Raw genomic sequence first — 109,587 nt, 5'->3', positions numbered from 1 at the left:
CTCACTGGTCAATAATATCCCTGGTGAAATGTATGTAGCAACACTATATGTAAAGTTACAAATTCCCCATATGATGTTGATGGCTAATGTTCAAACCCATGCAGCCCTGTCTAAGCTGGAGTGGTTAAACAAAGAAGTGTGTGTTTACCTCAATTTACATATAGGTAGTAAACAGGCTCTTTGAGACAGCAAGAAGGAGACAAGGTAAATCTGCATTTCAGCACATTCAGGGAGAAGGAGCCCACGTTGCCTTCTTTACTATTTGAATAAACTTTGCTTTGAGGGATAATTCTCAAAAGAATCCACTTCACAGAGTGACTGAACTATAAAAGTGAGAGGCAAAAACACCTCAGGTCATCTCTCTCTAATCATCTCTCTCTCTCACTTCCACCTAAGATGACAAAGGCACCAGCCATTTGACTGTGGAGAGAGATTCTGACCTGAAATTTTGTAAGCAATATTGCTGGGAACATTGGGTAAGGATTTTACCTTGAACCAAGTCTAGTTTAAGTTTTATGGAGTAGAAAGCGTTTTATCTTTATTTCTCTTGTAATCATTTCTGACTTTAATGCCTTATATTTGTACTCAAAATCTATTTCTTTGTTGATAAATAAACTTGTTTTAATCTTTAATGAAAATTAATCCAGTGTTGTGTTTAAACTGAACTGTTTGGTAGCTCCAATTAAAGTAGTAAGCTTTTGTTCATTGACCCCTTACAGGGGTTAATGGACTTCTAATATCTGAACTGTCCAGGAGAAGGCTAGACAGTGCAGAGCACACATTTTTGGGAAATTTGGGACTGGACATGTGTTGGGGTCACCCTGCAAGTAGTAACCAAGGCTGGTGGAAGCCAGAGTGTGACTGGAGTGTGGCTGGCAGTCTGCAGCTATTCAGAGATGCTCAGAGTGTTATCTGCATAATGGAAGGCTGTTTGTGAGAGGCCCAGGTGGAGCGACAGCAGCAAAGTATTGTGAGGCACTCAAGGTTGCAGGGCAAGTAGTGACACAGCCCCTCATTAGTCTAGATTGCACCCAGGAATGTGAGATGTAGAGAGAGAGAGAGAATACCTGGGGGTCTTTTTGCCCCTCGCCTTTATAGTCAAGTTCCTCCTTTTAAGTGGATTCTTCTGAAGATTACACCTCACAACAAAGTTTATTCAAACAGTCAAGGTGGTGATGTGGAGTCTGGGGGTGTTCTTTCTTATTCTCTTTGTGTACTGAAATGCAGATTTACCTTGGCTCCCTCTTGCTGTCTCAAGGACCTTGTTTATTATTTATATGTAAATTGAGGTAAACACACATTCCTTTGTTTAAGATATACCTGCTTAACCACTCGTGCCTAATCGGGGCTACATAGCTTTAAACATGTGGTACCATCATACAGGTGGAATTCATAGCTTTATGTATAACATTTCACCTGGATATTATTGACTAGTGAGTGAGAAACAGAATTAAGTTTGAATGGAGATGTTTTATTGGAGTTTTAGAGCCTTAATTTCATTTTGCCAGCAGTACTTTATCAATAAACAAGTCTAGGAGTTAAGTATCTTAGTAAATACCAACATTTCTCTCACCCAACAAGAATGAAACTCACTCAATGAGCTCAATATTTTCTTGGCAGCTTGGAGGACTGGCCAGTGTAATTATTTATAGTGTGTTGTAAGTCTAATTGGCTTGAAGGTCAAGCATGTGGGGATTTCTCAGTCCTTCAAAAGTGAATCCAAAATCTCTGGAATGAGTCACGCTGTGGCTTTGGCTAGTGCAGATGATAACCATGAAAATGGCATTGGCTACAACAGAGCAGATTAGAGAGAATGGGCATATGCAGAGAGATTGCAGTAAGAAGACAGTTCAAACCCCCTAACTGATCAGGTTCATTTGAATTTGAAGATAGATTATTTTCTTGATCTAAAACCAAGCTAGATAAATTCAGATTGGAATTAAAGTGTAAATTTTTAACTGTGAGAGAAATTAACCCTTGGAACAATTTAGCAAAGGTTATGGTGGAGTCTCCATCACTGACAATTTTAAAATCAAGATTGGATGTTTTTCTAAAAGATAAGGCCCAGGAATTTGCCGGAGGGGGTAAATGATATAATTATAGAAATGTAGGACTGGAAGGGACCTTGAGAAGTCATCAAGTCCAGCCCCCTATCCTGAGGTAAGACCAAGTAAACCTAGACCATCTCTGACCTTTTTATTCAACCTGTCCTTGAAAACCTGCAATAATGGGCATTCCACAACTTCCATTGGAGGCTTATTCCAGAGCTTAACTACCCTTGTAGAAAGATTTTCCTAATATCTAATGTAAATCTCACTTGCTGCAGATTAAATCCATGGTTTCTTCTTCTATCTCCCGTGGACATGGAAAACAATTGATTATAGTCTTCTTTATAACAGCCCTTAACACATTGGAAGACTGTTATCAGGTCCCTCTCAGACTTCTTTTCTCAAGACTAAGAATGCCCATTAATTTTAATCTTTCCTCATAGATCTCTTTTTCTAAACCTTTCATCAGTTTTCTTGCTCTCCTGGACTCTCTCCAATTTGTCCACATCTTTCCTAAAGCGTGATGCCCAAAATTGGACCCAGTGCTCCAGCTGAGGCCTTGCCAGAGCCAAGCAGAGCATGACATTTACCTTCTATATCTTATATACCACACTCCTGTTAATATACCCCAGAATATTATCCTTTTTTCACAACCGATCAAACTGCTGACACATATTCCATTTGTGATCCACTATAACACCCAGATGCTTTTCAGCAATATTATTGCTTATATTATTCCCCATATTGTGGTTGTACATTTGATTTTTCCTTCCTAAGTGATGTACTTTGCACTTATCTTTATTGAATTTCATCTTGTTGATTTTGGACTAATACTCTAATTTGTCAAAGTAATTTTGAATTCTAATCCTGTCCTGCAAAGTGCTTGCAAAACCTCTCATCTTTGGGTCAACTGCAGATTTTATATACATAGTCTCTACTCCATTATTTAAGTCATTAATGAAAAACTGAATAGGACCAGACCCTGGTGGGACCCCACTAGCTACACTCTCCAGTTTGACAGTGAACCATTGGTAACTATTCTTTGAGTACAGTCTTTCTACCAGTTGTGCATCCACCTCCTAGTATTTAATCTAGACCATATTTCCCTACTTTGCTTATGAGACGTTACCCTCGTTTGCTTATGAGGCTATGTGTTACTGTCAAAACCCTTACTAAAATCAAGATATATCACATCTACTGCTTCCTCTCTATCCACTAAGCCAGTCACACTGTCATACATGCAGTAAGACTAGATGATCACAATGGTCCCTTCTGGCATTCGAATACTGTAGCCCATAGAGCAAATTGATTCTTTTATTTTACTCAGCAATAATGCAAAAACTTTATTTCATGTCATTTCTCACATCCCCCACCCACACAAGTGGCAGAAGGGGGAAAGCCTGGGTTTTCACCAGGAGGAAAATCTCAGGCTTTTCAATTTCTCTTTGCAGCAGCTGTAGGAAAAGGTCAAATCTTCATCCCCACAAGCTTGCAGCCTAACACAAACAGATCAGATGATACAGGGGGTCATAGCTCCTGTGCAGTGCAAAGTACAGAAGAGTGCCCCAATCTGCCACACAAGCAAGGATGGCTGCTGTAGCCACTGTTGTGTTGGTTCCCTGGGGGTCGGAGCCAGTTCCACACTCGGCATACCGGAGGGAGAAGCAAGGTGTGCGTAGGGCGGAGGGAAAGGATGGGAGCATGAGCTACATTTGGAAGAAAGTTCCCAAAGCTGCTCAAGGGGCTTTTAGCGACCGGGACCGGAAGGAGGGGGAGGAGCGAGGGCAGCCCTCCCGGCTGCTGGGCGCAATGACAGGCGGGGCGCGTGCCTGGCTCTTGGGATTGCAGGCAGCAAGAAACACCCACAATGGAACTTCAGGCAGGTCGCGGCTGCGCCCGCCCCGCCCACTTAGAACCTTGACACGCCTTAGTTCTGCGGCCGGAGGAGGCCGCTGCGCCCGGAGAGTGGGGGCGCGTGCGTGCGTGCCTTGTGCAGCGGGCAGGTGCAGTGCCCGCCCTTGCTACAGCAACAACGCGGAGCGGGGAGCGGCTGGCAGCCCGCGAGGGCCGGAGCGGCCCTTCTGGTGCATCTCGGCAGTGCGCGCCCGCTCCGCGTCCGAAGCATTCGTGCAGCCTTCAAGGCCGGCGGAGGTGTTTAGCGGGGTAGTGCTGCCCTGCGGGGCTCTGGCCGGGGCACCTCTGTGCGTGTGCATGTGTTCAGAAGGGAGCAGCTCAGCTCAGCTCAGCTCGCTCGGGTGGGGAGGGCTCTGCACCGGTCACCTGGGTGCTTGCGCAGCAGCCTATAGGCCGCTGCTGGTGGTAGTGAGGTATTCCTGAGCTGTGTGAGAGGGATGGTGAGGGTGCTGCGTGTTCCCTAAGGGATCAGCGACAGCGTAGCTCCGACTGCTCTTCCCAGGCCAGCTGGGCGTGCTGAGGGCTGGTCCTGGGGGATCACTGCAGCCGCTCGGAGCCAGAGCGTCTCTCTGCAGTCGTGCCATTCAAGGCTCATTGGCTGGCGTGGCCCGTGTAGGTTTTGAGGGGGAGGGGCGCCCCAGGGGATTAGAGCAGCAGCTGCGGTGCGGCCGGTGCCCGGTGTGTAAGTGGCGAGCAGTCACCTCTGAGCCAGTCGCTGTACGGCGGGTGGGAGGCTCGCAGCAGTAGTGGCAGCAGTGGTGCAGTCAGAGCGAGCTGCTAGTGCAAGGGTGCAGGCAGGGCTGGGCGGGAGGCAGCGCGGCGCGCGCGGCTGGGCTCCGCTCTGCTCCGCGGCCGCTGCGGGTGCTGCCCGTGCTGATGTCACCGCTCTTCTCATCGCTGCGTTGCTGATCCTGCCACCGCCGCCTCTTGCGGCTGCAGTTGCCTGTGCTCTAGGATTGCGCCAGTGCTGCTCGGGAGCAGCCGGGCGGAGCGGTCCCAGAGAGGATGCTGCTGCCTTTCCTCCCCCCTGGCTTGCTCGCTCTGGCTGGGGCTTCGTTGTCTCTCGGCCGGATCGGATTCGGACAGCGCGTTTAATGGGACCTGGATCTCGCCAGCATCCTCCTGACCCCACCGGGCTGTGAATGAGCTAAACCTTCGAAACCAGCCGCCGCAAGCTGCCTTTGGGCTCTGCTGGGAGCATGTGGGTGAATCCCGGGGAGGTGCTGCTGGCAAACGCCCTGTGGATCACGGAGAGGGCCAACCCTTACTTCATCCTGCAGAGGAGGAAGGGGCATGGAGGCGATGGAGGCGGCGGAGGACTGGCTGGTAAGGGAGCAGAGGGCTCCTCTCTCAATATCCATACTGGGGGATGTACAGGGCGACTCTGCATTTCAAGCCTACTGTGTCTTTGGTGATATCGGCCCAATCTTAATTTTATTTGACCTCAGTATCTGGCACTTTGGTGTAGTGAGTGTATTCGGAACAGAAGTGTACCCCACCTAGGCAGTGTGTGTGAGAGAGAGTGGTCTGTATCTGTGACAGGTAATAGGGAAAATGCTGATCGTTTTTTCTGTCATGCAGTGCTTCTGACTCTACATCGATACCAGATTTTCTCCTCTCCCCACGCTCTTTTTTTGACTTTATCATCGATTATTTAATCATAGCAGCCACATAATGCTGCTGCTGTTTTGTTATTGTTTAGTGAATGATTTGTCAGATGTGATAATCACTTCCTACATCAGTATCAGTAAGATAATGGAGGTGTCATGGGAGAGAGGGTGAATTCAGGCAATGGGAGCTGTGTGAATTAAAATAATGGTATTGGGGAAAAATGTTTGTAATCATAAAGTTTTGCAATTAGGGAGCTATAGGTATTTTTCACCACAGTTCACCAAGTTCGTACTTCTCTGCCAGGGAAAATGTTATTTCAGGAGAGTCATTGGGGGTTACTACTTGACAATTAGCAGTGTGCTATAATTTATTAGAGTAGTAGTAGAATAATTTGCCTTTATTTATAAATACTATAAAGTTTTTCCTAGTACTTATGCAATTACAGATACCATAGGAATTGTAAAGATTACCTAAGAAACAAAATAATGGCAATTTGCAGAAATTCTTCTTTTTTTGAGGAGCTTGCTTTTCTTTTAGTATATATTGATTTTAAAAAAAAACCAACAAAAAAAACATAGTTATGTAGGTACATCTCAGTGTTTGGCAGTAAGAGAGCAGTTTTGCTTTTGAATCTCTACTGTATGTCCCTTTTGGGATGTCCTAGATAAAGTATGTGTTCTGAGAACAGTAAGTTTTCATTCATATTATGATTGTGTGAGTTCTCTAAATATTTAGTATATTTTGGCTAATATAAATTATCTGTATTGAAAGCTTAACATTTAAATAAATATGATCAGGATGAGATGATCCCAGTAAAGTGATGCAACATACACCTTTCATATCTGGATTCAGCACTGCCGTACCTACATAACATTAAAAAAAAGGCCTTGAAAAAAAACCCATGAATTGGAAATATAGAACTCAACTCAGTTGTATTACCAATAGTCCTCCTTGAATCAATGCCAATTTCTGAATCAGTGAAATTTATTCTTTTAAGTGTGTGTTTTTAATCCATGTTTGCTGAAACTAAATTTCTCTAAACTAGTCAATGAACATTGTGGACTGCTATCATTTTTGGTGCTAGGCTCTATGTAGCTTTATCAGAGAATTCCATTTTTCTTTGGGCCTTGTATGTTGTCCTTGCTTGAAAATAATTTACAATCTAATGATAAGTGCCTTTACAGGGAATTTTTTCAGTTAAAATGGCAAGCCGTAGGATGTTTGTTCATTCTTCAGCCATCAACATTGTATGTTGAGAAACCTACTTACTTTCTTCATAAAAAGTGGCCGAAATACTGCTTCTCCTTAGCCGTGGTAAGTTATCAGCAGTCACTTCTGACAGCTGCTGGCATTTCCTTTCATGGAAATTATGGACAGGAATGACAAATCCATCTTAAATTATTCTTTTCCCTCAGCAGTCTGCTACTCATAAATTTGTGAAGAATTCATCACATATTCTAATCCCATGGATTGCATGATTGCTTCTTACAGTTCTTTCCATTATCCTAATTAGAAGCACAGTTTCCTAATTTCCTAATTATCCCAATTTAGCATCACAGTTATTGGGAACATTTGGGAACATATTCGCAGCTGGTTTACCCAAAAAAAAAAAAAAAAAAAAATGCAGTGTGCATGCATATCCAGGATCCTGTGCACATGTACAACTGTGTATGCAGCGTTGTGGGTAATGATATAATTGTACAGATTTAGAAGTCACTTCTGAAAATGTATTCTTTTGAGTCTATACTTACATCTTTGAGTAGTGATAGGACTGTTCAGTCTTCTTGAAGTAAACCATGCGATTGCATCCTCTTTTCTCAGTGTCTGATAGGCCCACATTATCAGACAGGTTGGAAACTGAAGTTCAGAAATAACACAGAAGAAGGTAGGTGTTTAGTGTCCCTTTTTGTTCTGGAGTTTTGATTATTGAGATGTGTTGTATATCATTAAATGGACCCAGGTTATAAAATATACAGTATGTTTCATATTGTCTTAGTACAAACTGTTCTATACCATCCCATATATATGTTGTAAACTGTTGTTCATGGATGTTTGTTTATATATGCGCCCTGCCTGAAATTGCACTTCACCTGGGAATGTGGCAATGGTGGCAACTAAATCTTTCCTTTACTGCTAGTATTTCTTCACTTGAGGAAGATTATCTTTAGGCTTTAGATTTTTTTGTTTTGTTTTTGTTTTGTTTAGTAAGAAATGTTTTTGTCGCCTTTTCCATGAGGTGATATGGATACCACTTGCTGATAGGATCATACCTAAACAAATAGGCATAGAATATAGAAATAGCCTTCCTAAAATCACTAGTTTTAGTGGCAATGTCCAAAAGTCTCAGTCAGGATCAGGACCCCAGTATGCTAGGTGTGGTATATCCACTCAGGAGGATGACACGGTCTTTACACCAAAGAATTTACAATATAATTTAGTGTTTGTAATCTAGGGGAAACTAGACTTTTCTAGGGTATATATGTTGAGAGAACTCTTGGCACCACTTGTAGAACTTTTGTCATATACTGAATACACTTGACTGAAATACTCTAAAAATGTTGCTAAAAATATATTCGAGATATAAATGACCAGAATATCCAGAATATAAAACTACTGAAACTTTACCTGAAGAAGAGTTCTGTGCAAGTTCCAAAGCTCATCTCCTTCTCCAACACAAGTTGGACCGATAAAAAATATTACCTCACCCACCTTGTCTCCACTGAAACTTTACACAGTCAGTAGGGGATGTATCTTGAAAAATTGATCACATTTAAGATAGTCTTTCAGAAATCTGGGAAATTGTGACTATAGTACTATAAAGTCAAATCAGTTATGTGGCCCTGTTTAAAGAAACATTCAGGTGAAATTATCAGGATGATACTGTTTAAAGAAATGTTCTCTTTAATTCTTGATCCTATTTGCAGTGACACAATATTGAAATTTGGTTGGTTAGATTATCCGCTTACATGCCCTAAAATATAGTCCATCAATGGGTATGTCATCAAATAATAGTCTGTAAAATTTGGTGTGGTCACTGTGGGAAAACAATCATTCAGACTTAAAGACAACTGAAAATATTGTATACAAGGTTTTCACTGTGGTAGAGTTATCTGCATTCTTTGTGCTAAGGAGGAGACACTGTTCATCTCTGAAGTGTGTCCTGAAGATGCAAATATTTTTTGTTTTTCCTTCTTGTGTTGACTTCTTCTGACCTGTTTTCCCCAGGAAAACATGAGGAAGCTTTGCCTTGAGTTTTAAAATGACAATTGACATGCAAACTAGTTAGAAGAAGAGCTTGTGAACACAAACAAGTCGCAGCAGTATAACTAAAGGTGTGAATGTTAACTTATATGTAAACCCCTGTACTTGTATTTTGGTCTGAGTAGCTTATTTTGGTTTAGCTTGATACTTATAAGTACTTTGGGACAGCAATCGCCTTTTTATTATGTTAGTGCAGGCTATGTCTACGCTGCAATTAGATACCCACAAGTGGTTTGGATCAGCTGATTCAGGCCAGCCACACATTTTTAACTGCATTGTGGACATACCCTTAGAGCCTGGTCTCCAGCCCAAGTCCTGATGTCTACCCTGCAATTGTATAGCTCTAAGGCCAAGCCCTGCAAGCTGAGTCAGCTGACCTAGGCCAGCTGCAGGTGTGATATTGCAGTATAGACACATCCACAGTGACTAGAATAGTGGGCCATGGTCAAGGATTGGGGCTCCTGTGAGTTACCACAGTACAAATAATAAACTATAATAATTTGCATAAAGCTGATTATTTTGGTTTAGTTAAAATTGATCTTAAGCACTGTCATACTAAAATCAGAATGTCATAGCTTTTTGTACCGGTGTAATTATATTGGTTTAAAAATCAGTTCAGATTATACCACTGCAACTTTCTTTTGCAGACAAGCCTTAAAAGAAGATACGAGTTGAAAAATGGAAATGGTGTTTGGTAAATTGGATTTTCATAGCCGCTCTTTAAACTCCCCCTTTCTCTTGAGTCGCTTCATTAATTTTTCAGGATGATGCTAAAAGCTTATTTTTGTGGTTTAAAAAAAAAATCAGTGTTTGATTAACATTGTTCATAATAAAATCCCATATCACTTTTTGCATTAGGCTTGCAAGCAGTTATATTTTATGGCCTGTCTGACCCTGAGACATGGATTTTGATCTTCTCTCAGTTTATCAGTATGACAGAGAGCTTTACTGTAATATCTTTTTCCATGGTGGTAGGGATCACCCATATCCCTGTGACATCTATTTTCCCACACTTCAAATGTATATTCATCTCCCAATTTGACAGCAATCAGCTCTCTTGACCTAAGAACTGTTAGGTCATAACTTGTTGGATACAAATGGGTTGTTTTGGGGCAACACAAAGTGCTCCTTCCCAGTAAGAGTCAAGTGTCTGTATGGAATTTTCACCCTAGGCAAGTTGGGCCGTGAGAGATTGAGAGGAGAAGTAGAACTTGGATCTTCCCCATGGTGGTACAGAGCTCAATCCTGGATATACAATTTCTGTGCATGCCTTAGGCATTTATAAGTGAAATAACCTGATTTTTGTTTTTTTTCCATAAAATGTAATGCTTAATCTTAACACTACAAATAGATTAAAGAGAAGTCTCTGGCTATCAGCTTTCTTATATAGTGATGCTTTCCAGACTTATTTTGGAAAAAAATAATAGGGAAATAGTATTGTGCACTTCTAATTGCTAATGGAAACAAACACATTGTATAAAGTGCAGAGGTAGAAAGTCAGGATTCGTGTAAACGCAAAAGAGGAGAAGCGTATTCCTTTTACCAAAAATATGTTAGCTTGGTATGAAATGATTGGTTCCATTTTTTTTTTAAGTGACCACTTGTTAAATTATGTTTGGATCCCTAGGCAAGTAGCATATTTTTTGTTTCTTTACAAGAGCAGTGTCTGTGGTATGAATTGTTTTGTAAATAAAGTGTTTCTTCTAGCAGCTGGATCACCACGTGTCTGAGAGCGCTCATTTCAAGCTGCAAAGTAGTACTGTAAGTCCATGAAATGTTGCCAAAGATCTTTCTAGTATTTAATCAGTAGACAGCAGATGGCAATATGCTGACTTGATAATGGTAACAGGAACTGATGGAGCATAGTCTGTTCTCACCAAATATTTCTTTGTGGTGGGGAATGAGGCTTGTCTTGTTGCTGTGACATTGGAAAGAGACTAAGCTTGGCTGACTGGTGCTTGTTGGTGAATGCCAAGTTTAATGTAACGGTACATTTTAAAAAGACTGCAAGTGTCACTGTTACCCTGCACACAATTACGCAGTACTGTTGAGCATATGCCAAGACATTCTTATCCCAATTTTGAGAAGTAATTTAGTTTCCTCCGAAGTACAGTTTAAGAATTTCTTATGCTTGAGGAAAGCATTGTTTATAACCTTTATTTGTAAGTACTTAAAACTTTCTGAAAAATGACACTTTAGGCCAGTTTGTCACCTGACCATGTGAAAAGGTGTTTCATGCTTTAACAAACTTTGTACCTGGTTTTTTTTTTTCTCATTCCTGTTTAGCACAAACTGTTAGGATTTTATATTTCAAACTCAGTATGTACATAGTGTTCAGTGAGGAACATGTGCTTTATGTGGCTTGAAATGAAACAGTTACAATTAGTTCAATTAGCATATTGTATATACCTAGGTCACCATTTATTTTCTTTAGGCATATGAGAAAGTTTAAGTATCCAAATCTTGATTTTAATCAGCTGTGACCCTTCACACACCCAGACTAGCATTCCTTCTTCTGCCATATTCGGTCTTCACTCCTTCAACCAACCCCGTCCCCACTTCTTATTTAAAAGAAAGAAGGGGGAAAAAAAAGACTTAGCAGATCTGGTAGATTTACTTCTCGGACCTGTATACTTCTAAGTATGCATGACTTACTGCACTTAATGTCCTCATCAGAGTCTGATAAACTGGAAATATTTGGAGGCTCAGTGGAAAGACCACCAGACCTCTTCTGATGTCATTTTAAAGGCATCTACAGTTATTTTGGTCTCTGTATACACATTCTGGGTTTGTCTACACTGGGGAAACAAGTGGTATTTTAAAATATCAACATTTTAATTAACACATTTTAAAATGCTACTTAGCACCTAGCATTGACAAAGACAGTCATACATAAATGCAGTTTTGTCTTCCTCAGTCTGCAGCTAGACTGCTCCAGTGCTGCTTCTGCTGCTAGTAGCTTTGCTAACCAGCAGAGTGAAAATAATTAGACTTAGGTCAGTTGTGGATATTCAGAAGCCTGTGGTCATCAAGTAAACTGTTGAGCCATGGCAATTTCACATTATTGGTGCTTGGGTGAAAGGTATGAGCAGTAGCAGAGGCAGACACTGAAATTATTCACATGGGAAGAAGACTTAAAAACAGAAGGTTGAGGGGGATTAGGTCTTGTCTACACTAAGGAAGGTGGTGTGTTGTGAGGGGTGGTTGGTTTGTTTTTGTTTTTTGCATAACCTAAGATGTGAAGTTAAATGGATATAGTTAAATCTGTATAACCCCCATGTGGACTCTTTTATCCTGGTATTGGTGTCATTTTTTGGTTTAGTTTATGTTGTTTGGGAAGAGTTTCAAGCTAAATGTATAATTATAACAGGTAAAACTTTCCCTTATAGGCAAGCCCTTAGATTAGCAAAACCTTTCTTCCTCTCTAAGGAGTTGTCTACACTGCCCCACAGTTCAGACTACGGGGTGTGAATAGCAGCATGCACCAAAGGGCTTTGCTGTAACTCCCATGCGAAGATACTGCAGGTGCGAACTAAAAGGTTTCTAGTTCCCATTAACATAGTCCTCTTGAAACAGAATCTTCATATCTATTGGACATCTAGCCAGTTGCTAAGACACTTTTGTCTCCAAGCAGAATGTGGGCATGGCACCCTGGTAGAAATCCCAGCACCTTCCTTGCTTTTCAAAAGTTGAGGGTGGCTGGGTTTTTCAACAGGATGTTGCTTCTGGTGCTATTGTCAGGCTGGAATGTTTAGTTTTCCAGCTAGTAGAAGTCTAATTAACTTTTTGAGAAAGACATCTATTTATTTATCTATTGTCATTAATGAAGTCCCTAGAATTACTCACACAAATAAGGCAAATAGGATGTTAACTATGGAGCTTTAAGTATTGTTTACACTGGCCTTTGACAGGTAAATCATTGAATGACCTCTTCCTGTAATAAAAATAAATGTGAGCTGGTTACCTAATCAACCACATGAGCTGCCTTGCAAAAGTAGGGGGAAATAATGATTCATTGTAGTGACTAAGGGAAATAAAATTACCTTCCCATGCTGAACATCTTGGCTACTTTGTTTTTGTTATTGTGAGTCTCTATTTTCAGAACCTAGTTAATGACATCCAAGTTTTAGAATTACTTTTTCCACAGCCCATTAAATCAATACAAAATTTAATTCTTAGGGCTAGGTCATGGTGTAAATCAGCATAGCTTCATCGAAGATTGCCTCTAGTGGTCACAAAGTAGTTAATTAGCAACTATACTGGGATGTGACAGATATGGCAATTTCCTGCAATAGCCTTGAAAAATTTTACAGAATTAAGTAACGCTGGAGTCCAGTATATTGAATGCAAAGGTTATGTGTTGTTTTGAGCTCCAGGAAGTGTTGTCAACTTCAAAGAACTACATTGAATAATAGATCCGACAAGAATGGACAAACCATTGTCAAATGGTTTACTGAGAAACATTTTCCCTGCATGACCCCATTTTCAGATGTGTTGTTTCCCACTACCCCAGACAGCATGGAATTTGCAGTTTAAAAATGGTGTCCTCCATGCAGTATGACTTCACACGCACTGTACATGCAAGGTCACAACTCAAGGAGGATGTCATTTTGCTTCACAAAACGGCATCCTCTGGACTGTGTGACCTCATACACATACGGTGCATGTGAGGTCATGCTGCATGGAGGGCGCCATTTTGTACAACAAAATAGCTTCTTCCGTGCGACATGACCTTCTGCATATAGTGTGTGTGAGGTCAAGCTGTGCAGAGGAGACCATTTTGTAATACGGTGTCCTCTGCACGCTCGGGATTGCCGTGACCCCATCTGCTGATGAAGCAACCCCACTTGGGGTCCCGACCCACAGTTGGGGAACTGCTGCTCTAGGGGGAGGTGAATGCAAATTTCCACCTGCAGTTATGCAGACATGCAATCTTTGGAAGCTATGCCATGAGGAATGCTAATTACTTGTTCCCAGAATCTGAAGATCAAAGGTTAAAGCCGTGCAAAGGAAAGACTAAGCCTTCAGTGGGAGGTGCTTGCTCTGAGCTAAAGCTGCTATGAACTTGTAGCCACAGAAGAACCCCTTTGTGGGGTTTGATGTGTTCACTGACCAACACCCTTGTTGGTGTTGGGTTGGTGATTTCTGGTAGTCTTAGTAACGTGTATAGATTTTTATTGTTTTTAATATGCTTTCTCTGTAATGCTTTCACCTTAATAAACGTGCTTGCTTTGAGAGAGCTGTGTGGTGACTTATAACTTGGGCAGTTACACTGCTTATAGTCTCTGAAGAGAGAGCAAAACTCCAACATTGGCCTGTCTAGGCATTCTGGCTCACTGTGAATAATGCAGTGTAGGCATGGAACTGTGCAGCCTGGGAAAAAACAAAACAAAAACCTGGCAGGAGGGAGAGAGACGCGAGTCTTTGGTCAAGAGAGGTGATGGCTGAGGAGCCAGAAGCCTGAAAGCGGGTGCCCTTGCTGAACCACAGGTGCAGTTGTCCTGAACTCTGACAGGGGTATTTAATACGTGTTTGAGTAACTGCTTACCAGTGTGATGGGGGGAGGGGTGGGGAAGATTGGGAGCGTTACAATCTGGCTAAATCCTAGTTCTGTTGGAATTTGGTTGAAACAACATGCAGTGCTAGACTTGATCTTGTTTTAAAGATTTCCATGCTCAGTTGCAATGGAAAAAAAGAAATCTCTGACAGAAGGTATCTTGAGGAGCTGAGAATTGTCCATTTAATTGTACACTAGGTTATGATTCTTTGTAGAGTTAAGCTGTCTTTTTTTTTTTTTTTTTTTTTTTTTTTTAATTTAATAACTCACATTTTTCTCTCTTAATATTGATTTTTAAAGTTTATCTTTATTTTGGTAGGCCATGTGTAAAATTATGCTAATTAAGAAAAGCTCCGCATAGTCCTGAAATGAATCCTCTGCAGTTAGTTACTGTGGCAGTTTACCACGATGACTCAGAAAGGCCCTAATGACCATACTCACCAAGGTGAGGAATCAGTCATGACAGCTCAGTATGTCTTCAGTAAGAGTCAGTTTTTCTTAGTGCAGGTTACCTATTATACTGAATGTTGTGGGAGTAATAAATCACTGGGATTGAACTGAAAATTCTTAAAAAAATCACTAAGTTAAAACTTTCAAGTTGAACTGGAAGCCTCCCAGTCTGCTGTTCTCACCTTTTTGACAAATAGCTTGTGGAATAGCTTGACAGCCATTGCTGTATCATGCAGTGACTTAAAGGTTTGAAGGGTTACTGTACTTCATCGTCCAGGTGACCACGTCTAACCTGGTTTTGGATAACCAAAAAAAAAAAAAGTTTCCATGTAGCCCAAGTCCCTGATTTTTCCCTTAACCTCAGTTTCATGATTCTTTATTTCTGATGTAATAGTTTTCATCAATAAAAGTAGAGACACCAAATTTGTGAAGAATGTAGGGAACTTGGGGACTGAAATGACTGACATCCATCAAAGTAAGGGACATTTAGAGAGATTTGGGTATGAGAAGTTTTAAAAGACTGTTTCAGATTGATCTCTTCCTTGTGGGGGGTTTTTATATTTTTTAAGTTAAAAGTTGTTTCAGATACTACATTTGTCCCGGACTCCCCCTGCAAACTTTTATGGTTTTACAGTGGTTTTTTTCCTGCATTTTTAAGTGCTTTATGTGTGAGAGAGCTACGCCAACAGAGGAAACTGATTCCAATGGAGTGTGGTGTAGACACTTGCCACAACGATGGAAGGGCTTCTTCTGTCTCTGTAGTAAATCCACCCCCTCAAGAGGCGATAGCGAGGTTGTCAGAAAAATTCTTCTGTTAACCTAAGGGTGACTGTACTGGGGCTTAGATTGGTTTAAATACATCTCTTGGGTGTCTGAGTATTTCATCCTCATTTTAGGTGTAGACAAAGCCTTAACCCACAGTGTTGTCAAGTGCATAAAGTAAACTGAAAAAAAAAGAAATTGTTTTTCCTCTAGTATCTTTCATGTGTAGTTATTTTAGAAGTTGCTTTTAACAATACAAGGTCAAAATATTCCGGAGAGGGAGAGAAAGGGAGTGTATGGCTTTATTTATTTGTTTTGAACTTGATAGTACCTTGTAATGCTAACTAGAACTCTGAACCAACCACTACAGTGAACGGGGTTCTATGCGAGTGCAGTCAGCCTACACAGAGTAACTTGCAGAATAAGTGTAGTATTTCAGGCTCTGAGCCTGTATACACATGTCTAATGGGATTACTTCTGTGCATTAAACTACTCACCTGTGAGTGCTTGCAGGATCACTGCCCTCATTTTAATTACTATGGAGTAGATTCTACAAACCCTTACTCACTTGAGTAATCCTTATTCACAGCAAGAACTGGTCATATGAATAAGGGCTTAAAGGTTTTTAGTACTGTGAAACTTTTAAAATTCTTTATTTTGTCGTAAGGTTGCTGTTAACATTCTGAAATACTTTAAAAAGTTAAAATAGTAGTCTTGTTTGTCCATAATTTTTCATGGATATAAAAATGGCTGTGTAATTCAAGGGTTAACTCATGCAAGAGGATGTAACCATGATTTGGGTAATACATGACAGTTTTAATGTGAATTAAAAAGTATATTTTTAGATTATTTTTTTTTAGTTTCATCTTTCTGTTTGAAAATCTATTAATTGTTAGTATATAGCAGAAGGTACTTGCTCTGTCTTGAGTTATTAAACAGGGAGATGGTTAAAAAAGACTCTTTTTTTAATAAAAATTAATACAATCCCTTCTGTTCCAAAGTCTTTCAGAGAGAGAATCAATTTAAACAGCTAGTATTTCCTTTTGCTTCCATCACCTGTCTATACAGAAGAAACTGATCTGTGGTGTAAAACGGAGCAGTTCCTTAAGGACAACCTTCAAGGGTAACTCAGGATTTGAACAGGCAATATTAATTGGCTTCATAATGTATGAATAAACACACTATTTAAAAAAAAAACAACAATTTTCTGAGACATGTTTCTTACTATCAAAATATTGTGTGTTCAGTTTTATAAATAAATAGTCATAGCCATAAAATACCTGTTAAGGGTGAAGATATGGAAAACAGGAGATTCAGTGAAATCATCTGGGTTTTTAGGGAGTGTTGTGAATATTTCTTCTGCCTAGGCTTACCAGCAGTGGCATCTCTGCAATCTATTTCCCCAGTTAAAAAGAACTGGGCAACCCTACGCCATTACTGAAAAGTTCCAGAGGGGTAGCCGTGTTAGTCTGTATACAGCAAAAACAACGAGAGTCCTGTAGCACCTTAAAGACTAACAAATTTCTGCGGGCGTAAGCTTTCATGGGCTGCAACCCACTTCGTCAGATGCTGGTCAACCCTCCTTTCACTCCTCTCTCCACCTTTCGCTGGTGCGGTGCTGACATCATGCATAATTATTCTCTTGCCCGTCTCCAACAGCTCAGTGCAAATGAGTTAGGGAGGGGGATACTCTTCTGGCTTGACCCGCTGAGCTGATCGATGGGTTTCTACTGCTTCCAGTGTCCTCAGTTCTCCGTGTCCCCTAGTTTTCAGCTGTGACAGACTTGTAGAGGTCGTGGCAGAATGCGCAGGACCACCCCAACACCGTAGCAACTTTGGAAGTGCTGCAGCAGGAAAGAAATTGAGAAATTTTAATGTCAAGAATGTGGGAATTCGCAGGCCAAATCAGGAGATTTAACAATGCTGCTGTATCACAGTGAGAGAACACGTGGCATACAAATAATTTATTTGGCTATTGCCTCATGACTTGCATTTTTAATACTGTCAGCAGATGCATGAAGATGTAAAGCATGCAGAAGCTTGAGTGTAACTCTTGCAACACATTATATGCAAATACACAGCTGAAGCCACTGCAGTACACTTTTGCTTGTAGAAAATGTTGCCCTATGCCCCAGTCCAGTAAAGCACTTAAGCACATGCTTACCTTTAAGCATGTAAGGGATTATGCATATGCCTAAAACTAAGCATGTACTTAAGTGCTTTACTGGATCAGGGCATTATCATCGTAAAGGCAAAATTATTTAATGTAGATGAGTTGCAAGGTAACACATTTTAAAGGAACAATTTAAATCAGAGGTTACTTAAGAATATTGTAGGGGGTATGGAAGAGGATTGGGGTGACTGCCTTGGACCCCACGCTTTGGGGGGCCCTGCTCCACACCCAGCAGGAGGTGAGTGGCTGCAGCCTGCCTCCCGGCTGCATGCTGGACCAGGGCGCTGGCCTGCTGGAGGGCGCTGGGCCGGCCCTTCACGACACACAGCTGGGAGTCTCCTGCATCACCTGTCCCTGCTGCATGTCATGAAGGACCAGCCTGGCATGCCCCCTCCCTTCCACCCCAGGCTGGGGTATGAGGCCGCTCTCTCTGAGCTGGCGCCAGGCTGCAGCGGGAGAGCCAGGCGCTGCATGGTGGGTAATTGTAAGGGGGAGCAGGGCTCCGCCGCCTTGTGCAGGAGGAGGTAAGCGGCATGTTCTCCCCCTCCCCCGCAGGTAGAGGACCCCCTCTCCCCGGAGCAGCTGGGGGTGGCACCGTCTTGTGGGAGCCGGGGACCCCTCCTGCCCTGCATGAGGGGGCACGTGAGGCCTGGAGGGGGGGCCCAAATGCAGCATTGGCCCTCGGGCACCAGAGACCCAGAGTATGCCACTGGAGCCAGGCGAGAAAACAATGAAGGCGTACTTCAGGTGAAACCTTGAGACAGTAGGGATACAGTTTTTTAAAAAGGGTTGAAAACCCCTGATTTCAATTATTCTTGCCCACTGGTCACTGGTTTTTGAATGGAATCAAACTTACCTAGGAGTATTTGTCGAATGTTTGGGGAAGCCATCTGGTAAAAACACAGCAGTCGTCAAAAAGGCAAATAAGAGGTGAGACTGCATAAAGCAAAGATTTGATAAATGAGGCCATCTTGTCCAGTTAATATGGAGTATCTCTTAGTTAAACAAGAGATACTCCATATAAAACATTTTCTATTCAGTTCGATAATTGGCATGAAACCTTCTAGCACTGCCTGCCAAGGTTCTGGCAACATATCTAGGTCTGTCTTCAGCATGATAAAAAAGGGTGGCTGATGGACATTAATGCAGGAGGAGGAGGTTACCTTCCATCCCATCTGACCCAGGAAGAACTATAAATGAGTTTATTTCCTCTTAATAGCTGTATGTTGACTGTGGGTGGGATAATTCCAAATGTCAATTGGCATTTGGACTTAAAAGCAACTCAAAAGGGAAAGCAATGAGTTTGTGCTCTTTGTGTCTTTCTGATGTTTAAAGAGAGTCTGAAAGGATATTTTGTCTCAAAAAAGAGGAAGGGTGAGGAAAGGGTTCTGTTCTTTTTTCACATTAGAAATTCCGGTTTTGTCTACCCTGAAGGACAGCAAAATGGAGAAGTAGTGCAATTATGACATCACAAAACTGAAAATGAGTAATTGAAAAGGGGAAGAGAATGGTGTGTAAAATTTGGGGAATTTTTGTTTTGACTCCTGTTTAACTCCAGTATCTAATGAAGACCTGGAGAAAGGATGCCTATGGTAAAGGTACACCAGCCTTCTTTGGGTTCAGTGCAAAAGCTCACAAAACAGCTCTTTGAGACACCGCTCCCCCCAAAAAAAAGAAAAGAAAAGAAACATCTAACAAAAACAGATAAAATCCAACTTGTGGATTTGTGAAATCTACCATGTCTTCTTTATACGTAATCAAGAATTTAAAAAAATTCTCTCCATTTGTTTGGTTTTTTGTTTTTTGTTTTTTTTGTTTTTTTTGCTTTTGTTTTTGTCTTTCCTTTGCAGAGTATCTTATAAAGACGCATGGATCAGAAAATCTTTAGCAACCCTAAGGGCAGGGAGACATCCAGTAGAACTTGATACACAACTGTTGATGTTGCCAACGGCTTCCTTGGCATGTCCAGAGGTTCATCGTTATTTTACTCTTTGTTGCTGAAAACAGTTTGGCTCTAGGGGTATGTCGACACTGCAATTAGACACCCACAATTAGACACCCACAGCTGGCCTTTGCCAGCTGATGGGGGCTCAAGGGCCTTGGGCTATAGGAGGCTGTTTAATTATGGTGTAGACATTTGGCCTCGGGCTGCAGCCTGTGTTCTGGAAACCTCGCAAGGTCCTAGAGTCCAGACCTGAGCCCCAGCCTTAATGCCTGCACTGAAATTAAACAGCCCCAAAGTATAGTCGTGGCCAAACTTGTTTTCAACAGCCGTTCCAGAAAATGTGGTAGATGACTTGTGCTAGAAATCTTTGGATTATTCTTTTCCTACCTGCAGTTCCAAATTTGAACTTTTGAACTCAGTGTACCTTAAGGAAATACATAAATAATGTGGAATTGATAAGCTATGGCTAAATAAGTTTTAAAATGTGGGGTTTTTTTTGTTTGTTTGTTTTTTTTGTTTGTTTTGTTTTAAATAATGGCTGAGTTTTATCTTTCTTTAGTATGTTTTCTTTTAAAACTTACATCAACTCATATGTAAAAGCTAAAATCTATTTTGATTATAGATCTTTTACCTGTTGGTAAAAATGATCTGTCCTGTAGTAATTTAATATGCAATAGATAATCAAGCAGTGCACATTCACCAACACAATTTCGTGTTCCACAGGTCTCCTAGTGGGTACTCTTGATGTTGTGCTGGACTCCAGTGCTAGGATAGCACCATACCGAATCCTCTACCAGGCTCCAGACTCCTTGGTTTACTGGACTATTGCCTGTGGTAAGAACAAATATGTTGAAACAGAATTATTTTGGCGGAAGGGGGCATGTGCCATATAACACGTGAAATGCATCATTGCCATCTAAGTGCAGTCAGTTTGTGATAATTTATCAATCAGTTGGAACTGAAAGTCTGGTGATAGGAAGATAAATAGGAAATCAGCAAGTCACATGTGTGCATGAAACACTGTTAGATGTAATCACTTTTAAACATTTTTTATGTTTAGATTTTTCAAAATTTGGGACCTACCTCAAAACATTTCCTCTGTCATTAGAGTTACTGGTGAGATAAGTGAGATTGCTATTTTGCTATATAACTAGGGTTTTCAGCAGGTGTCACACTTCATAAATGTGTAATTCCAAGGCCAGTAGTGTAAAATATGAAGCAGCAGGTAGGCTGTGAATCTGTTTGACCAAACCTGACTATAATAGCATCTGAACATAGAGCACACTGCTATAAATCAGCCATGCTATTACCAATCCTATAATACTGCCTATTGATATTGCAAATCTGCAACTGGTTACTAGGTCACAATTTGAGAGGGAAGTTTGTAATCTGGTGACATGACAAGGGCTTGTCTACAGTTGAAATGCAACAGTAGCACAGCTGCACCACTGTAGTGCTTCAGTGTAGACACTGCACATTGACAGGACGGGTTCTCCCTTGGCATAGGTAATCCACCTCCCAGAGAGGCAGTAGCTAGGTTGATGGAAGAATTCTTCAGTTAGCCTAGTGCTGTCTGCACTGGGGATTAAATTGGCTTAACTACATTGCACAGGATGTGGGTTTTTCACACTTCTGACCAACATAGTTAAGTCAACTTAATTTTCAGGCCTTGATATGGTAAAAAGTATCCCTAACTATTGCTGATGATATTTTCTAAAGTCAGCCCCTCTATAAAAACCACACCTAGACAGACTCTCCTGGCTGTCTCTGAACACTTTGCTATCAAAACCTGAGAGAGGCTTGGGGAAGTGTTCTTCTCCTTACACCTCCTTCCTGAACCAGTCGGTATAATGTTGTATTTCTGGGGTCGTTTTTGGCCAGCTTCTTGTAATCCAGTACTAATCTCAATAATACAGTTCTTCAGACACTGCAGATCACCCTTGGAGTCTGGAGGTAGCGATACATATAGTTGGTTTCTTCCAAAAGTAGAATGTAGCTATTAAAGAAACATTGGACTGAAAACCCAACTCTTGGGGAGCAGGATCCATCCACAGTTCCTGCAAAGGCAGATGAGTATTCATCCAACATCACTGACTGAGATCTCTCTGTCGGATGTGACCTAAACCACTTCAGTATTGTATGAGTGGCAGTAAAACAAGGTGTGGAGAACCACTGTGTTAAATGTTGCCAATAGATCTAATAAAAGGCACCCCCTATGTATCCTTAGAAATAGATGATTCCTAAATTTGACCAGGGCAATCTCAGTGCTGTGTCATGCTCTGAATCCAATCTGAATTTTTGTATAGCTCACTTTTATCCAGATATTCTTTAAGCTCTTAATGGTAATTGTAACTAAAAGAAGGTTTAAATTAATCAGAAGTTGTGTCCCCCGTTGCCCCAAACACACCTGTTAGTGCAAACTCCTAGTGGCTTTCAATTTAAAATTTGGATAGCATAATTTGCCTTTAGTGACAAATAATGCAGCCATTTTTATAAAAGACTTTTTGAAATCCTCATTTAACCTGCTGTTTTTTGTTGCCACCTCCTCCACCATGCTGTAGTTGATGGCAGGGCCATGCAGGTTGGTTTCCAATTGGAGGAGAAACCAATGATGTGGAGGAAGGGTATTTTCTTAGTGTAACATCATGCAAACAAGCCCCTCTTTTCTCAGCTCGAACACCGGGTTCCCAGGAAGCAATGCTGCCCCAAAAATTCTCTCCAAAGGGAAAGATTGAGGCAGAGAGCAGTCTCTCCTGCTGCTTATGTCTTCCCGCTCCCCACAAGAATCTACAGAGTACAGTCTTTGATGAAGAGCTGTAACACGTCTCGCACACTAAGAAAAAGAACTGGTTTTCCAGTGGCTTCTGTAGATAATTAATTCACATTTTTATTTGGATTAAGAAATACTCTTATTTTGAATCCTTAGAATTTGTATTCCTAGTTAGGAAAATGTAACAAGTTTTAACAATGAAGATATTAGAAAATATATCCATTGGCCTTAATTTCTTTATATTGATTGCTTCTTGAATTTCAATTTATTGTAGGTTTGTATGTCTGACTAATTACAAGTTGTTTTTGTTATATCAAATGACTGTAGTAGCTCAGGTCGGACCCCTTAATGAGAATATAAGGCCCATATAGAGAAGTAAAATCTATCTTCCTGAGTACAAATTCTTCATCTTTGCTGCATTGAAATTGGCCATTTGCGTATCACCGGAGAACATTGCACCATGATTTTGTGTCTTTATATGACCATTTGAGAAGAAAGTGAAGAGGTTAAGAAAGAATCAACGTTTTTACTGTTAAACATGGTACAACGGTTTTTGCAGTGTTTAGCCATGTAACTCTGTTTCTCATTGTACAGTTGTTCTTTACTGATCTCTTAGAAGTATGCCACTGATTATTTGGCACTTGTACTCCCCTGTTTTTACAGAGACTCATTACAGCCTCATTTGCCTTGCATGATGCATTAATCCTTGGCTTCCATAAATAGCTTTACGGAGCTGTGGAAATCATGTGTTTTGGTTCCTGGCTCTCTTATACAGCGGTATAACATTTTCACAGGTGGGGAGGAAACCCTAATGATCTTGCCTACACTCAGGGGTGGTCTACACTTACTTCGGAGATTCGGCGTCAGTTGACCGGAGTTACACAAACTACGCAAAAAACTTGTGTCACTCCCGTCGACTTCTGTGCCTCTGTACTGCGCGCCGTCTTCAATGCATTGCGCTGACAGGAACCACGATCCCGTCGACACAGTGCTACGCCACTTGAGAAGGTGGTCTTTGTATGTTGACTTCTGGGTGGACTGAGTGGGTCTTCACTGACCACTTAGTCGATCCAGATAAGTTGATCTGACTGTGGCGAATTTGCCGCCGTCGGTGAAGACACATGCTAGCTGGTTATGTTTGAAGCTGTTTAGCTCTGTAATGGGGTCTTGTTTTAACACAGATTCATATGATGCAACGTTATGTAAAATCACTGTTTCTAATCTGAAAATGACTGTGAGGGTCAGAGTTCTCTAGGCTGAACAGGCTATGAACAGATGTTATTGGTGACTTTGTTGTAGCAGCATAAAGCATGCTAATTTATTAAGGGTCCAGATGCCAAATATCTAATTATGTCAGAGAGAGAGTTTCTATTCCCATCCTTCCACACACCATATAAAATCTTCCATATTTGAACTTTAAATAAAATCTGCTCAATTTGTTGTTGTTTAACTTAGAATAATTTTAAAACAGCGAGCGTTCCTGTCCTTTACTTTAGCAATGAACTACTTTGGCTAGTTCCTATTCTGTCTATGAAATTAGTCCTCATTATGGTTTCTAATATTTTCTGGATGTAGATCATTGCTGTAGTGCTTATATTTAATCTATATAAAAGCTTCTGCCTTTGTACATTGTGTAGGAAAGAATTAATATGTTTATATTTTTAAGCATAAAAGAATCTGGACTACAACACTTAAGATAAAAATTTCTAAACTATCTAATGTACGCTCCTTAGTCTCACGGAAAATCTGAGGGACATAGACTCCTAAGTGTCAGACTAAAATATCAGTTTTGAAAATGGGACTCTAAATCACTTAGATGCTTAAGAACCTTTGGAAATTGTACCCATATCAAATTAGTAATATGTAAAAAAAATTGAGCGCATATTTATTCTGAAGATACCATTTAAAAACTATACAAGAAAGCAGTGGTTTCTCACATGTCCAGCATATAGCTTATTTTTCCTTTTGTATAAAGATTTCAGTCCAGTAGCAATGAAAAGTTCATTGTATTAATGATCTTCATACAATAATTCTGATCAAGTGTAACAATGACTTAACATTTGCAGGAAAGAAAAAATCTTTTTATATAACTATTTCCAGAGAGAGCAAAATTCATGTGTACACAATTACACATGCTTGGGTTTTCCCACTGCATACTGGAAAATCTTTGCTGTTCCATGTGATCTCAAAATAGTCAAACTGTTTTATGCAACTTATTTTTGTGAGAGAGGAGGAGCTACAGAGAATTATGGATTATTCATTACCTTACTTCTAGCTAATCAAGTTCTTCTCTTCTTGAATAATTTAAATGTTATCTTGTCTTAAATGTCATCTAAAGCAGTAAAAACTAAATATTACTTTTACAGAGAGACTCCAAGTGACTTCTGTAATATATTTCTTCATGACTTTTGGTTATTTTGTGTTTTGTCATACTCTGTTGTCTGTCAGGTGGAGTACTTCAGAATAATGCACTCTTTCTACAGTAATGGCTGCTTATTTAATACTCACAGATTAACATAGTAAACTTTTCATGCTGCTGTGGATACTTTCTACTTATTAAATTTACCAGACCATATTTTGTCTTCAGATACATGTGTAGTACTTCTATTTAAATCAAATGGCGCTCTCTGCAGTTATCCAGTGTCATAGTAGGGTTCATTGTCTTTTTTTCCCCACACATACACCTTTGTCACTCAAATTATTTGCAATATACCATAAATTTATTTTTATTTGTGAAAAGTGAAAATGAGACACTGGTTGTAAACCTACAATATTCCCTCAGTGGCTGGAGTGTGCAAGCAAACTTAGGGTCAGATTCACTGCTAGTATACGTAAATGCAGCGCTGTTCACTTCAGAGTAGTGTCGGATAAGTATGACAACAGTGAAGTTGGTCCTTTTGTATTCACAAAATGAAGAGTGAAAATGTCAACGTGAACTGATGTTTGTGTGATTACACAAGAGTGGTTTCTGTGGTGGGAAGAAGAAGAAACCTGTTCTTTTTTCAGTTTGTTCATATAGCCTTCTTTCTTTAGGTAAGTGTAACTCATAGACTTTAAGGTCAGAAGGGACCATTATGATAAGCTAGTGTGACCTCCTGCACAATGCAGACCATAGAATCTCACCCACTGAGCTATTAAATCATGGTTTAAAGACTTCAAGGTACAGAAACTCCACCAGCAAGTGACCCGTGCCCTATGCTGCAGAGGAAGGCGAAAACTCCCCAGTAACATTAAGTCCACTGTTCTTTCTACTGATTCCCTGTACCCCTGCTCACCACAGCCATTCTCTGGGAAGCCCTTCTTATGGAGGTGTCTTCAGCTGAGGGATCCAGGACAGGTACTGTTTTCGCTCCCTTGGCCCTTCACAAGAGGTTCAAGTATTTACTACAGTGACTTTATCTCAAAGCAGTCTGTATAATTATAGAAATGTAGGACTAGAAGGGACCTAGAGAGGTTACCTATTCCAGCAGGACCAGGTATACCTAAGAGGTGTTTGTCTAACTCAGTGATACTCAGACTGAGGCTCATGAGCGGCAAGTAGCTCTTTAATGTGTCTCCTGCGGCTCTTTGCAGCACATGATGTTAAAAAACTGTGATTTAATTATTATCCAAATGAAGTTATTAACTGGTCAGGATGCTTTTACTATGTTATTAAACAATTGTAGTTGATAAAATAATAATACTTGGTCAGTCATTTTTCTGTGAGAATAATATATATATATATAAATATAAAAATAGTAAATGAAACAATGAATTTACACTACTGTGGCTCTTCTGTGTAATGTTGATCGCTAATTTGGCTCCTGAACCACTGAGGTCTGATTATCACTGGTCTAATATGGTCTTAAAAACCTTCAGTGACGTAGCTTCTACAACCTCCCTTGATAACCTGTTCCAGTATTTAAAGACCCTTATAACTAGAAAGCTTTTCATAATATCTAACCTAAATCTTCATTGTTGTAGATTAAGCTGATTACTTCTTGTCCTGCCTTTGGTGGACATGAAGAACAATCGAACACCACCTTCTTTAGATCACCACCTTCTTTAGCCCTTAATTTATTTGAAGACTGTTATCAGGTCCTCCTCAGTTTTCTTGTCTGAAGACTAAATATGTCCTGTTTTTTTAATCTTTTGTCATTTTTGTTGCTCTCCTCTGGATTCCAGTTTGTCCGCATCTTTCCTAAAGTGTGGCTCCCAGAACTGGACACAGTACTCCAGCTGAGTGTCAATTAGAGTGGGACAGTTACCTCCTGTGTCTTACGCGTGATGCTCCTGTTAGTACATCCCAAAATGATGATTAGCCTTTTTTACACCTGCATCACATTGTTGACTTCTGTTCAGTTTGTGATTCACTATAACCCCCAGATCCTTTTCAGTGGTATTACTGACTAGACAATTATTCCACGCTTTGTAGCAGTGCATTGGATTTTTCCTTCCTAGGTGTAGTACTTTACACTTGTCTTTATTGAATTTCACCTTCTTGATTTCAGATCAATTCTCCAGTTTGTCAATGTAATTTTGAATTCTGATCTTGTCTTCCAAAATTCTTCCAACCCCTCCCAGCTTCGTGTCTTCTGAAACTTTTATAAGCATACTCCCCACTCGATTAGTCAAGTCATTAATGAAAACATAGGACCAGACCCAGGACCTCTGCAGGACCCCACTAGATTCACTGTCAATCTGGAAGGGTGTATCACTGATAATTACTCTTTGAATACAGACTTTCAACAAGTTATGCACCCACCTTATAATAATTTCATCTATACTACATTTCACTCATTAGTTTATGAGACTGTCATGTGGAACTGAATCAAAAGCCTTACTAATATCATGATTTATCACATGTACTCTTTTTCCCTCTATCCACTAGGCCAGTAACCCTATTGAAGAAGGAAATTAGGTTGGTATGGTGTGATTTGTACTTGACAAATACATGTTGACTGTTGCTTACAGCCCTGGTATCCTTTAAGTGCTTAATTTTAATTGTTTAATAATTTGTTCCAGTATCTTTCCAGGTATTGAAATTAGGCTGACTTGTCTATAATTGCCTGCCTTTCTTTGTTTCCCTTTTTATGATTCAAATGGTTCTCATCAAAAAACAAGATTTATTAAGAATAGAGAAAATCAGTTTAAAACTAAAGAAACTGCCTGCATGAAGTATCAGGTCCTACACTCTGCAAAAATTAAGTGATTGATAGACACATCATAGGCTAGTTGTAGTTAAATCAGTCCTGAATTTCCAGAGAGTGCCTTCTCCTTTTCTGAGGTACTTAGGGCTCGTCTACACAGAAAAACTTAACAGAATAATTATACTTTTATAATTATTTCACTATCGTTACACCTTGTGTGGGCACACTTATTCCAGAATAAGAGTGCCCAGATGGGGAGTTGTGCCAGTGTAACTATAGGGGTATAATTATACTGGTATCATTCTGCTAGTAGATTTCCCATGTAGGCAAACTCTCAACCTTTTACAAGATATGTCCGCACTTCAAAAACGAAACAAAAAGAAACAACATGACCGCGAGTCTGAGTCCCGGTATTCAGACTCAGGCTCATTCTATGGCGCTAAAAATAATAGTGTAGATGTTCCCTGCCCAAGCTCCAGCCTGAGAAGGAACAGCTACATGGCTAATTTCAGTACCATGGCACAAACCCAAATCTATAGATCTGGGCTCTGAGACTCGCTGCCACAGCCTGCTTTTATTTATTTATTTTTTCTTTTTGCAATATATACATACCCATGGAGATGTCCCTTTTTGTTTTCAGGTGTATAGTTCTTCCTTCTACAAACCCCAGGCGCCAGGTCGCCATGGCACCTAGAAATTTAATTCTGGTACCTAGTATTTCTCCTGGAGTAGCAGCTCCCGCGCTCCGGCCAGGCGCCACTGCATCCACGTGGCAGGGCCAGGAGTGGGACGCGCTGTGGCTGCCGCGTAACAGCCAGGGCGCCCTGCTGCTGGGCCCACGTTGTGGGAGAGGGGTGGGGCTGGGGCCAGGAGGGAAGAGCGGCTGCTGCATTCCGGTCAAGGTGCCCCACCGCTGGGCCCATGTTGTCTGGCTCCTTAGTTTTTGGGCTGGCTCCTAGCTCCAAAAAAAATGTTGAGCCCTGTTCTATCCTCACCCTTCCTCTTATATCCTAGTCTGTCCTACTTTGCAAACAGTTTTGATGTTGAATATATGAGAGAATTCATTAGTATATCAAGCATGCTGGCTGAGGTTATATCAGCATTTCAGCCATGTAATATGTGATCAGATGTACCACCTGGGAGAGGGGGAAGTGTGATTGATAGCTACGATGCATAGAACAGAGACTATTTTCCCCTTCAACTTCTAACATCCTCTCTCTTCCCTTTGCCTCATTTAAAGCTTTATCTATAAAAAAAAGTTGCGCTGGTTTAATTTTAAGTGTTTTGTCTTGAATAGGATTTAAAGGTCTGTTGGAACGTGTTACTTAAAAGTCTACTGTATACAAGGCAGTGCATACTTTAACGTGTGCTAAGCTGGTCCAAAACTTGTCCATGGCATGAAAAGTCATAGTTTTAATACGTGATAACTAATATATTTTAAAACTTTAGTGTACACAGTATGGAGTAAGGTTCTAAACTGTGATGAAAGGTGTGTTAGCACGTTCTACTCATTAATTCTACTCAACATCAAATGTGATTCGTGGGTGCATTAACTGATCCATCTCACCTAGGTAAAAAATTTGGGCTAATAGAATAGGATAGTGTCTCTTCTATGTCTAGTGTCTCTTCTGTGATCTCACAATAGAATAGGATAGTCTCTCTTCTATGTCTAGTGTCTCTTCTATGATCTCACAAAGCCCATCCATTCAAAACCCACAATTATTTTAGGAATATTATCAATCTGGGGGACAGCACAGCATTAATTGCCTTGCAAACCTCTATGACCACTGTGTCATCTGTGAATTTGCCTATCTCCAACTGATTTAACAACAGACCTAATGCAGTCAGGGGTTGCCAGCTTCCACAGGGCAATAGCAACATGCTTCTGGAGCACTATTGGCTTTCTCATGTGGGTGCTCTGCTGCTTAGAGGCCAGGGGAAGCTGTTTACACAGCTTGAGGAGTGGGGTTTTCCTCAAGTGAAAGTTCTGGACCCACTGCTGGTCATCCCATGTTGCCATCTCAGTGTGGTTGCACCAGTGCATGCTTGTGGTTCAGATCCAGAAGCAAAAATCTGTGATCTTCAATGAGACATATGCTTGGTCCCTGCTTCCATCTCCTCATGGTCCCTTTCTCTTGTGCTTCTGTTGGTAAACCATTGGCTTCATCTTCCCCAGCCCAAAAGCAGCCCCTAAGGATATGTCTAAACTGCAGTGTAAGCCCAGGATTCAAACTCAGTCTCAAGTTGAACCCCGCTTCTGTCTACAAACAAATTGCAGTAACCCAGGATTGGTCACAGGACCCCACAAGAGTGGAGGATCTGAGATGGAGTGAACCAGGACACAAGATTTAAAGCTGTTGCTTCACAGTGTAGACGCAGCCCTACTGGACTCATGTTCTGGAAGTCCACCATAATCCTGTGGGCTGATTTCCTTTGTCCTCTGGACAGTCACGTTTTCTTACAGTGCACCATGAACAATGGGCTTAGAACAGCCATGTTTTAGGAGGGGGCTAGGAAGTTTAGGGTATGAGTGGTTGGACTCAGACCCACATAATGCAGTGTAGACGCTGGAGCTCCAAATTGAGATACAGGGTTCAATAATTCCTAACCTGGGATTACAAATGTGTGTGGATGCTCAAGTCAGAGGTTAAGAAACCCAGGACCTACTAACTTGTGTTCTGCTAACTATGGGCTTAGGTTGTAGCATAGACCTACTCTAAGACACCCACCACTGTATCTCGGCAGCGGCTTCCTCAGGGGTACAAAAAAATCCTAACAAAACAGTGTGTCCATAAAGAAATAGTAGCTGTCTGTTGTTAGAGTGAGCATGATGGATGTTTTTGGCATATAACGGCACACCACCATACTATCGTGTGTCCTGCCAGGATGAGGATTTCCAGGGCGTAGACCATTTCCCCTCATAATCCCTAGAGCGGGTAGGCAAGCTGCCCCACAACACTTGTGAGTGAGAGCATTGAGTGATGCAGTGAGTTGTGATGCTGTGACTCTGTATTTGTGCCCAGATAGCTGTATTGCTTATCACAGCCAGATAGTGCACCAATGTGGATGGAGGGCATGCAACAGCATGCTTATGTCAGCGTGTCATGTTAGGCTACCCATGATTGCTTAATCTCTTGTTTGTACAAAATCCCTGCCATTCCTGTTCAGGTTTCTTGGTGCCTAAAATCAGTACTCATGGATTTATTCCTGCTGTCCAAATCAGGACAGAGAGATCTTTGACAGCACAAGCATCTCTATTCCTGAAAATACTGTATAACAGTCAAAACCAATTCTAGCTAAAGAAAGTAAAAGTGGTGCTTGGGAAGCTTACAGCAGAGAAAACAAAAGTAAAATGTTCCATATTAAATGCCTGATACATGAAAAGTTCCTTCATTCTAGCCCTAATTCATTTACAAAATGTATGTATATGTATTTCTCCATGGCAGAAATCTTGTTTGACTCCCTCCTGTCTCCCTAGAAACCAAGCCCAATATTGTATACATCAGCTTGCACCCTTGTAAGTGACACCCTTACAAAAGACACCTTGTAAGTGACACCCTTACAAAAGACGACCTTCCCTTTAGAGTGCTGTCAAATTCGTATTTTTTGAAGACATTCTCCCATCTGAAGATTGGAAAATACAATTACATTTCTTTCCTTTATGTTTTGAGATACCTATTGACAGATTCCACTGATTGCTTGTGATTGTTTCAAACATGATTTTGATCTTGCAGTTTGGTAACGATCCTATAGTAGGATTTATCTCAGTCAAGAACCTTTTGTATAATGTACAATTGTCTTTTGGTTTGTGCTCCTAACAAATGCAACCACCTTCTTTAATTAGACCTCATTAGTATGTCATTTACAATTCTACAAACTTACTATGATCCTTTTATTTAGGATTCCTAAGTTAATATTCTTTGTTGATCTTTATACTAAATATTGATACTGAAAAGCTTTAAAATAACACAGGTACGTTCTGCTTAACAAAAATTGATCTTGAGAGTTGCCACTGATCATTAGCAGTGAAGTTGGGGGAGAATGTTTCGGTTTACTGAGGTTGTGTCATTTTGTTTCATTGTGAAACATTACCTCTTTCATTCCTAAAGAATTTGCTTTAAATCTCGTTTGTTTTTGTGAATCTTGATGAATAAATTTTAGACATCAGTGAATTATTTACTTTGTTCTTTTATGCAGGTTGTTCAAGGAAGGAAATCACTGAACACTGGGAATGGCTTGAACAAAATCTACTGCAAACTCTTTCAATCTTTGAAAATGAAAATGACATAAACACATTTGTCAGAGGAAAAATACAGGTAGCATATCTATTAAAAACTTGTTGATTATGGATGTGACCATAGAATTGTAACGTCTCATCACATCTGACCCAGTGATCTGTACGCCACTGTGTTCCTTGAAAAGAAAACAACATTCCAGATGATCTTGTATGAATATATAGATTAGGGAAACTTGCTTGCATGCAAATAGCTATATCAGTATAATCAAAATAATTATATGTGGGATTTTCCACTTCATCTATCCTCTCCTCCTGTTTTAATTCAACATCTAAAGTAGTTTAAAAGAGAAAAAAATGGCACTGTATATAGGCAGTTGCCTCCTAGCCATCTCCTCAGTTCCTTCTATCTGTCGGTGATGGTCTCACTGGAACGGTGTTCTTCTCTTGCCCTGCAAGTAGTATCAACCAGTGGTTGTGCCTGTTGTCACACTGGCTGGCTTGGGGGGGCCTTTAGTATATTGTTTGACATCAGTGTGTCAAAATCATAATAATCCATGTGGGATATGCCATGTCAGGTACTGTTAGAAAGGCTATAATGTGCTAAGTAAGATGATATTTATGTTCATGTGTTTATATGTGAAATGGAAGTTATGGATATATTTGAGATATCTGTATTTCAAATACACCCCAGACAGGATGGCTTCGAAACAATAGCCTGCTTAATGGCCCCTTAAGACATTCCCAAGTGCAGGGGGCCCAGGGAGAGAAGCCAGGGATATACCTGATAAGTCACCAGGACTTGCCCATGTGACTCTGGACTCCATTTTGGTTCCTGTAAAACTCCACAAACAGCATGGCCAGGGCCAGGAGGTATATAAGGCAGAGGCCTGGGGAAACCATTTTGTCTTTTGTTCCTGTTCAGCTACAGACACATACCTGCCTCTGGATCAATTCACTTGCAACTGAACCGAAAGACTAAGACACATCCAGATACTGGATGTATGCCAGAGGAACTGTACAAGCCTGCAAACTCACAAATTCTTCTAGAAACCTGATGTATATGGATTTTCAATCATTTGTATGTATCTGATTTGCTTTGACTCTTTAACATTTCTCTCACAGTTTTTCTTTCCTTTTACAATAAACCTTTAGTTTTAGTTACTAAAGGATTGGCTGGCAGCGTGGTATTTTGGGTACGATCCAAACTTATATTGATCTGATAATGTGGCTGAACCTTTGGGGTCAAAGGGAACCTTTTTAGTAAAGAGTATAGCGTTTAAAGAACTGATCTCTTTAGTGGACTTAGTGGCTGATATGGGAGCCAGGGACTGGAATGCAGTAAAGAGGGCTGTGTGCATTAATGTACTGGCTTCTTGATAACCAGTTTGGGGGAATCAGAAGCACAGTTTGTGGCTGGTTGGGAAGCCTGGCTTCAGTGCCACCCACCAGTACTGGGAGAATCTGCTCTCCTTTTTACAGCCTGCCCTGACCTTGTATTAAGGTGTAAATAGTTTGTGTGCATTTAGTTTAAGCACTTCAGTTCCCCACCCTGAGGGGCTAACCCGCCCAGGGCAGCAGGGTATGCCTCATTCCTAGGCTTCAAACTGCAGCCTGCCCAAAGAAGATACCAATAAGCGACCCACACGACAGCTGCTTGAAGTGTCTGGGAGAGGGGCACATTCCTGTGAAGTGCCAGATTTGCAAGAACTTCAGGCTCAGGGCCATAGGACAGGGACAGTAGATTAAAGTTCCTCCTAATGGAAGCCACACTTCTCCTGGCGTCAGAGCGTCAACCAGACCCAGCATTGAGCACCTCCTCGATAAAGGGTACGCTGGCCTCAGTTAAGGAACCACAGAGAGGTCAGGTATGCCCAGCACTGAAGCCCACTCAGCACCATGACTTTCTCCCAGCAGCCAGATCATTGGCACTATTCTACCTGATCAGTGCCAAAGAAGAAGTCGAAGAAATCGGACTGTGGCTGCTCCCCAGTGAGGAAGGACACGGAGAGGGTGAGACCGCTAATGGGCCCCTCTCAGACGATGGTCAGCCAGCTGGCACCATTGACTCTGGCCCCACGGGGGGAACCATCAAGTCTGGCACATGCGGGCTCCCTGCTCAGGGTGAGCCAGGAAGGAGATTTGACCCTGGCAGCACCATCAACACTAGAGACATACAAGGCAGTGAGGAGTCTCTTGACCTTCCCAGCACCTCCATCTCCTTTGAGCCAGAGCCCGCAAGGGGCAGCTCTGCTGCAAGAGGCTGCATCGTGGAGACCGACTCCTGCCATGGGCAAGCCAGCAATGGTGGTGAGGCACCCCATCTCATCTGGACTTGCAAGCCTTGATGCTGTGACAGCAATCGCCGGCATGGTGTAGGTCACAATCCCACCAGCAGCCGGAGTCCCAGCACTGATGGCAGTCCCGACGACGCTCCAGGTCATGGTACCACTCATGGTCACGACACCGCTCTGAGTCATGGCACTGTTCACCACTTTGGCGCCATTCACCATCTAGGCACCATTCCACACTGTGACACCACTAATTATCACGGCACCACTCACCATCACAGCACAGGGGCATGGCGCTGCCATGATCGCCTGGAAGTGACTCCTCTGGCTCAGCATCCCAGAATCACAGGGATCATGGTGGAGCAAATATTGGTCAGGCCAGAGATATGAGGCAACATCTCAGGGGCCTGTCCTACCAACATGGACTCCAACCCAATGGTAGGTGCTGTCCCAGTTGCCAATGTGGGCTCTATAGATGTCCCAGGCCTTTCAAAGCTCCCATACGGGTCAGTCGTACTCCCTCTCCTGTTAGAACGCCCCCCTCTCCTGTCAGAGAGGGGCTCAGTACCAGGAGCGGAGGTGACAGAGGTCTGCAGGAGACCCGCTAGCACTGCGGGAGCCTCAGGACCCCAAGGTGGTCCTGGCCACCTCTTCCTCCTCCCTGGATAAGGCGGTGGCTGGTACGTGCATAGCCCCCATACAGAACGATTATAAGTCCCACCAAGAACTCTTAAAGAGGATGGCCCAAAACCTTGGGCTGAAGGTGGAGGAAATCATGTCCCCAGCATTGGTGGACATACTGACACCATCTGAGAGAAGGGGGTGGCCTTACCCTCAAGGAGGCCATCTCAAAACCAATAAAGACACTATGGCAAACCCCCTGGTGAAATGGATTGAGAGGAAGTACTTCGTGCCCCCCCAAGGGATATGAGTACTTGTACATACATTCTCCTCCGGGATCCCTGGTGGTGGCCGCAGCCAACAAGTGGGAGCGACGGGCAGCAGGGCCCATCTCCCAAGGCTAAGGAGGCAGGAAATCAGACCTGCTAGGCAGAAAAGTATACTCCACAGGAGGCCTTCAGTTAAGAATATCAAACCACCAGGCCCTCTTAAACCTCTATGACTTAAACTTAGACAAGACTGTCCATGAGTTGAAGGAACTCCTTCCATTGGAGTCTAGGGTGGAGTTCGCGGCATTGGTAGAGAAAGGCAGGACAATATCCAAGGCATCCCTCCAGGTCTCCTTGGATGCTGCGCATGTGACAGCACGCACCATGGCCACAGTGGTGGTGATGAGGCGCAGCTCCTGGCTCCAGTCATCAGGTCTACCCTATGAGGTATAGATGACAGTACAGGATCTATAGTTTGAAAGGGGCTCCATCTTCTTCAACCAAACAGATGCACAACTACATAGCCTGCAGGACTCTTGGGCCACCTTAAAATTTCTGGGCCTCCATATGCCAGCCCCATCCCAGAAACATTTCAAGCCCCAGTCTCTGGGCCGGTTCCCCCCCCCCCCAGAGCAAAGACCAAAGGCAGGACTTTGGGAGGCGGCACAACAGGGGCCTCAGGAGAAGGCACATGCACCACTCCTCGTTGGGTCCCACAGTTACGTTCACAAGGCAGCTGTTGGGGCCTGGACAAAACTTTTGAAGGTGTAATCAAGGATGACGCACCATTCTGGAACCTGGATCTTACCTTGGATAAAAATTTGGAGATCGCTTATCCCATTTTTACTGGACATGAATCAACATTACATCAGACTGCTGGGTGCTTTGCACAGTAGAAGTGGGATACACCCTTTAATTAATCTCTTCCCCTCCTTCTTACCTTCCCTCCCCGTCCCTCTTCAGAGACCCTTCTGACAAGAGTTTTCTAATCCAAGAGGTACAGCCTCTCTTAAGGATGGGAGCGGTGGAAGAAGTTCCAATGAACCTAAGAGGTACAGGGTTCTATTCATTCTATTCATGTTACTTCCTGATCCCGAAGTCCAAAGGGGATCTCAGACCTGCAAAACCTCAACAAATTCTTGAAGAGACTGAAGTTCCGCATGGTCTCCTCTGTCCTCAATCATCCCTTCCCTAGATCCAGGGGACTGGTATGTCACCCTCGACTTAAAAGATGCATAATTTCACATAGCGATATTCTAGGGCCACAGGGAGTTCCTCTGGTTCATAGTGATGCCCTTCGGCCTGTTGCAGAACAAGCTGGCAGACCACTTGAGCAGGTCTTTCATCAATCATCACGAGTGGTTTATTTGCCTGGATGTCCTAAATGCCTTTTCCAGATGTGGGGTTTTTCCCCAAGTGGACTTGTTTGCAACCTGGCTCAACAGAAAATATCTTCAGTTCTGCTCATACCTGGGGCACAGTCCAGGATCCTCTTGAACGCTTTTCTTCTTCCCTGGGGAGGGAGTCAGAGCCTTCCCTTCCATGGCTCTGATCCACAAGGTATTGCTCAAGGTCAGGAGGGACAAAGTGAGGATGATCCTTATAGCCCCAGCATGGCCGTGACACCATTGGTTCTCAACTATCTTGCACCTGTCAGAGGACAAACCTATCAACTTGCCAATGCTCCTGGACCTGATTTTGCAGGAACATGGCCACCTGCTCCACTCACCTCACGTCGCTGCGTCTGACAGCGTGGAAGCTTCATGGTTGAGTGGGCCGGAGTGGGGCTGCTCAGCTCTTGTGCAGATAGTTCTTATGAATAGCAGGAAACAGTCCACCAGATTGGCATATCTGGTAGAGGTTCTCGTTGTGGGCATCAAAGAAAGGGGACACCCCTGCCTCTTATCAGAGAGAAGGCCTTACGGTATCTTCCATACGAGTTCACTTGGCTGCAATCTCGTCTTTCCACCCACTGGTAAATGGTCAAACAGTGTTCACTAACCTGATTTGCTCCCAGTTTTTGAAAGGACTGGAGCGTTTATTCCCCTAGGTGCATCAACTCCTGCCTCCCTGGGACCTCAAGCTGGTGCTGTCGATGCTCAAGTGGGTCCTTATTTGAGTTGATGGCAATGTGTTCCTTGCTCCATCCCTCTTGGAAAGTAACCTTTTCAGTGGCCATTACTTTGGCTAGGAGGGTTTCAGAGATTAGGGCCCTTATCTCTAAACTTCCGTATATGGTCTTTAAGGACAAGGTGTGACTTCGACCACATTCGTCCTTTCTTCCAAAGGTAGTCTCGCACTTTCACAGTAACCAGGACATTTTTCTCCGTTTTTTGCCCAAAGTCACATGCTACAAGGGAGGATGTCATTTGCTGGATGTTAGGCTTGCCTTGGAATTCTACATAGAGAGCACCAGACCATTTCAAAACACCATTCAACTCTTCATGGCAATTGCAGAAAGGATGAAAGTGGGTACAGTCTCGGGCCAGAGAATCTCCTCATGGATTACATCATGCATATGTACATGCTATGATCTGGCAAAAATCCTGCCTCTTCATCTAACAGAACATTCTACAAGGTCACAAGTTTTATCAGCGGTGTTTGTGGTGCATGTTCCTGTCCTAGACATCTGCAGGGCGGCAACTTAGTTTTATACACACATTTACCACTCTCTGTGCCATCACGCAACAGGCAAGAAGTGGCCCTGCCCTAGGTCAAGCAGTCTTACAGTCCATATCTGCACAAAACTCTGACCCCACCACCTGACTCACTGCTTGGAAATCACCTACATGAGAATGGACATGAGCAAGCACTGGAAGAAGAAAATATAGTTACTAACCTTTCTGTAGCTGTTGTTCTTCGAGATGTGTTGCTCATGTCCATTCCGAAACCCGCCCACCTACCCCTCTGTCAGAGTAGCTGGCAAGAAGGAACCGAGGGGGCAGCGGGTGGCAGCTGCCTATATACCATGCCATGAGGGTGCCACTCCAGGGGGCACCAGAATTGACCTGGTATGTACCACTAGGGGAAAAACTTCTGGCAATGATGCATGTGGCATGCACACACCTATATGGGAATGGACACATCTCGAAGAACAACAGTTAAGGAAAGGTTAGTCACCATTTTTTCTCAGTGATTCATCATGCTTTGAAATTTAAAAAATGTGTTAGGAATATTTGAAAATAACTGGTTTATTAACACTGTTGACCTATAGAAAATTAAACACTAACATCTATTGATACTGGTGTGTCTGTCTAGAATGAGTAATGTTTTTCTCCATTACATACAGCAACTTAGAAAAATAACATAGGCTTTGTCTATGCACAAATGTTGTACCACTTTAATTATACCAGTATATTTAGTCTAGATCCAGTCATACTGAAATAAGGGTGCTGGTTACCACTATATCTATTTATACACAGAATCACTCTTCTGAGCAAAATATTTATACTGGTACACTAACTGTATGTAGATGAAGCCTGTTGGTACCAGCTGATTCTGTTCTTTAACCTCTCATGTAATAATTATACCTCTTAACAACCCAGCTGTGCTTCAGTAAATTTCAGTAGCAGATCAGAAATAAATACAATAGACCCCTTTATAAATAACCTACTCCCATGAGACAGCTATTCAGTCAACTTCAGCTTTGTTAAAGAGTGTTACTATTGATACTGCTGCATAACTAAATATTTGCACAACAAAGGGTCATAAGTAATTTTTTTGTCTCTAAGAAAGTAGTAGTGGTGAAGTTTGACTGATTTGTTTTTTATTTAGAATAAAATTCCTCTGCTTTAGTGAAAGCCTATTCCTGTTTTCTCAAACAATACCTGTGCCTGGAATGGGATGGGGAAGAAAACGTGGGTGCCCTATCAAGTGTGTTGAGGGTATTTGAGGTAGATTGAGTGGCTTAAAACAGGACAATTGGAAAGCATTTTGAGGGCTGCCATTAGCCTGTTCTCATCAAATGGACAGCTCTACCAGCATCTGAATTGTGCTCTGCACATTTTTGATCCCCTCACTATATCATGAATGAAATTGCATGTGGTGTTTTCCATATTCTGTTGGGATAATCATACGAACGCCAAGTGCTCTCTTGCCTATAATCATATCTCTCACCTTTTTGAACTACACCAATTGTTTTGAAAGCATTGTTGTGAGAATCTATGAATATATAAACATAAGTAGAACACTAGAGGAAAACAATATGTTGTTGTTACTTGTATTGCCGTAGCATCTAGCCCTAGTCATGGACCTGGACCTGGACCTCATTGTGCTATATGCTGTACAAACAAGAATAGAAAAACAATCCCTGCCCCAAAAGAGCAGTCAAAGTAACATTTTTCTCTTTTACCCTGTCTCTCTGCACTCACCAGAGTTGGTTGACATTTTCCAAAATTCAGTTTTTCTACAATTTTTCACCAAAATTTGATGGGGAGAAATGAAGATTATATATTTGTGAACTTTTTTGGACAAGTTGCAGTACCCCTCCCAACCTCTTTACTAGTGTAATAGTGGGGGTAGTGCTATTGAGAAATACAGGCATGTGCTTGATTAGTTGTATGTGACATAATCAAGGTAAGAGGTAAAGTCATTAGAAAGTCTGGCTTATAGGAAGAAAGATGACTAGATGTGCAGAAGGTGGGTAGTACACTCTGAAAAGTTAGGGGTGAGGAAAACTGACTTCCCTGACAACAGACTAACTGGTCATGGCATTTAAACTCAAAGTATAATGTCTCATAAAGATGTAAAATACCTTTTGGTGGCTAACATCCTTCATATTTTCTTCTTCTTCAGGGCATCATCGCGGAGTATAACAAAATCAATGGTATCAAAGAGGATGATGACACAGAAAAGTTTAAGGAAGCCATAGTGAAGTTCCACAAGCTGTTTGGGATGCCAGAGGAAGAGAAACTGGTGAACTATTACTCCTGCAGTTATTGGAAGGGGAAGGTCCCCCGTCAGGGCTGGATGTACCTCAGCATTAACCACCTTTGCTTTTATTCTTTTCTCATGGGAAGAGAAGGTATGTTTAACAGTGGCAGGTCAGTCTGGGGACCCACGGATGGCTAGGTAATCTACTGCAGTTTAATATTGTGATACTGACAGAGTGCAGGGTGCTGAGCAAAAATTTAAATAAAGATAATCCCTGCCCTACGGAGCTAACTTTTTGAACTACACCAATGATGTAGTTCAGGTACACAAAGAATTGAGCATTGTTGTGATGCTTTTATGATCTATGAATATATAAACATAAAAATCATATACATGGTGGACTCTGGGGGATCAATTGAAGAGCCACGTGATAAATTGCACTTACCCTGCGCCTTTGACTGCTTCATTGGCACTCTGCCCATAAATACATCTCCATCAGGACGACTACTAATGTTCCAGACTTCTGAACAGGTTCAGATATCCTATGGACAATAAATACATGATACTCTGTATGTGTCTTACTATAAAGCAAAACTTAATGGTTCTCTCTCAGACAAATTGAATGATACCCTATATTAATGCGGAAGAACATTGAAGACACCATGTACATTTATAATAAAGCACTGAATAACCTATTACAATGAATGTCATTTCACCTGAGGTGTAATCCTAAAATAAAGCAACCTAACAATTGAAATTGAATGATTGACAAACAGTTGCTTCCACAGCAACAGAGGCTGTCAACATACAGATCTATGTGACTAAAAATGCAGTCAGTTGGAGATCAGATTAGTTGAATATCCCTATGGTCTTTTTATAATTTCAGTCTCTTTATTTCTGTCACAGTTGTTAGTCCATGGAATCATGGTTAAAGTAAGGCTTTTCACAAATGTTTTGAAAATCATGAGTCTGTTAGCTGACTTCCTTGGCTGTTGGAGGCAGTGTAGTAGGTAGCCCATTTGGTGTGGCCAGATTGCATTTACTGACCTCATAGTGGGGCAGAGGAAGACCAGAGTCTGGGCAGACATCTTGGCAAAGAACAGAGATAAATTTGGCCTTCACACCCCATCAGTATGATGGTGCACGTGTATGTAATATTTCATATATAAATAAATTACCTTTGCTACTTTAGGTAACAAGAAGGCCAAATTTCTCTTTTTTTTTTTTTTTTTCTCTTTGCCAAGTTGGCCGCTCTGCTTGTGCTCTGCTTCCACCTTGCCAAGAAGTAAGAAAATCCAATCTCAATTCGTTACATTATGTATAAAATGTCAAATTGGTGAACTAATGCCCTCTCTCTCACACATAGGAGGAAATATGCTTTTCAGTGTTAACCTTTTTCATGATTCATTTTTGTGCTGAGTCTTTTCTGTTTTCTTGTGTTCAGCAAAGTTAGTGATCCGCTGGGTTGATATCACTCAGCTTGAGAAGAATGCCACGCTACTTTTTCCTGACATGATCAAAGTGAGCACAAGGTCAAGTGAACACTTTTTCTCGGTATTCCTCAATATCAATGAGACATTCAAATTAATGGAACAGCTGGCTAACATAGCTATGAGACAGCTCTTGGATAATGAAGGATTTGAACAAGACAAGTCATTACCAAAACTGAAAAAGAAATCCCCCAAAAAAGTATCTGCACTGAAACGGTAGGTAATACAGACTTCTAATCATTATGACTTTGTATACCCTTTTACTTCCAAGTTTTGTCTAGAAGTTTTCTGATAATATCCCCATTATTTAATTCAAGATGCATTATTGTTTTGCAATGGCAGTGAGAGGCAAAGAGTGACTTGAGCATCATTGTTTGGTCTGCCATTGAAGGTGGGTATGGAAAAATCTGCTTAGGCCTTATAGGCATGTTACAAAAATAAGGGTAGAACATTTGGGCCAGATTCTCATTTACACGGAGTACCCTTTACGTGGCTATGACAATTTAAAGGGGCCTTACAGTGGGTGTAACTATAATGCATACCCACCACTTTAAGGCCCTTTTATCCTACCAGAGCTATGTAAAGGGGTCTTAAGTAAATGAGAGTGACACCCCTTTTGTGTGTATTTTAGTCCTGTATCTGGCAAAAAAGATGTGGCTGTAGGTAGTTGATCCTTCCCAGAACTTACTGCTTGTGACTCTTACATTTTACAATAAAACCGAGCCAAAGAAAAGTCTAAAGAACCTAATACAATATAAAAAGTATCTCTCTCTCTTGGTATTATTACACTGTAGTTGAATTGCTCCTCATTGATTATTTTTACATTTTGAATATAATATTGAAACTTAATGTGGTCTAGCCTATATTTTAGTTGCATTTCTTTTGTTAGATAATGACAATTGAGGCGTACTGTATCACTGTTTTTTTTGTTTGTTTGTTTTTTTTAAAGCATTTTGGTAGCAGGAGTCATTACTCCCTAGTGTTAAACAGTGGTACACACTATATGTGAAAGCATATTAGAAAGATCTACAAAGGATCTATAGACTATTAAGAATTATGAATGCTGTATCAATACCAAGATATTAATAAAGCTGTCTCATAGAAATAACTTTGCTAATTATTTTTTTCACATTTGTATACAACTACATAAATGAATGTGTTCAAGGTATATGTTTACTATGTGACCTGCAAAGAGATGTCTGAAATGTATTTTTATATATATTATGTATCTTAAAACACTGTCTTTAGGGATCTTGATGCTAGAGCAAAGAGTGAGAGATACCGTGCACTGTTCCGACTTCCCAAAGACGAGAAATTAGATGGACACACAAATTGCACCTTGTGGACTCCATTTAATAAAATGCACATTTTGGGTCAAATGTTTGTTTCTACAAATTACATCTGCTTTACTAGTAAGGAGGAGAACTTGTGTAGCCTCATTATCCCCCTTCGAGAGGTGAGTGTCAATTCTGAATATCTACAGTAAATTGTTTTTCTTGTCTACTTTTAAAATAGATCCCAGCATTAATTTTCATTTTGCTGGGAAACTATTTAATCCTTTTGCTGTCCTGTTGAAACATAATGGCAATGTGGTCACCAAAGTAGCACCCAGTTGAGTAGCAACTTTGATTCACAGGGACTCTTTCCTATCTCTTCTTCCAGCCCTCAGGATTCCCCAATCTTCCCTGCCTTACATTCTTTATACTTAAAGCCCACAGCATGTTTTTGTTCTTCCAGCCAAGTGGGGGATTAAACTTTAGAGCTGACCAAGGGCACCTTTCAATTAAAATAATGTCAAATGGTAAGATTTTAATGTCAGTTTTAAACAGAAATGCTGAGTAGCATCCTGGGCCAGCCTGCCTAGTTTTAAACAAATGCTAACACAGTGAATACTGTAATATCTTACCAAAGAGCTTCGGTTACTATTTTTCAGGGGAAGAGTTTTCATACATGTGACGTTAATATCAATTTTTTGTTACTTTCCTATTTGCATTATTACTGCACTGTCTTTTAGTTTTAAATATGGTTGCATGAAATTTAAAATCTACACTGAGGCATTTTTTTAAAAAATTAAACTGCTACAGACTGCTTCTGATTGATAGATGCAACATTTATATTTTAATATGAACTTAAAATTATCCTAATAGTAAAAGTCATTTAAGCATATTGTAATTAAAGATTCTTTGTAATTGGCTTGTGATGGTGAGAAAACTGTATGACTTGCATGCCCTTTAGGATGTGGAAGTTTGTTCAAAATGGTGACTTAACTTGGTAGTAAGAGTGTAAGTTGCTGTATAGCCAGGGTAGGCAGGCCCTGCTTGCGTGTGGGGCTGCAAGCATCCTGGCTCATATGAGAAATAGCCTATATTTTTGCCTAATCTGAAGAACTACTGACTATTTTCAGGTACTGTTTTTCACAAATCATGAAGGATAAAAACAAATGCTATTTCATTGGAAACTTCAAAATCCAGCTTCTCAGTGGTTTACAGTAGTGTTTTTAAATTCTGGTGATTCAAAATCAGACCTTAAATTCACATTGCTATTTACACAAAATTCAAAAGGAGCAATGAACTGCCCGATGAAGTTAAGTGGAGAAAATATCAGGGGGGGGATAAAATCCACATACCTTTGTTAAACACTGTAGCTTCTCTTGGATGTGGAACTGGTTACTGTAGCTGCAGAATCAGCATTAGATTCAGATGGCCTCAGATTTTGGAGAAGAAATCAGAAGAGGGAATATATATATTAACTCTTTAGGATATGTCCATACTGCAGAATGAAGTCTATTTATTTTAAATTGACTTTCACCCACCGAATTTTAGAAGTCACAGGAGTGTGATCACACCACGGTTATTTCATCAGGATATTGCATCCCCACTAGCTGTGCTTGGGTCGACAATCAAAGCAGTGCACCGTGGGTAGCTATCCCACAGTGTAACTAGACGCAGAGGCTTTTGGGAAAATTGTCGTCCTCCCATGATGCAACATGCTCCCTCCCTTCTTGTCCCAAACAAATGGACAAATACTTTTTAGCGCCGTTTTTCTAAACCCTTCAATCTGTGCTGTGCACACACCGTCAGTGGAGAGGCCTGGAGCCCGCTCAGCTCTGCACTATTATTGTGAGCATCCCAAACACCTCACGACTTATCCTGCAGTACTTTCAAGGCCGAGACAGGAGCCACAGCGCAGAAAATTGCGATTGTTACTGAGGCTGCCCTGCTACAAGCCATAGAGTGAAACAATTCTCGTTTGCTGCAGGCTGTCATGCAGCATCTTCAGTCAATGGAGCACCAGTTCTGGTCCCAGGAAACAAGCACTGACTGCTGAGACTGCATCGTTATGAAGGTGTAGGATGATGAGCAGTGACTGCAGAACTTTCATATGCAAAAGGCCACTTTCTTGGAACTTTGCTGAGAGCTCTCCCCAGCCTGAAACACATGAATACTTGCTTGAGACCTGCTCTTACTGTGAAGAAGCGAGTGGCCATTGCTGTGTGTAACCTAGCCACCCCAGACTGCTACCGATCAGTTGGGAATCAATTCGGAGTCGGTAAATCCACCATGGGAGCCGCTGTGATGCAAGTGTGCCAGGCCATTAACAGACTTCTGCTAGGAAGGGTAGTGACTTTGGGAAACGTGCAGGACATAGTGGACAGGTTTGCCACAATGGGGTTCCCAAACTGGGGGGGCAGTAGGTGGCGCACACATTCCTATCTTAGCACAGGACCACCTTGCCACAGAGTACATAAATCAGAAGGGATACTTTTCAATGGTGTTGCAGGCCCTGGTAGATCACAGGGGAGGTTTCACCAACATCAGTGTGGGGTGGTCTGGAAAGGTGCATGACATGCACATCTTTAGGAACTTGGGTCTGTTAAAAAAGATGCCCTTTCTTCCCTGACCAAAAAATAAATATTGGGGATATTGAAATGCCCATAGTGATCCTGGGGGATCCTGCTTACCCCTTGTTCCCCTGGCTAATGAAGCCATTCACCAGGCAGCTGGACAGCAAGAAGGAGCGTTTCAGTAATAGGCTCAGCAAGCGCAGAATGGTGGTGGAATGTGCATTTGGCCATTTAAAGCCAAGATGGCACTGCTTGCTCACTAGATTAGACCTCAGTGAATGCAGCATCCCAGCTGTTATCTCTGCCTGCTGTGTGCTCCATAAAGTTTGTAAAACAAAGGGGGAAAAGTTGCCCCAGGGTTGGGTTGTGGAGGCTGCTAGGCTGGCCGCTAATTTTGAGCAACCAGAGTCCACTGCTACCCTAACAGCCAACCGCGGAGCGCTGCACCTGAGGGAAGCATTGAAAACCCATTTTTGGAATGAACCGCAGTAATGTACGTCTCTGTCAATGCTGTGCCTTCCGCTCCCATCCCCCTCCCTAGCACCATCAGCTCCCTCTTCTTCTTTCCCCTCTGGCAATCCCCAACCTCTCCATGAATAAAGAGAAATGTTTTTTAAAGCAGTACAGTTTTATTGGTGATCAGTTACGGGGGTGGAAGGAAGATAATTTAACCTTCTCACAAGGATGCTTGGACAGCCAGTGCAAAGTGTGATTGTGCAAACAGCAAATCACGCACATTCCTAGTTCTTAAAGGGGCTGTCGTCTCTTTCTGCCCCCCATCACCAGCGTGGAGTGCGGCATGTACTGCACCCTGCTCAACCACCTCCTAAAGCACTTGGGGGTGGGGGCTGGGAAACAGCTTGTTGGCTAAGCATTTTACAGGGGCTACAGAGGGAATCTCTCCTGCTGTTGCTCTTCCTGGAGCTCTACCAGATGCCTCAATATGTCAGACTGATCCTTCAGTTGTTCCCTCCTGTTGCATATCACGATCCTGCTCCTGTGCTGATTTTTTGTGTTCTATCTCCATGTTTAGTTTTTGTGACACGGACATCCTCCAGACTCTGAGCTCTGTGTCAGCAGCCGCAGAGGCATTCCATTAGTTCATCGAACATGTCATCCCGAGGTGTGTGGTTCTTCCCCCACTTCCTAAGCTGGGAAAGGCACTCTGCGGGAGTGGAAGATGGGGTGAAGGCTGAGGTGTCCACTGTAAGGCAAGCAAAGCACAAAGTTGCCATTGTTAGCTGACCCCATGCAGTAAAAGAAATGTTACAATGTAAAAAGAACTCCCTTTCATATTCACAAGGCAAAACCAGAACCACATACCAGTCTGAACCTATCGCATGAGTCAGAGTACAGTTCCAGACGTGGTAAGTAAGGGGCCCTTGCATCCATTACAGGGAAGTCTGTATAGCACTGATTTCCCCAATCCACACACAATCAAGGAGAAGGATCATTGGGCTCCCCTTTACCATCGCAAAGACCGGTTTGCAGGAGTTGATCAAAAGGGATTGAAGTGTCACTGGAGGAAAAAAAAAGGGGGGGGGACCAGTTCCTGGACTCATAATGCCCATGCCAACAATATCATGGCTAGGAATTGTCTTTGTAGGGGCCCAGGGACACCATCCGTGGCAGGGGAATAACATGCAGTGACTATATTGGTCAGGTACTATAAACTTGCACTGTCTTCCCGAGGTGACCATGTGTGATATCAGTCTCCTGAGGGTAACGCAGGCAGAAAGGGAAGATTTCTTGCAAGCATCAGGATACAGGCCTGGCCCTTATGCTGCTATGCTGTATTCCGCAGTGATGCCTGCTCATTTAATAGCAGAGTGGTGGGGAAAAGTGTCCTGCTGTGGCAGAAGAAATAAGGCTGCCCTCCCCAGAAACCTTCTGTGAAGAATTGCAGGATACCTACATGAAAGTTTCCTGGAGATATCCACGGAGGATTCTTGGAGCATCCCTGTGCACATAAATAGTCTGTTCAGGAGGTAACCCTCTGCTGAAGTTTACCAACCCCCAAGAAGCCCGTCCCCACAAAAATACAAACTCCTTTTTCCTCAAAAATAAGAAGCTGGACTAGGGACATGACAACAGAAATTTGCTATACACACTCACCAGATGTGCCTTCCCTAGCATCTCCGTCTGTAACACTGTTCTGTTCCTAGCTGTGCTGCTCTGGGGTAACGAACAGGTCCTGGCTCTCTGGGAGAATGGATACCCCATTCTCCTGCCTCCCGTTCTCCTCATCCTCCTCGTCCACAGAGTCCTCCTCATTCATCCTGGACTGGGATTCTTTGGAGGTATCAATGCTGCGCAGTGGTGGGGTCACTGCTGAGAATCGCATGCAGCGCCTCGTAAAAGCGGTCTTCAGTGACGAGCCAGAATGACTGTTCACCTCCCTAGTTTTCTGATATGTCTACCTCAGCTCTTTGATTTTAATGCGGCACTGCTGCGTGTCCCTTCACCACCATACCATGTGATATCTTCTTGTAGATATCCAAATTTCTTTTGCTGGCTCGGAGCTGAGCTAGAGCAGACTCTTCACCACACAGGCTGACAAGATCCAAGACTTCAGGTTGACTCCAGGCTGCTGGAGCGCATTTGGGGCGTGCAGTCGCCATGAGCAGTTCAGCTACAAAGCTCTCTACGTTGACCAAACAGGAAATGGGAATTCAAAATTTCCCAGGACTTGAGGGGAGGAGCTATTTTCTGTGTATGTGGCCATGATGCAGCAGAGCGTTAATAACAGAGCATTGTGGGATACCTCCTGGAGGCCAATAACATCAATTTACGTTGCACTCTGCCTACCCTGATGTTCGTTCAACCCATAGAATTTGACTTCAGCACTACGCCACTTGCAGAGGTGGTTTTATTAAGTCGAATTTTACCACGATGTAGGTTGGTGGATCTGACCTGCCAGCGGAGACGCATACTTTAGGTGGTCGACATAAGCCACGTTACGTCGACCTCTATTTTCAGTGTAGACCAGGCCTTAAAGATTTTTGCAAATTGTTGAAGTTTATTGTTCAGTATTTATGACATTGAAAACAATACTAAACTAGGTGTTTCCAGCACTTTAAGAACCTGATCTAAATCCCTTTGAAGTTAGTGGGAGGCTTTCTGTTGACTTCACGTGGCTTTGGATCAGACCCTAAATTTCAGCCTTTTGTGCTTTACAAGAGCAAAGAAACACTGTTGCAGACAGGCACAAAAACATTCAGAACCAATAACCTTTGAAGCACCTGTCTTGTAGCAGTGGTCAGGAAGTACATTTTTCATTTCCTGAGTTAAGCACTTACTCAGTCAGCAGCCACAACCTCCAGGACCAGTGTTTTAGGTGGGTATGCGCCTACACTTGAGAGTACGTGGTTGTCTGCTGGCATTAAGAAGGAAGCATGTCTGTTGTGGCTTCTGCTGATGCTACAGTTTCTGACTATAACACATCCAGGCTGGTGCTGTGTTTATCTGTGCTTCCTGTGTATTGAATGCACTCAGACAACTCTTTAAGTGGAACGGAAAAGTAATATAGAAATATTTCTCTTTAGTTAACGTAAATATATTGTTAATGAGGCTCGTTTGCATGAATAAAGAACTGATTTATAGTTCATTGAAAAACAGAAGGAAGTTGATTGGAGAGGAGAATGGGAAATATTTCGACTGAGCTATCTATTGCGGTCTTTGAACATAGCATCAGAAGAGATGTTAAATGAAAAACAAATTATCTAGCCCTTTTAACTAATGAAACATTAAGGTATTGTACTAATGTCTGATCATGGATCGCTACTTAAAAAAAATCCTGGTAAATTGAAATGCGCTTTCTCTTATCTTGATATGCGTAATGCAGTTTTTATTACTGAGAAGATTCTGATCCATTGTATAAAAGTCATGGTTAAAAGCACTTACAGCTGTGCTGTATGCTCTGGAGAAGAGGTCTTTCTGTGAACTTGATTGATTTTGGGTTTTTTTTAACTGAATAATCAGTAGTGCATAGAACATACATCACACATTTATAGCTAATATATAATTGATCAGTGGGAGTTCTATACTGTAATGTACCTTTGCGGAAGCTTGGTGAAATATTGAGCTGTGCTTTGTAGGTTTTGCTCTGAATACTGTATACAGGGTGGAGTTTGATTAGTAAATGCATCATTAACAACATGAAGCCAAATAAAATCATTACAAGGAAAAGCATCTAACGCCTCTCCAGATTTTGAAGAGATTCCTGGGGAGAGGGGGCAATATGGGGAAAGTTCCCCACTTGATGCAGGTTCCTTGATTTTGTGAAAAGAAATCCTTGAGTTATGTGTCTGTATTTGTAGTGGGTTGGAGGATCTGGTTCAGTGATCTAGTGTTTAAAAATTGTAAATTAAGCCCTTTAAGCCCTTCTGCACTTATTGTCAGCAATAAATTAGAGATGGATTCTAAGAAATGCTTATTCACCATTAAAGCAAAAAAAGTCTCCATTTTCCAGTTTAATGTGCACATGTACTGTATTGATGTGCTCAGGATTAGACAACTCTTGCCTTCAGACCTTGACTTTGAATGTCCGTGTATGTTCTAGGTAATGAATTTGGTGTTCAACAAAATCCCCAGTTGACAAAAATTGATATAAAAAAGTCACTTGTGCACAGAGCTAGCATAGTAAAGCAGCATGAGCTTAGCTTAGGACCTGGCTGAATTATCAAAGAAACAGCTTAGTTACCTACCTTATGAAGCTGTGATCCTCTGAAACCTTGCTATGGGTCTAGTATTGAGGAAAAATAGCACTTTAGGGGCACACTCCATACTTAGCTTAGTAACTTTTGGAGTAGGACAGGGGGGTGTGGTTTCTAGGAAGCTCATAGGAGACACGTGGAAATGTGATGTTTGTACTGAAAATCTTTTTAAAATAAAGCATAAACTAAATAATGGGTGGTGATCTAGAGCCCATAAAGCTGTTTCATGAAAGCAAGGGGGTTTTGTTGGAAAAGATTGATGAGAATCCCTGGTGCAGCTGAATAACAATTTCTGCTTTCGGTGTTACAGGTCTTTGTTTCAGTGCACACATTGGTTTTCCAATAGGAGTAGTGATACATGGTGATGCCCTTTTTGTCTATAAAAATGCAAAAAATATGGTGTACTAGAACCTGCTGCATTGGTTCTAAAGATTATTCCCTAAGATTCAATTCCGAAAATGAGTCATAACAAGCACACTGTTGAAAAGCCATGATCAGTGGTTATTGTTTCTCCATAGGTGGCAGTAGTGGAAAAGGCGGACAGCTCTAGTGTATTGCCCAGCCCGTTATCCATCAGCACTAAAAACAAAATGACATTCCTCTTTGCCAACTTGAAGGATAGAGACTTTCTTGTGCAAAGGATCTCCGACTTTCTGCAACAAACTACTCCAAAAATGTATTCTGAAAAAGAGATTGCTGGAAGTTACAACAGTTCAGATGATGAGGTGTGTGGAAGAATGCAGTTCATTTCACTGACAGAAGGGAATTTAACTAATTTCTTTGTCCATGTGTGAGACATTTTCTTGATCCTGGATGTGAAATTTCTGTGTAGAGACTAATGCTTATGAAGACTTGTCATTTCTGTTAAGACCTCATATCTTCAGCTTGGAGATGTTGAAATATTCTGACTAGGGCATCTATTTTTAGGGTTAACCTGAAAAAAAAATTCCAGTTTGCCAACTGTCTCCTGCACTATGGTGTTAGTTGATGCGTGTCAGTAGGTCAGATTTTCAATACTGATTGTTTGCCAGCTTGTAAATAAGAGGTGGATGAGGTAATGTCTTTTATTGGACCGACTTCTGTTGGTGAGAGAGATGAGCCTTCAAGCCACCCAGAGCTCTACTTATTGGATTGGAAGAAGAGCTCTGTGTGACTTGAAAGCTTGTCTCTCTCACCAACAGAAGGTGGTCCAATAAAAGATATTACCTCATCCACCTTGTCTCTCTAGTGTCCTGGGACCAACACGGCTACAACTACACTGAATACAGCTTGTAAATAAGACCTTCAGCTGGCCACTGCTCATCTACCACCATCTGTACAGAAGAGCTGTTCAAATTCCTGCTTCCATGTTTTAAAATTATTTTTGATCTTCTAGAAAAATATTGTAAAATACAGTAAAAATACAATGACTGTCTGTAAACTTCTGTGAGTTCCAAATGAATTCTAATTGTTATAGCATCTGGGAGAAATGATCAGCTTCTATATAACTCCTCAGTTGCCCAAGCTGAAATTTTAATTGTGAAAATAAGGACTTTTACCTTAGCGATCTTAAATTGCTGCTTCGCTGCCACTGGACTTTTAAACATTTTAACACAAATAAATCTCTAAAATCATATGGTCTGGTTATTAACCTTCTCCCTTTTTTACTGGTGTAAAGGTGGTCATTTTTTTTTAAAAAACAATTATGTAAGCCACTTTAAAATCTGCATGCTTGGCCTCCATTTCACCTTTGATCAAAAACTGAAATCAAACACCCAAAGTTATTAGTATCTTGTGAAATAAATCTGTGCTATACTGTCTCAGGTTGTGATCTCATCAGATCTGTCAAACCAATCAGTGTTCCCCCTGCTCCTCCCCCCCCCCCCAAAAAAAAAGCCACCAGGGGCTTCGCAGGAAATGATATTGATGATTATGTAGATAGAGTTCTTGCTCTAACTCCATACTAAACCCTTGCCACAACATAGTGCTAAGTGGCTTTGTGCAGCTTATCATCTAGGTCTTAAAATCAAAGTCATTTGTTAAAAATCCCATTTTACTTTTTTGTAAGAGAAGATTTGTTAACATTAGCGTCCTGGCCAAGTCCCCACTGGATAATTATTTTCTGCCTATCTAAAATTTCTCCTGCATAGATAGTATCAATTGAGTAATGTATTTTTTGCTTTTTTGTTTTCTACTGTTGTGTAAAATATTTGGCTGATTAAAGGCTGCTTTTCAGTAATATGTAATAATCAATATGAAGTAATCAAAGTGTGCATGTAATTGTAATATACACAGACCTGTATTATTATAAGGTTACATATATATATATATATATATATATATATATATAAAAAATTAACTTGGTAAAGTATGTAGTATGCTGACAGTTACTTATATTGTCCCTGTCATCACAAATGATTCCACTTACTTGAACCAAAATAGGTTTTAAATTAAAAATTGTAACCTGTCTCTTTGTACAGCACTTTGTGTAGTGGGATACAAATCCTGGCAGGGGCATGTGGGTGTCACCACAATATAAATAATAATCATTTTAGGGCCTTACTTGTTTTTTGTTGGATTTTGAGTCTAATGTTTTAACTGTTTCAGTGTGAAAGCTAGCTAAGTACTATGTGAACTTTGAGCATTTAATATTTTTCATATTTTTAACAAATTATCTTTTAAGATTTAATGAAATTATTAAGAATTTCAGTGGCATGATTGCAGGAATTTATTCTAAATCTCATTTGTTTGCTGTAAACATTTTCGTAGAGTCAAATACTATGAAAAGTTACCATTATTAGCCAAGATTTTTTAAAAGTGACTGGTGTGATCATGGATATCTAAGTTTTGGGGTCTTCAGCATGAGACCCCTTAAAGGGGACTGATTTTAAGAGTAGAGGTTTTCAGTAGAGCTATGCAGGAACTGGAATTTCTATACTGCAGAAAATTTCTCATTTAAAAAAATTTTTCATTCCAGATCAGAACAGAGTCAGAAATGCACATTTTTTCATGGAACAGAGTATTGAAAAATTCCATTTTGAGAGAACTGAAATAGAATTTTTGAAAAATTGTAGGCAGGGCCATCTGGGAAGTCAAGCAACGTGCCCGCCAGTGGGCTGACTGGAAACCGCCAAACATCTTGATTCTGTGGAATTAGCATTTTCCAATGGAAAACTTCCATCAGAAGCTTTTCAACCAACTTAAATCCTGAGCACTTTCTAGTGGGCCCCTAGATTGGGCCCCTTTAAGGTGCCTCAAGTTGGGCACTCAAAGCTACTAATAACATTTTTAAATCTTAGCCATTCTGAAATTCCTCTGTATTTTTAATAAAAGCAAGGAAGGAAGAAAAAAATCTATTGTAATTGGGTATTGCTGTACAGTGGTGCAAAACATCCTGTTAGACTTGGGCCATTTTATTGTCCGCAGAAATTAATGTAGAATGTCCTTGGGTGCATAATCTTTAACAACCATGCCTTTGCAATTTCAAATATATTATCTGAGTCACTGAAAAATTAAAACCAGCTCTAATTCCATGGTTAGATTTTTATTTTTATTTTTTTAGTGTGGTGAAGTAAATGCTTAGAACTGCTTTGATTGGAAAACTAAAAATTCATTTTATTATTTGAAATTAGTTTAATGTCTGCTATTAGGTGTTTACCCTTGATGTAGCTTGGAGGCTTGATTTCCTCAAACTGAGTTGGCTTTTAGGATGCAATAATTTTGGTGCAGTACAAGCAAAATTATCCATCTCTTATGCATGAGTTGTGACTGTTGGTTTTTGCAGGTGTATTCAAGATCAAGTAGAATAGTTTCCTCCAGTCCTCAAAGAAGCCTCAGCTCTGAAGCAGATGGAGAGCGACAGTTCAATCTCAATGGCAACAGCATTCCAACAGCAACACAGGCTTTAATGACTATGTATCGACGGAGGTCACCTGAGGAATTCAACCCAAAATTGGTAGATCTACCTGCTATTTTTGTAAATTATGCCAGATTAGAAAAGTATTTTGGTTTTTAAATGAAGTTTTTTAAAGTTAATATTCCAGAATGTTGCTGACCAAAAGGAGTTTGCACTGCCAACCATCTACGCGGAGATGGTATCTTCTAGAAAATTAACTGCTAGTACTGTAGCAGTAGAATTTTCCCACAATGCATGCCAAAACTCCAAAGCATTTCAAGCAATGTAATAATGTATTTAAGACTAGGGGACAACTTCAGGACATCCTTTCCGTAACTGTTAAAGAATTAATAGCATGTTTGTGTCATTTGTTAATATAGTATTTTTCCTGTGGCTTTTGGTTTTATACCTATTTTCAAGATTCATTATAGGAAGGTCTGCTGGGGAGAAATAAAAAATAGGAGAAGGCAACACACTAAAATTAGAGAATCAGGTTATAGCTAGTCTGCTTCTTCCCTCCTACCCCTAATAATTAAAGAAAGTTATGGGGTTTGGGAACTTAGAAAAAAAGCAAACGTTTAATGCATCCAAAATGCTACTACACCTTCTTGGAATTTATTTTTAGGCAAAAGAATTTTTGAAAGAACAAGCCTGGAAGATTCACTTTGCTGAGTATGGTCAGGGTCTCTGCATGTATCGGACCGAGAAAACAAGAGACCTTGTGCTGAAAGGAATTCCAGAAATCATGAGAGGGGAACTTTGGCTGCTGCTTTCAGGTGAGTTCCAGTTTAGAACCTGGCCACAGCTTATCAGCTGGATGTATTTGAGATGAAACTGGAGCAGATTTTCAAAGGTATTTAGGCTCCTAAAGGTGCAGATAGGTGCCTAATGAGATTTTCAAAAGCACCTAAAGCAGATTAGGTGCCCCCCTCTCAGTTAAGTCAGTGGGAATTACATTCCTAACCTGATATATGCTTTTGAAAATCCCACTAGGAGCCTACCTGCATCTTTAGGTACCTAAACACCTTTGAAAATGTGACTCCATGTGTCCGGGGCTACACAAAACAATAGCAGTCCCTCCCCCGAATAATTTACAATGGTTTGGGAAATGAAGATACAGGTCTCTTCAGAGCAGTGTTAAAAACAAGGTATTCACTGAGCCGGTACACAGTGAAACTGCCAGGTGGTTTGTCCATTTTGACTAAGTTAACTTGTGAGGGAGTCTTGATTCTGTCACTCATATGTAATGATTAATAATGTTTTGTGCTTTGCAGCTGGAACATGCTATCTAATAACTTATTCCTTAGCAACTTGGGGTGGTTGGCAAGTATTGTTCTCACTTTACAGATAGGGAAACCAATATAAAGAGGTTAAAGCTTCACTGCTGTCCCGCCTGCTCAGCCTTTCCACCCTACAGAGGGAAAGGATTTATCTTCATCTTTTATTTTCACATTATGTGAAACTGCATTTAAAAATGTACCCAAGGAAGAGGCAACGAGCTGGTATTTTTATAAGAGTGCCTAGCCAATTTTATCCTCTGTAAAATTATAACATTTTAAGTTTATTTTCAAACTTTTTGTTTCTATTTTAAAATTTCCTTTCAAGACGTTTAAATTAAAGAAACAAAATAATGCACCTATACTATGTCTGTTAGCCCTTCCTTACTTATCCTTGTTCAATGTTGTTGCTCTTGCCTCCTCTTAGGAGCCATTAATGAGATGGCCACCCACCCTGGCTATTATGAGGACCTCGTGGAGAAATCTATGGGGAAATATAACCTTGCCACAGAAGAGATTGAGAGAGATTTGCACCGTTCTCTCCCAGAGCACCCTGCATTCCAGAATGAAATGGGTATTGCTGCGCTGAGGAGAGTATTAACAGCTTATGCTTTTAGAAATCCAAACATAGGATATTGTCAGGTAATTGAAATGTCTTGCCATCCTTTCAGTAATTCCCATTCCTATCTATTTTGTTTTGGTTCTTTTTTTTTCCAATCAGTGACTGCATACTACTGTACACAGTTGATAAATTTGATCATGTACATGAACATTTAGGTTCCTGATTTGTATGCACAAAGCCCTGATGCTGCAAAGAGTTGCATTAGTATGACTGCTGCCTCTACATAGTCCTCTTAGCTTGAGTTGGACTCTGCACAGGAATCTCTGCTAGCATAACTGTTTGCAAGCGCAGGAACCAAAGACACTAACTGGTTGTGCATACTGTTCTGTATATGCAGATTTGTGTGCCCATAAATATAGAGGCTGGTAAGGATGACTAAAGAGCTGTCTTCAAGTGCACCTAATTAAAATATTAAAAAATGTCAGAATGAACTCCCTCAGAAGAGATATTATGAGACTAGATGCTTTGAAAGTCCTTTTAGTCATGTTTTTTCCTGTTGCACAGCTTCTCTCCTCATTCATTACTCGTGGGCTAATGCCCCCACCTGTGGAATTCCGTGACAGTCCAGTGTTGTTGCTGGAGGTTCCAGGGCTAAACTCTGCCCTCTTCCGTTCAGGCCAACCGATTTACTGCTTCCGAAAGTAGAATAAGTTGGTGGTTCAGTTTCTTCCGACCATTTTGTTTTAAAACCTTTATTGTACTTTGAGTGATTGCTCATATCCATTCCAATACTGGTTCCCGGAACTTTTTTCCCCTTAGCAAGTCCCATAGGGCCAACTCAGCCACCCCCTGGAGTGCCGCGCTCATGCCGCAGAATGAGGCGCCGCTGGCCCTGCGGGCCCTCAGTTCCTTCTTTCCGCCCATGACGGTTGCTGGAACGTCTGCCACTTGCTCAGCAAGTAGTTTCCCCTTTGTTCTACTGTTGTTTGTTAGATATAAGTAGCTGTTAAGTATAGTAGTTAAGTTTGCATAGTTGTTAGTGTTAAGTATCATTAGATTAGATAGCTAGCCCTGAGGGGTTTAAGGTTGGGCCATGCCGGGCTCAACCGGCTTCAAATCCTGTGCCACGTGCAGCAAGACATTCCCCGTGAGTGACCCTCACGACCGCTGCCTCGAAGAGCAGCATAGAAAGGACAGATGTAAGATCTGCAAGGCCTTCAAGCCGCGTACGCAGAAGGAAAGAGGCGTGCGCTTGAAGGCCATCCTGATGGAGTCCGCGCTCCGGCCAGACTCCGAACCAGCGCGTTCCCCTGCGGCACCAAACGTCTCCTCGGTGCGGAGCGCTGCACCGGCACCAGAGTCGACCCATCGCTAGGCTACGGTGCCGAAACGAAAGAAGCAGCAGGATACCGCACACAAGGACTCCCCCGCACCGCCTGGCCGGCCTCGGGGCAGTCAGGAGATGCACCAGCCACGTGCCTTGGAGATTACTCCGGCACCGGCATCTCCCCGCAGGGAGCCTCCCCTGACTCCTGGGGGTGGGGGAGCGCCCCTGCAAGGGCCGTCGACGCCGGAGGTGTTCGCTGCGACACGCGCCCTCATGGGCATGCCCACGTCTCTGTTCCCCGCTCGGCCGAGGGCGCAGGGACCGGTGTCTCGGGGTAAACCCGCGCCGGGTGGACCTGGTGGGTGGTCGAGACAGGAGTCTGTCTCCCCCCAGACAGTTGCGGAGGGAAGTGAGTGTGAGCTCCCCTCCTAGCTCCGACTCTGAGTTGTTGAGGGCCTCGACACCGCAGCACTGAGGGCGGTTGAGAGGTTCGTGCGCGAGGCGACGCCAGTACAGTTCCGCCTTGCATGGGGGTCGCAGTTCTAGATCTCGCACACCAGCACCGAGTCCAGAGCGGCACCACTCTCGATCCCCAGCACGTAGCCCAGCGCGGATCCCGGCGCCTGAGGAGACCCGACATGCTCGGCACCGGTCCCGATCCCCAGCACGCAGCCTGCCATGGATCCCGGCACCAGAAGAGGCACAGTACTGGTCCCAATCCCCAGACCATGGTCCGGTGAGGATCCCGGTGCCGAAGGACTCGGCACCAACGGCAACACCGGCACCGCGCCGTCGATCATGGTCTTCGGAGTCGGAGCTGGTACCGAGACGTCACGGCCAGCGCCGCTCCCAGTCCCCAAGGGGGAAACGCCGTCACAAGACCTCGGGCCCGAGGCAGAGGTCGTATTCCAGCTCCTCCAGCCGCTCGCCCCCCCCGCTGGCACCGCAGGCGTCGGCACCGATGATCCTCTTCCTCGTCGACATCTTCTCAGGGCAGGTCATCGACAAGGGCAGGCAGGGGCCATAAACAGCGCAGGCACCGGTCCAGCCGCTCGGGGTCCTGTGCTCATCGCCAAGAAGCATCTCAGTCGGCACTGATGCTGGCACCGGCGTGGCCACAGGGGCCCTGGCAGTGGCCATACTGGGGACCATGGGGGACACAAATGGGTTAGGGCACGGTCTCGGTCCACTCCTCAGTGGCCCAAACATAAGGGCCATTCCTCGGAGGAGGAATCGGACCCTGAGGAAGGTCCCTCCACAGGGCCCCTCCCACAATCCTCCTCTTCTTCCCCTGACGATGCGGCCGCCAGGGACCATCAGACACCCCTGCCAGACTTTAAGGCACACCAGGAACTATTCAAGAGGGTGGCCAGCAATCTAAATTTAGAGCTCAAAGAGCTCTCTGAGGAGGAGGACACCCCTTCTTTGGTGTGGCAGGGTCAGCAGGGCCGTCCAGAGTCGCCCTGCCAGTCCATGAGACGGTCTTGAAGCTGGCCAAGGCCCTCTGGCAAACCCCTGCCTCGGTTGCCCCCACGTCCAAGGGCACCGAGAGACAATACTATGTTCCCTTGGAGGGGTTCGAATTTTTCTATACCCACCCTGCTTCTGGGACTCTCGTAGTTGATGCCGCCAATCAACGGAACAGGCAGGGCGCCCAGGGCAATACCCCCAAGAATAAAGAAAATAAAAAAACTAGACCTCTTTGGCCAAAAGGTCTGTTCTACGGGGGCCCTGCAGCTGAGGATCGCCAATCACCAGGTGCTCCTCGGCCAATACAGTTTGAACCTCCTGGTCCTCCTTGCGGAGGTTCGCGGAGGGATTGCCGCAGGACCAAGCAGTGGACTTCACGACGGTCCTAGACGAAGGCGCTGCGGTTGCAGGGGCTGCCCTACAAATGGCTAGTGATGCAGCAGACACCGCTAGCAGGGCCATGGCTTTGGCCATTGTAATGCGGCGGTGTTCGTGGCTGCAGTCCTCAGGGTTGTCTCAAGAAGTCCAACAATCCATCCAAGACCTGCCCTTTGATGGGGCTGGTCTTTTTTCGGACAAAACTGAACTACAAACTACATGCCCTGAAGGACTCGAGGGCCACTCTCAAATCCCTAGGGCTATACACCCCACAGGCCTCGAGGCGGCAGTCTCGGCCTCAAGCCCAACGCCAGCCCCAGCCGCCCCCTAGGCCGCCACCCAGACCCGCCCAACCCAGGAGGGGCCGGGATAGGTATAGGGGATCTAACAGACGCGACCGATCGGGGTCATCGGTGGGCCCCCAGCAAGGCCTAGCTAAAGGGCAGAACACTAAATGACAATTTTGATGGTGCGCCCGACAGTGACATCTTTACTGTTCCCCTGGATCTGGCCCTACCATTTTTCCACAGACTCAGGCCTTACTACACCGAGTGGCAAAAGATCACTTCAGACCATTGGGTCCTTTGTGTAGTCCTCAAGGGCTACGCCCTTCAGCTCAAGGCCTGCCCCCGGACTCTCCTCCCACCCTGTCCCTCTTCAGGGACCGCTCTCACAAGCAACTCCTGCTACAGGAGGTGAACTCCTCCTCCTCCTCCTCAGGGCTGTGGAAGCGATTCCTCCACGGGAAAGGGGTAAGGGGTTCTACTCAAGGTACTTCCTTATCCCCAAGGCCAAAGGGGGGGCCTGAGGCCCATATTATACCTCTGCCGTCTGAACAAATTCATCAGACGCCTCAGGTTTCGTATGGTTTCCCTAGCCTCCATCATTCCGGCTTTGGATCCAGGGGACTGGTATGCTGCCCTCGACTTAAAGGATGCATATTTCCACATTTCCATCCTCCCCGGTCACAGACGTTTCCTCCGGTTTGTTGTAGCTGGCTGCCACTACCAGTTCTCGGCCTACCCTTTGGCCTCTTGTCCGCCCCCAGGGTGTTCACGAAGTGTATGGCGGTGGTGGCGGCCCACCTGCGCCACAGAGGGGTTCAGATCTTTCCGTTCTTGGATGACTGGCTGATCCGGGGCAAGTCCAGGGCCCATGTGAGAAACAGGCTGGCGCTCACCTGCGCGACATGCACTAGACTGGGGCTGCTCATCAACAAGCAGAAGTCCACTTTCACCCCGGTGCAGCGCATAGACTTTATCGGGGCCTCCCTGGATGCCACCCAGGCCAGAGCCTTCTTCCCACAGCCTCGCTTCGAGGCGATGGCTGCCATAATCAACAATCTCCACAGGTCCCCCACGATGATAGCCAGACACTGCCTGCAGCTGTTGGGACACATGGCGCCTGTACGTATGTGGTGAGGCTGCCTTGCCTCAAGCTCAGGCCTTATCAGGCGTGGTTAGCCTCGGTGTATGCACCAGCCAGACACTCCTTGAACAGGGTGGTCACAGTTCCCACACAGGTCCTGACCTCCCTGAACTGGTGGAGGACCCCGGGGGAGGTACTGAGGGGAGTCCCCTTCAGAGACTTGGCCCCATCGGTCACCCTCATCACAGATGCCTCGGATGTGGGCTGGGGGGCCCACATCACCAGCGACCTCAGCACCTAGGGGCTCTGATTGGCAGAGGAGAGGTATCTTCACATCAACGTCAGGAAGCTCAGAGCAGTCTGCCTGGCCTGCAAGGTGTTCCTTAGATTTCTGAGGGACAGGATGGTGCAGGTCCTCACGGACAACACAGCAGCCATGTTTTACATGAACAGGCGGGGGGACCATGCTCCTCAGCCCTTTGACAGGAGGCCATTCGACCTTGGGACTTTGCAGTGAGGCACAACTTCCACATATCTGCCTCTCACCTCCCGAGAGGCAGACCACCTCAGCAGGTCATTTCTACCCCGCCACGACTGGTCACTGCACCCGGAGGTGGTGACTTTTATTTTCCACAAGTGGGGTGTTCCCCAACTGGACCTGTTCGCGTCATCCTGGAACAGGAAGTGCCCGACGTTCTGCTTGCTCCAGGGTCGCGAGCCGGGCTCCATCTCCGACGCGTTCCTCATAGACTGGACGGGGACCCTGATGTATGCGTCCCGTCGCTCCTCCTCACTTTTTCCCCCCCCCCCCCCCCCCCGCGGTTCCACTGCTGCCCAAGGTCCTCTTGAAAATCAAGAGGGACAAAGCGGACATCATTCTAATCGCCCCAGCCTGGCCAAGACAGCACTGGTTCAGCATGTTGCTGGACCTGTCCATTGCCCCGCCACTCGCGAGGCGTTATGACCTGCTCTTCCAGGACCCAGGGTCACCTGCTGCACCCAGACCCAGACTCCCTCCACCTGACAGCATGGAGACTTTGTGGCTGACAGACGGAGAGAGAGCCTGCTTGGTGCAGGTCCAACAGGTTCTGCTGGGTAGCAGAAAACCTTCCACTCAGGTGGTGTACCGGGCCAAATGGAAGTGCTTTACCTGTTGGGCAGAGTCCCGGGGTATCCCACCTAGCTGTTCGTCCATACAGGCGATTTTGGAGTACCTGCTCTATCTGAAGCTCCAGGGTCTAGCACTGGCCTCCCTGAAGGTGCACCTGGCGGCCATCTCGGCCTTCCACCAGCCGATGGAAGGGAGGTCATTATTCTCGCACCCATGTCAGTCAGGATCCTTAAAGGGGTGGAGAGGCTATACCCGCAGGTCCGTGACCTGGTGCCTCCCTGGGACTTGAACCTGGTCCTCGCCACTCGGATGGGACCCCCCTTCGAGTCCATGACTACATGCCCGCTGCTCGTCCTATCGTGGAAGGTAGCCTTCCTGGTGGCCATTACATCGGCTAGTAGGGTCTCCGAGATAAGAGCTTTGACCTCTGAGCCCCCCTACACTGTCTTTTATAAAGACAAGGTGCGACTGAGACCCCACCCAGCCTTCCTGCCTACGGTGGTGTCCCAGTTTCATTATATCTTCAGGATATCTTCCTCCCCGTGTTCTTTCCTAAACCGCACGATTCAGAGGAGGAGCGGAGATGGCATTCGCTGGACGTGAGACAAGCCCTGGCCTACTACATCAAACGGACGCGGCCATTTCGGAAGTCAACGCAGCTATTCGTGGCCGTGACGGACCGGATGAAGGGCTCACCTGCCTCCACCCAACGCATCTCCACCTGGATCACCGCCTGCATCAGGACCTGCTATGAGCAGGCGAAGGTGCCACTTCCAGGAGCTGTTTCTGCACACTCAACCAGAGCCCAAGCCTCAGCAGCGGCCTTCCTGGAAAGGGTGCCCCTGCAAGACATCTGCCGGGCAGCGACCTGGATGCCTTCACATCCCATTACGCCATCGTGCAGCAGGCGAGAGAGAGGACATGGGCTTCAGCAGGGCCGTATTGATGAGAGCAGCTCACTGATGACTCCTACCCACCTCCAAGGTATGGCTATTTAATCACCTATATTGGAATGGATATGAGCAATCATACGAAGTAGAAAACAGGGTTACTTATCAGTAATTGTTGTTCTTCGAGATGTATTGCTCATATCCATTCCACACTCACCCTCCGTCCCCACTGTCGGAGTCAGCAGAAAGAAGAGACTGAGGACCTGCAGGGCCAGCTGCGCCTCATATACCGCGGCATGAACACGGCACTCCAGGGGGTGTCTGAGCCAGCCCTACGGGGCTTGCTAAGGGGAAAAATGTTCTGGGAAGTGCACGGGGCGCGCACTCACCTATATTGGAATGGATATGAGCAACACATCTCGAAGAACAACAGTTACTGGTAAGTAACCCTGTTTTTTTATTTGTTTTCAGGCAGCTGTTTTATAATCCTCCTTCTCTCCCAAAATTTGATAAATAGCAGCATGGTGGTTTCCAGCCACCTGGATCTGCCGTTGCAGCACCTCCTTGTTGGACTCCTCTACCCCCACTCAGGCATGGCAGAGCTGTCTGCAAACACCTGGCTTAAATCTAATCAGTGTTCCCTTTGTGAGGCAGCGCTTCCTGACCCTACAGAGGGTGAATTATGCCCCCTGCCCCCATACCGTTGCACTGCTAGGGCATGAGGCTCTGAATCAGAGTGGCATGTCAGGTTCCCACCCTGCCCTGAGGAGCCATGACACCAATGCAGAAAAGTGCGGACATGAGCTTCTGAACTTTTGGGGAGAGCATCTAGGGACAAAGTGGAAGCTATCTGGCCAGCTCAGGGGGGAGTCACACAATAGAGCTGGGCTGGAAGAGGGGAAAAAAAACCCAGAAAGGATCCAGAGTTCCCCCACCCACCCCTCAGCTTCCTGGGGAAAAAAGCAGGGCCCCTTCCTCCCACTGTGAATCAAGGGATTCTCAGCATACTCAGAGGTAAGTCTTGCAAACCACAGACACTCCCCCAAAGGCAAAAGCAAGTGTGTCCTTTGCAAGGCAGTGATTAATATTGTTAATGAATGAGTGAGGTGAAAATCAGGGGTAAGACCCCTTCTCCTTGGCCTTGTCCCTGTCCCCTGAGGGACTGTTTACTAGGGCTTGTCTCCTCTCAGAATCTCTCTCTCAGTGCTCTGTATCCTTCTCTCTGCTTCTCCCTGGCCCTTCAGCATGTCTAGGCATTCAGAGAAACCTGTTCCTTCTGTGCAGGCTGCAGACTACTGGAAATTGGTCCTGGGCTGTTAGGCTTTCACTCTGCAAGGGAAAGAGCTCGGATTTCAGACAGCAGCAGAATGGGAACTGTGCCTTCTGATCATCAGCCATAAAGCTTTGCTCTGCCAGGAAAAGGGGTCTCTCTCTCCCTTCACCCCTCCTCTGCTCTACAAGCTGGTTCCCCATTAAAGCCTTAGAAGCACTTCATTCAGTCTGTGCCCAGAACAGAGGCGCACACGAGGATTCCTCCCCATGAAACTGCAACATAAATGGATTACAGAGGGCTAAGTAAGAAATCCCTTCCTATGTTCAGAATGAGCCTGAGTTGCACCAACAGCACTCCCTCGGGTGCTTGGTAGCCGGGAGGAGCAGGCAGGCAGCCTTTCAGGCTCCTGGAGACATCTAGCAAGCTACTTCCACAATCGAGGTATGTGCACCTCTGTTGTGTAGTCCCCATGCCAAGATGAATAGTCTACTACCTCTTCCCTGTAAACAGCCAGGCAAAGAAGTATCACACATGCATCACACTCACACAAACCAACCAAAACAAAAACCTGCAAGGATGTCTGTCAGTAGCTTGCAAGGAATTCATTAATCCTAATAAAATATCTTCTTCAAGCATGATTAGACATATTGTTTCCTGAGGACTTCCAATTAAACCAAATATTAAACTAAAATGTTTTATATAAAACAAAGACATTTCATAAATTTTGGGAGCCTAAGGTTGTTGCAGCAATAGGTCCACCAGTCAAAGACACAGTCACACTTTCAAACGGGGACTTGCTTCCAAAAGACCGCATAGACCATAGTACTGGTGACACACGGCACAGCAATTTCAAAGCCTCAGGTATAGCCTTTCAGATCACAGATCTTTCATATATTTCGTAATGAATGCCTGTTTTGTGGCTATCTGTCTAGAGGTATGATCCTTGCTTGGAGGAAAGTGTCTTAGGTTCTGTCTCGGTCAAATGCTCGGTGTGATTTTTGTGCCAAGCAGCGGATTCCAACTTGGTGGCTACAAGAAAGCTATGTTACACCAAGGGATAGCCATTGTTTATCTTAAATGGATATGTTGTGTATTCAAATTTGCAGATGAAGACTTACTGGAGGAAACATTAGAGAAATTACTATCTCAGATTGCGGACAGGCCTCAACCCTCACTGTTGAAGCCAGCGAAGCAAACTTTGGTTGCTATCAACACCAAGGGTATCCAAGAAAGGATTGTTACCGTGGCAGAGGGAAAAATCTAGAAAAGATGCTTTCGAAGAAACCTAGATACATTTTCCTTCAAGCCAACAAAATCCTCAGCATGACAAAGACAAAAAGTATTTGAGTACAAGAGCTCAGAATTCCTGTGCAGGACTCTTTCTTCCTTCCGATCCAGCCTCTGCACCCAGAATCTTAAGTGGCTGGTTGTAGTCACAGTGAGGTACAGGTTGTATGTTATGCATCTATACCCATGCATAGGCAATATACCTATCAGTACCCCATCCAGAGAAACAGATCTATTAATAAATGAAGAGCTGCCACTAGGTCTTCAAAATCCAGAGGAGCTTTTGATCCCAGTGCAGAGAATTGCTTTCCCAGAGATCAAAGCAGACATGGGTCTGGCTATAATTTTACCATAATGGTAAAGATTTGCAAAGATCCAAAACTTCATTGCATCCATCATTTCCTGAGAGGTCAGCAGTAGCCAACTACTTCCAAAGACTAGGGTTGCTAGTGCTATGCATCAGCTTCATCCACTGAGTGGGTTTCTAGATAGCCAAGGACTCCACATTGTACCTTACAGAAAACATCAGACCTCTTTCATTCAGATCGGGAACACCTACAGTAACAGCCTGGGTATCAGAAGAGAAGTGTAGTTCAGCATGGGTTCTCCATTAACCTTTCATTCATTGATCTAGTCCAGTGTTTCTCAATTAAATTTGGCCATGGAACCCTTTTGAACTCGATAAATAATTGCAGAACCTCCCAAACTCTTAACAGTATTTTTACATACGGGGCCAAAAAAATGTTGAAATAACCAAATTATATACAAACAAGTAGGTCAGCGTTTCTCAATTAAATTACACTTGCACTCGATACCCTCTGCCGAAAAATCCGGGACATCTTCCCTTTTTCGGCAGCGCGGACAACAGCTGCTCTCCACCACACGGACAACAGCTGATCGCGGAACCCTAACAGTGTTCCCGTGGAACCAAACACCAATTGAGAAACACTGATCTAGTCAAATTTACATTTCGGGTGTGAGGGGAAACAGCAAGCTCTTTGGGCTGCTGCTTTTTATAGTGCCTAGCACTATAGGCCCTGACCTCTAGAGGCTTTGGTAATACAAATATGATGATAATCCGTAAGGTCTGGTGATCTCAGCCATGCTAGAGTTTCTCCTGGAGGTTTGGTTGGAGTCCTGGAACCAAACACCATAGAGGTGGATACCAGCCTTGTAGCCAACCACCTTGGATCCTCCATTTGAATACCATTTGCCAAGTTTAATCATGACAAGTTTAGACAAGCTGTGGCTGGCCTTTCTAGTCACCATTACCTCTGAGTGGCACTTTTTGGAATTAATTCTCATATCAATACAAGAAGCACATTGCCTTTGTCATGAGGAAAAAATATTCTTAGAGCTCCAGAAATCTTTCTGGTCAAGGTAAGTTCATCTTTCCACAATTCCTGAGAGATCGTTCTCCCATCATTTTTTTTCTACCTCTTGTAAGATTGTGACATAAATGGGCATTCCTAGAGCTCTGAAGAGGCATCTCAGGCGTAAGGATTACATATGCCAGTTGTATCTTGTTCATCTCATTCTGTCCAAAATGCCAACGCCTTAGGGACTCAGGGTTGTTACAGGCAAGACATAAAAATACTGCATCAGTTGGCATGCCAGGCATCTAGGAAACTATTCACAGAAATCCCTAAAGGCATTGAGGGGGGAACTGTATGAGCCTGAGGAAGATTTGCAAAGTAAATTTCCATTCCTCTGCAAATGCATCCTTTGGTATGGAGGTTGGTTTCCACATAACTTATTAGTTTATAAAGCTCTTGCTTTCTATGGCAGGAACTTCCATTCCTGCCTGTTATGCTACTATAATAATTAAAATCTTTCCCTACTTTTGCTCACTACTTCCATCGGTTAAAAAATGAGGAGAGATGTTGTGTGTGCAACAGGATGAGAAATTTCTTACCTGATGGTTTTCTTTCTGTTCGTAGCTTCTCTCTGAATTCAACCCACCCTGGTAGTCTTTGTAAATAGAGAGAATTTTCAGTTTAGAGTCCTGTTAAAGAGGGACTTAGACATACGTTGTCTTAAGGTTACATCAATATATTTTGTATCAGGCTATCTTAACATTAATAATTCGTTGCTGGAGTTTATCTCCAGCTATGGAGGAGCTCTTTTTTTATGCCTAAACAGAAGGGCGAAGCTGAACAGTCTTGGAGCCTCCAGCTCCAGTCCAGACATTGGACTAGCTCCAAACTCCACAGGTAGGAGGCATTAGCCTACGAGTAATGAATTCAGAGACGCTGCTAATAGAAAGGAAAATGATCAAGTAAGAAACTTTTCTTTCCATTTCAAGGAAAAGCTGCCCGTATTTCAAATGTTCCTTCATATATTAGTTGTATCAAAACCTCCCGTTTGCCATGATTGCAAACAGTGTTCAGGGAAAACAACAATGCATCAAGATATTATAGCAGAGTGCCAGCTCTGCTATAGCTAAGGTTGAGTAGCAGTTTCTCTTTAAAGTCTGGAAGCATCATCTGGTCACAATTGTTAGAGTACCGGACTGGACTGGGAGGCAGAAAATCTGCTCCCAACTCCATCTGTCACTTCTGTGTAACTTTGAGCAGTAACATTTAATATCTCTGTGCCTTCGCTTTCATGATTGCAAAATGGGAATAGTACTTGTGTTACTTGATCTCACAAGAGTGTTGTGAGGCTTAATTAATCACTGACTGAAAAGCACTTCAGTATCCCTGAATGAAAAAGGCAGAGGCTGATGCAAATCATTCTAACCATCACCATAATTAATTCATAATGAATAAATCACTCAGCATTACTTGAAGTATCTGTTTTTTAAATAAAAAAGGACAGCAGGACAATGAACACAGGAACAGTAGCAACAGAAACACACTCAGTCAGCAGTGAAATTATAAGGAGCCCTGGGTCATGGTATTAAAATACTTTTTAGTCTTTTGCAGACCTAGTAATAGTTATAGCAAGTATCCAAACACTAAAGCGTTATATAAATAGTAAACAAAACTAAAGAGAAGCGAATAGATAGTGTGTGACAGCATCATAATGAAATACTGGTGGGAGTTGGGAAGGGATCAATATATATGAATTGACAGGGTCTGAATCTGTCATCTCTTCCATTGTGTTAGGGTTTAAGATTCGAGCTCTGACATGGAAATATTATCAAGATAGGCCACTTTTTCAGGCCTGCTGGCCTTGACAAAGGAATTAGGCAAACACTTAAAAGGACTTAGAGCAAACAAACATAGGGCAACATTGTGCCAGCCATGTGAGGTTATGTAAAGTGGAGGAAATAGGTCGCAAGGAACCATCCCCCCCGCCCCGGCATCCCCATTCCATACAAAGAGACTGGGCACATTTAGTCTTTCTGCTCCACTGTGCTCAAGACTGCTGAAATTTGGCACCACTATAAGCATTTGCCTCACCAAATGGAGGGCATGACTTCCACTGGTTTTTTGGGTTTTTTTACACTGGCAGAAGGCCGGGGTGTGCAGACTGCACCTTTGCAAAGCATGGTGTGGAATCTGTACTCCCCAGACCTCCAGTTGGCATTGTGGCTGAATCAGGCACAATTCCTGCAGCAGCTCCCATGGAGAAAATGCACCTCCCTCAGTGCAACTGAAAGGCACGGTTGAGCCCTTGAAGAATGAACAAGTAAACTGATTGATTGGGCAGAGAAGCAATAACATCCAAAGTCTTGATTTTTCAAACGTTTTGAAGAAACTTCTCATTAGGATCATTAGGAAAACACTGTCTGCTGTACTTACAGAAAAATGTGGACTGCTGAACATAGCAGAATATATAATAATTTTAAAGTGAAATTGCTTCAGATTAGATCCATGGCTAATTCCTGACCTAGGATAAATTCTTATTTGTTCAATCCTTTATAGCAGTAGATATGGCCAGAGAAGTTTGAAATGACATCTAGTGATTTTTTTTCATTCATGTAGGCCATGAATATTGTCACTTCAGTACTTCTTTTGTATGCAAAAGAGGAGGAAGCTTTCTGGCTGCTGGTGGCTTTGTGTGAACGCATGCTGCCAGACTACTACAATACAAGAGTGGTTGGTATGTTAAGGAGATTTTTTTTTCTAAAAAGTCCTTTAAAAAATTAACAGAATGGGCGCGTGGATATTTATGTTGAAATAATCAATGGTCAACACTGATGGTATGTGAAGAGTTACAAACAGATAAGGAGAAAAATGGCTAGCTCAGAAGTTTGGAAGTAGATATTCTGGTCGGTGTTAGTTCTTCACCTGCTTGAGATAAAACAGAATTTTACGGTGGATTTAATTTAAATTAAAGGGATTAGAAGGAGATAGCAGGCTAGAAATTTAAGTGTAAAGAACAAAGGATATAATATAATTACCAAATGAATGTTGGTGGGAGTGTGGGTTTGGGTAGTTTACAAGAGAAGGTTACCACTCACCTCTAAGTTGTTGGTTTGAAAGGACAGTAATAACTGAAAGCCTTTACTGTCTGATGGCTGGCTGTTGGCCTGCGTGAAATGAGTTGATGCTTTCAATTCAATCCCTGTTACTTATCCTTGCTGACAAAGGCACCAATCACTGAGCTAGCCACGCAACCTGGGAAGTGATTCTTCCAGAAAAGGGTTAAGACACGAGTGGTGTAGAGATGCTTGTGTTGCTGTTGTCTGTGTGGTGTGCATGTTCTGTGGAAGCTCTTCAGCTTTCCGTGCTACCACAGGCAACGTTTACAAGCACTACATTTGCCTTGAAAATAAAAAAAAAGGTTTAAAAAAAAACAAAACACCTCTTCTCCTTCCTCCTCCCCCCATATTGCCTCTCCACCGCCACTCCTGTGATGCTGAGAAGTAGAATTCATCTATTAGTGGTGGGTACTGGGACCTACAGGTGCCAAAGGACAGGTCTCAGAACAAAAAAAATCCGTTTGCTCTTTTCTGTGTTTATTACACATCTGTCTTCTGAATAATAGCATTTTTTATGCATATCACAATTTAATAACAGAGAAGAATCGATCCTTTCCCTGGTGGTGAGGAAATGTATATAAGCATCTTGGAGAATGTTCTTATAATATTTTTCCCAGATGGATGTAAATGTGTATTCATTTGATCCTAAATTCACATGTGTCCAATGTTACTTATTTCCAACAGGAGCCCTGGTGGATCAAGGTGTTTTTGAAGAGCTGGCCCGGGACTACGTTCCACAGCTTTATGACTGCATGCAGGACTTGGGGGTTATCTCCACCATCTCACTGTCCTGGTTCCTCACGCTTTTCCTTAGTGTAATGCCATTTGAAAGTGCTGTGGTTGTTGTGGATTGTTTCTTCTATGAAGGAATAAAGGTGATATTCCAGTTAGCTCTTGCTGTGCTGGATGCTAATGTGGACAAGCTGCTGAACTGTAAAGATGATGGAGAAGCAATGACAGTCCTAGGAAGGTATTTATTGAATAAAACCAAAGTTCTGCTTCCACTTTATTTTATTTTATTTTCTGAATCCAATTTTTTTTCTGAATTCATGTAATACATGAAACATGTAACTTACATCATCATCCTCATGATAAATCTTTTAGATGCTTGTAACCCTTTTTGTCTGTTATAGGAGCACATGTGCCTTAGTTAGTTAGAAAAGGCTTTTCATGTATTCAAAGTGACCATATCTACTTATCTAGGCCTGGTATTCACCTAAAAATTAGATTGATCTAGCTACATCACTCAGGCTGTGAAGAATTGTGCACCTTGTGTGACTGTTTAGATTGACCTAACCCCCCACTATAGACTCAGCTAGATCAACAGAAGAATTCTTCTGTCAACCTAGCTACCACCTCTTGGAGATGTGGATTAACTATACTGATGGAGAAACCCCTTCCACTGATGTAAGAAGCATCTATACTACAGCACTGCAGCAGAACAGCTGCTGAATTGTACCTGTGTCACTGTAGTGTAGACATATCGCTAGGTGGACAAAGTTTCAGAAGATTAAAGCCATCTGAAAAGCCTACAAAGGCAAAGCAATCAGGAGTGCTGTGTTATCCTCCATTATGCACAACTGTTACTATTAGATTGGTGCAACAAAACTTATTTTTTTCTTTCTAGTTCCTAGAATATCAGCAGGTCTTGGTTAGATATCTGGAATTTCTTACTTCACTTTGACTGTTAACTTTTAAGTGCAATTAGGAAAATACCTGAACTTGAGGTAACTGTTGTTGGAAATAGACTTGCTGGAGAATGCAGTAGATCTAGAAAGGCTCATGAAGGGATAAAAACACTAGGTAGATTAGTAGATCTGGGTGAGTCATTCATTCTGACCTAAGACTGCTTTTTGTAACCTTGAATGGTATAAAATACCAGGAAATCCAATGTGTCAGTGTTTAGATTTCAAGGTTCTGCTGACTCAGTTTGTTTAATTTTTTTTAAGTGAGGCTAGGGGTAATTTATAGACCGGCATAAGTGGTGGTATGGTGTGTGTTGCTTTTTTTAAATTTACTTGGTATAAAAAGAGGCCTTGGTCATCTGATCTCTCGTTTCTGAAGTAAGCTCCAACCTCTGCTGAGTTATGAAAGCAAGTTTTCTGTGGCCTCAAAGTGAAAGACGGATGACTTACGGCAGCTACATTGGCAGGAAGGATAAACATTTGAGACCCTTTACAGCCAGCTTTTGGGGCTGGGAGAGGCAGGGGGTATTGGAAAATAAAGAACATCATCCCCTATTCTGGCAGAAATGAGATGGATAGTGCCCCACACGTCTTTATGTAAGACCACTCAAAAATATTTTAAGAATCTAGGGAATCACTTGCAAATTGTGGACATATTACTGTAATCAAATGGATTTTATACATTTCTTGATAAATGTGGTTTTTAGGTAAACAACTAATTCAGTTCTGGGGAGAAATTGAGTGTTACAAATTGGCAAAATAGGCATCTTTGTCCAAATCATAGAATACTCTAGTATAGACTGGCTTGATCTTATTTATGTAAAATCAGTTCATATGTCACCCTGATGCTCTTGATCCTCAGAAAAAATGTGTCCCAAGTTTTCTCATTTAAGTTTTCTCTTCTCTCCCAATCAGGTATTTGGACAGTGTAACTAATAAAGACAGTACTTTGCCACCGATCCCTCACCTTCACTCACTACTCAGCGATGATGTAGAGCCTTATCCTGAGGTGGATATCTTCAGACTCATCAGAACTTCCTATGAGGTACATTTAGGATTTTGACTAGAGCTGGCTTGAGAACAATCAATTCTGTTTCATGAAGGATTTTGAGATTTTTTGAAATTTGGCTTTATTTTGAATGAGAGCAAAACCTGAAAATTTCAAAGTTCTCCAAAGGAGAATTCTGAAATTTTTTTGTTTTGGATCAATTGAAATCTCATTTTGATATATACTTATTTTATTTCATATATATAAACATGTAATACAATTCAAAATAAAAAAAAATTTGAAACAAAAAATCAAAATGTTTTTGGTCCAAAAATGTTGAAACAGAATTTTCCAACAGAAAAATCTTTCAAAGTTTTTCCAACCAGTTCTAATTTTTACATAAGGCATAAATAACTCAGAGTTGGAAATCTTCTGGCAAAAAACCCAATAACAAATTAATTAGCTAATGTTTATAAAGTGCATAGTAAAGCCCAAGAAAAAATGAATAACTAAAACTTTGTATATCAAAAGACTAAGGATTTTTGTCTAGTTCGTAAGGTAAATTTTACACAATAAAATATTAAGAAAATATCCCTGACACTTAATTTTTAAATGCTGATTTCTAACACGAGACCAACAGCAAGAGAGCATACTCTCCTTCATGGGAAATTCATTAGTTCTTTTCTTCCTCTGTCATGTAAAACAAATTAATATTTTAAATCAAAATGTAGGATGATCCTAGCCATCTAAAACCCTGACAAGTATTTCAGATACCTTCCCTATGTCCTTCTTGTTACAGAAAAAAGAATTAGTGAAAGGCAACCAGAAACATGCTCAGGCTTTAGCAATAGTGAATTCCACATTGAGGGTGAATTAAATCTGAGAATGTGGGGTTTTTTTTCCTCATCTCTAGTGATGTAACAACACACACTGGTAGTGGAGGGATAGACATTTATGTAAAGCCGCCATCCCATTTTGCCTTGTTCTGAATCCCATACCATTTAATAAGGCTTCTGTGACCTTGACTGTATTTAGATGAATAAACTGGCCTCATGCAGAGTCACAATCTGTCTTTTGTGGCCATGTGTAGCACAAAAGTTTGTAGCTCTTTCTAGATTAATAGAAACTTACAAAAACAAGGCCAAATTTATCCATAGTGTAAAGGCATAGGGGTTAGTGGAATTCTACCAGAGATAAATATGCATCTTTTTTACTTGTACTCTTTGAATTTTAGGCTGTAAAATCAGCAAGCAGTATGTGTGTTTTGGTGATGGTTTTTTCCTGGACAGAATTTTCAAGAGATGAGGGCAGTCTGTTATTCAGTGACACTTACATGCCTGCCCTTAGTGTGTTGTACCCAATTGGAATTGGTGACCCATTGTGTTGGGCTTAGTAAAAAAGAGACAAATTTGTTGTAAATATCAGGAAATCTCCAGCTGCCATTGAGCTAACATTTATGTACTGTATTTCTAGTATTTTAGCTTGTTAGAGGCACATAGATAACAATGTAACCCTTGTCACTTACCCTTTATTAAAAGCTGTATTAAAAATAGCAAGATGTACAGTGAAAGATGCCTGTTTTTCATATAATATGCTTCTTATTCCAGAAGGAAGGCAAGCTCTATCTGACAAACAATCCCATGACACTTGCCTTGGGGGGTAGGAATTATGAATCTGAGAACTCAGTGAGGGAGTACTGTTAAATGAAGCACAGTATTTGACCACTTGTATATAGAGCCACTTACTACAATGTGCCGTGATCCTATCCAATCTCATAAGATAAGGCGGGTTGGACACTTGGATGAGAAACCTCTGGTGAAAACTCAGTTGTTGCAGGAAATTGTGCTGGCAAGTCATTGGGTAGGACTCTTCCTAGAGTTGGTATTGAACCAATGCCCTAGCATGGTGTATGAGGCAGTAACAGAACATTGTACCTGAGGGTGTGGGGTTTTTTAGGTTTGGTTTTGGTTTGGTTTTTTACAGAGGGACTTTCCACGTAACATACCAGCAAATATATTTTGTTTTGCCAGTAATTTTCTTTGCTATTATCGAGAACATTTTGCATTTTAATAATAAATCTAGCGTCTCCTTTTATCTGATCCTGTAATAAACACACAGTTCTTCTTCGAGTGATTGTCCCTATATGGATTCCAGACATGGGTGCGAATGCATGTCGTGCACCGGAGCTGGAACTGTTCAGTAGTACTGTCAGTTAACCCACATGTATGTCGTGCATCTTCTGTGTGTCTGCGTCCAAGGCTATAAGAGGCCGTGCAGGTCGATGCCACTCCAGTTCCCTCTTACCACCACATGGCCAATCGGAAATCCTGTTCCTTGGTGCTTTTAGCTTTGTTAAGAGAACCTTTATCCGTTTTCTCTCTCATCTGCATATAGTTGTTAGCGTTGTATATAGTAGTTCTTGTACAGTTTCATTTGTGAGAATCCCCCCACATACACCTCTTCGGGCACTATGCCCCAACAAGTCAGCTTCAGGAATTGTGCTTCATGCCTGCGCTCCTTCTCCGTGAGCAATGAGCACCAGAGGTGTCTGTACTGCCTTGGCAAAGCCCATATCATTGCCCACTGTTCCATATGCCACTCGTTCTCACCTTGGACTCGGGAGAGCAGAGAACTTCACCTCCGCAAGTTTCTCAGGGAGGAAGTAATGCAACCATGTGCGGAGTCGGATCTGGGTCTGGTGGATGTGCTGGTTCTGTGCTCACCACCAGTGTGTCCCTCCCATGCACCAGACTCCTCAGTACCACCACAACTCCACCATGAGCATAAGAAACACAGACATGGGTATGAGGACAGTCCCCCGATGGGGACTGCTCCTAAGCAAGCACAGAGTTGCCTTCCCAAACCATGTTGGGTGAGAAGTGGCGTGCCATTCTGGCTGCTCCGGCTTCCAAGAAGCCCCAGATGGAGCATAAGGTGAAGTACCGGCATGAGCCTCGGATACCAACTCCTGTCCCAACTCCCACTCCACAGCCATCTTCACTGCCAGGGCTTTCCAGACTGCCACACCGAGCTCCCCGCACTCCAGGCCACCTGGAACCACTGATGTCCACGGCCAATTTCATGCGCCCATACACCAGCTCCCTGTTGCACCCCGCAGAGCCACCGCTGTTCCCCTCTCCAGTGGATGAACCTCTGTTTCCACCCACGCACTGATGGCACCGATGACTCCACCTTTACCGGATCCATCCTTGCAGTCGGTATGGTTTTCTGAACTGGAATCCTCCTTCTCACTAGCGCACTCTTGCAGCCCAGATCCCCGGCACCGCCCACCTTATTTGCCCTCAAGTGACTGTTCTGCTGAGCCATGGTTTCGGTACCCCCAGGGACCACCAGTGCATGTAAACATCTAAGCTTGGCCCTACCGGCCTGCATGGGACCCCGGTCAGGCCTGAGGAGTACCACCAATTCCATCTTACCGGTTGTCCCCTGTCTGCACTGTGCCCCCCGCCAGGTATGAGGAGGAAGGAATCGGAGGAAGAGGTCATCGAGCATCCGGCACCTCTGGTTCCCACCGGAGCCTCATCGTCCCCAGATGAGGCACTGATTCTGCCTTCCCTCTCCCCTCCGAATAGCCATCATCAGTACCATGACCTGCTTCAGCACGTGGCGGAGGCACTCGACCTCACGTTGGAAGAGGTCCAGGACCCGCAAAGCCAACTTTTGGACATTCTCCAGCTCCCTAGGCCCTCCCTATCCACACGGCCATCCTACAACTGGCACAGTTGGTCTGGCACATGCTTGCCTCCTGCGCCCCCACTTCAAAGCACCCTGAGTGATGGTATTTCGTCCCATCTCAGGGTACGGACTTCCTCTTTACCCACCCATCCACCAACTGACTTGTGGTGCACATGGCGACCAAACGCCCTTGGCAGCAACACCTGAAGGCCACCTCTCCTCCCCTGGACTGGGCAGCGAAGAAGTTGGACCTCTTGGGCTGCAAGGTTTGCTCCTCTCTGTATTGCCAACTATCAGGCCCTCTTAGCAAAGTACAATTTCCTCATGTACTCCAAGCTTGCGGACTTTCAGGCCTTTTTGCCAGCAAGCAAACAGCAGGATTTCCAGGCATTGCTGGATGAGGACACATTGGTCACCACGGGGACCCTCTAGGCAGCAGTTGATGCCACCGATACTGCATCCCACTACTTAGCATCTGGCATGTACTCCACCATGACTCCTGGCTCTAATTCTCCGGTTTTCCTATGAAAGTCCAGACCACTCTCGAGGACCTTGACAATCAGAAATTCTTTAGTGATAAGACAGACGAATCCCTCCACTCTCAAGAATTCCTGCACCACGCTGTGGTTGCTTGGTGTCTACATTCTGGCCCTGACCCACAGGCAGCAGAAGTTGTCCTTTCATCCCTGCCCCCATGTCTCTATCAACCCTGCTTTCAACAGCTGTAGGCACCATCTTGCCACTGTCCATACACTTAGCAGGCCTGTTACCCCACCACTGCCTCTTCTGTTCCCTCGATTCTCGTGCAACATTAATCCAGGCAACCATTTTGACTCTTTCATTGAGACCTGTGAACCATTTCCCACCCCTCCCATGCTGTTCCTAGTGATCTTCGGGGGCTGTCTTACCCTATTTGCCCATACTTGGGGCAAGATCACCACCACTTGCTAGGTGTCGGACATTATTCACCATGGGTACTCGATAGAGTTCCTTTCGTCTCTTCCTCTCCTCCCTCCCCCCCCCCCGTCCTGTCCACCCCAGGGGCCCATGGAGATCCCTCCCATCACGATATCCTACAAGAGGAAGCAGATGCCCTCCTCCAGAAGGGCGCCAGAGAGTAGGTTCCTCACTGTTATCAGGACTGCGGGTTCTATTCCCCCTATTTCCTTGTTCCCAAGAAGGAAGGTGGCCACCACCCCATTCTAGACCTCCAGTTGCTCAACAAGTTCATATGCAAGTTTTGATTCTGGATGATCATGCTTCCCCTCATCATTCCTTCCCTCACTTGGGGCTCCTGGTTTGCAGCTCTCAATATGAAAAGTGGGGCACTCCCATTATCAGTTCTGAGTCCACCCCTTTGCTATCCCCACTGCTCCCCACTGTTCCCCACGTAGTCATGAAGGTTTTTGTCATCGTCGCCCATATATGCCACCTTGGCCACTCCATGTTTCCCTATGTGGACGATTGGCTCCTCATTGTGACGTCACATACCTGCCTCCTTTCTACTATTTGCACCCTTCGTGATCTCCTCGCCAGCCTGGGTAGCTGTATCAATGAGGAAAAGTCAGTCTTGTCCCCACACAAGATATCACCTTTATTGGAGGGTGCCTGGACTCTATCACGGGCTGCGCTTTCCTCCCGATGGATCGCTTTGCCACCCTCACCTCTCTCATCGTGCAACTATGCAGCAATCCATGCATGCGACTCCACAATTGCCTTTCCCTCCTGGGTCATATGGCAGCCTGCACCTCCATAACACCCTACAACCGCCTCAAGATGCTCTACCTTCAACTGGTAGATTTACAGACCTCAAATAGACCACTTGGACAGACCGGTCCCGCTCCCCCACCTTGTCCTGGCTTCCCTCATGTGGCAGGCCGACCCATCCAAAGTTTTGGTCAGCATCCTGTTTACCTCTCCTATTCCTCACACCACTCTCACCGCAGATGCCTCCCACAGGGGGTGAAGCACTCCACATTGGGACCTCTTTGCAACCTCAGAGAACTGCAAGCTTTCCCTCTTCTGCTCCAGGGGGGTCCTCAGGATGGACTTGCAGGTCAATGACCTCCTCCTGCCCTGGACCTCCAAAGTGTGATATGCCTTTCCGCCCATCCTCCTGCTCCCGCAAGTCTTACACAAGAAACTCTGGGATCGAGCGACAATCATCCTGATCACCCCGTTTTGGTCTCGCCAGTATTGGTTCACTGACTTCCTCCATCTCTCCACTCATCCCTCAATACACCTTTCTCAACACTCAGGCACAGGGCCCGCTCCACCTCACAACTTGGTGTCTGGATGGGGCTCGTCTATAGACAGCATGCTCCACCCCAGTGTGTGACATCCCCATGCACAGCAGGAGGCCATCTACCAGAGCCTATTATTAGGCAAAATGGAAGCGCTTCACCAACTGGGCACACCGCCATCGTTACCCTCTGGACTCCATTTCCATTCCCATCCTCTTGGACTTCCTTCTTCAGTTTAAAATGTAGGACCTCGCCCACTCCTGGTGGCACTCAGTGCCTTCCTTCCCCCCTGTGGATGGCTCCTCCGTCTTCACTCACTTGACCACTGCTCACTTCCTTTAAGGCCTGCTCAACACGTTTCTGCCATTACGGAAACCTACTCCCTCTTGGGACCTGAACATTGTCCTCTCTGCCCTTGCTAAACCACCCTTTGAACCCCTCACAACCTGCTCTCTCGCCCACCTCTCCATGAAAGTGATCTTCCTCGTGGCCTTCACCTTGGAAAGGCATGTTAGTGAGCTGGCAGCTATGATGGCTGAACATCCTTACACCATCTACACAAGGTCTCCCTCTGCCTGCACCCCAAGTTTCTCTGCAGGGTGGTTTCCTCATTCCACCTCAACCAAACAGTCCCCCTTCAGATCTCTTCCCCCAGAGTGAAAATGCTACATTCTCTCGACATCTGCCGGGCGCACCTTCCGTGCTTCGCCTTGGGTCTTCATCGCCATTGCAGAATGCTGCAGAGGCCAAGCTAAGCCCTCTCCTTGCAACACCTCTCTAAATGAATCTCCTGCTGCATTGCAGATGCTACATACACTCTTTCTCACGTTCTCTTCCACCCCTCACCCCCCGCTCCAATTCCACTCACCATGTCAGCCTACCTCGCAGATGTTCTTTGGCAAGACATTTGCAAAGCGGCCATCTGGACCTCTGTCCACACCTTTATCACTCACTAGGCCATCGCCCCAGCGGTGGTGGTGAATGCAGCTGTCCTGCAGACTGTACCTCCACGAAGTCCATGCACCCACCTCGATGCTGAGCACTACTCGCCCCTTTCCCACATCTGGAATACATATAGGGATCGTCACTCAAAGAAGAAGGGGAGGTTACTTACTGTAACTAGAGGATCTTTGAGATATATTGTCCCTATTTGGATTCCAGTACCCGCTCTCCATCCCATCTCTGGCGGGTCCTATTACTTGCGGGTAAGAGGGATACTGGAGTGGCATCAACCCGCACGGTCTCTTATAGCCTCAGAAACAGGGAAGATGCATGATGCACGTGTGGGTTAGCAGATGTTACTACTACTGAAAGGTTCTGGCTTCGGCGCATGGTATGCATGCACACTCACCTCTGGAATCCAAATAGGAACCACACATCTGGAAGAACCTCTAGTTACATTAAGTAACCTCTCCTGTTTGGTATTACTCTCTATTACTGTAGAAGTGATCGCACTCCCACAACTTGTTGCACAATTAAAGAGCTGAGGGTAGCATTTCCAAAAGTGCCTGAAGTCCTGTTTTCAGAAGTGACTTAGGACTCATTGACTTACACTGGGACTTTAGCTCCTAAGTGCCTTAAGTCATTTTTTAAAATGGGACATAGGCTCCAAAGTCACTGGGTGCTTTTGAAAATTTCACCCTTAACTTTTTTATTTTTTAAAAAAAGAGGTCTGTGCTTTCACTTGCCCTATTGCATTAAAATACTTGTAGCTATTTAAGCAGGCTCCTTAACAATCTGTTTTCAAAAGGTTTCCAATTTTAATTGGAAAATTAATAAAGCAGGGAAAACGTCCTGCTACTTCTAAAGTGATTCTTAGACTACACACAATACAGGAATGTCACAGCATTAACAGTATTTGATCCCTTAAAAATGTATTGACAGATCCTGGTGTACTTAAGTGGACATCCCCACTTCCTCACTCCAGAATGCACATCACAATTTGTTGCATTGGCAGCAGGAGGGATCTCAATTCTGCATGGCTGTTCTATGACTTTTATATGTGGCACTGGCTTTATTGCTTATGCTAAAAACTGGCCCTGGGTTTCTTCAAAGTACACATTACAGAGGATGTTCTTGATGGGGAAATCTCTATTGATAGTATGTAGAAAAAAATCTATGGGACAGAGGTTCATGAATGTGAGAGCATAAACCAGTGCTGTAGGTCCACTGAACTGTGAGTACTGATCTCAGTATTCTATTTTTGCTCTCACTCTCTTTTACTTGACATGCAGGTGTAGTGTATTGATGTTCTTTGGAAGTTGAGTGCATTGAGGAAAGAATTTAGGTCTAGAGATAGAGCCCTGGACTAGGATTCAGAATACCTTGGTTCTATCCCTTCTCTGCCACTAACCTGCTGGTGACTTTGGGCAAGTCACTTCATATCTTTGTGCTCAAGTTTCACCATATGTCAAATGGGGATATAATGAAGCTGACCTCCTTTGTAAAGTACTTCGATCTCTTCAGATGAAAAGTCCTGTAAAAGAAGTAGGCAGGTATTAACTTTTGAAATGGCACTTAAGCTCTTAAGTTATTTAGGTACTTTTGAAATTTTTACCCATAATGTGAATTTCATTCCTGATATTTGAATTTAGACAGTTGTTTGGTAATATAGGAATTGCTATATTGGATCAACCCAGTGATCCATGTAGCCCAATATCCTGTCTTCAGCAGTGGCAAGTAACAGATGTTTCAGAGGAAATTGAAAGAAACCTTGTAGTAACAGCTATGGAGTAACCTGCCTATAGGGGATGTTTCTTCCTAAGCGAACTTCTAACTGATGGGTTAATATCTTTTCTGAAATGCTTGGGAGTTAAATGGAAATGAAATTGTGGAAGACAAGAAAATCTAACAAATTCCTGAAAACTCAGCTGTTGGCAAGTTGTGTTTGGAAAAATGTCTTTAATGTCACACAATGTTTATCAGAGATCCACATCTTACATCATTTCTGAACACTTACAGAATTAGTTGTTTGTTTTTTAATTTTCCATGCATAAAAAGAAAACCATGTTCCAGGTACTAATGCACAATTGAAAGGATCCATTTTGTCATCCTCCTCTTTAGAAATTTGGAACTATACGAGCAGATTTGATTGAACAGATGAGATTTAAACAAAGACTGAAGGTGATCCAGACCCTTGAAGACACCACTAAGCGCAATGTGGTAGGTCCTTGGATAAACATTCTTTGCTAAGATTAAGGTCAATTAATTTCTGAAATAAAAATATCTTTCAAATGACACACACACATAGGAAGCTTTTAATTGTTAATATTACATTTCCAAGGTGCGAACCATTGTGACTGAGACTTCTTTTACTATTGATGAACTGGAGGAACTCTACGCTCTTTTCAAGGTAAAGCTGAAGTGACGATAAGATCGTATGAATACATGAAAAATAAACATTTACATTTGATACGAGAACTGCTGTCTGCTAATTAATTGATCTAAATTTGTGAATTATTCAGTGTTGTCCTGTGCCCTGACACACACTGGAATTTGCAACTAAATGAACGTGGCCTAAAATATAATTGAAAATACAAAAGAGCCATTTTTTAAAAACTAAAGAAATAATTTCTTTGCTAACTACTTTGATTAGAAAAATTTAGTATCCTGTGGACATTAGTTAGTAGAAAAGTAAGGAAAAGTTAGTCACCCAAGGCCACAGTTTCAGCCAGTCTCCAAAAACTTTTTTGTCAACCTGATTTGTGGGCATAGTTCTGAAAATCTGGCCCCAAAATATCTTCTTTCTACTAAATTTTGGACAGCCTGTAACTTTACATCACATGGTAGTTGCTACCTGCTACAATTCATTCCTTTAATTTATAGTGAATCTTCTGTAGATTAACTTGCTGTTCAAGGCTCTCTTGAATTAAAGTGTTCTAATAGTAAGTAAAAGAGGGGGAGGAGTAAGAACAGAGTCATAGCTTTCAAAGCCAGAAGGGACCATTATGATCATCTAATCTGACCTTCTGCATAACACAGGCCATAAAATTTCACCCAGTAATTCCTGCGTTAAGTCCATAAAGTCTGGTTGAGCTATAATATATCCTTTAGAAAGACATTCCATCTTGATCTACAGACTTCAAGTGATGGGGAATCCACCATAGCGCTAGGTATGTTGTGTCAACGGTTAATTATCCTCTGTGTTTAAAACCGTTAAAATGCCTTACCTTTGCTCAGTCCCTGAGTGACTGACAGATAGTAGGTTGTCTTCTCTTGATTGGTCAGGATTGAGTTTCTCAAATATTCTGGTAAAGAGACTCTATTTTCTCTTTTTCCTATGAATCTCCTGTAACTAGTCTCCATATTTACTAGAATCCCAGTCCTGCAATGTGATTCTCTAGACTGTATCCCTGCACCCAAGTATACTCAGTACTGTGAAACTGATGAGACTCGGACAGAGTGAAGGGGTCCAGTTTACTGGGTCACACTGCAGGATCAGGGCTTATTTCCCTACTTCAGCCCTTCATGAAATTCATTCCAAAGCCCTTATTGACTTCAATGGGAGCAAGATCACATGCTAAGACAAAGCAGGTATTTCTGCAAATGCCAAGGAAATGTTTAACCTAAAGACTGCAAAATTCTGTTTTGACAAGTATCTTGTAATCAGCCACTTTCCTAACTTGAAACAATTCTTAGCGGTGAAAAGACAAGATCAAGCATATCATATCTGCATATGTATTTAAGTCACATCTGCTTGTTTCTTTGACCAAAAAAAATCTTACTGCTATGTTTTTCTGGGGAGCAGAGCTGAATTTTTTCTGCTTCATAAAGGAATTTGACACTGCGCTGTATAAGAGGAAGTCCTTTTAAAAAAAAAAAAAGAAGAAGAAATAATATCTGTGCTAGTCAGAAATTAAACTGCTAAATTCAAATGTTGCTATTGTTTTAAATGAATTTATTTTTAGTGTTATTGATATTGTTGAGCTGTTTACAGAAACGATGGTAATCTTACAGCATTTGCCTTCTGTTCAGGCGGAACATCTGACTAGCTGCTACTGGGGAGGGAACAGCAATGCTTTTGACCGTCATGACCCCAGCCTGCCTTATCTGGAACAGTACCGTATTGATTTTGAGCAATTCAAGGGGATGTTTGCTCTCCTCTTTCCTTGGGCATGTGGGACTCATTCAGATGTGTTAGCTGCACGCTTATTCCGACTGCTGGATGAAAATGGAGATTCTCTAATCAACTTCCGTGAATTTGTCTCTGGGCTAAGTAAGGAGAATTTATAGAATAGTCATAAATTAACCTGAGCAAAACAGTCCATTCCTTAGGGTGACCCAGTCTGCCAGAAACACTGATGTTATTTGACTGCGAAATGTCTGGTTTGACTGGTGCTAGTTTCACATAAACAGCTGGAATTTAGATTGTTACAAACATTAATGTTATCCTAATTATAACAAGGAAAATATTAAGCCTGGCTTGATATTCTGACCTAATATCTTTCTGTATTTTTGTTTTATGCTTCCAGTAGATATCACTTACTGATATTTGCAAAGAAATATTTGCTGTTTAATTCTTCTTAATGGCATTAACAACAAGAATCCTGTAGCACCTTAAAGACTAACAAATTTCTGTGGGCATAAGTTTTCGTGGGCTGTTAAATGGATTGCAGTCCACGAAAGCTTATGCCTGCAGAAATTTGTTAGTCTTTAAGGTGCTACAGGATTCTTGTTGTTTTAGCTGTATACAGACTAACACGGCTACCCCTCTGGAAATTTTCTTAATGGCATTAGGTTTTCTCATAGTCAGCTGTAATGTAAAATAAATCTCCACCTAACATAAATGATCTAATTTTCTAAAGATACATAATTATAGAATATCTAAACGTTGTTATAATAAAATAATTCAAACATTCAGGGAGCTGCTGTAGAGTACTTGACTTTCATGTCACTCATTTTTCCACAAGCCAAATAACATTTAGGTTAAAGTTAACATAAAAGCAGAGAATAGTTTATCCCTGGATTAATCTCTCATTATGATCTCATTTTCCTGGGTCTTTTCTAGCAAACATCTAATTGATCTAAGTCATATGATGCCCTTATTTGATCCACAGTTTGTGCAGTTGGGACTCACACAAAAAAGCTCTTCTTAAACAGAAAATCGTAGGACCATAGTAATGTGATGTTGAGTGACTGTTTTTGAGAGCTGCAAATGTAAACACTTTTCTAGTAAAGAAGCATGAGTTAGTGTTTAAAGCACAGGACTGAGAGTCAGGTGGTCTCTGTTCTATTCCTAGTTCTACCACAGACTGGATTTACGGTGTGATCTTAAGCAAGTCACTTAACTTCTCTGTGTCAGTTTTCCAATGTAAAATGGGGATACTTTCCTACTTCACAGGATAGTTGAGGATTAATTCATAAATGTTTGTAAAGGTCTAAGAACTCTTCTGATGGAAGTTGCTAATATGTTCAATGGGATATTGTTTAGGTGCAGCATGTCATGGAGATCTTACAGAAAAACTGAAGCTGCTCTATAAAATGCATGTTTTGCCAGGTGAGTAAAAGACATTTAAAATAGTTGATTTCTCAGTCAAAACAGAAAACTGGAATATAGTTACTTAACTGCTATTTTCCCAATTAAAAAAACCTCTAGTTTCCCAGCTAAAAAAATTAGAGTAAATTTCATTTAGATACTAAATACATGCAGCAGTAAAACAGAAGAGCTTCTATCTTCACATTACCATGAGTCCTGGGAATCTTCAAGCACGTTTCACAGTCATCTGCTCTGCATATCATAAATGGGCCATTTTATAGGCATTTGCTTGTTTTCCTGGGTGTTAGTGGCTTCCGTTGTGCCCATCCAAATTGGATAGTGTAATCCCGCCAACCACTTTGGGTATCACAACAAAGAAACTAGTACTGTCTGAGCCCCAGGTCAGCGAGGTACCTAAGCTTGTGCATAAGTTTAAGCATATGAGTTCTCCCACTGCATGCATGTGGTTAAAGTTGTGCACATGATTAAGTACCTTGCTAAAGATGCCTGAGTTCTGGAAGATACGTAAGGAGACCCTCATCTGTAATAGGTAGTGCTGCTGAGGCAAGCTTGAATGAAGACACTCACTATTTCTCAAATTATTTAGGACACAATTGTATTGACTTACAGATCAAATAAAACTACCACAGGGCTGGAAGTCCTGGAAGATACAAAAATAAGAGCACTTGGTTTGCTCTTCCAGTCTGTGATAGGCTATAGAGGCTCTACTTTGTTTCCAGCAAGCAAGAAATAAACTTTCTGCTTAGAACTCACACAGGTGTACAGAATAGAGTAGTAAAAGGTTAGGGATGGAAGGCCAAGTAAGGCTCTGAGAGAATACAGGAAAGTCTAAATAAACATCTGCTTCCTAGTCAAAAAGGGTGAGAGGAGAAGTAAGGCCTTTAAGGAGATAGAGCACTATACCCAACTGATACATCTCTTGGGGCTGTAAGCTACACTGGTTTAGAATCCTTCATGCATCAGTAGCGTGAGTAAGTCTAAAAGAGTTTGTGTTTAGGAGAGTCAAACTTACATATCACCTCTCATTTCCCAATACACACCAGGCCCAAACTAAGGCCAGGCATGTTGGCTCAATGCCAATAACATGTATCCACTGAAGAGGGGTCTATCCTCCACCAAAGTGATGAACTGTTAGGTGTCTTATCCCTCAGAAAGGTACCTAGCCCATCTCCCAGCTGCTGTAGGGTTGAGAAGCTCAGTTACACATGTGTATAAGCCAGAACTTTGATGCAGAAATAGTTTCAGATGCACAACACAAGTTAGGATAGTTGGTGCCTCTTTACTAATGAGGAGAGCATTCAGTTTTTCTCCCAGGAAGAACTTATTAGGACAAAATTTGGAATCCCTGAAACACTACAGAACTGCCACAGTTCCACTCTACAGTGATGAGTGAGGGGAGGTTGGGTGCAAGGAATCCGTACCATTGTGATCCATAGAGCAGAGCTTTGCAATGGCTCTCTCATGACAGCAATGTAGTGCAGGAAGGAGGGACAAAGATCCAGAACTCTGGATCAATGGGCCAAATCCCTCTCACAGGGAGCAAGGAGCTACAGCAACCACTCCGACCACTCATGGGCTGAAGTATGCGCTCAGAGAAGCTGCTCTGCACCATAGGGAAGATATGAGGATAATTCCATCCCCAAAGCCCACAGGGATCTCCTGTGTAAGACCCATTTATTTGTGCTTTGCATAGAGGATCCATGCTTTGGCTTTGAGGTCGGAAATGTCCTAGCAACTCAGGCTAGTGATGCATGTAGTACGTGTCTCTCCCGGTCAGTGGCCAGTACCAGAATCTTCAGAGATAGGTGCAAGAAATCCATTTAGTGGACAGTTATGAAGTAATCTGCCCACAGGAGTAGCTTCTTCCTAACCACATCAGATAGTGGTTCCCTCCTCCCTCTCAGAAACGTGAGGATTTATATGAGTTGTTTGTTTTTTTTAAAATTATCCTATCTAAGTGTGAATGTCCTCGTTATCTGGTACCATGCTTCTAAAATGTGAAACTCTACATTGACACAAATCTGCTTTGTTTTTCTAACTAAACATTGCAGTAATTTTTCCTTCATCACTCAGATCCATCCCCTGAGCAAGAAGAGCCAGATTCTGCTTTTGAAGCAACTCAGTACTTTTTTGAAGACATCACACCAGAGTATGCGCATGGTAGGTGACTTTTCTCTGCAAGAGCATTGTCTTGTCTTTTCAATGTTCAAGACACTAAATATTTAACACTAATAACCTTACTCTTAAAAGGCTACTTTCTCATTGGATTAAAATAAAGAAATCAAATATCTTATGTGAAAAGAAATGTATATGTCTGTGTTTTCAATAAGGCCTTCCTTTGATGCTGTAATGAAGAATTACTCTTGAGGTAATGCCATCAGTGTAGTTGGTGATATATCAGAAGTTCAGCATGTATGACTTTGTGAAGGATCAAAATGAATATGTTGGGCTATAAAGGGAGCAATATCTTGTTTAAATGTGTTAGTAAAAATTGACAAAAGTGGCAAAACAGTTGATGATGTATGTGGAAAGTACCCTGAGAGAATGAGGGGCTGTATCTGGCTATGGGCTTCACAAGGGCTGACTGGGATTAAATATGATCATAGTTCCTGTGCACCCCCTATGTGTTGCAGAGAGGTCTCACTGCCAGCCTGCAGATCTCATTTATTTGGTTGCAATGACTCCAGCACCCCCATGTAATTGCTCGAGAGCGGCTGAGGCTGGAACAGAAATCAGGGTCTCCAACATCTTCATAACACTGCATGCTTTCTTTAATCAGCGTACATCACATATTTTACAGATAAGCAATTTTGCAGTGTTTTAGTGGGTCTTTAGATGCTTGAGTGGGTGTTGCATTGAAGTCAATAGGAGAAAACTTAGGCCAGTGCTGAGAACTTTTAAAAAGTCATCCTTTGTTACCATTAGGTTTTAGATCCTTTTGCTTATAAACCATTTTATGAAATGGCTGGAAGTTGAAGTTAGACAAATTCAGACTGGAAATAAGGCATAATTATTTATTAATGAGAGTAACTGGAATATTCACCAAGGGTTGTGATGGATTCTCCATCACTGACCACTTTTAAATCAAGATTGGATGTTTTTCTAAAGATATGCTCTAGGAATTATTTTGGAGAAGGTCTATGGACTGTGTTACACAGAAGGTCAGATTAGGTGATCACAATGGTGCCTGTTGGCCTTGGAATCTTTGAATCTATGAAATATCACGTGTATCCCTGTACAGGGCTTGGCTGAAGAGAGATTCTATAATAAGAAACCTCTACGATCTACTTAAAATATATTTCTAATACGTTATAATACTACAACTTCTGAAATCTGAAGTTTGCTGTGTCCCCCATTACGAAGCTAGGAATTTCTCTTTTCCAGTGGCTTAAAGCTCCTGTTTCCAATCTTGAAGGGCCTGGAAATATTGGAAGATGCACATGTCACTGTTTCAGGATTGAATATTGCCCCTTGTGCATGTTGAGCCTCTAATTTTGGAGAAAAATTTTTTTCTGAAGGTTTGTTTGAAACTATAGATGATGATTGATTGGAATGTTAGAAGTGGTCTCCTGGGAGATGGCTTAGTGGACAGAGTGTAGGTGAAGCGATTTAGATGTACTTTAATAATTCAAGTTATTATATGGATTTCATCACTGTAAACAGGTGGTGATGGTGATATTTTTTGGTAGAAGCTTCAGTCATGGCCCTGGCCATTGAATTGTACAAAAAGATGGCCCTTGTACATGTCTTTATTTTATTAATTACATGGAAGTTGTAAGCAGATAAGCAAAAAATTGGTCATAGTTTAGTCCTAACATTCTTGACTGTGTCCTTTCATAATATTAACCTTTGCTTATTCTATTTTGTTTTGCATTGTAAACATGAGTACAGTAAACATGCATATCTGAAACTACAATAAATCTCTTGTTTTTTAAATACTTCCAATAGTTGTTGGCCTTGACAGCAGGAACAAACAAGGGGCATATGATGGGTTTGTTACAGTAAGCCTGAAACCAGACAAAGGTACATACTTTCTCTGTATATTTTACTGCTTGAAAGAGGTCATCCTTTGAAAACAGAAAAATACTAATGCAGGACCTTCTGATGGGATTTCTCTTCCTCTTTTTCTGGCCAATTCACTGACATTAGGTAAGAAGAACTCACAAGAGAATCGAAACTACCTGAGAATGTGGAGCCAAGAGAATAAATCTAAAGCAAAAAATGCAAAGGATTTACCCAAACTGAACCAGGTAAATTCTGTTGATAGTTATTTTTCATAAACACTGGAAGTTTTGTTACATGCCAAATTAAATGTATAGTAGATTGAACAAATGTTAGTATTCAAACTGCAGATTCATATGACAACTTGATTTAAAAGTATTGCAAAGTTAGAATGGCTATTTTGGAAGAGGAATGGGTGGAGCAGGTTGATGATATTCAGTATCAGGGCATCCAAGCTTCAGTTGGGAGTTAATAAATGGTATGATATAACTCATGTATGTCTGTGGATTTTTTTTTTAAAAAGATGCTTTGAGAGTAGAGTGCCAGCCCCAGAAATTAAAAAATAATGAGCCTCTGTGTTCTACTGACAAATTCTTATGAGAGGAAGAACTGTTTGACTATCTTATTCCTTAGACCCACAGAAGTTAGAGGTGGTAAAGACTGTGGCCTCTACATTAGAAAATTAAGTTGGCTTATCTGTCTCGCTCAGGTGTATGAAACATCCACACCCTGAATGGTGCAGTTAAGGCAATCTAACCCCCAGTGCAGACAGAACTAGGTCGATGAAAGAGGGGGATTACCCATGCCAACGGAAGAAGCTCTTCCATCACCGTAGTGTTTACACTGAAGCGCTACAATGTGCTGTTGCAACAATGTATCTGTGTCACTGTAGTGTTTTACGTGTAGACATACCCCTATTGGGGTAACTATTCTTTTCACTAGTGGCAGTGAAGGATTATTTCTTACAGTAAATTGTCCTGTGTTTTGGCCAGTCCATATTTGATATTTTTAAAGACATGAGACTTCTGCCATTTCCACTGGGAGATGATTCCACAGTCTAAAAGTATGTCTACACTGCATCTGGGAGCTTGCTTCCCAGTGCGGATAGACAGACACACAGTAGCTCTTAATTGAGCTAGTGTGCTAAAAATAGCAGTGTGGCCACAGCAGCAAAGGCAGTGGCTCAGGCTAGCTGCCCAAGCCTGCCCAACTCGTTGGGTATATATTCAGGCAGGTAGGCCTAGCCACCCCATGATGCAACGTCCACGCTACAGCTTTTAGCAGACTAGCTCAAGCAGAGCTAGCACATCTGTCTACCCACAGTGGGAAGCATGCTCCCACTCGTATAACCTAAACACTTCTTTTCATCCCATTACTTCTAGTTATTCCCTCTTCAGACTATCTTACGCAATATATTTCTTATCTCCATGTCTCATTACTTGGTTTTGAAAACTGAAACTCTACTATTTAACTGGATTACCATTTTCAGTCAACAGGAAAGATTGATTTAAATCACAAATCAGAGTGATTAAAATCACCAATTTAAATCATGATCTAAACCAGCAATTTAATCATTAATTTAAATCATTGTACTTTTTTAGTTGTTTTCCTAAAGAAAAGATTATTCTCATTGGTTGGTAACCATTACAATATGTTGATTTACAATTAAATATGGCCTTTACACTAAATTTGGTGCTTCCTTTTGCTTACCAGGGAGAATACACTGTATCTATACACAATTATTTAAGCATTTATATGGCTTAATGCACATTTCATTCAGAATCTTAAATTTTACTTTTTTTTAATGTTAGAAAATGGGTGAATGATGCTTTTCTTATTTACTAGATGGTTAATATTTAACTCATTAGCTGCATTTTGATGGAAATTGAAATTGAATTAAAAATGCCCTAACATAGGATTTTAAAATGTGTTTAATAAACCAGTTAGTTTTCAATGCAAAACATGTTTTGATAAACTTACTTTTTCATCCTTATGTATCCACTATATTTAAGATAATTTTATTTAATTAATGGGAAAAAAATATTATCTGTAGTTAGTGACTGAACTGAAGTTTCTGGTCACCATGACCTTTTAAGATTTTTAGAACGAGTAAATCTCATCCTCTCACCTTGTTTTTATTCATAGATTGGTAAAGGGAAAACAGGCTTTCCTTTTTCAACTCAAAATCAGTTTCTGAACTTTCAGTGAACTAGATATTAAAGTAAACTACCTGAATAAATTAAAATGAATAAAATACTCTCTGCATCTTCAGAAGAGGCTACTGCTATCAAAACTGGCTTAGCACTTCAGCAAATTCTAATTCCACTGCCTCCTGAGGCTAAGGGCAGGGGGAGAAATCGTACTAGCTTGGGAGATGGATATTCAATCCAGCAATTTGATGGAAATATCTTTTGAGAAATACATAATTTTCTTGAATACTAGAAAATATCTGAAATATCTAGACTGCTTGTAACTTTTACTTCATCATATGAACTACTAGATGCCCTGTGTCACACACAAATAAATGTCTTTAAATTGATTTATACCCAAATCTCAAAGGCTATATTTGCTGCCATTCCTGTAATTAAAATAATTGTTTTTTCCCCTCTACTTAGGGGCAATTTATTGAACTGTGCAAGACAATGTATAACATGTTCAGTGAAGATCCCAATGAACAAGATCTATACCATGCTACTGCTGCTGTGACGAGTTTGCTTTTGGAGATTGGGGAGGTTGGTAAACTCTTCGCTGTTCAGCCCACAAAAGATACAGACAGTAGAGGTAATAACTGCAGCAAAGCTATCCAGAGTATGTTGCTTCAGAAGAAGGGGAGCCAGCAGTATGATCTTGACCAGCGTGAATCTTTTCAAGCCAGCCTCATTGCTAATGATGAGGAGACAGTTTGCACTGACAATGTGTTGGGTGCACAGATGGAAGACATTAAGCTTGAAGACTCTTCTCCCAGAGACAATGGAGCTTGTTCTTCCATGCTTATTTCTGATGATGATACTAAAGATGACAGCTCCATGTCCTCCTATTCAGTACTGAGTGCAAGCTCACATGAGGAGGAAAAGCTCCACTGTGAAGACATAGGTGAAGATACGGTTTTGGTGCGAAGCAGCCACAACACTTCTCTGCCTAGAAGCACTAGCATTGACAGAGATTGGGCCATCACATTTGAGCAATTTTTAGCCTCTCTCTTGACTGAACCAGCGTTGGTGAGGTACTTTGACAAGCCTGTGTCCATGATGGCTAGGATTACTAATGCAAAGAACATAAGGATGATGGGCAAGCCAATAACTTCCACAAGTGACTATGAGATCTCTGCTATGTCGGGATGAAAGGGGCAAATGTGGGGGGGATCTTTTATTTTGTCTTTTTTTTATTACATATTTATTAGTACCTGACACAGGTCCTGGTATTTTAAAACATGGTAGTTTTCACTAAAGTGAAAATGTTGGGGTGCAGACATAATTCCCCTGAATAGTAATCACTTTTTGTGGGAAATGTTACAAGAATGCACATTTTATTCAAAATACAGAAAAATACAGTTGTCAGTGAAATATATGTATTATTAACCTTGCTGTCAGTGTAAAAATGGTAAAGATTAGTTCTCAGTTTGTAACTCTGAATAGAATAACAGATATTTGTGTACATTTTTAAAACAGACCTATCAAAAAGGCCTGATACTTTACAAGCAATGGGAGATCTCTAAAATTTAAAAGCGAACACTCAATCTGTGTAGGACCTGAAAGAAAAGTAAGTGCAATGCCACATCCTTGGGGATGTCTCTTTCTTTTAAGAAGCTAATGGTTTTAATTAATGCTTTGATAATATTGTGTTTTTAAATATAGAGAAGACATCCTCCAAGGATATTTCCTGGGACCTGCCTTTCTTTGCTTAAGGAAGTTATAGACCACTGGCTCCAATAGATTGGTAGCGTTCCTTTTTAAAATGGAAAAGATGTTTTTAAACATTAAATATAAAAGTACTTCTATAGCTGAATCTACAGCCTAGCTATACAATTCAGCTCTCAAAACTAACCTTTACCACCAATCTAATAATATATCCTCAGTAGTGTAAGAAATGAAAAACCTGTATTACATATGCCTTCATTTACAACACTGAAAAGTAGAAATAATGTAAACTGAAAAAAATCTGCAAGATAATGTAACTGAATGTTTTCAAGTCTTGCTGAGAACAGTCACTTTATATAATATGAATATTATCCTGTATCAATTTATTGAATATGTTAAAATGAAAGCTGGAGCACCTGCACTTTGAATCCTTGTTTCTTTTATACAAATATTCAAGATTTCTTTTTATTTTGTTAGATGTTTTCTAATTCATAGTTGTTTAGTTCAGGATCATTCCTACATGCCTAAATTTTATTTGCGATCTTCAAAATATTTTCACCAGAAAACTGTTGGGTTTCTTTTATACTACTGTACATTATGTCCATGTAACTGTTCCATATTTTTTTACGCAAAGCTGCTGTTTAATTCTTTTGTTTTAAAAGAATCATTTTAAAACTGTCAGATGTGGTTTTTAACCACAGATAGGATAAATGTGAACAAATAAAATACACTCAGCACAGAATTGATTTTTTTAACTATTAAACCCATGCTAGGTGGAAAATTAGGTGACTGTATATTTTATTACAAAACTGTACAGTGGAAAATCTGTGAAGCAAATGACTTACTCTCCAACTAGTGATTTCAGAACACGTTTGTCAATTGTTTCATTACTTCATTTTATTCAATGTGTGTTTGTAACTGAGGAATATACTCAGCTGCAACAATCATTCAGCATAAGTTTCTCACATCACAGAATTTCATTAAACTTTTTTTCCCTGTTGTCTTTAAATTTAAAAAGCTAGAATTGTGGCTTTTTTTAAAAACCTGATTGATTGTACAGATGTGATTTTTTTGGCCATATGTTTCTTAGGCACAAGTTGATAAGCACTCTTCTATTTAAATTACAAAAATGAAGATTTTTTTAAAAGGGTACAGTTAAGATGAGGTGCCAGCCTGCAACGTCATAATGGTGACAGCAGAGCATGTAGGGATATTCTTTGTGAAATGGACATTAATGTATTGTGACCTAGGCAGTCCTGACAGTTCTGGAAAGGTGATACTATTTGGGTTCTGGGATGTGGCTGGCTAAAAGCCTCTCCTCCAGCCTAAGGGGAGGAGCTACAGAGCCCAGGACTCAATTGATTAGAGGGGACAACAAATGAAAAAAGAGGCATAGCCATGAAAGTCAAAGTTATAAACTGAGAGAACCTGAAGGGGAAATCGAGCAGAGAACCCTGGACAACACCCACTGCACCTCAAAAGTAGCCAGGATGTCAGCGGACACAGCCCAGAGGAACTCTTCCCGGATACGTAACTGGATGGAGTAATGGAGGACCCATGGTCGCAGAGCAACTCCTCAGTCAACATCTTCTCCCTACAAGGAGGACGTTGACAAGGAGGTCCCGTGACTTTGTGGGACCATGGATAGGGTGTGCATAGATAAGAAGTTGTGGGGAGAAGTGCAACCAGAACCTCAGCAAGAGGTTCTGAAGGAGCCGGAACGGGCTGTAGCCTGGCACACTCAAGGTAATGTGCGCCAGGGTCTCCCTCATGATGCAAAAGGGACAGGCTTCAGGATGAGGGTGAACCACACCAGGTACATGCTCAGGCTCATGGCTCTATGAAGGAGCCGCCAGCTGATATCCCTGGTGGACCGTGGTCTGGAAAGGGTGGGTTCTGGGAGGTGGGCAGGCACACACCTGCCCACTGCTAAAGGCCCCTCCTTCAGCCTACAGGGAGGAGTCAATAGGCCTGGGACTCAACTAATTGCAGGGCACAACTAATGAAAAAACAGGAATGGGTGTGGGAGTCAAAGGGTCAAACAAAGGGAACTGGAAGAGGATACTGAGCAGAGAACCCCAGAAGTGCTCCCTGAAGGTGTCTAGGGGTCCAGCAAACGCTGCGCAGAGGAGCTCTGCCTGGATGCAGGAATGGATAGAGGAATGGAAATAGGCCCCACAGTTGCAGAGCACCCCCTCAGCCAACCGCCTCACCCTTGTGTTATAGATGACCACCTTGGCCAGCACTAGGTTGAGGTTGACGAGGAGGTCTTGCGATGTTGTGGGGCCACAGAGGGGGTGTGCATAAAGGAACAGGTGTAAGGAAAAGTGCAGCCAGAACCTCAGCAAGAGGTTCTGGAGGAGCCAGAAGGGACTGCAGCCCGGCGCACTCAAGGTAAATGTGCGCCAGGGTCTCCCTAATGCTGCAGAAGGGAAAGGTATCAGGGTGAGGTGTGAACTGTCAAGCCACATGCCCATGCTCACAGCTCCCTGAAGCAGTCACCAGCTGATATCCCTGGTGGCTCATGGTCTGGAAAGGTGGTTGGAGGCTGGGGTGTCAGTCTTAGAATGGTTAAAGTCCTTTTTCCTGGCAGAGGTTACCTCAGGTTAATTATGGACACGTGAGTCTAATTAAGGGCACACTGTGACCTTTAAAAACCTCTTCCAGTGTGAGAGAGGAGGGAGGAGAAGCAAGTTGTGTGCAGTGAGAGGGAAAAGGCTTCTCCTGTGTAAAGAGCTGTTTTTCCCTAAAAAGGGAAATCTTGTGTTTATTTTTGTTTGGGGAGGGGGGGCCTTTGTTCCTGGTGTAACTGGGCACAGAGTGAGTTAGAGAGGGTGACTGGCAATTGGTAGCTGGCATAAGAAGAAGCAGGTGACTCCAATCAACCACTCCTCCCAGAGACTGCTGGAAGTGAGAGAAATCTGAGGTTTATATAAGGGAGACCCAACTCATTCCATAGAGAGTGGATGGGCAACACCTAAGACGACAGATGCTGGAGGAATACTAAGGGGATGAAAAATAGCTTCAGAAAGTGGCATGAGTAGATGTAATCACTTTAGGGGAAAAAGGCAATGAGTTTGGGGAGAAGTGGGCACAGAATGGGTCTGCCTCCCTAGGAAATCACCTAGTGTGAGAGGTTTCTGTTGAAGTCCCTCAGTAAGCTGGTAAGACAGCTGTAGGCAGCGGTGGTTCATTTGTATAGCATCTGGAAGTGCAAGGACTTCATTGACAGGATGCATCTGGGATGGAGAATGCTAGCTGACAACCAGTTCAAAGGGAGCTGGTGACAAAAGCTCTCAGGTAAGCCTAAAACAAACAAAAAAGGCAAGCTTACAGAAGGCTCAATGTTGCTGGTTTGGGAGGGGAGTAGGGAGAGTGGTACTATAAACAATTACAATAGTGTCATAGCAACAAGAAGGAAATAAATGGTGGACTCTGCTCAATATCTTGGATGTTTATACACAAGAGCAATGCAGTTCAGGAAGAACTGAAAGTATTAGTACATTAGTAAAGTAAATTATGACTTAATTAGCATCACAGAGACTTGGGATAAATCTCACGACTGCAACATTGGTGAGAAGGGGAATACTTTGTTCAGGACAGGCAATATAAAAAGGAAGGAAATGCACATCAAGATATATACGCTTTTTCTATGGTTCAAAGGAGGTAGGTGGCAGACCAGTTGAAAATCTCAGCAAAGAGAACTGGGGGTAATGACATAGTAAGGATCTATTATAAATCACCAACTCCGGAAGAGTAGGTGGATGAAGCATTTCTAAAATAAGTAACAGAAATATACAACGCAGAAGATCTGGTAGAAATGAGGCACTTTAACTACCCAGCTGTCTGTTGGAAAAGTAATACACTAAAACACACAACTTCCAATAAGTTCTTGGATGGTATTGGGGACAATTTTTTGATACAGAAAATGGAGGAAATAACAATGGGGACAGCCATAATGAATTTGCTTTTGACCAGGATGGAAGAATGTAGAACTTAGAAGGCAGTTTGGGTTAAAGTGATCATGAAATGATTATTTCATTATTTTAAAGAAAGGAAGGAGTGAGAGCAGCAGAAGCACAATGGATTTCAAAAAGTAGACTAACAAATTCAGAGAAGTGGTAGGTAAGGTCCCATGGGAAGCAAATCCGGGGGGTGGGCGGGGGGGGGGGGGGAGAGGGAAGGAGTTCAGAAGAGCTGACAGTTTGTCGAGACAATATTAAAGGCACACCTAACAACTATCCCAGTGTGAAAGAAAGATAGGGAGAATAGTAAGAGGTCAATATGGCTCCCTCAGGAGCTCTTTAATGACCTGAAAATCAAAAAGAAATCCTTTGAAAAGTGGAACTAGGGCATGACTACTGAGGAGGAGTGCAAAAGAATAATACAAGCATGTAGGGTCAGAATCAGAAAGGTTAAGCCACAAAATGAGTTACATCTCACAATGGACATAAAAGGCAATAAGAAGAGGTTCTTTAAAACATTTGGAACAAGAGAGAGATTACAGAAAGTTAGGTCCTCTACTTAGCAGGGAAGGAGAGAGCTAATACGTGATGACACACAGAAGGTGGAGGTGTTTAATGCTTATTTTGCTTCAGTCTTTACTAAAAAAGGTTAGAGGTGAACAGATACTCAACACAATTAATATTAACAGCAAGAGAGAAGGAACACAAGCCAAACTAGGGAAAAAGCAGTTAAAGAATATTAGATACATCAGATACATTCATGTTGACAGGACCTGATGAAATTCATGCTGGGGTACTTAAGAAATTAGTTGAAGCAATCGCTGAACCATTAGCAATTATTTTTGACAACTCCTAGAAGATGGCTGAGGCCCCAAAGGACTGGAAAAGGGTGAACATAGTACTTCTCTTTAAAAAGGGAACAAAGCAGATCAGGAGAAGTATAGACCTGTTTGCCTAAATTCAACATCTGGAATGATACTGGAAAAACTATTAATCAATTTGTAAGCACCTGAAAGATAATAACGTAATAAAGACTAGGCAGCATTAATTTATCAAGAACAAATCATGCCAAACAAACCTAATTTTCTTCGACAGGGTTACTGGCCTAGTAGCTAAGAGGAAAGCAGTAACTCTGTGAGATCTTGATTTTTAGTGGGGCTTTTGACACAGTCCTACATGACATTCTCATAAGCAAACTAGGGAAATGTAGTCTAGATGAAATTACTAAAAGTGGGTGTACAACTGGTTGAAAGACCATATTCCAAGAGTAGTCGGTTCACTATCAAATCGCACTGGGTCTGGTCCCAGTCAATATTTTCATTAAAGATTTGTATAAGCATGCTCTCTACTTCATTATCCAATGTGCAGATAAGCTGGAAGGGGTTGCAAACATGACAGGAGTAGGCCTCAAAAAGACATTCACAAATTAGAGAATTGGTATAAAATCAACAAGATGAAATTCAGTAAAGATAAATGCAAAGTACTTCACTTAGGAAGGAAAAATCAAATGCACAGCTATGAAATGGGAAATAACTGGATAGGTGGGAGTACTGCTGAACAGGATCTGGGGGTTATAGCGGACCACAAATTGAATATGGTCAACAATGTGATGCAGTTGCAAAAAAGACTAATAGCTTTCACTAAATGAGCATTGCCAGCAATAGAGGGCCTATAGGAGCAGCCTTGACACACAGACAAGGCCTCAAAAATCAAAAGAAGGGGTGAGCATAGACTATGGGGAGAGAGAACATTGGGGGTGGTTTACCTAAAGATCTGTTATTCTTGTATACTCTAAGCGTAAAGGTTACTGTGATTTTTACTTTACTGCCATAGGGCCCCCAAACCATTAAACTATAAACCAGAGAACCACTAAGATGGAACTTGCATAAGTGACTGAGGAGACTTTGGTCAGAGCACTGGTTTCTAGAACTCGTGCAGCTGGACTTCTGAGTCCCATATTCCAAGGAAAGAGGTCTGCACCCAGGAGTGTGCTTTTAGAGGCTCCGAGTTAGCAACAGTGACCAGCCACTGCCCAGTTCCAGCTGGTGTGGAAGCGCATGGAATCCAAAGGTTGGACCAAACTACAACAAACTGGTAACTGTCCACTAGGGGGATTCAGCCAGGTATGTAATGTTTTCAGTGGCAAACTAATATATTTGTGGCAATAAATCATGGCAAAAGACATTAACTGAATTGAACACTCATTAGGCAAAACTATTGGGCGTGAAAGTGCATTGAAATGAAAACAGCAGCTTGGTGCCTGACTGCTGTTCAGACTGCAAGCAGAAATCTGATAGAGGTTAGGGCACAGGTAGAAGAGATCATTTTGGCACCAAGAAATCCTGCTGAGGTGACATCTAGAGTTTGTGGTGCCATATTTCGCAAGAAGGATTTTGAAGAATGAGAGATACTGATGAGCAACTCTTTGGGGGTCCTTATTTGTAGACTGCTCACCGCGCTCCACAAAGCAGGTTTCTAGGGCCTATGACACCAGAGATCTTCAGAAAGCGCTTTCTACTAGCCTATCTTTCCCAGCCCCTCCAAGAGCATTGAAGGGTCTTAGTCTATTGCCAGTTTCAGAATTCCTTGTTTGCATGAAGAGACAACAACAAACTAACTCTGCAATTCTTGATTTTCTTAAGTTTGGTTAAAGCTAATGCTTTCCATAAGACAGCCACACAAAGTTAACTCTAACCCCTTTGCAATGCCACTAGGAACTTGCAAAGCCAAAGTGCTTCATTATAAATATTGTCATTTTTGTATATATCCAACACAACTCCTGCCACCTGCAAAGTGACATACCGCTCCCCAAATATCACCACCAGCAGAATACTTTGTCTACAGATGCTGGTATCCCAAAGGGGGTGAGGGAATTAATTGTGTGATGTATTACATGGGAAGCATTACTTTAACTTTGCATTTCCTGGTTTTCTTAACTTTGTGGGGATTTGTTTTTATTAAGTGATGTTGGAGGGAAGGGGACCCTTGACATTAGAAAGCCACGCAATGCTTAGCTAGAGTATAAGGTTTTTTAAATCTCACATTCAGAAAGGTATGGGAAGCTGAAGGTACTGTTGTAAGACAGCAATCTAATTACATTTATTTTCTGTTTTGTAAATGATGCATCATAGAGGAGTAAAAAAATGCACAAGCCCCATTTTTGGGTTTTTTTCTTTTCAGCTCACATTTAAAACTACCTCACCCTGTTCTTTGATATCCTAGCACACTTTGTTGTTCCTACCACTGGCTTTTCATTGTTGTAGTTAGGACAACAGGCAGCTCTTTTGAGATTACAAAGTTACTCCATAACCAACTACTGAGAAATAGAGGATTTTCTCTACTTGCACTTTGATATCCTTTAATAATTACTGATCAGCAATTGGACTTCTGCAAGGCCACTTTCTTCATAAATTAAAAAAAAAAAACACAGAATCACAGGACATTGCATATCAACACTCTAATACCATTAGTTTCATACACATGTCATAAATCTGTATTATGGAAAATACTCATACAAAGCTCTAGCTTTACATTGGAAAATACATTGTGCACTGCCGTGGTGCATAGTTGTCAACAGTCTTAAGACATATGAGAGAGAAACAGGTTTTCTCAGGCAGTTAAAAGATTGAGTACGAGAACTAGTTTATTGATCTGTCAGCAGCAGCCACTAATAGCCTGGATAGTACTAAAGAAGCAAGGAGGGGAATGACACAAATGTTCTTGAACTTTCTTTCCCCTCCATATCATGGTCTTCAGTAATTTCTCAGCTATTCCTGAGTAGGAGGTGGAGCCACTTAAGAGGAGAGAGCAGCTGCAGCCCCGCCCCTCAGGAGGGAGTATTCTGAGATAAAGGAGACTCAGGTGCACTGAGCTCTTCTTAGATCAAGGGGTGTAGAAAGCTGGAGAGCTAAATACAAGGAAAAACACAGAAGGCATCTAGTAGGAGGGTCCTCAGACCAAAGACTTAGTCTATGCCACTTTTTTCATCAGCTATCAGACACCTGGAGAAAATAATTACTTGGAGCCTGGAGAACCAGATAACAGCAGAATCTCCTTTGGAGATGCTAGAGAGGGAAATGGGTCTGCTGCTGTTCCCTGAAGATTGGGGAGAATTGCAGGCTACTCAGCAAGAGGCTAAGGTAAGGAGGAAAGGGAGAGGAGGTTGTCATAGGGCTTCTAGATGGTTAACTGTGCCCCTGACCTTTTGAGGCCTTGATAATTGAGAGATTCATTTTGAGATTATTTAAAATTTTCCAGGATATACACATATCTCTAACTTGAGATGGTGGTAAGTGACACACGAGGACAGGAAGCCATGCCATGAGTGTTGACTTCAGCATTCCTGTTACAATTTTCATAGCAGGGCATTATTGCACGTTGACAAGTGTCGTATGTACACTATCTGCAGGTACCAGCATGCAATATTCAGCTGCTGAGAATCTGAGGGCTAAGGTAGCTGTCCACAAGGCATGAGCATCTGCTATTCAACTGGTCCTGGTTAGTTTCTGGATTGTGTTGTCCCTAGCCATTATCTTAGTAGCTGTCTTCATCAAATGTTGGCAGTATGTGAGGCTACAATCCAGAACCCCACTCCAATATATTTCAGGAAATTCTCATGCCTGATGTTGGTTTCAAAGAAAGTGATATTCAGGCTCTTCTGTGCATGTTGGTTGCTCAGGTGGAACCCAGAGACAGCTGTTTTTTGAGGGTTCAGTTGGAGTTGCCATAACCAATAGTACACTTCCAGTTTCTTCAGCTGTTCTGTGAGGACTCATTCCACTTGGGTGAAAGTGCTCGCTAGGATGGTGAGTGTGAATGAGCGTGAATGATGATAAAATGGATCCCCATGAGAGCCTATTGTTTGATAAACTAGGTTTGTTGGGTCTACATGAAATTTACAATTGGTGAGCATAAATGTCAGTAGGTGCAGTGTTGTTCCACAAGATGCTATTTTCAACACTTTTAGAAGCAGGATGTCCAGCCAAACCATGTCCTATGCCAAGGACAGGTTCACAAAGGCCACTGCTGTTTAGAGCCAGAATTGATAGCTAGCTTTGATGTAGGTAGTCTCTGCGATCATCTGATTACAGGTGTTTTGTCCCAGTCTACATCTGGATTGCTCTTTTGGGATGTAGTGCTGTCTTTCCAAGAGCTTGTGCGTTCTGCATTGTATTGATATCAGCCAGTAGTTTTTCAGCTCGTCAGCTGCTTTCCCTGGTTTCAGGATGGTGATTGCTTTTGCCTAGTGCCATACCTTGGGCGCTTGGCCAAGGGCATGCATTTGGTAAGGAAGCATGTCAGCCAGTTGCAGCCATGTTGACCAGGGTTTTTCAGATATTCTACAATGATGCTGTCTAGGCCTAAGTAGGCAAGACATACAAAGGATGGAAGAAAGGAAGTGTTATCCTCATTTTACGTATAGAAAACTGGAGATCTCTAATGCTGTGAACACTTATGCACATGTTTAACATTATTTATGTGAGTAACCTGTTGGAGTCAGTGATCCAAATCTCCTGTGTCCCTGTCCAGTATCATAATCACCAGCTTCTCCTGTGATTCTGGGTAATTCAGATTCAAGTCTTTACTGCCTCTTATTGAAAATAGCAGTATCAGTTTTGTTAAGTGGTGAGATGCATTTGAGTCTACTTAATGCTAAGATTAGAGAACCATAACTTGCAGTAAGAGGTCTTGAAACATGGGTTGTTAGAGCAACACTAAGAAATATTGCCTTAACTATAGTAGTACTACTAAGCATTACAGCAGTTTCAAAGGTAATTTTACAAGTGAGCATAAAAGTGAAGCAGTTTGTATCTGTTACTCAACCCTATTCTGTAGTGGGGGAAAACATTTTTCTGCATAACTAGAAGGTACTGTTTGGTCAAAAACCATAGAGTACTTTTATTTGAAGTACTCTATAGTTTTTGACCAAACAGTACCTTCTAGTTATGCAGAAAAATGTAATATGTTTCTGTTTAAACTGGTTCATTTAAAACTAGAAGCATAAATCAGCACCACAACACTAGACATAATTATGGCAGCAGAGAGCTGTGAATGTAAATGTGAATGGAATAATATGGCTAAGAATAGAAAGACAAACCATAGCTGTGTAGAGCATTAATCAGGAATGTGTCTGAATAGATATTAAGAACGCATCAATTTAAGGGGGAAAATTAAATGAAAGATAAATTATTTCCATTATAATGCAAAACCTTTCCATATAAATGATTGCAAAGAACATAATTAGTTTTTTTCCTAAATGTATGTCACATTAGTGTTAGAACGGAGAGAAAAACTCTCAGATAGGTTCGGTTTGGGATATGGGGGGTCGGCGAGGCAGTGATGATTGTAGAGTTTCACTTAATCAATAAACGTTTTATTCTATAATAAACAATGATAGCAAAAGGTAGGGGAACTCCGTACGCGAAAGGACAAAATACGCCACCCAAGACTTCTGCGTTCGTGATCTCTCCGGATCAACGCATGGCTGCCAGCGTGTGACACAAGGGTGCCCGGTTTGGAGTTCCCCGAAGGAGTTACAGCACAAACACAACAGAAAACCATTAATCAATACTCACAAACACCATGTACAAACATACCATGTTGGCCAAATTCAGTTGCCGTTTGCTTTAAATCCTGCAGACGGGAGAGAGCCGCTATGAGTGATCAGTTCGCAGCGAAGTGGGCTGGGAAAGATGCATCAGCCTGCTGAACCAACACGACCAGGAGATTCGCAGGGTGCCAAGTGAATCCAATTCCTCTCTGCTCCCTGACTTTAAACTTTTATAGTTTCCCATGGTTAGCAGAGGCTAAGCCCCATTGGTTGCTATTTGCTGCATGACCTTTTAAAGTCATGCCTTGGCTTTTAGTCAACCAGGTGCTTACAATTTTCCCGGGCAGTTGCTGACCACGCACCGGCAGGTACGTGCGGTTCGTGCCGCTGAGTCAACCCTCCCTAGGCTGCTTCTTTATCCACGTGGTGGGGGAGGTGCAGTGCACGTGGCGCTGCGGACGCCACTATGCAATTTTGTCTCCACAGTTAGATTAGTTGAAGATGCTCAGATACTACAGTGAAGAGTATAAGAACGTGAATAGAATAGATAAGTGACAGATTTTGATGTAAATTCCCATAACCCCACTCATCTTCTCTAAAGTCACTGGTGTTACATGCCCAGTCAGTTTGACACTGTATTAAATGTTGTAGCAAAGTTTCTGGTTTGCGCTGCTGAATGAATACAAATTTGTACAAATGAGACACAGGTGATTCTACCCTGCAACATTCCTGTACATGGACTGAAGTAAAAATACACAATTATATGTGAAATCATAAGAACCACCAGAAAAATATAAATATTAAAACAGTGAATTTTTATGTTATGGTTTTACCAATAATGTTTTCCTTAATTTGACTGATCATTTTGAATCTTACCTTTTTTCTTGTCATTCTATTTTCAAGGCAAAATGAAACCTGGAGTATTTCTGCTTTAGATTTAGGTATTTTCTTCAGGGAAAAATGTTCTGTCCACAACTAAAGAAAGTTTATCATTTGTTTGTTGGCCCTTGGATATTATTATTTAATTTAACAGCTCTCCTAAACACCCCACAATATACATAAGAAAAGGTGTCCCAAACAGTTTATAATCTCATTTCAGACATGACAAAATTAAAGGAATAACTGCTTGGCGATATTTTGAACAGTACAAATGTCTGAAATTCCTTGTAGCCATCATGGAGGAAGCAGGTGTTAGGAGATTTGACTGCCATGCTGCTTCCCACAGGCACAGCAGCTCAGGAAGGATATATAAACAACAGTAGAAAATAGTATCGAGAGGGCTGTGCAAAAAGCAGACAAACGGCTTTAAGGCTGGCATCATTGGCAGAGTGAAATAAATAGAAGGTGGTGTGATCAGAGCCAGGGTCAAATAAGTACAGAGGGTAGTTATTCACAACCTGAAAGCGAAGGGGAACTTGGTGTGGAGCAGTAGAGGGAGCCATCAGATTAATTCAAAATGGTGAGGTGATGAGGTCAAAATGACCAGCCAGGAAGATCTTAGTACTTAGTTACACTTTGGGGAAGAACTAATCTTAGGTGTTATGGAGAAAGAAGCAGCAAGATTTGGACATAGGCTGGATGTTGAAAAATGTTCTCATAATCACCTTGCCAGGGTCTTTTAATTATTCATCCTCTCCCAGTGTTCTCTCAATGCTGATCCTACTTAGAAATTCCATCTCAGAGGCCTAGTTATCATTCCTCACTCGCATTGAATAACCACTCAATGCTACTAAAGACAATCATCCCAAGGGAGCAAATACTCCCTCTTCCCCCAGCAGTTAACAGGTCCTGATGGTCAATATGTAATACAAAACTGCCATCCATGAAGATAAGGGGTGCCAATGTTCACAAAGGAAGGGAAATGCCACTCTCCTGCAGCACAAGACTGCTCTGTAGGTTTTAAAAGCAACCGGCATGGGACATAGGATGAAGTGGGTCAGGACCAAGGCAGATGTTACCCACACCTTCAGAGCCATTACTGTCAATGAGTAACTTCATAGGAGGCATCTAGTACTTTGCAGGATCAGCCCTTAAGTTACAGTGACAGGACCCAATCCTGCAACCCTTAGTCATATGAATAGTCCCATTGCACTGCTACTACTTGTACTAGTAATTAAGGTGTGTAGATCATATCTCTACTTAGAAGATTGCTTTTAGAGAAAAATACATCCACCCTCCACAATGTTGATGAGCAATGCCAGCTCTCTGTATGGCTCTGTTAGGTTTATGATTAGTATAAATACCCTTCAAAAATGTGCCATATGCAAGAGCCAGATTGTGACATGAAGGCTGAAGTATGCTATACACTAGTAAATCACAATAAAAATGCACAGGATGAAAGTTTGCTTAGTGTACAAATGCAACTTCACGGAAGTTCTAGTAAAATATTTGGCCCAACGTGTTACACTACAATAAAAATAATAGAGCAAAGTGACTTTTATAGCCCTGCTGTATCTTTTTATACTCAATAGTTGCAACAATTAGCAATAATAATGAAAGCAGATAAAAGTCTTAACAATATTGATAAAATATTAAATCTAGAGGAGTCTGTTCAAGCCATTGATAGTTTGTCACTTTAGCATCTCTAGTTCCAGATGAAACATTTCTCATGTTTGCTGTACAGCAGCTATTCTCTCCAACTACTACACACTTCCTGCACAGGAAATATCACTGCTCATTTTGGTGGGAGAGGAAAATTAACCTGTATTACATCTTTTTGACAATGTCAAATGTACAGGGCATACCAATAAGGTGAATGGATCTCAGCTGTGATAGAAACAATTTCTCTCCAAAAGAGTATTAGCACTTGTTCTTGCCAAACCATGGTCAAAGGCCTTCTATCAAGTACTTTAGAAAGAACAGTTACTTACCTTGTGCACCTGATCACAGTTCCTGGTCCACAGAGTTGCCATAACTCCGCTTGGCCTGGTTTCCTCACCACACTATGACAGTGAGGCAGCGTTGTAGACAATAATTCAGGTGATGGAAGAGGGCCCAACTCAACAGCTGGGGGTGGTTTACATTGCTTAATTTCTCTTGATACACAAGCTATCCTCTGGTTATAGAACCTGAACATTGAGCTCCAACATCTGCATACAAGAGGAGGAGGAGTTACTTACCTTATGCAGTTCTTCAAAATGTTCTGTCCACAGGGATACCACTCTTGGTGTATACACAGATCAGAACTTTTTAACTACTAGTGTTCTTTGAAGCCGCACATGTGCTTTATATGTCCTCATGCTTTCCCTCACAAGGACATAAAGGGCAGCGTGACCCCAAATGCCACTCAATTCCTTTCCTTTCAAGACTCATGATTAAAAGACTCTGTAGGTGTAGGGAAGGAAAGCAGGTTGTGGGCTCCATGTGGACAGACCATCTGTACGCACATTAAGTTTTTTAAATCATTCTTTGTTAGAGTATGTGTCCATGGGATCCTACATTTGGCAATTAGCTAGCCATTAACTGCATAAGATGGTGGAAGGAAGGAGTCACATCTAACTAATGATTGAAGGACAGCTTGGCCCACCTGAACATCACATCTAGAGGCTGACACAAAGGAAGCGATTAGTAAATATATGAATCAAATTCCAAGTAGCTGCTCTGGTAGACTGAGATTTAATGTGAGCAGGAGGAGTCAACTTGTTTAGATCAGGGGTTCTCAACCTTTAAGTCCTCCCAACATGCAATAGAAATTCCAGACCCCACCTGTGCCACAATAACTGTTTTTCTGCATATAAAAGCCAGGGCTGATGTTAGGGGGTAACAAACAGGGTAATTGCCTGGGGCCCCACAAAGCTCAGTTGCTCAGGCTTCGGCTCCAGCCCAGGGCAGCGGAGGTCCGGAGCTTCAGCCCCTCCCCGTGCAATGGTGGGGTTCTGAGGCTGCAGGGCTTCAGCCCCCACAAGGCGGCAGGGATCTGAGACTTCGGCCTTGGGCCCCAACAAGTCTAACGCTGGCCCTGCTTGGCAGACCCCCTGAAACCTGTTGGCGGTGCCACGGACTCCCAGTTGAGAACTGCTGGTATAGATCATAGGAGATTCTGATGCAATCCGAGCTTCATTTCAAGAGTCATTGTGATGGAATAGTTTTACCTGAGGACCTGCGTCTAAAGGCCACCAATAGTCTAGATCTGTGAAATTGCTTTATTCCATGCAGAGAAGAGGAAAAGCTCTCAGAATAGCCCAAGTATGGAGTCTTGCCACCCCAGGACCTGAATGAGGCTTAGGTAAAAATACTGGCAAGTGTCTATGTTGGTTGAGATGAAAGTCCAAAACCACTTTAAGCAAAAACTATGGGCAATGTCTGAGTCACTGTCTATGAAAAATTTTATATGGAAGCCTTGCCATTCAAACCTGAATCTCAGTTGGCCTTTGAGGTACAGTGAGTGCTACTAAAAACGCTGTCTTAATTGACATGCAGTACCAAAAAAAAAAAAAAAAAAAAGTAGGTTTGAAGGGCAGATCCATTAGAGTGGTGAGGTAGAGTTCAAGTCCCATCTAGGGGGAAATCATTCTAATTTGTGGAAAACTAGGGATGTAAAAATTCATTTAATGAACTGTCTATTTAAACATGTAAAAATTGAACGTTTAAAAAGTTAAATGTTAACTTACCCTGAAGTTGCAGCTGTGGGCAGAAGGGGGCAGGGGAGTGCCTTGGTACAGAGGAATGAGTCTTAACAGACATCAGGTCTCCAGGCTTTAAAATTTGTCTTGCCTTGGGGACTGCTGTGCCTTCATATGTCCCAGGCTGGGAGATCCCGGGGCAGCTGGTTCCCGGCTACTAGCTGGCCTGGGACCAGGCACCCCATGGGATGCTGCCGGCACCCAGCTCAGAGCTGGGACGTGGGCGGTTGGAGCCCAGCTCCCAAGTGGAATCAGGGAGAGGAGAAGTCTCCGTGTGGCTGCCCTGGCTCCCAGTTGGGACCGGGGAAGGGAGAAGTCCCTGTATGGCTGCCCCCGGCTCCTGGCTGGGATTTGGGAAGGGGTGCAGCCCACAGAGGTTTAATTAAACATTTAATTAAATAATTAAACGGTAAGACTTCTGCTTACCATTTAAACATTTAGCAGCTTACATCCCTAGTGGAAACATGGTAACTAAGGCTACGAGTTGGTCAGAGGTCACGGATTCAGTGATTTTAGGTGACCTTTGCAACTTAAGCCCTGGGCAGTGGGGCTCCCATGATTTATTGTTTATTACCCACATCCTGCCCATGACTTTTAATAAAAATACCCAGAACAAAATCTTAGCCTTAGTGAAAACACTTTTAGGAATCTGTATGCAGCAGGCTGAATTGGTGGGTGCTAGGCAGACAGTGCTGCCAAGTGAACTCTCACTGAACTAAATGACAGACCAAAGGGCTTAGAAGACAATAAATAGTTCAAAATATCAGAAATGGCAGTCTCCTCCAGACAATGGCAACACTGAGTAACCACAAGGGAGAAACACTTCCATTTACCATTATATCAGTCTGGTGGAGAGATTCTTACTCTGACTTAGAATATCCTGAACCTCTGCAGAACGTCTATCCAGGCCAGTCAGCATCCAAGCTCTCAGATGTAGAGAGAAAAGGTCCAGATGAAGAACCAGACAGTGGTTCTGTGAAACTGTGTCCTGAAAGTTTAACGAATGGTTGACTCGACAGATGCAGCGGCTCTAAGAACCAAAACTGAAGTGGCCAAGTTAGAGCTATGAGACGTAGTTGTGTGTTGCTGTGAATTAAGGGAAAGGTTAGAAAAGAATACATCAGATGATTGTTCTATGGAATCAGGAAGGCAGCTGTTACAGGCCCTGACACACAACTCGCGAGCAAAACTTGAGAAATTCTTGTGCTTGTTGGTCGCTAACAGATCTATGCAGGGAACTCCCCATTTTCAAAATATCTGGTTCCTTGGGGTTTGTTACCAAATCAAGCTTTGAGGCCCCTGACAATGGAGACACATTTAGGATGGGTGATTCAAGCTCATTCTCAAATCCTCTGAAGTCGTAAAAATAGTCACAGTAGAAACTGTTTGTACCAAATGCAGTGATTCTGATGCAGAAGAGCTCTTCTCCCCAGTCTCTACCAACGTAGATGATGTAGATAGTACTGAGGCTGATTGCACCAATGTGAAGCCAGAGCAGAAGTAGAACATGATGCCAGTTTAACCAGCAGAAGTTTTAGCTGAGTCCAGAGAATGACTCAGACTTCTTTTTAGCAGGTCCCAGAGATAGGGATTGGTGCCAATTGCTAGGCTTTGAGCAGTGCTATTTTCGTCCTCTGGCAGCTTTGCTCCATAGGCACTGCAAATATGCATAGAGACTTTAGAAGTTGCATATGGTCTTTGTCCCTCAGAAGAATGGAATAACCTTTCAAGAGGACAGAGCACTAGTGGACTGTGGTCTTGAGGCTCAAACAGGAGATTCTTTCCTTGAAAGAACTGAGTCAGATGCCGTTATCTACTTCTCTATCAAAATTAATTTTAAGCATGTCTCTCAGGTTTTTGGATACATCTTGAGAATGACTTACGACCTACACATTTTTCAGAGACATAGCCCAACCACTTGGCATGTCAGTCATTTGAAGGTATAACTGCATTGCAGGATGAACAGGTTTTGAAATTTGGTGATTTGTAGTCAGCCATAGGGATGATAATCCTGGTACTAAGGCACATACTCTCCCCCCAAGGGCTAACGCTATCAAAGAAAACTACCTACATTAACCATTGCACTATGTAACAAGCACTTTTAGAGAGCTAAAAAGACACTGCGGTTGAGTCATCTCACTGCCACAGGTGCTAAAAAGGACCTGAGTCATGGATGGGTTTACTCTGTCCTTTATGCCTTGGGGCAGGGTGGTGAGGGCCTGCAGGGCACACATATGGCCCCAATGGACACTGCTGGTTATAAGATTCCACTGTCCTG

At 42.5% G+C, this 109,587-nt stretch overlaps 1 protein-coding gene across 2 annotated transcripts; it reads left to right on the top strand.

Moving 5' to 3' along the window:
- Window positions 1–3,977: 3,977 nt before the first annotated feature.
- TBC1D9 (TBC1 domain family member 9) lies at window positions 3,978–92,593 on the top strand. 2 transcript variants are annotated; one of them, XM_067567959.1, is made up of 21 exons: window positions 3,978–5,288; window positions 20,445–20,555; window positions 31,818–31,936; window positions 39,830–40,058; window positions 41,352–41,613; window positions 42,646–42,853; window positions 50,475–50,681; window positions 53,720–53,890; window positions 54,456–54,606; window positions 55,535–55,749; window positions 68,706–68,823; window positions 69,890–70,175; window positions 71,806–71,935; window positions 80,881–80,979; window positions 81,101–81,169; window positions 82,792–83,032; window positions 84,248–84,313; window positions 86,387–86,473; window positions 88,262–88,336; window positions 88,463–88,563; window positions 90,931–92,593. In XM_067567959.1, exons 1-21 carry the CDS (start codon window positions 5,162–5,164, stop codon window positions 91,654–91,656), a joined length of 3,798 nt encoding a protein of 1,265 aa, XP_067424060.1. In that variant the 5' UTR covers window positions 3,978–5,161; the 3' UTR covers window positions 91,657–92,593. The 2 variants fall into 2 exon arrangements, with proteins under 2 accessions (XP_067424060.1, XP_067424062.1); XM_067567961.1 differs by lacking the exon at window positions 20,445–20,555.
- The last annotated feature ends 16,994 nt before the right edge of the window (window positions 92,594–109,587 follow it).

This window comes from Emydura macquarii, unplaced genomic scaffold (assembly GCF_026122565.2).
Source record: "Emydura macquarii macquarii isolate MOO-44397 ecotype Brisbane River unplaced genomic scaffold, CSIRO-AGI_Emac_v2 contig_2834, whole genome shotgun sequence".
Classification (NCBI taxonomy): domain Eukaryota; kingdom Metazoa; phylum Chordata; order Testudines; family Chelidae; genus Emydura; species Emydura macquarii.
Note: the sequence above shows the minus strand (reverse complement) of the source record. Positions and strands in the feature narration are given on the sequence as shown.

Bases quoted from the DNA above. Each gene is read 5' to 3' on its own strand.
- TBC1D9 (XM_067567959.1), top strand. From the start codon at position 5,162: ATGTGGGTGAATCCCGGGGAGGTGCTGCTGGCAAACGCCCTGTGGATC. The intron at 54,607-55,534 runs GTGAGTTCCAGT...GCCTCCTCTTAG, and splicing joins ACTTTGGCTGCTGCTTTCAG to GAGCCATTAATGAGATGGCC. The intron at 83,033-84,247 runs GTAAGGAGAATT...GATATTGTTTAG, and splicing joins TGAATTTGTCTCTGGGCTAA to GTGCAGCATGTCATGGAGAT.